The sequence below is a fragment of the Eubalaena glacialis genome, chromosome 7 (assembly GCF_028564815.1).
Source record: "Eubalaena glacialis isolate mEubGla1 chromosome 7, mEubGla1.1.hap2.+ XY, whole genome shotgun sequence".
In the NCBI taxonomy this organism is placed as follows: Eukaryota; Metazoa; Chordata; class Mammalia; order Artiodactyla; family Balaenidae; genus Eubalaena; species Eubalaena glacialis.
Window position 1 is genome coordinate 65,357,071 of NC_083722.1, and position 106,575 is coordinate 65,463,645.

The following is a 106,575-nucleotide window of genomic DNA, read 5'->3' on the forward strand; positions in this document are numbered from 1 at the left end:
CCCTTCCGCACCCCAGCTTTGCCCCTTACCCTCCTGGTGGCCTTGGGAAAGAAAACCTAACCTCTCAGCCTGTTTTTTCATCTGAAAAATGCAGAGCACAGCGTGCACCTGACAGGGCTGTGAGAGCTGAAAGGGGTAACATAAGGACACTACACAGCAAAAGACCTGACATATCCTGAGCATGCAGTCAGATATTATTATACTGTATGTGACGCCCAGGGCATTTTCACCCAATGTGAGTCTTAATGAAATAAGCAACAGGTATCTCTGTCTTACTAAAGAAGAAATGAGCCCAGAGATTGTGATATTTTGGCCAGCAGGTGTGGTTAATCTTTCCTAAAACAGAACAAGCACTCTGGTGTCCAAGGAGAGGCCCCCTAGAGAGGGCCAAGGAGCTGATAAAAAGTGGGAAGTTATGGGGACAACATAATCTAGATGCAATTGTCTAGTCTAATATCTGGGAGGCAGGTGTAACCCAGGTGGACTTCACCTGGAAGAATGGTTTGCATACAGAAGCATGTGAACAGGTCCCTGCTGCTAACATGATTGAGGAGGCTCTGAAGGCACAACCTCCAAAAATGAATTATGTATGGGGCTAACAAAAAGCCTCTGCAACTTGAGGCAGTAAAAGGACATATGAAAAAAATATATTCAAGAAAAACTTGAGTCCCAAAGAGAAACAAAGGGCAAAGGATAATATCAGCCACATTTCCAATGGAGTTAACTATGTATCTTATGCATCGGGTTGGCCAAAAGTTTCGCTTGGGTTTTTCCGTAACATCTTACGGAAAAACCCTGATGAACTTTTTGGCCAACCCAATATCTTGTTGTAGCCCAGCAAGTAGTTCCTTTACAGGGTCTGAAGTAACAGTAACCTGTGCTGTCCAGGCCATCAGCAATATCCCAAGGGTGTTCTGGGTCTACGTCTGGACCTGACATGTGTCCATCACATCTCTGCATAAGCCAGGACAGAAACGAAGGCATAAGAAGACCTACTGCAGGGTTTTTACAGTCTTTAAAGAGGTCTCTTAGAGCAGTCTTTGCCCACTGAGCCTGATGAGTGGCCTTCTGATATCAAGGTCACCCTCTACATTTGGAAACCTCACAGGGAGGTCTTGGCTATCTGGTCCTAGCTTCTGCCTGACATTGCCACTGCGTGTGGCCCACTGGCCCATTAAGGCCTCAGCGACTCAGGGATATCGAGCAGGAAATCTCTTAAGGCCAGGCCAAATGCTGTCAGCTCTTTTTCAGGTTTCCCTGATGATGCGTTGTCCTGCAGTTCTGGCTGCCTGGTATGTAGGAGACTTAGGGATCTGGAAAACAAGATTAAGTTTTTTCATTCCTCAGAACTATTTCATGCCCAGGTGGTTGGCTTTCATTGTCTGTGAGAGCCAGCTTCATCTGGGAAGTGTGTCCAGACTTCATAGGTTCCTCTGTGGCCAGCACTGCGGGCCTAACCTACCATGACTGGATTGGGTTCCAGTGGAGGAGACATGCTCCATGATGCCCCTCATATAGCACCTTGGGAAACCTATATTTGGGCCAAAGACAGTCCCAGAATACCTGAGGGAACACCACCCCTGACCTCTCTGGGAAACTATCACATTAGCTTTGGTATGAGAGCTAATAGAACAAGTAACCCAGCTCTATGTGCTTGAAGCAGAACTCACCATCTACCCCCAACCCTGAAGCTCCACTCACATTCACATCACATCACTATAAAGGGCACTATCATTCATCCAAGATACCAAACTAGAACCCTGGATGTCATACCATGGGCTGGGTGACCATAGGAGAGCTACGTAGCCTCTCTGTGCTACAGCTTCCTCATCTGTAAAATAAGGAGAATAATAATAATGATACCTAAATCATAAAGTTGATATGAGGATTGGATGAGATTATATATATATATATATAAAGCACTTAGAATGTGCCTGGCACATTGTAGGTATTATAGGTGTTTTCTAGTATCATGTTTACTCACACTTCTTTATACCCTGTATCCAGATTATTGCTGAGTCTTTGCCCCATTTGTATGTAATAACAATAATAATGACAACAAAAAACAATAGAAAATACCTATATCACTTACTATGCTGCTCTGCATCATCGCCACTGTTCACTTCCCTGTGTTAAGTCCTGCCTGGTGTGAGGGCAGCTGTGAGAAGGATGTTCCTAGGGACCTTTGGGATTTAAGGAGACCACAAAGAGAGGAGCATGGTCAGGTCTGGAGATTCTTTGTCCCCAAACTGCTCATACCTTCTGACATCATCTGTGTGGACAGTCCCCTTTTCAACAGCCAGGACACTCTTACACACCCTGAAAATAAGATGGGGGTCCTAGAACTGCCCCCTGTGGGGGGATAGTTGTAATATGGGCAGGAGACCCCAGCTACTATGCTTGAATGGGAATGTATGAGGCCCAAGCTCTAGCCAAGAGAGCAAAGAGACTGTCCTATCACCTTGAAAACTTCTCCTTGTCCTTCAAGAATTAGCTGAGAAACTCCATTCTCCAGGAAGACGTCCTGGGACCCCATCTCCCCACCTGGATTAGGTGCCCCTTCCTTTGTGCTCCTGTGGTGGCCTGCCGTGTGCTTGTCACGGCCCTTATTTGTTGCACCAGGTTAACACTGTTTACTTGTCAAATTCCCCCGTGCACAGTAAGCCCTATGTGGATTGACACCATGTCTCTCTGGTTCACAGTTGGGTCCCGAGGCACAAACTCTAAGCCTGGCTGGTTTTAATATCTGTCTTGGCCGGAAGACAAGGTCAGTCCACCTTTATTTCCCTGGTGTCCAGTACAGAGCCTGGCCTAACCTCTAAGAAATGTGTCCTTGATCCAGGCTGTTGTGGAAGGCTTTTTAAGCAGGGAAGGAATCTGTTAAGTCTGGGCTTTGATTGCCAGCTATACTGAGGGGCTTGGAGGGAAAGAGATTGAGACATCCATTGTATTTGCTTATCTGCTTTGCCACCCCAGTGCCTCTGTAAGACAGAATCATTAGTTTACAGGCGAGGATTCTGAGTCTCGGCAAATGTCCTGCTTCCTGGGTAACATTTTACTGGCTGAAAAGGGCACGGAAGGCTTTGAATTCAGGTCTATAGACCACCCCCCTTCCTCCTCTTTTTTTTCTGTTTTAGGATCCTATCTCTAACCCTCATTCATTCCTCATTCTTTAATTACTCTCAGATTTCTTCCTGCTGGTGGTGTGTCAACGATGGTCACAGAACATGGCCTCGTGGTAGACTCGGGAAAGGCAAGGATTCTCTAGGTCTTCTGGCCTCAGGGATCCCGCGAGGAGCCAAACCCTGGCGCGGAGACCAACGAGATAAGAAGGCCTCCGAGCTTCCTAGATAGAACCGGAAGTGGCTCCAAGGGCCCGAAGATCGGAGAGGAATTCGCTTCCGGCGCATCTTTTTTTAAGGAATCGTTGGAAGATACTGCTGGTGGGGAGGGTAGCGGGCTAGTCGTGGAGTTTCCTCCGGTTGCCAGGAGTGGGAGCCACGGTCCCGGGCTGTTCCTGCCTGCTGTTGGCGCTGGTATTGACCCTCCCCCGTGACACACGTGATGAGACAGGCCCAGAGGGCAGCAGGAAACTTCCGGGGATACCAGCGCATCCCCGACGGGGTTTGGTGGGGACGCAGGACTGTCTCCCCGCCTAATACCGCTCGACTCTCCGTGCTTCCTTCCCGGGATTTATCCCAGAGGTCTTCGGAAAAGCGGGGCACTGTATTCCGTGATCTTTGTTCTAGCTTAATCCCCGTCCCGAAACCCCTCAACCCGACCCTCAGCTCAGCCTCTGGCCCACTGAACTGCGGATTTGCCAAGTGGAAGGAGCGTTTTCAGCCTATCCTACCCACAGCTCCCACAGACACCAGGGATGTTATTAGCAAGGACTCGTGGATTGCACAAAGGATTCTTAGAGCCACTGGTCCAGCCACCACCTTCCTACCTGTTATGGGTGGGGAAACAGGCCCATGGAGGGATTTGAACTTGAGACCTTCTGCCTCCCATTCCAGAGACCTTGTCTCTTTTTCTGAGCCAGTGTCTGTGACCTTGAGTCTCCTAAAGCACAGTTTTTGGTCTTGGAAATAATAAACTTGATACTATTGGCTGTAATCTTTCAGTCTCTGGGTATTGTTGGGCCTTAGATTTGAAATCCAAATTCTTCCAGAAGCATCTCAAACATAGATTGGAGTTTCTTTCCAGCCTGTGAGTATGGCAGACCTCAACTTTGCCACTTACAATCTGGGATTTGCAATTTTGGACAAGTTATATATCCACTGACTCTTAAGTTTCTTCATGTGTGAAATGGAAAAAACCAATCCATGCCTGCTTATTCCTCAGAGTTGGGAGGATTGAGTGAGGTAAGTTGTGAGTTTTGACATGTCCTGTTAAGCACTATTCAAAGATTAACAAAAACACCTACACAAGAAACTTTGGATTCAAGGAGGGAGACGGAAATGACTGGACGTTGGAAACATGAAGGGCAAGGGGCAGGCAGACACTGATGACTTACAAAAGGCAGTATCTGATAACAACGTAAGAGAAGTTCAGAGAGCCAAGGAAGGGATTGATCTTGAAAGGGATCAGAAGCAGCCTCAGAGGGAAGAGCATTGAGTTGAGCCTTGAAGCAGGATTTAGGGAGGTTTGGGAGGGAGAAGGAACAATATGATCAAATGTTGAGGGATATACATTTCTGGGGGGGTCGTTATTTCAGTCCAGTATTATAAGCTGTAGGGAATTTAAAAACGGTGATGAGATCTCTAGTTTAGATGTATAAAATCTATGTGCCCCCTAAGCCACCATAATGTCCCCTGATGATCCTGTTCTTCCACCACTTTAGAGGACAGGTGATATTGTACTTCCATTCCTTATTGCTAGTTGAAAAATCGGGAGAAAGCCAAGAAGAAGCTGAGCCCTGATACTCCAGGGAAATTGTAAATTCTCTTCCCATTTTAGGCCTCCAGGATGTCTCCATCTGCACTTGGAGGGCTTCCATGACTAAGCCTAATCTTTTCTAAGAGTTTCTAGCAGATTACCCTGTGCCCCAATAACACCAGTGTTCCATACACTCATGTTTCTATAGAGTAAGCATGCAGAACTTGCTAAGTGAGTGGATGTTTCCTACTTCCTCAGAGAAGGCGTTCCAGAGGGCCAGGTTGGTTCTCCCAGAAGGTGGACAAGAGTATTGTTCTCTCTTTCTCTCTTTCCTAGCAGTGTCTGGAACAAGGCTGTCTCCAAGGGTTGCTCACCTGAAATATGTTGAGCCTGTTGCCCTGTCATCCTACATCCCTGTCATTTCTGGTTTCCTTCCATTGCCCAGAAGCTGGTGGAGCCTGGGAAGAGGATAACAGTGAAGAAAAGTCTGATATCTAAGTACCAATTAGGGTAGAAAGGGCTTGTCATTGGCATCAAGTTTACTGATGAGGGATGCACAGTAAAGTTCGGAGAGTAAAGCTCTAGTGGAAACTTCTCAGTGTGAAAAGGTCAGTTGTGTACTGGAATTTAGCTTGTGTTTGCTCTTTGCTTCTTGGACTATGATAAGTGCTACAACTCTTCTCTGGAAGAAGCACTTCCCTCCCCAAAGTTTTAATGTATCTTTTCTTTTAGGACTTTTCTAGCCCTCTTGCCAGAATTTTGTTTCATTTCATTAATCCTAATCTCACACCTTTGTTCCAAACAGTTTCACTCTGTTGTGATGTCCTCCAATTTCAAAACTCATAGCAAATACTAACCATTAAAAATTCCTGGTAACACTGTCTGAAAAATGAACTTCTAGCTGGCTTCCGCATTTGTCTTTTTTTTTTTTTTGATATCTATTAAACTTTCTTTTTTATACAACTATATTTTATTCCAGTGATCTATGTGTCATAAAGTTTGTGTCTGATTTTCCCCTTTCTTTTTTTCTATTGAATAAAAGATTCTTTAAATTCTATAGTGCTTTACAGTTTTCAAAACTTTCACACATGTGATTTCATACAATACCATAATAACTCTTTTTTTAATCCCCTACCCCTATATTGCCCTCCCCACTTTCCTCTCCCCACTGGTACTAGTTTGTTCTCTGTATCTGTGAGTCTGCTTCTCTTTTGTTTTATTCACTAGTTTGTTGTATTTTTTAGATTCCACGTGTAAGTGATATCATACAGTATTTGTCTTTCTGTGACTTATTTCACTTAGCATAATGCCCTCCAAGTCCATCCATGTTGCTGCAAAAGGCAAAATTTTGAAAAAATTTTGTTGAAGTATAGTTTATTTACAATATTGTGTTTAATTTCTGCTTTACAGCAAGGTGATTCAGTTATACATATATATATATATTTTTTTCATATTCTTTTCCATTATGGTTTATCACAGGATATTGAATATAGTTCCTTGTGTTATACAGTAGGACCTTGTTGTTTTTCCATCCTATATATAATAGTTTGCATCTGCTAATCCCAAACTCCCTGTCCTTCCCTTCCCCACCCACCTCCCCCTTGGCAACAATATGTTTCCTATGTCTGTGAGTCTGTTTTTGTTTTGTAAGTATGTTCATTTGTGTCGTATTTTTATTTTATTATTTTTTAAATTAACTTATCTTTTTATTTTTGGCTGCGTTGGGTCTTCATTGCTGCACATGGGCTTTCTCTAGTTGCGGTGAGCAGGGGCTGGTGGCTTCTCGTTGCAGAGCACAGGCTCTGGGTGCGCGGGCTTCGTTAGTTGTGGCACGTGAGCTCAGTAGTGGTGGCTCGCGGGCTCTAGAGCGCAGGCTTAGTAGTTGTGGCTCACAGGCTTAGTTGCTCTGCAGCATGTGGGATCTTCCTGGACCAGGGATCGAATCCGTGTCCCCTGCATTGGCAGGTGGATTCTTAACCACTGCGCCACCAGGGAAGTCCCTGTGTTGTATTTTAGATTCCACATATAAGTGATATCATATGGTATTTGTCTTTCTCTTTCTGATTTACTTCACTTACTATGATAATCTCTAGGTCCATCCATGTTGTTGCAAATGGCATTACAGTATTTCATTCTTTATATTTATTTATTTGTTTGTTTGTTTACTGGCCACCCTGCACAGCGCGGCATGCAGGATCTTAGTTCCCCAACCAGGGATCCAACCCATGCCCCCTGCAGTGGGAGCCTGGAGTCTTAACCACTGGACCGCCAGGGAAGTCCCTATTTCATTCTTTTTAGTGGCTGAGTAGTATTCTAGTGTGTGTGTGTGTGTGTGTGTGTGTGTGTATATATATATATATATATATATACATACATACATACACCACATCTTCTTTATACATTCATTAGATTGTTTCCATGTCTTGGCTGTAAATAGTGCTGCTGTGAACATTGGGGTGCATGTATCTTCTCGAATTATAGTTTTGTCTGGGTATCTGCCAAGGAGTAGGATTGCTGGATCATATGACAACTCTATTTTTCATTTTTAGAGGAACCTCCATACTGTTTTCCACAGTGGCTACATCAACTTACACTCCCACCAACAGTGTAAGAGGGGGTTGGGACTTCCCTGGCAGCCCAGTGGTTAAGACTCCAGGCTTCCACTGCAGGGGGCATGGGTTCAATCCCTGGTTGGGGAACTAAGATCCTGCATGTTGCATGGCACAGCTAAAAAGAAAAACAGTGTAAGAGAGTTCCCTTTTCTCCACACCCTCTCCAGCATTTATTATTTGTAGACTTTTTAAAAAATAAATAAATTTATTTATTTATTTATGGCTGCATTGGGTCCTCGTTGCTGCACGCGGGCTTTCTTTTAGTTGCGGCGAGCGGGGGCTACTCTTCGTTGCGGTGCACGGGCTTCTCATTGCAGTGGCTTCTTTGTTGCGGAGCACGGGCTCTAGGCGCATGGGCTTCAGTAGTTGTGGCGCATGGGCTCAGTAGTTGTGGCTCACGGGCTCTAGAGCACAGGCTCAGTAGTTGTGGCGCACGGGCTTAGTTGCTCCGCGGCTTGTGGGATCTTCCCAGACCTGTGCTCGAACCCGTGTCCCCTGCATTGGCAGGCGGATTCTTAACCACTGCGCCACCAGGGAAGCCCTATTTGTAGACTTTTTAATGATGGCCATTCTGACTGGTGTGAGGTAGTACCTCATTGTAATTTTCATTTGCATTTCTCTAATTAGCGATGATGAGCAACTTTTCATGTTCCTATTGGCCATCCGTGTGTCTTCTTTGAAGAAATGTCTATTTAGGCCTTCTGGCAAGTGGCAAAATTTCATTCTTTTTTATCCACCTATGTCTTTTAATTCCTTTCTCCAGTCTACATTACTTCAAGCAGTTTCTGGAAAGTCAGCTTCATTTAGTTCAGACTGTCATTACATATACATATCTGTTACATCCCAACAGATTGAATTCAGAAGCAGATATGAGAATCCAGCCATCTTCTGTTAAAAATCTTTAGTCAACGAATCCATTTACCACTTCAGTCCACTCAGTGCCCTCTGATAAGTGCACCTAGAGCAGTAAATTCAGTCCAATCTAAAATTATGGTCTTCTCTCTCAAATCCCCCCATATCTATTACTATACGTATTCTTTGTATCTAATTTATGGGATTCTCACAAAACCCCAGGCAGATAATACCCTCTTAGGAAAGCTGTATTCTCTTCAATCTCTACTTTCATAATTCTCTTGTAGGCTCTGCTGAAAGCGGCAAGAAGTAAAGAGCACACACCAAAATTCTGAGACTTTCCTGCCATTTCCTCTAACATTACAGCTTTCGTGGGCATATGGTCTGCATTGCAATGGACAGCACGTAACTGAACCAGTGCTTTTCCACTGCATAACCAGGTCCATCAGCAGCATCCTACTACAACAGGGTTTCTCAGTCCCAACCGTTTTGAATCAGACAATTCTTTGTTGATGCATGTAGGATGTTTAGCAGCATCCCTGGCCTCTACCTATAAGATGCCAGTAGCACCCTACCTCCAGTTGTGACAGTCAAAAATGTCTACAGATGTACCTTGGGGAGCACTACATGTTCCAAATTCTGTATCAATGAATAATTCTTTGAACAGTAACAGAAATCAGAAAAACAGCAGCTTAAGCAAATAAGAAGTTTATTTTTCTCAGTACCATCAGGCATTGCATCTGTATTTTAAGCAGGACTGAGGAGGAAGGTGAAGACCTCTCACCAGAGGGCTTTAAAAAAATTATGTGGTAAGAGACACCCCCACCAAAGACTTTCTTTTATATGTTAGAACTGTGCATATGGCCCCCCTTAGTTCTAAGAGAACCTAGAAGACTGATTATTTGAGGTTTCTAGCCTCTATAGCAGCTCTGTCAAAAGGTTCTGTGATGATGGAAATGTTCCATATTTGCTCTAATAATATGATAGCCACAAACCACATGTGGTAAATGAACACTTGACATGTAGCTAGGATGACTGAAGAAATGAATTTCTAATTCAGTTTAATTTAATTTAAATAGCCATACGTGACTAGAGACTACCATATTGGCATATGGTAGTCTCAAATAAAGCTCTAAAATAAAGGAGAACAAGGAGAAAAGGGGTTGGAAAAGATGCTGTGTAAGCCAACCTAGAGTATCTGCCACAGGACTACTCTTACTTTCTTGAACTTCCCTTCTACCTTGACTTCAGGGAAACATACTCTCTCAGTTCTACTTCCTTGACACACCCTTTCTAGTGTAAAGCATCATGCAACTATGGGGCTCTCAATGTGGACCAAGCTCTTCCTCCATCCACCCCTTGAATGTCAGTGTTCCCCAAGGTTTTCCTGACCTTTTTATTTCACTTTTCACACTTTCCCTCTCTGGGTAAGTTCATCGACTGATTGTTTCACCCACCTCCCACAAGTTGATAACTTCCAAATCTAAATATCTGCTAGAGTGAACTCCAGCTTCATACATATGTCTCCTTACTTGTCTCTACCTAGATGTTTCGTGGGCACCTCAAAACTCAGTATGTCTCACATGGAATAGTTACTGATGGAACAAATATTTGTTTGGCACCAACTGAATGTCAGACAGTGGGTTAGATGTGAGGAATAAAGATACAAATAGGCTAGGTGTGGATCCTTTTGGTTCTTATAGTTTAGCAGATAGAGTAGATAGGTTCTCTGTACTCAACTGTCTTCATTTGGTTCCTCTTGTTCTCAACCAAGGGCAGGGGTTTTTTCCTTTCACAATGCCATCCTTCTAGATCAGCAGTTCTCAAACTCTTTAGTCTCAGGAAACTTTGAAACTCTTAAAAATTGTTCAGGACCCCAAAGAGATTTGTTTGTGTGGTTATATCCCTTGAGATTTAGTTATTAGAAAACTGAGATAAATATATGTATTAATTTATTTAGAAACAATAATAATAAACCCATTACATGTTAATATTTATGTCATTTAACAACATATTTTTATGAAAAATAACTATTTTTTTAAAAAAATTACAAGAATGTTTTATATTTTTGCAACTCTCTTTGAAGACTGGTTTAACAGAAGTTGGCTAGATTCTCATATCTGCTCCTGCATTCAGTCTGTTGCACTATGACAGATACGTAGCCTCTGTATACTCCACGGTACACTCATGACAGAATGAGAGTAAAAGGCAATGACATTCGATTATTATGAAAATAACTTGGACTTCATGGACCCCCTGAAGGTGTCCCAGGGATCCCAGGTGTCCCCAGGCCATACTTTGAGAACTGCTCTTGTTCTCTGGACCACCAGAGTAATTCTCTTGTTTTAGAAGGCTTACAAATGTCCCAGACTATTGAAAAGGTGGTTTGGGTGAGCTGTGTGTGCCTCAGGTCATGTGCCCCCTGCTGGTTGACCAAGGATAGTCTGCAGGCAGCTGCTGAAGAAAGACCCTGAATAGATGGCTCCTGGCACAGCAATGGGCACTTGAATTTCGTGGGGTGGTCTTGAGTCTCTGGCACAAGAACGTGGTCTGGTAATAATGACGCGGGCACAAGTGGAAGCTGGGCTCACTCCACATATGTGTTCGCCTCCTCTCCTCGTGATTTCCCCGGTTCCAGAAGGCCCCACCAAGCTCCTCCCTCTTCATGCTTCTTCATTTCTCTTGCGGCCCTAGGTTTTTCCCCTGTCCCAGCCCTAATATCCTCTTATGTTACCTTTTTTTCAGTCTATCATTTATGAAAAACCATTGTCCCTTGTTCCTTTGATTGGCTCTTATTAATCAACATCTTAGTTTTCAAAATTGTCTCTGATGGGCAGTTTCAGTCATCTGATTTGGATGTCAAAGCTAAATATTATTTCATTCTTTTTGCATTTCTGTTGCAACAACCCTAAATTCTCCCTGAACTGCCTCTGACTGACGAGGGGAGGGACACCTACATGGTAGAATGGGGGGAAAATCAAGTCAATCAACATTCCAAAAGATTACCCTGCCAAACAGGGAGTTGCCTACCTCAGCTCCCTGTCCCCATAAACCCGCTCCTCTTGGAGCAGCAGTAGAGTAGACGTGAGACAGTTACTGCCTGAACCGGGGTGGTGAGAAGCAAAGGGAGGATGTGAGAGACATTCTCAAGGAATAACCTAGGGGAGGGAGAGGGAGAACCACAGCTGTGGGAGGTAGCCGTGAGGATGCTGACATCTGAACTGCGGCTTGTGGAAAGAGAGTTGGTTTTATAGGAAGAGATGAATTTTAGACATGGAATTTACAGTGCTGAGGAACGTCCAAGTGAAATGTACAGCGAGCAGGAGAAAGCGTGGGGGAGGCTTTGGGAGAGAGTCTGGGCTCCCGTTTTTTCAGAGGCCCACGGTAGTCTATGTAGAAAGACAATGTCTCACTTTACCACGTGCCAAGTCCACCAAAAATGAAATCAGCCAGCAAAAATATTTTTACCTAGGCAGGTTAAATATCAAAAATATGCCAAACATTATATTACAAGAGATGCAAGAGCAGCTGAAGCCCTGTACCTGGTAAGAACAGAAGAACATGTGATGAATTGCCATTGCTTTATTCACAGGATGGGCCAGGGGCCCGTCCTTGCTATGAATTTGCCATTTTTGCCATTCTTGTCATTTTGCAAACATTTTGAGAGAGGGTGTCTCTTTTTCTCTGACCATTTATAGTGGGCATGTGAATCAAATGCTTTTAGAATAGAACTGAAATGTTTAAAGAACTCTTTTCAGTTCATTTTTCACCCACGATGATCCCAATCCTTGGTTCTCTGTTTTCATCAAATCTCAACATTTCATCGACTAATCTTAATAGTCCAGAACCTTCAGCAGTTGATTTATAAAGTTAACACATAAGTTGGAAGACAAATACAGTAATTCTTATCCTCCTGTATCAACAGTGTACCATTAAAACCTTTTTATTTTGAAATAATTTAAGACTCACAGGAAGTTATAGGGACTTCCCTGGTGGCACAGTTAAGACTCCTCGCTCACAATTTAGCGGGCCCAGTTCGATCCCTGGAGCCCACATGTGTGCCACAAGTAAGAACCCACCTGTCACAACTAAGACCCAACACAACCAAATAAATAAATTAATTAATTAATTTTTTAAAGTTATAAAAATAGTACAGAGAGATTTTATAACCCTTCAGCCAGCTTCCCCTAATGATAACCACTTCTATAACTAGAGTATACTGTCAAAACCAGAAGTTGACATTGGTACACTACTATTAACTAAATCACAGACCTTATTTGGATTTCGCCAGTTTTTACATGCAATCTTTTCATGGTGGCAGTGGGGGGAGGTGTAAGCTGAATAATGGCTCCCCTAAAGATATCCACCTCCTGATCCCTGGGACCTATATTATCTTATATGGCAAAAAAAAAAAAAGGATTTTGCATATGTGATTAAATTAAGGATATTGTGATGGAGAGATTATCCTGGATCATTCAGGTGGATCCTACGTACAATCACATGTATCCTTGTAAGTGAAAGACACAGAGACGAGGAGAAGGCAGTGTAACCACAGAGGCAGAGATTGGAGTGGTGCAGCCACAAACAAAGGATAATGGCAGCCGCCAGAAGCTGGAAGAGGCAAGAAACAGATTCTCCCCTAGAGTCTCTGGAGACAGTGTGGCCCTGCTGACACCTTGATTTTGGTCCAATGAAACTGATTTTGGACTTCTGGCCTGCAGAAGTGTGAAAAGATAAATTTCTGTTGTTTTAAGGCACTAAATTTATAGTAATTTGTTACAGCAGCCATAGGAAATGAATAGAAGGCGTATAGTATTATGAAATGTTATCACATGTATAGATTCATGTAACCACCACCACAATCAGGATATAAAACTGTTTCATCACTACAAAGAAACTTTCTCATGCTACCCCTTTATACTCACACCCACTGTCCCCTCAGCCCTAACCTCTGGCAACCACTGATCTGTTCTCCATATCTGTAAACTTGTTACTTCAAGAGTTCCACGGGTGCCTTTACAATTACTTGTCAACAACCACAAAAAAGCAGAGACCATACAAAACATAACAAAAGCAACCCAGCATTCATCAGAAAGTTGCACCTAAACTGAGTGTCCATAAACAGGTATCTCCAACAGAGCCTAAACCCGAGATACTCGCCCAATTCTGAGGGAAACCCCCTAAGGGTATCGTCCCAGGGGGGCTGGCCTCAATTTCTTTCCCAGGAACTGGGCTCCTGGTGCCCCCTGAGTTTTTCCTTTCCCTGTTTCCCTGCCTCACACTCATTCCCTGCAACTGTCAGGGACATGTAACCAGCATGCCGCCACCCATCCCAGCACAGCTAACTCTTCCAACTCTCAAGTTTCCCAGGAAAGCCAGGATATGTTATCTCAGGATTTGGTGGCTTTTGAAGACATGGCGTCCTTCTTCACTCAGAAGGAATGAGCCGGACTGGCCCCTGCTCAGAGGATCCTACCTGTACAGGGATGTGGTGCTGGAGGATTATGGGGACGTGTCCTCCCTGTGGTAGGCCCTAGGTGGTCCTGGGAATGAGATTCTGCCCTTTAGGTCTCCCTGACTTTTCTCTAGAGGCCCTAGAATCTCAGATGATTCTAGCATAGAAATAATCACCCTCTGCCCTGCCCCCTCAGGTTGCTTGTCACCCAGCTTTCTGTTTGGGGCTGCCTTGGGACCTGATGCAGCTGAATTGGCTATGGTGAAAAGGAAAGCGAGCTGACCCTTCTTTGACCCGAGGACTGGCCCTTCTGGGATCAGGATTCAGAGCTCGTTTCTTGACCTCCCTGAACCTTCCTCACTCTCCCTCCTGGGCGTTTCATTTTTTTGTTGTTCCACCAACCCCCACATGAATGAACCTGGAAAGGGATCTGGGAGTAGCTCTCTGACACCTCACTCATCTTTTTTTGTCTCATTTCATTTCTTTGAGTAGCATTTCCATTCCTAAACCCTGTTCGTTTATCCAAACTGGAAGAAGAAATGAACCATGGAGTCCTGATCCTTAGAAAGATCTGGGTGGAGAAGATTCTCGCAACCTGAGGAGAGGCAAGTGATGGAGAATGTTCTTTTTGTTGCTGTTGTTCTTTTTTCTTTCTTTTTTGGCTGTGCCAGGTGGCTTGCAGGATCTTAGTTCCCTGACCAGAGATTGAACCCATACCCTTGGCAGTGAAAGTGTGGAGTCTTAGCCACTGGACCGCCAGGGAATTCCCTGGAGAATATTCTATTCTTTCCTTATGACAGTTTCTTTTCCAGTCTCCTTACATATTTAGGGCTTCTCTGTGGTGTTGATTTCCTGATGCCTCAGAAGATATGAGCAATGGCCAAAGGCTAAGGCCATGAGGTATCAGCAGACACCAGAATTGCTCTGCTGCCCAGAATTAGTCTAGGAGGGCCTGACTAATATCTGGCTGGAAATGCCTTCTTGAAAAAGACATGCCAAAACCATGCTTTGGGGGTTTTCCTTTTTTTTTTTTTTTTTTTTTTTGCCAAAAGGGGATGTGGTCTCTTCACTATAAAAACTGGTGGTTATGTTGGCTGAAGGAAAGAATTTTGATCACATAAAGAGCATATAGCTCTTTCTCCATTTTCCAGCAATTGCTTAAATGCTAGTAATGAAAAGGCTTTGCGATTTGGGGCTGCTATAACAAAAATACCATAGACTTGGTAGCTTATAAACAACAGAAATTTGTTTTTCATTGTTCTGGAGGCTGGGAAGTCCAAAATCAAGTCACCAGCAGATTCAGTATCTGGTGAGAGCCTCTTCCTAGACAGCAGTCTTTTCACTGTGTGCTCACATGGTAGAAGGGTAGGGGGTCTCGATGGGGTCTCTTTTATGGGCACTAATCCCATTCATGAAGGCTCCACCTTCATGATCTAATCACCCCCCAAAGGCCCCACCTCCTAATACCATTACCATGGCAGTTAGGATTTCAGCAAGTGAATTTTGGTTGGAAACATATATTCAGACCATAGCAGGACCCAAATACAGCATGCAGCTCAAAGCTGACCATGGATATACTATTTAAAAAAAAAAAAAGCTTGCCCACTCCAAGCTCTAAGCTCACTCATGATTTTCTGTCGCAAACAGGAAAGTTCAGAACCCTCAGACATGACACCAAAGCCCTCCTCCACTCAGGTTCATGCCTTACTTTCTAGCTTTATATATCCCTCCTTCTCCCCCATCATCCTCAGAGCAACCCCCCCCCCCATGCAGAGTGGCATCCTGCCAGGAGGCTCCTGATCTAATCACTAATCATGTGTCCCTCACCCCTGTGCAACCAAGGTCTCACTTAGGGGAAAGCAGCAATCACTTTTTCTCTACCTTGGGCTTCCTTTATAGGGCCCGGTTCTTATATATTCTCTGGTTCCTAACAATCCTTAATGTTGACAAGGAAAGAAGTGTTGAAATAAATTGACTGCCAGATATTTCTCCAGCAAAGATGGGTGTACTCAGGATCAGCAAAGAATTGCAATTCAAGGTCTGCAATCGTGGCAAGCCACATGCAGTTTCCTCGTATGGCAAGGGAAGGGGAACACTTTTATAGAGAGGAAAAGGAAAATGGGATGGCTGTAGTAAACAAAGAATCCATGGCTTTTCATTGGTTGGGTCCTTGCCAGGACAGGAGTCCTTCTTCTTTCTGTTGGGCCCTGCTATCAGCACATATGGTGAGAACTCCCCCTTCTAGTCTCCAAGCTCTATTTAACTGAGGTTTCTGTTTATTAATTTTTTACATTTCTCTCTTTTGATCAATATCTTTCTCTGAAAGCATCACTGATTGAGTCTGTTTTTCTAGTTTCAGTGGCTTTTTATCCCTCAGTATCAAGAAGGATTTTTTCTGGGGGTAGTGTCTCATGTCAGAGAGAAAGTACACAGATTGGAAACCTATTCAAGTAACAAGGAGGGGTAAGAGGGAGAACTCTCAGGTGCTCTTTTTCTAAAGTTCATATGTTATCAAGATCATAGAAAAATTTTTTTTGAGATCTGAAGCATTATATCATCAAAGGTTTGACAACAAACTTCCAACAGGCCTGGTCATCTTGGGAAAGCTATCTCATCAGAGGTCATCTGCCTCAATTTGGGGAAATCTTTACTTTCAGGTCACCAGATGATGTGCAGGTCCAGTCAGGATCCAGTGCTTTCTTTAGATGTGTATGTGAATTCAAGAATTCCTTGGGGTTTGGTGGCACAAGGGTTTGGTTAGCAGTACTTGATAGGGGCCTTTCCAGTGATGCTGTAGAGAGTTCTCCTGAAAGTGTCTTTTCCAGTAGACAAAAATCTCTAGTTTGCAAGGTGTGATGCTTAAGGTCTTTATCTCCTGAGGGTGCACTATGAAAAGATTGCCCTATTAAAGCATGGTTATTTTTAATAGAAGCAATTAGGCCTTTATCGTATTGAAGTATCTCTGTTTTTATCAGCTTTGGATCAAAAGAAGTAGGAGCCAAGTGCATCTGGCGTCCTATGACTATCTCAAAGAATGAGAGTTTGAGTTCCAAAAGGGGTGGATCTGAGATTTAGAAGGACCAGTGGCAATGCTTTTGGCCAAGGTATTTGGAGGGCCTCTACAAATTTTGCCAACTGAGTCTTAATAATATTGTTAGTGTATTGACTAGACTAAAGGATTGAGGATGGTAAGTACAGTGAAAGTGTTGTAAAACTAGCTGAACAGCACAGACTTCTTGAAGCACCTGGCCTGTGAAATGGGTTACTTGATTACTATGAAGTTTGAGAGGAGTTCCCCAGGTAGGGATAATCTTTTCCAAAAGGACTTTAGTCACATAAGAGGCGTAGGCTGTCTGCAAGGGAAGCCTTCAGTCCAGTGTGAAAAAGTACAGACCGTGACTAAAACATATTTATATCCAAGAGACAAAGGAAGTTGTATGAATTCCATTTGGCAGACCTTGAATGGTCCATTTGGCAGTTTAAAATGTCCAGGAGCAGTATGAACAGGCTTCCCTGGGTTGTATTTTGACAAGTGGGACAAGTGAGGTAAGCACTTTTTGCAAATTTGTTAATGTTTCCCCAGCAATATTGATTCATGAAAGCTATCATTTTGTCAGTAGATCAATGGTTTAATGCATGTACAGTGGTGAGGAGTGGGAATTTTAGAGTCTCCAGTAGGACTGGATTGTTATTTGGTACAAACCAGAGCTTTCTCTTTTGATCAAACCAACAGTTGTTGAATTTCCAATCTTGTTTTTCCTTTTTTTAAGGCCAAATGTTGGGCTTTTACAGCCAGTTTTTCTAAATTATCCTTTGGTGAACTAATCTCTTTGGACGATGACAGAGGTTTGGCTGCTGTTGGTCCCTTTAAGGGCAGCATTCCTTGCAGAAATATCAGAGGTGATTTCCCTTAGCTTCCAGAGAGTCAGGTTTAGAATGCCCCAGAATCTTAATAATAGCTAAAGCAGCAGGTAAAGTGTTACATTCAGTAATTCCCGAACATAGGACCATTTAAAATTTTATTTCTGCTGGAAGTAAGGAAGCCGCATTGCTTCCACAATATTCCAAAGTCATGAGCTACTCTGAAAGCATATCTAGTATCAGTATAAATATTGGCAGTTTTGTCCTTGGCTAAAGCACAAGCCTGTGTAAGAGTGTATAATTCAGTATGTTGGGCTAAAGTAGCCATAGTTAAAGATGCTACCTCAACAACATCAAAAGGAGTTGCAATAGCATACCCAGCACAATATTTGCCATTGTCACCTTTTTTTTTTTTTGTTTGTTTGGCTGCACTGCACAGCATGTGGGATCTTACTTCCCTGACCAGGGATCAAACCCATGCCCCCTGCAGTGGAAGTGCGGAGTCCTAAACACTGGACCATCAGGGAATTCCCCATTGTCACCTTTCAAATAAGAACCATCAGTGAACCATGAGAAGTCAATGTTACCCAGTGGAATTTCCTGTAGATCATTACAGGAGGTGGTTCATCAGTGTTATGCACTTGTGAGGTACTTGATTAGCGACAAGAGGAGAAGAGTAGCCGGGTTAAGGTTAACACCAGGTAAAAGAGTTATGTGAGGAGCAGTTAACAAAAGGACTTCGTAGGAGGTGAGGTGGCTGACAGAAATGTTGAGTATGATGAGAATTCTCCTTTAAGGCCTTGAAGGCTATGTTGTCCAATTCTTCCCATTAAGTTGGGTTGGATTGTTACTGTTAAGTAAAACATACAGAGAGTTGGCCATAAGAGAGAAATTTGGAATCCAATTTCATCAATAACCAACTAGCCCAAGCAAACCTCACAGTTAGCATTTGGTTTTGGTTTGGGGAAACTTACAACATCATGAAGTCTATTTGGTTCTAGGTATAGCTCTTGTTCTGATATCAGATGCCCTAAATATTTTTTAATTAATTAATTAATTAATTTTTATCTGTGTTGGGTCTTCGTTGCTGCGTGTGGGCTTTCTCTAGTTGCAGCGAGTGGAGGCTACTCTTCGTTGTGGTGCGTAGGCTTCTCATTGCAGTGGCTTCTCTTGTTGCAAAGCACGGGCTCTAGGTGCGTGGGCTTCAGTAGTTGTGGCTTGCGGGCTGTAGAGCGCAGGCTCAGTAGTTGTGGTGCATGGGCTCCACGGCATGTGGGATCTTCCTGGACCAGGGCTTGAACCCGTGTCCCCTGCACTGGCAGGCGGATTCTTAACCACTGCGCCACCAGGGAAGTCCAAGATGCCCTAAATATTGAACCTGGGTTTCAGCAAACTGAAAATTTTCTTTGGGGACCTTATGTACTTTTAAAAAAAGCTTTAGTAAGTGTATGCTGTCTTCCTGTGAGGAGGCTCCGGAAGGAAAGCAAAGAAGCAGATCATCCACATATTGCAACAAAGTAGAACCTCTAGGGAGCTTTATGTCATCTAGGTCAGCCTTCAGGATTTGTGAGAAATAAGGACTCTCAATATAAAACTGAGACATTATTGTTCAGGTGAATTGTTTTTCTTTCCAAGTGAAGGCAAAAGGTATTGGCTAGCTTCATCAACTAGAATACTAAATAATGCATTAATCAGTTACAGTAAACAATTTACTTCCAGTGGGAATGGATGTTAATAACTTATGAGAGTTAGGAACAACAGTGTGTTGAGGGATAACAATGTTGTTTATTTGCTCTGAGGTCGGAGACAAACCCCCATCCTTGGCCCTTAGGTCTTCTCACTGATAAAATGGGAGTATTACAGGTGCTAGTACAAGGGATAATGAGGTCTAACCCTTGTAATCTATTATGGGCTTTATGCCTGGAAGGGCTTTTTTATTTATAGGGTATTGATTAATTCTGGGAAGAAGTTTTGAGGGGGCTATTTGAATCTTGATGGAAGGTGTGCTGTGAATTTTGCCAACATCAATTGGAGATTTTGCCCAAAAGGAAGGTGGTAGCTGATTCAGTAGGAACTAATGATCAGCGTTTCCAGAATCAGCTTTAGTACAGTCAGAGACAGAAAAAAAAAAAATGTCAAAGAGTTATTCAATTCATGTGTTGGTTACTTTAATGGCTACTGTCAATTTCTAGAATTATTTCAATTTTGGGGGAGAAATTCCATCATAATACTTCTCTAATAATAAATAAATGGATGGGCTGGAGGAACTAAGGAGAAAAGGGTGTATATCTCTCAAAGAGCCTAATGAAAAGGGCATACGTTCAGAGAAAGGAACCTCTTAGAGATCCCTACTATTTGAACTGTTTTAGTACTCCAAGCCGGGGGCTGTTCCATAGTGGTGGGGTTGAGCATCAAGTGTGGGGCTCTGGTGTCAATTAGGACTGGAAGAGATTCATCTCCAATCTGGAGAAATGTTTTTCCAACCAATTAAGAGGGAGGATTAGAAAGAGCCCCCCTGTAGCTCCTCGGAGCCCCATCTTTGAAAATAGGGAAGATGTTGGAAAGGCTGGTTGGAGGGCTGAAGGTGCCTAAAGTGCTTAAATTTGTAACAATCTCTTTTCCAATGTCCTGGCTATTTGCAATAATAGCAGAAACTAGGAGGGTTTTGGTTTCATTTCTGAGCCTTCATTTGTTGAAGATTAAGAATTTTGGCAGTCTTCCTTGGAGGTGACTCATCTAGAGTACGAGAGAGCTGGCTTGCCACATTAACTAAATCTGGAGTGGACATAATTTCCCATTCCATCCTGGTCCTTTTTACTAGAAGGGAACGGTCTCAGTTCAGCCCATTAATAGACACAGTTAAAAGCTACTTGGATGGAATCAATATCTGAAGGAAGACCAGAATTTCCTTTAAAAACAGTCTGAAGTTGATTGTAGTAATCATGAACAGGTTTCTCAGATTTGTGTGTAAGCCTGAATTTTATTCCAATCAACAGGCCTTGGAAAGGCTCCAGGAATTGCTTGATGAAGTTGCCTAGCGATTGCCCGAGCCTGATCATGTAAGTTAGGTGGCTGGTCTACCAGTTGTAATTCTAGAGACCTTTCAGGACTTTCCTAATTGGTGGTTTTCATCCAAAGCTGGGTCTGGCCTTCACCAACAAGCATATGAACTAGATGATATAAGTCAGAGAATCCAGGCTGACAAGTTAGAATGGCTATATTAAATTCCCCATCAAATCTGTGAGGAACTTTAATTACTTTGGGAAAATCTTTGACTATGGCTCGCAGTTCATCTTTAGTCCAGAGATTATAAGAAAGTAAGGGTTTAGCTTCTGGAACCTTAGAAGGCTTAATTTTAAAGGGACAGCTTCTGACAAGTTCAGAGGAAAAGGGAGCCGGGAGAGTTTCAGAGAAAAGGGGAAGTATGGTGGGAGAATTACTAAGGGGGAACTGAGGGTATAGAGGAGGCGTAGGCAGCATAGATTGCAGAGAGACAAGATGGTGCCTAAGGGAGAGCCTGAGACAAAGAGGCCAAGGGAGAAGAGCCTGAGGCTTTGGGAACTATTTCATCTTTCTTTAATCGTTTGTTTGCCTCAGTTGATCTCAGAATCTTACTTTGCAGAGAGGCAATTTAGACTCTTGATAATGTTGGAAAGCCTTAAAATATCAATTGAAATAAGCATTCCACTCAGTTCTGGAAATTTTTGAGCTCTTGTAGTCTATTTCAGTTTTAAGGAAATTAAGTTTGGGGATTTCAAAAGTTCCCCATAATGGCCATTGATATTACAAGTTGCCTTTAGTCAGGTCAGTCCATTTAGTTAAAAATGCACATGAGGGGACTTCCCTGGTGGCGCAGTATTTAAGAATCAGCCTGCCAATGCAGGGGACACGGGTTCGACCCCTGGTCCAGGAAGATCCCACATGCCGTGGAGCAACTAAGCCTGTGCCACACAACTACTGAGCCTGCGCTCTAGAGCCCGCGAGCCACAACTACTGAGCCCATGCGCCACAACTACTGAAGCCTGCGGGCCTAGACCCCGTGCCCCGCAACGAGAAGCCACTGCAATGAGAAGCTCGTGCACAACAGCGAAGAGTAGCCCCTGCTCTCCGCAACTAGAGAAAGCCCGCGCAGCAACAAAGACCCAACACAGCCAAAAGGTAAATAAATAATAAATTATTTTTTAAAAATCCCACAGCATTGTAAATCAACTATATTTAAAGAAAAATTATTTTTAAAAAATGCACATGAGGAAGCCATAATACATAAAAACATAAAATTGGCCCGAGTCCCTGTAGGCACCCTCAAAATATTTAGATAACTGGGATCCCATTTCTCAGAGGTTTTTCTCTAGAGTAAAGAACAATTTTCAAACAGCTCCAAGAGCTTACAGCACAAACAGCTCAATTTAAATAGCTTGCAAGCCTGAATACCAGCCAGTCCTAAGGAGATAGCTTGGTCTCGGAGAAGCCAGGAGGAAAGGCTTTTTCAGCCAGTTTCCAGAGAATGGCCCTTTCCAGAGGAATAGGCCAAAGACTGAAAAACCAGCACAGTTTCAGAGAAGCAGCCCCTGTTTCTGAAGGAATCAGCCAAAGGCCTTTTCAGCCAGCTTTGGTTGACAGTCTGACTTCAAAATCAGACCGAAGTGCCAAACACATACAAAACAAGGCTTCAACCAGAAAGATGAAACCTTTAAGTAGATCCCAAATAAACCCTGTGGAGCTTCAAATGCAAAGAGGGCATGAGCTCAGATCCAGGAGAAAGACGTGCCTTGAAACTCCAGGGTCAGCAAGAAAGCAATGAGCTAGAAAGCTCAGTAGGCTAAATTGTGGTTACCACACCTGTTTGCTCACCAGCGCGGAAGCCATGGGAGGATCTTCAATGGTCCCTGTGTGGGCTGCCAAAATTTTGACCTGAAACAAATAGACTGCCAGATATTTCTCCAGCAAAGGTGGGTTTATTCAGGATCAGCAGAGATTTTCAACTTGAGGTCTGTAACCATGGCAAACCACATGCAAGTTCCTGAACGACAAGGGAAGGAGAACCCTTTCATAAAGGTAAAGGAAGTAGGGCGGGTATAGTAAACAAAGAACGCATAGCTTTTCATTGGCTGAGTCCTTGCCAGGATATAAGAGGAGTATTTCTTCTTCCTATTCGGCTTTGCTATAGTCACAGGGCGTGAGAGCTCCCTCTTCTGGTCTCCCAACTCTATTTAACTGAGTTTTCTGTTTATTAATTTTTAAAAAGAGATTTGGCTTTTGCTCCTTTAAGTGTGGCCCTCGGAATAGCAGCCCCCCCCCCATTATCTGGGAGCTTGTTAGAAATGCAGAATCTCAGGCCCCAGCCTAGTCCCATGGAATCAATCTTCTTTTTAGCGAGGTCCCAGGTGATTTGCATGTACCTTAAAGACTGAAAAGCGCTGGTCTGGGTGGAGCCTTCTGTTTACAATTCCTTCTTCATCTCTAGGAGCCCCAACAGTCCCAAGGAGGAGAGGTTGGGAAGCAAAGGGTACATATGAGGTTAAGGTCTTCTAATCAATGGCACCTGTGGACTCTAAAACCTAGGGACAGAGGGCAGGAGGCTGAAACCATTGGCAACCCTTGGGTCAAACACAACTTAGGTGGAGCAGATTTTTATACAGCCCCACCCTCCAATTAGACAAACAGAGGAGGTTCCTATCACTTTTTCTTAAGAAATCCATGTGGAACTTTTCCCCAGGAAGCAAAACAAATTTAGGGCAGTGCTTCTCAACTCTAATGCACAGAAGGACCTTTTTAGAGCTTTGTAGAAATCCAATGCCTGGGCCCTGCCCATGGGATTCTGGTTGAATTGGTTTGAGGTGGGGTGGAGGGCTGAATTAAAAAAAAATTCTCCTGGGGCTTCCCTGGTGGCGCAGTGGTTGAGAATCCGCCTGCCAATGCAGGGGACACGGGTTCGAGCCCTGGTCTGGGAAGATCCCACATGCCGCGGAGCAACGAGGCCCGTGAGCCACAACTACTGAGCCTGCGCGTCTGGAGCCCCTGCTCCACAATGAGAGGCCGCGATAGTGAGAGGCCCGCGCACCGCGATGAAGAGTGGCCCCCGCTTGCCGCAACTAGAGAAAGCCCTCGCACAGAAACGAAGACCCAACACAGCCAAAAATAAATAAATTAATTAATTAATTTTTTTAAAAAAAGACTTCTTTAAAAAAAAAAAATTCTCCTGATATTCTGATGTGCAACTAAAGTTGAACTGCCAACTTAGAGGGTTTCCATTAAGATAGTGGGTTTCCAAATGTGGTGCCCCAAACCGTTGCATGAACATCACCCAGGAACTTGCTACAAAGGCAAATTCTCAGGTCCCACTCTAGACCTACTCAATCATAAACACTGGAGTAGGGCCCAGCAAACAGGGCCTCCAGGTGAGGCTGATATGTTTCAGAACCACATCATAAAGGCAAAAGAAACAGCACGGGATGCAAGCTGAAAGTCCCTTTTGTGGATCTTTCTAGTAAACTACAAGTTCCAAAAAGAACTTAAAGGGCTTAATCCATATTCCTATTTATTTAATGTCATGGCCAGCAAGCTTCATAGGGGATTGAGTCTGACTTGGAAAGCTGTCATAGTGCCTGTTCTTGAAGGGGTTCTGAACAAGTCCCCCAAAAGATGCCACTTTGGCATGAGGATTATTTTGCTTAGAGGTCAGTCAAGACCCAGCAGACTCAGGAAAAGCTCTTTACCTCCCCCTTAACTGCCTAAAAGAAGCAATCATTTCTTCCATTTGTGGGGATGTTACCGAGCAAAGGGCTTGCTTTCTAATGTGCTTGGAAGCCAGTACTATAGCACCAGCTTTTAGGCTCTCAATCTGTCTCCCCCATCCAGTGCTTGGGGTGCAATTTAAGAGGTAGGGGAATTTCAAACTTGGGAGCTGGTTGGCTAGTCCTGAATTAGTCCAGATAAGCTACTTGTGCTGCTGGAAGCCAGATTTTTTTTTTATTAAAGGACTTCTCGCTTCCTAAAGGGCTTCAGTGGCAAGACTGAAGATTCTTGGTTCCAGGGTCATCGTGGAGGCCTGGGTCCCTGCCTTACACACGTGTGGTGCTGTCTCTGTAAAATAACTCAAGGTTTGATTAATCAACCACCTATTTAAAGAGGCAAAACCAGTTTAAGCTGGTGCTGTTTCACTTTGATTACAGGATTAAGAAAGGAATGTTATCTCCTAAATTGTTATCTTGCTGGCATCAGGAGAAAACTGCTCTTTTCGGTCAAGCAGTCATCCCTGAGTCTTCTAAGGAGGTCTGGTTAATGTATAATGTAGATGCACAATGCACACTTAAAGGAGTTTTCCAGAAAGCAGACAAAGAAAACCAGCACTGAGTTAAGCAGTGACTGATAAAGTATAATTTTAAAGTAAAAGATAAATTTGCACAGCAACGAAGACCCAATGCTGCCAAAAATAAAAAAAATTTTTTTAATTAAAATAAAGAAATTAAAATAAATAAAATAAAGCATAAGAACTATCTAAAAGAAAAAAGATAAATTTGTATTAGTCTAATCTTGCCCTAAACATATCTTTAATATGAAAAAGGTAGCTTTTGGTACGAAAATTTAAGGCATTTTTATGACTAAATCAAGCTTTTCTAACTTCTCTGCTCTTATGCCCAAGAAAGATCCTCTGTAAAGCTCCTGGACTTGGATTAGCCTCAGAGAAGCCGTGATTGATTTCAGTTCGGGCAATGTGGAATTTTGCCTGAGCCCTGTGATCCTGGTAAACAGTGAAGGTTAAGAAATCCCCTCACACTTTTGTGTTCCAGAAAACAGCTTACTGCACAGAACCACCCTCCCATATATGACTCAGTTAAGACTCACAGACACCCTCCTTGGTACTTAAGACAAAGCCAGATACAGACTGGCCAAATTCCCATTCTTTGTCTCATTAGCTGAGCTGCTTGTCCCCACTGATCAATCAGAACAAAATGCTTGCTAGCCAGACTTCAGTCAGGCTTCTCTTTCCTCCAGGCCCCTGACCTCTGCTGTCCCCCAAGGCTGAGCAAGCACAGAAAAGTGGAACATGCCCCCTTATCAGCTTCTCCCGGGAATCGGGAGTAGGACCCCAGGGAGATACTTTTCTGTCAGACCCCACTGGTCATTTCGCCTTGCTCGTCCAGCTTTCCCCCCAAAGATTCTGCTTATCTTTGCTTCCTCTTTACCCTATAAAAGAAAAACCATCTTCTGTTTGATTGGAGACACTTGCAGACCCCAGGGTCACGATCTCCGTCTTACAATAGTCCCACTTTCCCTCTTGCATTAATTCTTTTGAATACAAGTCTCTATTTACTAAGTCTGGATTGGTTTTTCTCTGGCAGTTTCCTACCATGCCAGCCATCTTTCAGTTTGTAAACACACCAAGCTCGTGACTACCTTGGGGCCTTTGCATGCTGCTTTCTCATCTGGTACATCCCTTCCCACCTTCTCTGACTGGCTTTACAGCCCTCCTGCCTGTCCTGACCCTGGCCCTGCTCACTGTATACCAGAGCCTAGCGTCATAGCCCTATTCTGCACATTTGATATAAGTGGAATCATATAATATGTGGTCTTTTGTGACTGGCTTCTCTCACTTAGTATATATTTTCAAGGTTCGTCCATGTTGGAGCATCTATCAGTACTTCATTTTATTGCCAAATAATGTTGCATTGTATGGATATACCACATTTTGTTTAATCATTCCCAGTTGATTCCCAATTTGGGTTGTTTCCACTTTGGGGCTATCACATGAATGCTGCCACAAATATCCATGTACAATTTCTGTGTGGACATATGTTTCCATTTTTCATCGGTATTCTATTAGGAAAACCACCAGTTTTCTCCTCCTGAGTAGGGAAAACCCCATTTCTTCCCTAATGTGTCTTTCTTTCCTGTGTCTTCTTTACTACTCACACAAAACACTTAACTTCTGATACTTTTGGTCACCAAATGCGTGAGGTTTCTCCCCACACCAAGCAATTCTCTGAGACACCAGCTGGGTGTCCTACAACTTAATTCTGACACTGTGTACCCAGAGATAGTGTCAGATCCCACAGATTAAGGGCTCAGTCCCACAAGACTGCCCCACCCCACTTCAGATGCCGATCACAAGTAGTAGGTCCCCAGGTTACCCACAACTTCTGTCTGCGTTGTCTACAAATCAGAGGTTCCCATGACCCCCTCCTTGGGTTGGATTAATTTGCTAGAGCCACTCACAGAACTCAGAAAACACTTACTTATATTTACCAGTTTATTAAAGGATATGCTAAAGGATACAGATGAATAGTCAGATGAAGAGATAACATAGGGTGAGGCCTGGGAGGGTCCAGAGGGCAGGAGCTTCTGTTCCTGTGGATTTGGGCTGCATCACCCTCCCAGTATGTGGATGTATTCACCAACTTGGAAACTCTCTGAACTCCATACTATTGGGATTTTATAGAGGATTCCTCACGTAGGTATGATCAATTATTAACTCCATTTCCAGCCCCTCTCCCCTCTCTGGAGGATGGGGGCGCAGGGCTGAAAATTCTAAGCTGCTTATCATGGCTTTTACTTTCCAGTGACCAGCCCTCCTCCAGGAGCCCATTCGGAGTCACCTCATTGAAACTGAAGATGCTCCTAGTGACCTTCTTATTCCTTAGGAAATTACAAGGGTTTTAGGAACCCTGTGTCAGGGATCAGGGACAGAGAACAATATATATGTTTTCATATAGTAACACTATGTTTAACATTTTAAGGAATTGCCAAACTGTTTTCTGAAGTGGCTGCACATTTTACATTCCTACCAGCAATGTATGAGGGTTCCAATATCTCCACATTTTTGACAACATTTGTTATTATCTAACAGTCATCCTAGTGGGCATGAAGTGGTATCTAATTATGGTTTTCATTTGCATTTCCCTAATGATTAATGGTAATGAGCATCCTTTTTATGTGCTTATTGGCCATTTGTATATATATATCTTCTTTGGAGCAATGTCTATTCAGATCCTTTGCCCATTTTTTCAACTGGATTATTTGCCTTTTTATTGTTGAGTTGTAAGAGTTCTACGTATATTCTGGATATAAATCCTTTATTAGAAATACATTTTGCAAATATTTTCTTGGGATTTTCCCTCATTCTTGAATGATAGCTTAGCTGGGTATTGAATTATAGGTTGTAGCCCTCTTCCAACGCAGGAATCAGAAAACTTTCTCTGTAAAGGGCCAGATAGTAAATATTTTCAGCTTTGAGGGTCATATAGTCTCAGTCATAACCACTCAACTCTGCCACTGTAGCAGGAACACAGCCACAAATAATACATAAATCAATGGGCATGACTGTATTTCAATAAAACTTTACTTATAAAAACAGGTAACAGGCTTGATTTGGCCCATGGGCTGTCGTGCAGCCACTCTGCCAAATTTGGCATGTATGTTGAGATTAGTGATACCACACATTCATCAAAGGTTTACTACTCACATAATGAGGAATTCTGGGAGAGTAGGGTGACTCCCATGCAGATCCAAAATGGCTTGAGGGACTTCCCTGGTGGAGCAGTGGTTAAGAATCCACCTGCCAACGCAGGGGACATGGGTTTAGTCCCTGGTCCAGGAAGATCCCACATGCCACGGAGCAACTAAGCCCATGAGCCACAACTACTGATCCTGCGCTCTAGAGTTGGCGTACTGCACCTACTGAGCCTGCATGCCACAACTACTGAAGCCCACGCACCTAGAGCCCATGCTCTGCAACAAGAGAAGCCACTGCAATGAGAAGCCCGTGCACGGCAACGAAGAGTAGCCCCCACTCGCTGCAAAAGCCTGCAAGCAGCAACAAAGACCCAACACAGCCAAACAAACAAAAAGGCTTGAGAGAGCAGGGAAAGGAAATTGGTCTGAGGTTTTTATGGTGGTTCAGGATTGGAGCCAAGGTAGGGTTCTCACAGATGGGCAGAACTTGAATGGTTTGAATTTCCTACTGGCGTCAATGGAGGAAATACCTGGGATTTCTCACCAGCTTGCTCAGATGTAGGAGAGAAGTGGAAGAGGAGAGTTAGGCTTAAAAGATGTCAGTTGTCAAACATAAAAAAAGATGAAGCAGACTTTATTACAGGCTGTAGTTGGCTGACCCCATGTTCAAGGTTTTTGAAGATACCACATTATCTTCTGGCTTCTATTGTCTTGTTGAGAAATCTGTTGTCAGTTTAATTGTAGTTTCTTTGTAGGAAGTCCTTTTATCTTTGGTTGATTATAGGATCTCTTTATAGCCTTTGATGCCCTGCAATTTCATTACAATGTGTGTAGGTGTAGATTTGTATTTATTCATCCCGTTTGGGATATGTTAAGTCTAGGGATTTCTGAATCTAAAGATTCAGTCCTTTAAACAATTTTGGAAAATTATCGGCTATTCTATCATTGAACATACCCAGATATTTTTTATTCTTTTCTGAATTCCTAATTGATGTAGATGAGACCTAATTCCTTCCCCTAAGTCTCTTAGTATCTCTTTCACATTTTCAATCTCTTTCATATTTTCAATCTCTACATCTCTGTGCAGGAGGGCTTGTTTTCAGGTTATCTAATATGCAAAATTACTTGAAACAGAAATCCTGTCCCACCATTGTTGACTGATTGATCTCGGAATGAACATGCAGCCTCAACCTGGATGTTCCTGAGTTTTTTCTTTCTAAGATTTATTTTTTATTTATTTTATTTATTTTTCACTGCATCGGGTCTTAGTTGCGGCATGTGGGATCTTTCATTGCGGTTCACGGGCTTCTCTCTAGTTGTGGCATGCGGGTTTTCTCTCCTCTAGTTGAGGCACGAGAGCTCAGTAGTTGTGGCACGTGGGCTTAGTTGCCCCACAGCATGTGGGATCTTAGTTCCCTGACCAGAGATCAAACTCCCGTCCCCTGCATTGTAAGGTGGATTCTTTACCACTGGACCACCGGGGAAGTCCTCTGAGTTTTTAAATTGCAACTGAGAACAGAGCTATTTGGTATGTTCTGACAGACTTTCTGGTCTTTTTCCAGTGGCTGTCAAGACCCAGCTGCACCTCTATTGTTCAAGTGTTTATCTAAGTTCTTTTCAGTAATGTTCCCTTTTGCTCAAACTATTTTGATCTGTGTCTCTTATGTGTGATGAAGAAAGTCCTAACTAGTGCAGAGGACTATCTCAAAATTTCCAAGTACCATTTCAGAGAGGGAGTCAGGAACTGCAGACCAAGGACAATATGAGAAATTTGAGAGTTCTTAAAAACATTGTGTGTTCATTATCTATTGCTACATAACAAATTACCCCAAAATTTATTATTAAACAACAATTTTATTATCTCACAGTTTCTGCATTCAGGAGCAGCTTAGCTGGGTTGTTCTGGTTTAGGGTCTCTCCTGAGACTGAAGTCATGATATTGGTTAGGGTTGAAGTCACGGGCCTTCCATAATGCTGCTCAAATTTTCTCAAGTTATGGAAGCTAGCTTACCTCAATGTGAGTCATCTCAGAAAGACAGAGAGCAGAGAGGTAGCCTCAAGGCCTTTTTACGACCTAGTCTTAGAAGTGACACATCATCACTTCTGCCTTATTCTATTTGTTAGAAGCAAGTCACTAAATCCAGCCCACACTCAAGGGGAGGGGAATGATGCTCCATCTCTTGAAGGTAGGAGTAGCAAAAAATTGTGGACATATTTGAGAAACACTACACTTTGTCATTCCTCCATGGGCTATAAAGGTGACACTACCTCCACAGCTCCAACTAGACCATTATTCCATCTGAATTTACAGCCTCTCTTCTTTTGAAGTTCTTGGTGCCAGATTTAGCACCCACTACGCCTCATGTCAGGACTTAAAACCCATGTTTTGCCATTCATGAAACCTGCATCTTAGCCATGGCTAAGCCTGGGAGGCCCGAGGGAATGTAACAGTTATTCCAGACCCCCAAAACCCTCAGATGGGTTACCCCAGACCTCATCACTGCCCTACATTCCTCACAGGGTGGCAGTACTAGTACTGACACACTTCACACGAGTTCCCTGTCCACATTGGTCCTGGCCTACCTGTTCATCAAGGAGGTACCCTGCTCCTATGACTCCCTAACCACTTGATTTCTGAATACTGTCTCCAGTCTGTCTCCTGATTTTGGAAGGAACAGTTGAGGCATTCTGACTGTGTATTTACCCATTCCCTGCCCAGTTTCTACTGACTGAGGACCACACATGAAGTGTCAACTGTGTGCTCAAGATCATCTTCCTCATAACTCTCCTGGTTCTCTCATCTTGCCGCCTACAAGACGGCATCCAATTTGTACTCCATCATCCCCAACAGAACAATTATGGCCTCTACATCTCCCTGCTCTGTACACCCCTAACCCCACTGACACGCCGGCAGTCAGGTCACACAAGGGAATCTATAACTTCTGCTGGTCTGGAAAGTAAGGTAACCAGAGCCAGGCCATGTGGGAGGCCATGAGCATGGAACACATCCGTCTCTCCTTCTAACAGGCACTCCCACATCTTCCACCCATGCAGTGAATAATTATCCAGGCTTGTGGAGAATGGATGAGGTCCTTAACCCCATGGCCCTATGATACCAGCTCTCCCTACCTTCCTTTTCTTTTCTTTTTTTTTAATATTTATTTATTTGGCTGCACCGGGTCTTAGTTGTGGCATGCGAACTCTTTTAATTGTGGCATGTGGGATCTAGTTCCCTGACCAGGGATCGAACACGGGCCCCCTGCATTGGGAGCGCAGAGTCTTAAACACTGGACCACCAGGGAAGTCCTCTCTCCCAACGTTCTTAATCTACTCCATCTTTCATTGCTCTACAATCATGCTAACCCTGATCATCCATACAATCCAGCAACTAAGGAGTTAATTAGGAGATGCTCTTCTGTGAAAGGAAAATAAAAATGGAGTCTGTATTGCCAAGAGAGCTCTCTAACAAGCTATTGAGGAAGCGTGACTTATGCACGTCTTAGCCTGTGGAACCTGACCTTTTGACCTAACGAAGTCATCCAGAACATCTGCCAGAAACAACATATCTACTTATTGACACCCTAAAAAAACTTGTGATTCCTGAGGACAAATCTTTTCCGATCATGTCAGTGCCAACCACAATTCTTGCCAGGCAACTTTTAACAGCCTCATGCTTTTTTTTTTTTAATAATTAAAAAAAAAAACCACATTTATTTATTTATTTATTTATGGCTGCATTGGGTCTTCGTTGCTGCGTGCGGTCTTTCTCTAGTTGTGGCGAGCGGGGGCTACCCTTTCTTGAGGTGCACGGGCTTCTCATTATGGTGGCTTCTCTTGTTGCAGAGCTTGGGCTCTAGGCGCCTGGGCTTCAGTAGTTGTGGCACGCGGGCTCAGTAGTTGTGGCTCACAGGCTCTAGAGTGCAGGCTCAGTAGTTGTGGCGCACAGGCTTAGTTGCTCCATGGCATGTGGGATCTTCCTGGACCAGGGCTCGAACCCGTGTCCCCTGCACTGGCAGGCAGACTCAACCACTGTGCCACCAGGGAAGTCTCAGCCTCGTGGCTTTTTGTCTTTATAAGCCCCTGTTTCTCTTCCCCATCAGGGAATACTCTTTCGAGAGTTACCTGAATCTGTGTCTCCCAAATTACAGTTATTGCAATTGCAATAAGATCCCAAATAAACTTTTTTTTTTCATCCTCCTGCATTATTTTTTTGGTTGACACTTCCTACCTGGTCTCATTCTACCTGTGAGGAGGAGTTCCAGGTAGGGAGGGATATTAGGCCCCTTCAAAGACTCCAGTCCACAGACAGAACTGAAAGTGCTACTTAGGTCTCTTTCTCACTTAGGGGTAATATTTAAATTATTAACAATTTACTAGCCTAAATGGATCAAAGCAGGTCCTTGATGGGCTAGGCATTAACTCTTCAATTGTCGTATCACATGAGTGATCCGTGAGGGGTTGGTTGGCGGGGGAGTTCCTGTGGGGTTCAGCGTGTGTTTAAATAGTTCAGCCACTATTTACCAACTGGAACATGGGAACTTTCAAAAATGATAAGAAAAAAAATGGTTGGAACCAGAATAGCTATAACCATATGTACAAACTAAAATTTGTACTGCTTTGTACCTGCTTCTCCAGCTGATAATGCCACAAAGTCTCTTCCAGTTATAGCCTAGGAACCAGCCTGCTCTGACTTTCTGATGTGAGTTTTGACCTTCATCCTTGCCTGTTGTTCTTGATATACTCTTGGCCTCAATATTTTGAACCATCCTTGCTTCTCTGGGTGGTGCCCATTCTTGGACAGGGGCTTTTCATTGGAAACTTGTCCTTGAGCCTAACTAGCCCTCCTCACTACCCTACCCACAAACCCCTTTCCGTAGCTTCTGGGATCCCAGGTCAGAGCCATGCCATCCCCTGCTCTTCCTCTAGATGGAGATGGGACAGGATATGATGGAAAGCTGTAGTGAAAAGATGGAAGGATTCATCCTGGGTGGCTATTCCAGTTACCCTACTTCCTAGGGCAACCCAAACCAATCTATGGCAGGCAGTGTGCTAGGAGCTACAGGAATTGTGAGGTGATTAAGAAAATATACAGGCATGGTAATCAGTCACTCTCAAATAACCCTGTTACTTTATTTCTTTTTTTTGGCCACACTGCTCGGCTTGTGGTATCTTAGTTCCCCGAACAAGGATTGAACCCGCGCCCTCAGCAGTGAAATAGCGGAGCCCTAACCAGTGGACCAGCAGGGAATTCCCTACATTTTTTAACTTAGCATTTGTAAATATTTGATGTGAAGTTATTAGTGAAATGGCTTATCAATTTTCCACACTGGGCCACTGGCTCTTTTCATAGTAGGTACTTGAGTGCCTTATGTCTTCAAAGACAGGGCCCAGATTGAGTGGCTAAAAAAAGGGTGAAAATCCCAGCAGGACATTTTACTTTCTGTCACTTGGCCACAGCTGATTCTCAGGCTTACATTCTGATCTATTTTCTCTGGCCACAGTCCTGACCACATTCCCACTCCCCATACCCAAACTTCAAATAGGAGGGAAAAAATTAAGGGGGAGCTTTTCCCCTTCTTTTTAGAGGCAAAAAGCTGATGCATTTTAAATTTGAAAACACGCAAATGAACAAAGCTCTTCAGCCTGTGGTTTTTGCACGCTTCAGGGAATCAGGGTAAAAGGAAGGATCCTGCACTCCCAGGTTGTCAACTTTCCTACATGTTGGGATCACCTGGGGAGTTAAAGAAGTAGGAACATCTGGGCCCCACCCACAAAGCTTTGCGCTTAATTGATGTGCAATGTAAACGCTTTAAGAGCTCCCCAGGGGATTATACTGTGCAGAGCCCGTGATTTACATTCACAGTTCTTTGCTACTCAAAGCCTGGTACAGGAACACAACATGGGCACACCTGTGAGCTTGTCAGACATAGTCTTTGCCCCCTTGCACACCTCCCAAATTAGAATCTGCAGTTTAACCAGTTAAACCTGTTTAACCTCAAGTGATTTGCATTCCTATGCACATTAAAGTTGGAGAAGCTCTGCCCAGGGCTCCTGCCAAGCAAACTGGCCCAATGTGAAAGGAGGTAAAACACTCAGGAAACAGAGCTCCAAGAATAGGCCCCCAACCGGAGGACGGAAGAGACCTCCTTGCTACAGGCTCTGTGCTGTGGCTCTCAGAGAAATCAGGTAGTGGCCGAGGTGGGCTGAGCCTCAGGGAGCTGGGCAGGACTTCAAAACAGAGCTGCTCTCTGAGCAGAGCAAACAGAGCAAAGAGACTGCTTCTGCAGCGGTGCAAACGCTGGAGGGGCCGATCTGCTGGATCTGTTTGACCACACCAGTCTGGGTGCTGTCCATGTTAGCTGCTGTCCCGTTGCATAAGCACACCCCAAACACAGAACCTGCTCGAGCTCCTCTGTGATGGGAACACTGTGTTCTCAGACTGTAAAACAAAAGATGTTGCTCACCATCCAGTTCTACAAGGATTAAGTCATCTGCCACTGCAGCTGCTGACCGACAGTGCAGCCTAGGAAGAAAACCAGGATGAGGCGCTCTGTGCTTTGGAAAAACAGGCCCCTTAGACAGTTAGATGTATATCTCAGGAAGAATTTTAATGAGTCTGGATTCTTGCATTTTCCCAAACATAGAAAAAGCACTAAAATCATTAACTGAGATACCTGTTCCTTGTGACCTTTCACTGAGATGTATGCTTGACAGCACGTATTCCCTAGACACAATCATATGTGTACTGGCTTTTCCTCTATCTCTGCGGAGCAGCTCTCTCAGAGCTACTGAGAGGATGTCTTCTGGGCTATAGTCCTCAGTAAAACCCAATCTACCAGCTCTTATGTTGTGTGTTTTTCTTTCAGTTGACGAGACAAGACTCAAAACTCTTTCCTGTGTGTGGTGGCAGATGTCCAATCCTTTACCCATTCACCCACTCCTTGGAGACAAGTTGCTAAGAACATTATTTCAGAAGGAAAACTGTATAGACAAGCAGTTCCCACTTTCCTTTTTGGGTGTGTTGGATATTTTCCAGTTCTCCCCCATATTCACTCTCAATCCTTCTCAACGCTGTCCTGAGACCTGAGAAGCTGACCTTCTTCCGCCAGCTTCCAGTTGAGTCATGTTGACTCAAAGAAAAACACACAACATAAGAGTTGTGAGTTTACGTTTTGTTAAGGTCTTGCTGAGGACTAGAGACCAGGAGACAGCCTCTCAGTAGCTCTGAGGAACTTCTCTGAAGAGGTGGGGGGGGAACCAGTTCATATATGGTTTTTTCCTTTTCTTTTGGCTAGGAAATACATGTAGGCAAGCATACATCATGGTAAAAGACCTACTGCTAGTCACAAAGAACAGACACCTCAAGTTAATAATTTCATTGCTTTTCTGTGTAGGGGAAGATGCAAGAATCTGGGGTCATTGAAATTCTTCCTGAGATATACATTTAACTATCTAGGGGCCTGTTTATCCAAAGCACAGAGTATCTTATCCTTTTTTCATCCTGAATTCCTCTCGGGGTGCAGAGTGCAGTGGGTTGCAACTTAACCCTTATATAATTGGGTGATGAGAGATACTCTTTGTTCACAGTTGGGCCAGTGGCAGGCCCTGGCAGGAGATCAAAGGGAAAGTCAGGAAACTTATTACCCCAGCTCACTGTGTGTTGGACCATGGGGTTGGGCGTGTCCCTGAACTGAAGGCCACAGCTTGTCAGGTAGCCTGCTCCTAGGGGTGGTAATGGTTTCCAAATATCGCTAGCCCTGGGGTTTTACTTTTCTTACGCTCACCGGCGTCATCTAATTACCTGTAATGAATACGCTTTGTTTGCATAATTGGGAGAAGTGGTAAAACACAGAAACCAGTACTCCAAATTCGCGCCCCGGGCAGCGAAGCGCAGGCAGTTACGCCCTCACCGGGGCGGGTCAGGCTCCCAGGCCAGACCCCCGCCCGGGCGCAGCCTCCAGGCCAAGCCTCACCCTCCGCCCCCCGGGAACCCCATGTTGTGTTTTCTTAACAATTACACTTTTTTTGGGGGGGGGGAGCGCCACGAGGCATATGGGATCTTAGTTCCACGACCAGGGATCAAACCCGCGCCCCCTGCAGTGAAAGTGCGGAGCCTTAACCACTGGACCGCCAGGGAAGTCCCCAATTACACTTTTTATATGTTGCCGCTTGAACCCTCCTCATTTATGCTGTGCCGTTGGTTTGTGTCTCACCTCATCAATAGCTCTCTGGTGCCAGGATCCATTCTCTCTTTCCATCCTTGGCGGCTGGGGCATTGACAAAGAACCTGGGGTGGTTCAGACGGCTGGAACAGAGCCTCAGCGCACAGATGAGCATCCCTCCTACTGAAACATCAGTTGGCAACATGCTGAGGCCTGGCACTAGGATTCATATACCAGAGGGCAACCAGGACAGCTACCTGGCCCCTTGACATAGCAGCTTGCACGTGCCCTCCTATGGCAGCAGGTGGTCTTTACGGCATTGGCTCCACACCCTCCAGGTTCTCTGATGCTGTCGATAGAAGACATTTGCTCCTACAGGGACTGGGCAGTCTCCTGATGTGACTTCAGCCCTTCTTCAAGCAGCCTCTCTATCCCCAAACCTACTCCTCCAGGATTCCACATATTGGCAAATAGTACCATTGTTCACCCACTAGGTGAGCCTTGTTAGAAATCACCCATAAGATAAAAGAGCTGGAAGCTGTGGGAAGGTAGAGTTTTGTGTGCCTGTGGGCTGGGAATAAGCAAGTACCCCTGGTTGTGGGGGTGATGGGGGAAGAGACTGTCCTGGAGCAGAGCCTCCCTGAGGATCTGGTTCCCCTTGTTGAAAGGGGCCCCAGGGAGTAATGAGTGGTCCCCTTAACAGCTCCTTCTGGCCAGCCTGGTCGCTATCTTGACTCCTGGCTTTGTCACTGGAAAGAGACCCACACCTGTACAGAGGCTAACCTACTTTCTCTTCTTGTTCCCACGCCACAATCTGCTAATCTATGCCACAGCCATGCTTGCTTAATAGAAAGGAAGGCAGAAGGCCACATAAGCAAAACCGAAGAACCGGCCCAAGACAGAAAGGCCCAAGATGGCAAAAGTCAACTCTCCTGAACCGGTTCTAGCCTGACCACGAGGGCAACACCTGTGCAGATGAGATGGAAGTGTGTGAAAGTTGCCTTTGCTTCATTACCATGCTAGGATCTCTGCCCAAAGTGGAGACTCGCACTTTGCTAGGCACAACTAGTGCTGAGTGCAAGGGAGCCCAGAGGAATGCTCTTGCTCCTGCTGTTTCTGGAAATCTCCACCTCTTCCCCCAAATTCTGATGGCACACCCACCTCTTACCCCTTAAAAGTTGCAGGCTTCCCTCCCTCAACGGGAAGGGGGCTTCAGAACAGGAGCTCTCCCCTCCTCATTCCTTGATCAACAAATAAAGTTTCTGCTCTGCTGAACCTGGTCTCATTCTATTGAGCCAGTAGCACCTCGCAAGGAAAGACCCAGTTGGGGTCCACCCAAGCAGTTGGGGATAAGAAACAGCTTTGATGTCATTCTTCTCTGGGGGGAGGGAGCCCTGGAGGGAAGCCCTGCACACACATGGGGAGGGGTGTAGGAAAACAGGACAAGACTGATAGAGATCTGGGGCACGAACAGAAGGCAGGCGTCCAGTGGGTTAGGTTAGGTGGGGAGCGCCGGGGACAAGCCTATGGGCTGGGCTCAGAGGCCGCCCAGAAAGGCACTAGGGCCCAGGAGAAGCCGAGACGTTGGCCCTCCCTGCTTCCTAGAGGGGCCTAGAGGCCCGGAGCGGCGATGCGCGTGCGCGATACGGGCCAGCGGAGAGCCCGGAAAGGGGGCTGGCGCCGGGCTGGTCGTGCAGTCCGCGGACTGAGAGTCTCGCGACCGGGGGCGTCGGTGAGCGGGGCAACAGGGGGCGTCGGGGGCTGCCGTGCGGGCGCGGGGTTCCCGGGGGGCGGCGGGTGAGGCTTGGCCTGGAGGCTGCGCCCGGGCGGGGGTCTGACCTGGGAGCCCGACCCGCCCCGGTGAGGGCGTATCTGCCTGCGCTTCGCTGCTCGGGGCGCGAATTTGGCGTACTGGTTTCTGTGTTTTATCACTTCTCCCAATTATGCAAACAAAGCGTATTCATTACAAGTAATTAGATGACGCGGGTGAGCGTAAGAAAAGTAAAAGTAACTGCAGTCCGTTAATGTTTTTGTCTGGAGCCTTCCTGACCTTTTAAAATTTGTGCATGATTATTCAAACTCTTACACGTATAGGTAAAATTTTAACTACGAAACAGGATCCTACTATTGCTTAAAAATTTTTTAGTATTGTAATAATATATGCATAACATTTACCATATGATACATAAAAATTTACGATTTTAACCATTTAAAGGGTATAATTCAGTAGCATTAAGTACATTCATACTGTTGCTTCTTGAAAATTATATCTTCAGCTTCCGGAATGCATTTGTTCATATATTGGTTAAAATTGATGCCAGCATTATGACACCACTGAGCTATATATTTGCAAGTATAATTAAAATAAAACATTTTGTTTGCAGTTTATTTCGTATAATACACATTACATGAAGCTGTAAATGCCGAGCAAGTGACGTTTGTGCAGAAAAATAGCAAATTCTTTATCAGGGTGATTATTTCTGTTTTCAAAATAAAAGAGTAGTGTCTATAAAATGCAGTTTTTAAACACAAGTAACAGCACTAACCTAAAACTACTCTACTGTCGTCTGACATATAGGCTTAAGAAATAAGAAAATGTTCTCATTCCTAAGTTAAGAGTGGTGGCAAGGGGGCTTCCCTGGTGGCGCAGTGGTTAAGAATCTGCCTGCCAATGCAGGGGACACGGGTTCGAGCCCTGGTCTGGGAAGATCCCACATGCCGCGGAGCAGCTGGGCCCGTGAGCCACAATTACTGAGCCTGCGCGTCTGGAGCCTGTGCTCCGCAACAAGAGAGGCCGCGATAGTGAGAGGCCCGCGCACTGCGATGAAGAGTGGCCCCCACTTGCCACAACTAGAGAAAACCCTCGCACAGAAACGAAGACCCAACACAGCCATAAATAAATAAATAAATAAAATTAAAAAAAAAAAACTTCTTAAAAAAAAAAAAAAAAGAGTGGTGGCAAGGAAAAGAACACCATCCTCTTTCAAGCTGTTTGCGGTTCTGTTACCAACCAGGGTTCTTGGCCTCCTTAATCAATAGAAATTAAGAGGCCTGACAAGAAATTCAGGCAAGGCAGCAGGAGGGAGCGAAAACAAGTAACAGGTTCCCTTGCCTGCTCCCTGAAGGGGTGGTGGGGTTTCTTACTTGGGGTGAGGGTAGGGGTAGGTCTGGGGGTCCCAACTGAGGGGTGGCTTCGGTCATCTACCCACCCTTGGTGGTGCTGTGTGCAGGGTACATGGGCTATACTCTGCTTTTGCTCCCAGCTCCTCAGAAGTGGCAGTTAGGTTTTTGGTCTTTTTGTATCTTGTTGTTCATAATTTGCCCCAGCTGGGCCTGGAAGCAGTTATTTTTAGTCCCTTATAGTTTCTTTGTGTTTTGTTGGTGGGGGAGATGTTTGTCTAGGTGCAGGCACTGCAGCGAAGGGTCCCAGGTCCCAGCCTGTCTCACTTCCAAACTGAAAACTCCTTAATGTTAGGTCGCTTATTTTGCAAGGAAGTAATTTGCTTAGGGATTTCAGGGAATTTCCATTTGTTATACACATGTGTATATCTGTGCATTTTCAGCGACTGACAAATGAGGCTGCTCTTGCATGTTGTTCTCAATGCTGAAGAAAGGCAGACAAATTTTGGTTTAAAAAGTAAGCCAAAAAGATGGGATTGTTTTGAAGATAAACCTCTATATGTACTAATAAGGAAGGGAAACTGACAAAAACATGAAAAATAGTAACTATGCCAAGGTTAAGTTTTCTGTGGCTCTGGTATCCAGGAAGCATTAGTGCATGAGCATTCTATGCTGTCATTCTCCGGAGCAAAAATACAGAAAATGTAGTAAAATATAAGTCATTTTACTTTGCAATCTTCAGTATTTTTAATATCAGAAACTGTCTGGAAGAGGTCCCTCAGGTGAGTCATCGTGTGCTCTAGATTGAATTTTTGAGCTTATACTCTTTCTTCCCTGATTTTAGACCTCATCCTCCTTCCTTGTTTTATTATAGTACATAAGACCTGTCGCTGGCTTTATTTCATTGTCTGTCTTCTCATAAGCTACTCAAGGCAGTGCTTTTTGTCTGTTTTATTCACTGCAGAGACCTTAGTGCCTAGGACATAGTAGGTGCTCAGTAAATATTTGTTAAATTAATGAAAGAAAATACAAATTGGAGATGATAAGCATTGACAGTATTCCATGCCCTTATTGCCAAGTTAATCCATAATATCTAGACATTAATATTTCTAGATAGAAATAAACACAGTAACTCAGACTTCTTCAGTTTAAAAACCTTTTTATTTTGGGACTTCCCTGGTGGTCCAGTGATTAAGACTCAGTGCTCCCAATGCGGGGGCACGGGTTCAATCCCTGGACAGGGAACTAAGATCCCGCATGCTGCATGGTGCGGCCAAAAAAAAAAAAACCTTTTTATTTTGACTAATTGTAGACTCACAGAGGGTGTCTGAACTTTACAGAGTTCCCTGATATCTTTACCTGTTTTGCCTAAAGGTAGTATCTTGCATAGCCATAGTATAGTCATCAAACTTAAGAAATGTACAGGGGTCTAATACTGTTAATTAAACTGCTGATTTATTTAGGGTTCATCACTGTCTCACTAATGTTCTTTTTCTGTTCCAGGATCCAATCTAGAATCCCTCATTCCATTTAATTGTCATGTCTTCTTGTTCTCCTTCAGTCTGTGACATTTCCTCAGTTTTACTTGTTTTTCATGATCTTGACACTTTTGAAGTATTTTATATTTGTAATTTTAGAGTGACCCTCTCGATTTGGTTTTGTCAGATGTTCTCCTGCTTAGATTGAGGATGATGTCAATATGTCTTCTTACTAGTGATACTACTTTTGATCCAGTATTTCTGCCAAGTTTCATCACTGTAAAGTTGCTGTCTTTCCTTTGTAATTAGTCATTATTTTGAGGAAGACATTTTGAGACTTTGCATAGAAATATCCTTTCTCCTCAACTTTTAGCCACTAATTAGCATTTCTTGGTGGATCTTGTCTGTAGCAGTTATTATTGTGTTGTTCTTCTAGGTGCCTTTCATTTCTATTTTTTCTTCTACATTTGTTAACTGGAATTCTTTGTGAGGAAGAGTTGTGCCTTTTCTCCCTTTTGTTTATTTACTTAATTATATCAGTTACATCAGTGTGTGATGTTCAGTGTTTATTTTGGGGGTTTATTGCATGTATTGTTATTTATTTTGTGGCTTAAGTTATTCTGATTTTGGCTATTGGGAGCTCTTTCAAGTTGACTTCTGTTTCCCCTTACATGCTTCCATCCTGTTGTGTGTCTTTCTCTGATTTTCAGGCACCACAAGTTACTCATCTTGTGTTTTTACCTCCCCCAGCCCTGGAATCGGCCATTTCTGCAAGGATTCCTGGTTTCATTTATTGTAGAGTGGTACTTAGAAACCAAATTTTGGGCACTAGGTTGAGCTCATTTTTTAATTGGCAAATTGGTATAAATATTATTTTAACATTTTAAATGTGTACTAGAAGCAATCTTTCTTTTAAAAATATTTTTTTAATTGAAGTATAGTTGATTTACAATGTTGCACCAATCTCTGCTGTACAGCAGAGTGACTCAGTAAAACACACACAGACTTCTCTTTTAAAATATTCTTTTCCATTATGGTTCATCACAGGATATTGAATATATTTCCCTCTGCTATACAGTGGGACCTTGTTGTTTATCCATCCTATATATAATCGTTTACATCTGCTAATCCCAAACTCCCAGTCCTTCCCTCCCCCAACCCCCTCCCCCTTGGCAACCACAAGCCTGTTCTCTATGTCTGTGAGTCTGTTTCTGTTTTGTAGATAGGTTCATTTGTGCCAAATATTAGATTCCACATATAAGTGATACCATATGATATTCATTTCTCTTTCTGACTTACTTGACTTAGTATGATAATCTCTAGTTGCATCCATGTTGCTGCAAATGGCATTATTTCGTAGAAGCAATCTTTCTTTAGTGGCAATTGCCTTAGAAACTTATTTGCTTATTATCAGTGTATAAAGTAAACCTTATGTACCCTCTCATTGGGCAGGAAAAACATGAGAACAAGAGACTACTTAATGAGGATTTTAAAAGGAAATCAAAATTACATTGCATATAAGATGGTAAAGCAAAATGACAGAAACAAGAAAATGTCCCTGAAAAATGCCCACATGATTGCTTGGGATTTCCCCTGTTCTTCTGAAAGCCATTTTCATTTGGGAATGAAACTGGGTGGAGGGATGAAGCTCTGGGGGAGAAGAGGCCTGCTCCATCTCAGGTTGCCCCCCAGGCCTGGGGGCTCCCATTTGTGGTATAATCTTAACAAGTTGTTGAATGAAGCTTTTCTTCTGTCCTCAGAAGCTAGTTGGGACTTGGAAGGAACCCTGAGGCATTAGGATACCTGAATTTAATTGGGCAGTTTCAGCTCACTGGCCCCATCTCTTTACTATGCTGTGGGGCTTTCATTCAGACTTCGAAAGGCCCAGGAGGTCATTAACTTTTTTTTTCTTTTAAAGGAATGGTTTTCTTTCTTTTTTTTTTTTAATTTTTTTTGGCTGTGTCGGGTCTTAGTTGCAACATGTGGGATCTTTGTCGCAGCATGTGGGAGTTGTGGTGCGTGGGCTTCTCTCTAGTTGTGGCACTTGGGCTCCATGGCGCATGGGCTCTCTAGTTGTGGTGTATGTGGGATCTTAGTTCCTTGACCAGGGATTGAACCATCGTCCCGTGCATTGGAAGGCAGATTCTTTAACACTGGACCACCGGGGAAGTCCCAGGAAATCACTAAATTGTATCCATGTTCATGGTTGCAGAGGCTGGGCTCAGAGGGCTGGAATCTTTTGCCATATTCACAGGCAGTTGCCCTCATTTTTCTGTTGGTCCGTCTTCTCATCACCTCTTTACAAATACTTCACTGACCTCTTTGGACATTTCTGCAGCAGCTGCTTCAGAACAGGTCAGCTTGGAGGCTGTTTGGTGCTAATTTCCCTGTGGGTCTCAATTTCCTGAGATAGGTCAGTGCCATTTACATTTCCCGCTGGGTGTGTTTCTTCAAAATATTTCTCTCTGGTCTCCAGTTCATTCTGTTGCGTCTCACTCCTGGATTTCTCTGCACCTGAGTGTCTTTCTCTTCCCCAGTCTGTTCTGCAATAGTTTGGCTGGGAAAGTCTCTTGCCTCTTCCTGTGACTCTCAGCTTCCTCCTGAGCAGCTTCCGTCGGTGCTGCTGCGGCTCAGCAAGGCTGGAGCCTGCCCCTGCCGCTCCGGAGGCACCTTTCCTCTTCAGCCTCCTCTTGTTGTTGTGTCTTCAAGTCTCTTTTTACAGGCCTTCAGTTATGTACCTTATCACTTCTCAGTTTTCCTTTGCTTTTGTTTTCTCTGTGTACTTATTTTCCTTACCCCACCGCCTTCTTTCTCAGCAAAGCTTCATTTCTCTGCCAAAACTTCAGCAGCTTCCAAAGTAGTTCTTCAATTGATTCTCCATCCCCTTGTAGCAGCACTGCAGTTTCTTTTATCTGGGTGGTGACAGGCTTTCTGGTGTGAGCCTTCTTCCCATCTCAGTTTACGGTTGTATCTTTTTTGTCAGTCCCAGCAGTGCTCGCTGAGTCCAGGAGACATTGCCTAGGTATTGGTTTGTAGCAAATATAGGAGATGATGGCCTCTATTTTAATCGTGGATGAAGGTAGTGATTTTTAAAAAATTTGCTTAACCATCGTGGGAGACAGAGGGTTCCATGCTCTCAGGGAAAGCTAGCCATCATCTGTGATTTGGTACACAGAGCAGTGGGGCCAGTTTGCAACAGGTGCCAAGGCCTGCTGTCCATATAATTTTCATATATAGTCTGAGGTACGGGTCTAACTTCATTCTTTTGTATGAGTACATCCAGTTGTCCCAGCACCATTTGTTGAAAAGTCTCTTTCCCCTTTGAGTGGTCTTGGGACTTCCATCAAAAATAAGTTGACTGTAGATGTATGGGTTTATTTCTGGACTCTTAATCTATTTCACTGATATCTGTCTATCCTTATGCCAGTATCACACTGTCTTGATGAGTGTTGCTTTGTCAAATGTTTTGAAATTGTGAAGTGTGAATCCTTCAACTTTTTTTTTTTTTTTTTTTTTTGGCTGTGCCGTGTGGCTTGTGGGATCTTATTTCCCTGACCAGGGATTGAACCCAGGCCATGGCAGTGAAAGTGCCAAGTCCTAACCACTGGACAGCCAGGGAGTTCCCTCAGCTTATTTTTATTTTTCAAGTTTCTTTTGCCTTGTACTGGAACTCTTGAATTTCCAGTGAATTTTATTATCAGCTTGTCAATTTCTGCAAAGGAACCAGCTGGGTTTCTGAAAGGGGTTGTGTTGAATCTGAATATCAATTTGGGGAATATCTGTTAGATGTGGGTTTAAAGAAAAGAGAGCGTAAATTAAAGGTTTTGACTGATGTCTGGAATCATTAACAAAACGTGGGAAGATAGGAAATGAAGATAGTAAGAAGATGCGTTTTTGATACTGAGTTTATGCTACTATGGAACACCAGGTGAAATGTTCGGTAGGCAATTAGAGCTTGTGTTAGATGTGGAGGAGAGAACAAGGAACTGGCAGAGCAGCATTAGAGAATGAGATCTCTGAGAGAAGGAAAGGAGAAGCTCTGAGACCTGAACGCCTACAGTGTCTATGATGAGAGGGCAGGTGAGGGAAGAGAAGCCAGGGAATGAGGGGCAGAGAGGTGAGGGGGAGGCCAGGCAGGCTGCTGCTGGGGAAGCCATGGGAGAGAGAAGGTGGTCAGAAATGTAGTTTCCTTCTGAGAGTGGCAGAGAGAGGGCTGGAAGGAGCCGCCAGTTCGGTTTGAACAGGGACCTTCTGTGCCTCCAGGAAAAATTCACAGCTCACAAAGGATAACGCCTTTATGGAACAGGGATGAGGGTCCGTGTGTGTGGAGCCACCTGGGTTCTCTTGAATCCACTTGCTGGGATACAGACCTCATTGGAGCCAAGAGCAGGGCTGGCCCCACTCAGAGCTTTCTTTCCTCCCTCAGCTCAGCATGCTTCCCCAGTGCCTGCCCTTCCCCAAGTGGGGAACGTAGGAGACCAAGCAGCAGCAACTGTGCTCCGGATGGTCAGGCCCCAGGTGAGCTTCCTGAGTTCCAAGTCTGTGGCCCAGGAATAGCTAGAGCTCATCTCCGGGTCTCTGGCCCATTCTGAGTCTGCTGCTGTGGCTTCCCCGCCTAACTGCTTCCCTTGGAGCTGCTCCCGTCCACTGAGTTCATTGACTGTATCTTGCCCTGGACTTCTCCTTTTATTAATGTGTCCTTCCAGCTTCCCACCCTCCCCCCACCCCTTTTGCCACCAGGGCCCCGACCCTGTGCTCTCAGTGCCCCTAATGACTCTGCCCCTCAGACTGAGAATGTCCCTGAGCAGTAGAAACTTGTCATTCCAGGAGGCTGCAGTGTTCGAGTTCCTGTCTGTGGACTATACTCAGAAGAAGTGGAAAGGTCCGGCACTCAGCCAGAAAGCAGCCCTGTACCGGAACATCATGCTGGAAAATTGCCGCAGCCTGGCCTCACTGGGTAATGACTCTGTTCCCCGGTACTTAGAGTCTATCTTTTTTACACTTTCTTTGGTATATTCGTTTTCTTTTTTAACTTTTTATTATGAAAATATAAAAAGACAAAGGGAGAGAATAGTATAATGAACCCCTCTCCATCATCACCCACTTTAATAGTTATTAACATTCTCCTATTATTAATTGAGCTGGGCCAGTTTATTAGAGTTTGTAGTTGGAAGGAGTAGAGTGCCATTCAGTTAGTTATTGTAAGGGATGAGCTAAGTTACTTACAGTAAGACTAAAGGAATGGAAGCCCTGAACAGACTGACCAGCTAGACCAGACTTCGGGAAACGAAGCCTTGTGGGGACCTGGGAACCTGGGAACCTCAGCAGTGGAAGTGAAAGGATTTTTACACAGTGTCGTAAGACAGCTGTGCCCTGCGTATCCGTTTTCTCCTCCCACTGATACCCATTCTCTTTACTCTGAATCTTTTTTCCCCCTCCGAGCTCCTTCTTAATTAGACTTTGTGTTTCCTCCTATGTTCTGCTTGCTGTGGCTCCTGATGGTTGCCTTCTCTCCATGCATCATTTCAGCTTGAGCTCTTACTTGTAGTTTCCTTAGTTTTTCCTACCTTCCGTTCAGAATTTATGTAGAAAAGGACTCCAAGGGTGGTTCAGCCATTAAATATCATCTTTGTTTGAGCAGAACTTTGGCCCAGGCCACGCAGAGGCTGATGACTAAACTACAGATAAGCTACACTTGCGTCTGGTGCTTGGCCCTGTTCCAGTCACCTGTTGTCCATCATGGGATGAGCTGGGTTGCTTGGCACAAAGCATGGTTGCCTCAGCTTCCCCTTGAGAAAGACTGGGGCAGGGCTGCTTCCTGGAAGGGGCTGTTGTCAGGGCAGGTTCTGGGGTTGACCGTTCTAATACAGTAGCCTAGTCTGGAGAGGGTGAGCTTAGAGTCAAGGAACCAAATATCTTTAACTTTCTGTATGCTAAGGTGGTATGATGGCTTGCGGCCTTGGTTAAGATGTGATTGAAAGGAACCAATATTTTTGTGTTTAGCTATGACCATGATTGCTCTGCCTTCTCCCAACTTTTGTATTCAAAAATTCTAGAATTCAAAAGCAGATACTCAGCTGTTCAGTCTCATTATGATTCCAGATTATCAAGATACAAAACATGTATTTTGATTTACGTTTCAAATTATAAAAATTAATTTTTATAGGAGTGCCTACTGGCACCTACCAGTCCAGTGCTCCAGGGACTAGGGGGTGCCCAATTTTACAGCTTTGCTTTCCCCTTCAATACTTTTCCCCAGTATTTCTCTACCCATGGCTTCTCCAAATCTTGTCACTGTCCTGTTACACCAGAATCACTTCTTTATGTACACTTTTTCCTAATCACATCCTCATAATATAAATTTCCTTTCTACTCTCAGGTTTGCCCACATTGTTTCTCTTATTTGATTTGAGGTATTTGCCACCACTCTCTCTTCCCAACATCTTTGCTGAGAACTGTGGAACCATACAATGTCATGGTTGGAAAGGACCTTAGGGTTCCTCTATTTACTAAGGAGACGTCGCATCTAAGTGACTTCTGGAAGATCACACCATGCTTTACAGTCTGGTCTCTTGCCTTTCAACTGGCCTTTTCACCTGGCTGTGCTGGCTCAGCATCCCTCTGTCCTGAGGGCTGTTCTTCCACCCTCCTCCACTGACCAGCTTCCCTTCTTTGTTTTTCTGTCCATGAAGAAAAATTTGAGCCATTTCCCATTTTCTCTCCTGTTCTTAATGTGTCTCCTCATTCCTTACCTGTAATGTGAAGTTTTTTCAAGTACATAGACTCCTGATGATTCTCTTTCTTCAGTAGGACAAGAAATGAGTGAAAGTTGTTTTCTTCTTTCTTTTGGCAGCAGGTGAGAACAGGATGGAGAGTTCAGAGTTGCCTCCAAAGCAGGAAATTTCTAAAGTTTTGAAGTCATCTGATAGGACCTCAGTAGTACTCTGTGGAATGATTCCTGGAGGACCAGAAGCTGGAGATGCCTGTGAAGAGGCTTTAGAGAAGCTAGAAGTTCAACCCTCAGGTGAAGAAGGGACCAGACTGGAAAGCGATTTCTTGGAAATGACACAGGAAGATAAAAATAAATCCACAAAAGATGGGTGTGATGAATATAAGGAACTTGGGGGACATCCAGACCTGTCCTCCAGTCCTACAGAACATCCAGGAGTTCTGAAGGGACAGAAATTCTATCGATGTGATGAATGTGGCAAAGCTTTTAATTGGAGTTCTCACCTCATTGGGCATCAGAGAATCCACACTGGGGAGAAACCCTATGAGTGCAATGAGTGTGGCAAGACCTTCAGGCAGACCTCTCAGCTCATAGTCCATCTCAGAATCCACACAGGGGAAAAGCCCTATGAATGCAGTGACTGTGGAAAGACCTATCGCCACAGCTCCCATCTCATTCAACACCAGAGACTCCATACTGGGGAGAAACCGTATAAATGTATTGAATGTGGAAAAGCTTTCAATGAGAGTTCCAAACTCTTTGACCATCAGAGAACCCATACTGGGGAGAAACCATATGGATGCAATGAATGTGGAGCGGTCTTTAGTCGGAGTAAAAGCCTTGTCCGCCATCAGGTACTTCACACTGGTGAGAAACCTTACAAGTGCAATGAGTGTGGGAAAGCTTTCTGTTCTAACAGAAATCTTATTGACCATCAGAGAATCCACACTGGGGAGAAGCCTTATGAGTGTAATGAATGTGGCAAGGCCTTCAGTCGAAGTAAATGTCTTATTCGACATCAGAGCCTCCACACTGGGGAAAAACCATTCAAATGCAGTGAGTGTGGGAAAGCCTTCAATCAGATCTCTCAACTTGCTGACCATGAGCGTATTCATACTGGAGAAAAACCTTTTGAATGTAATGAATGTGGTAAGGCATTCAGTCTGAGTAAATGTCTCATTCGACATCAGAGACTTCACACGGGTGAAAAGCCTTATAAATGCAATGAGTGTGGAAAATCCTTCAATCAAAACTCATACCTCATTATTCATCAGAGAATTCACACTGGTGAGAAACCTTATGAATGTAATGAATGTGGGAAGGTCTTCAGTCATAATTCTAGCCTTATGGTACATCAGAGAACCCATACTGGGGAGAAACCATATAAATGCAAAGATTGTGAGAAAGCCTTTCGTGACAGCTCACAACTCACTGTGCACCAAAGAGTTCACACTGGAGAGAAACCCTATGAATGTATTGAGTGTGGGAAAGCCTTCAGTCAGCGTTCTACTTTCAATCACCACCAGCGAACTCACACTGGAGAAAAGCCCTCAGGTCTGGCTCGGTCTGTTTCTTAAGGCATGATTCTCTAAGACAGCAAGGAACTCTGAGTTAAGGTTTCTGTATAAGAAGTATGCTCACCCTGGTCTCCTCTTGGAACCACTATTCAAAGTGGATCATTCCCTAAATGCTCTCTGGTGGTCAGGAAGGTGGGAGAGTGGAAGTAACAGTACCATCCTTCCCCACTAAGGACTACACATTTCATGTGCTTGTAGGTTTCCTTTTTCTTTCACCTTTTTTTGTTTTTGGCCGTGCCATGTGGCTTGCAGGGGATCTTTCCCGACCAGGGATCAAACCCACGCCCTCAGCAGTGAAAGCAAGGAGTCCTAACCAGTGGACCACCAGGGAATCCCCTTCTTTCACTTTTTAAAAAATTAAAATCTATCTTGTTTCTTAATTATTTGTTCCATAATTATATTCTTAAGGAAAGAGGTATTTCCTTATTCTATTCCACCTCCTCCATTTTACCATTTATATCAAGTCATTCTCCAAGACTCTGAGTCATTCTTTCTACCTCTTGAATGTGGCCCATTTAAAACTACTTTAATCTAGACTCATCACTTGTGTTCTCTACCTAGAAAAGCTTTTCTTCCTGTTTGCCAATCTGTGTCCCTTGAACCTTTCAGATCTAGGTCATCTCTGAAGAACTGTCTTCTTCAAATGCTCCTTTTTTCCTCCTAACCTGTTGATTGACCTCAGTGTTTTGAATTAACCTGTGCTATAATTTGTAATTGTTAAATAATTGCCTTGTCAATTCTCAACCTAATGCCCCTTTGTGTCCTTTTATACTAACTTCATGTAGGCTTTGAGGTTGGGTATAGTATCTATTTCTTTTAGCATATAGATAATACTTTGCATATTTTAGTTGTTAAATAGCTTTTTAAAACTCACCTCTCCAACTGAACCATGCTTAAAGTGGGCATAAACTCCCCTTTCACCACCAGACCTAAAATTTCTAAAGATATCACATACAAAGGCCTCATTCATATCTTCTCCTTGTGTCCTTTAGAGTCTTACTACTGTTACCTCAGCCTCAGACAGTTAATGGATTTGTGTTTGAGTTTGTGCAGGTGTGTGTGTATGTATCTAGGTATTGGAGGCAGCTGTCATGTTCCAGTGATATGTACTGTGCCATGAACACGGACTCCAGTTCTGTACTAGCTTTCTCCACCCTGCTGTCTAAGTGAACAAGTTAAGAACAGCATCAAAGTTTACTGCAAAGAAGACTCAACTTCCATGGCAATTTCAGTTCCTAGCATTCTTGGATGATTGGAATGAACAGTAATGAAGTTTGTGACAAGATAATAGAGTCACACCATTCTGATTTTCTTACCAACTAGTTCTAGATGCCTGCAACTGTCATCTGATTTTTAGGTGAGAGGTGTACGCTTAATTATTGTGATTATCTTCTGGGCCAACTTTCATACCTCAAAGGCATAAGAAACAAAATCTTTTCAGGGAATTTCCTCTTCTACAGTCATGTATCAGACACAAGTTTTTCTTTCCATCCTTGTAGTAGGGCCTCAATGCTAGGGGATCTTTGCCCCTGGTAGCTACCCTCTTCCTCTTAGCAATATGACAGGATCAGCAGTGTGGCAGAGGAGGAGGAGGTTAGAGGGGCAACGTCAGGCACATAACCTAGAGGAGAGAGATTTTTGTGAGCTGTGATTTATGTCTCCGAGACAGTGGAGAAGAAGGGGAAGAGAGTTGGGGCTCAAGAAAATAAGAATTAGATATGATTCTGGGTGAGGCATCTCAGAAAAGGTTAGAGTGTTTATTAGGAGCCTAAAAAATTACTGAACCAAGGACAGAACTGGAAATTTGCCATTTGTGAATATTTTAAATTTCTGTTATAGCTATATTTTTGGTGTTTATTTTCATTTTTTTTAAACTGGTAGGACTTTCTTTTTTAAAGTGTTTTACTTTGGAAGCTCCCAGATTCCAGGGGAGAGCCTAACCCCATATGAACACACGGGTCCAGCCCTCTACTCTGATTTCAACATGACTGGTTATGTCTTTAGTAGAGAACCCTCTGTCGAGTATTGTAATTTTTTATCTTCTGGTTCTGCTCATACTGTACCACACTAAGTCTCTGGAGGGAGGGATCCAGCACTGTTCATAACCCTGTTAGCTGACCACCACCTGTCCGGGGTAGGTGCTAAGTAGCAGTGAATGTCCTCACTTGCTAGAAAAGCACTCAGGCTCTTGGTTGGAGGAAAAGGGGCTACGTTTGAAAGCCACACCTCAATTTCTACTGGTTATTGCTAGTATTTTAATAATTAGTGACTTTAAAAAAAATTTACTTGGATCCAGTTACCTTGCTAGATTAGTTCTGGTTTGAAGAGTTTTTCAGTTTCATTTCCTAGCTTTTCTAGGTATACAATAAATAACGATTAGTGTTCTCTTAATTCTAATCTGTATGCCACTTACGTCGTGCATGAGCACAAATATTTTAAAAATGTTGAATAGTGAATAACAGGCTTTCAGTGTCTTGTTCCTAACTTTCAGGAGAAAGGTTTTTTAGGATTTCACAGTTTTATATGGCGTTCACCCTCATTGTTTTTGATAAATACTCTACTCTGTTTGGGAAGCTTTCTTCTATTCCTATTTTTAGAAGAAGCAATATGTTATAGTGGTAAAGAGCACAGATTTTGTGCCTGGAAGCCTAGGTTCAAATCCTGCCTCCACCACTTTCTTTAGGTGTGTGATCCTGGGCAAGTTGCTTTGCTTCCTTTTGTCTTCCATGTGTAAAATGGAGCTACCTCATAGGGCCTTGAGGATAAAATCAGTTCGTAAGTGTAACGCACTTGAAACAATACTTGGCATGTAGTATACCCTATAGCAAATTATTATTGTACTTAAGTTTTTATTAGGAATGGATGCTAAGTTCTGTCAGACTTTTAAAAATCTGTTGGTGTAATGTTATGGTTTTATCATTCTTTTCAGAATCGATTTTGTTGGCAAGTTTCCAAATGAAATTTCCTTGTGTTCCTGGAATAAAATCCATTTTTTTGTGGTGATTTTATTTTATTTTTTAAGTACAGAACTAGATTCAACTTGCTTTGCAAAATGAATTTGGAAGTTTTGTTTTTTTCTCTTTTATTACCTGGAAGAGTTTGCATAATGAGGGGATTATTCTTTGAAGCATAAAAATAACTGGGCCTGATCCCTTTTTGGGAGGAAGGGGATTGGGAGGGACATATCTTTAGCAGCTGTCTTAGTTTGGGTTGCTATAACAAAATACCATAGACTGGGTGGCTTAAACAACAGACGTTTATTCCTTACAGTTCTGGAGGCTGGGAAGTCCAAGATCAAGTTGCCAACATGGTCAGGTTCTGGTAAGGATCCTTTGAGTCTTGGCTGCCGTCACCTTCTTGCTATAGCCTCACATTGTAAAGAAAGAGAGCAGCTCTCTGTCTCTTCCTCTTTTAATAAGGACATTACTTCCATCATGAATGCCCTACCCACGTAAACTAATCTAACCCCGGTTACTTCCCAAAGGCCCAACTCTACATACCATCACCCTGGGGATTAGGGCTTTAATATATGAATTTCAAGGAAACAAACATTTGGTCCATAAATTCTGAGTCTGGCTTCCCCAAATTCATGTCCTCATTTGCAAAATAAGTTAATTCCATCCCAACAGCCCCAAAGTCTTAATTCAGCATTAACTCTGAAGTCCACAAAGTCTCATCTAAATCAGATATGGGTGAGATTTGAGCTACAATTCATCCTGAGGCAGAGTTCCTCTCCAGCTGTGAACCTGTGAAACCAGACAGGTTATGTGCTTCCAAAATACAGTGCTGGGACAGTTATAGGATCAACATTGTATGTTGAAAAAACCTGCAGTTTTTCCCTCCTGTGTCACCTTCACTACTCAGAACGTTTCAGTTCTTACACTTGAGGTCACCAGATGTGTGTCTTCCCCCACACTAATTCTCTGCAACACCAGCTGGGTGTCCTACTATTTAACTCAATTCTGACTCTACGTGGAAATAGATCACACAGCTTAAGGGCTTAGTCTCATAAGACACACACACCTCATCCCCCCACCCCACCCCCACCAACTTTAGATACTAGTTCCAAGCCCAAGTTATCACCTGTGTTACTGACCAACCAGCTATAGATCAGAGGTTCCAACAACCCCCTCTTTGGGTTTAATTTGCTAGAGTGGCTCACAGAACTCAGGAAAACAGTTTACTTACATTTACCGGTTTATTATAAAGGGATATGATAAAGGATACATATGAATAGCCAGATGAGGACATACATAGGGTAAGGTCTGGGAAGGTCCTGAGCACAAGAGCTTCTGTCCCTGTGGAGTCAGGATGTGTCACCCACTGGGGAGCTCTCTGAACCTGGTTCTATTGGGATTCTTATGGAGGCTTCGTCGTGTAGGCATGGTCAATCATTAAGTCCATTCCCAGCCCTTCTCTCTTATCAGGAGAACGGGACTGGGGGAAGGGGGCTGAAAATTCCGAGCTCTGAATCATGGCGTGGTCTTTCTGGTGACCAGCTCTCATCCAGGAGCTCATGCAGAGTTGCTTTATTAGAATAAAAGATGCTCCTATCACTTAGGAAATTACAAATGTTTCAGGACCCCTGTGTCAAGAACCAGGGTCAAAGACCAAATATTAGAACAAAAGATGCTCCTAGAGCTCTTATGACTTAGAAAATTACAAGGGTTTCAGGGGCTCTGTGCCAGGAACTGGGGGCAGAGACCAATGTAATCTCACACGTTCCAATTCCAAAAAGGAGAAATCAGAAGGAAGAAAGTGTGCTAGGGCCTGAGCAAGTCCAAAACTTAGCAAAGCAAGTTACATGAGATCTTAAGGCTCAAGAATAACTTTTTGGTCGGTCCTCTGCCCTCCAGGACCACTGGGGTGATGGTCCCACCTTCTGGATGCTCTGGGGAGCATCCAGAGCTCAGACAGAGTCAGAGCTCCGGGGGAGTCTATCCCAAGGCTCTGGGTGGCTCTGCCCCCATGGCTTCTGTGGAAGCTGTCTGGTCTGTTTGAAACCGAGGTGGTAAACCCTGATCATCTCTGAATCACCTTTAGGGTTATTCTTCCTTTGTCTTGAAGAATAAGCACACTTTTGCAATCTGTCTTCACTTCTTGTTTTAGGACTTCAGACGCAGTCAAATTGGAGGTTAGGGCTTCAACATGTTAATTTAGGGGGGACACAATTTAGTCTATAGCAATACCTCAATTCCCCTGCAATACACCGCCAGTGGTAGGCCTAGATCTGCGCAAGCCCAGTTATCCCCAGAACTACTTTTCATCCACTGTGTTGACATCCTCATTGCTGGCCTGACCAAGAAACAAGTTGACCAGTCCCTACATAAGGTTGTAGATCTTATGACATGCAGGAAGGGCCCACAACACTGATGAGATGCAAGGACCTGCTCAAAAGTGCAGTTTCTGGGAGCCACCTGGGCCAGTAATCAGAGGAGTATTCCTGATAAAGTCAGCCGAAAACTGCTGTCCTTGGCAGCCCCTGCCAACAAGAAAGAGCCTCCATAACTGGTAGGCCTTCTTGGCTATCAGAGGCAACATGTATCAAATCTGGGTATTCTTTTGGTCCCTTATGTCACGGTTACCCACAAGACAGCCATCCTTGGATGGGATCCCCAACAGCAGCAGACTCTAGAGACTGTGCAAGATGCATTGGCATGGACCCCGTCATTGGGACCAATGGTGCTTGCCAGCCCTCTGGAGCTCCACATCTTGGCGATTTACTTGTGAGGATTGGAGCCTATGGCAACAAGAGACTGCTACTTGGGTACATAGGCCCCTTGGGTTTTGGACCAGTGAATACTAAAGATAGCTGCCAGATACACCCCCTTCAAATGGCAACTCCTAGCTGGCTTTTGGCCCTAATGGAAACAGAGCTCCTGACCACCAAAACCCTGTATGTGACCTTAAGACCTGAGCTGTCCATCCTCAAGTGAGTACTCACTTATCCTACTAATAAAATAGGACAGGCTCAGCAGAGTGCTATCATTAAATGGAAATATTACATCCAAGATCAAGCCTGAGTGGGATTCCAGGGGGTCAGCCAACTCCATGAAGTAGCTGCCTTTCCAGAAAAGGCTGAACAGGCTGTAGGCTCTCGCTACTCCCTTAGTGAAGTGCAGCCCACGGCTCAAAGATGTTCCAGCTGATGGTATCGTTTGTGTTTGCACTTTTTTTTAATGAGTTGGTCAGTCAGATGCAGCCAGAGGAGGAGACAGAGGAGAGGCACAGGAGAAAAAAAAGACCCAAACTTTATTATACTCACTCATCCTAGAGACAGGAGGCATGGCACTCCACGCCGGACCACATGGGTAAGCCACCAGGGTGGTGAAGAGTCAGGGGTCAGGAGTGAGGGGAAGGTTTAGGCCATGGTCTTTACAGGGATTTTCAAGGGAAAGGCAAGGCAGGATTTGATGGGTTTGGGGCTGAAGGGGTGGTTCCTAGTTGCCTAGCACCTGGCCCTGGGATGATAAAGGCAGAGGAATATTGTCTCCTGGGGTGTATGGGCCAGTAGAGGTGGTGAGGCTCTGGACTGGTTAGTTTGCATATCAAAGACATGCCTCTGGCTGGGCCATTTGCTATCTCTAAGAATTGGCTAGCCCTAGGAAGGGCAGTCTCCCCAGCTAGAATGGTTTTTTTGGGGGGATGTCAAACATCATAGCATACAGAAAATTTAAAAAAATATTTAAGTACAATCAGTCCTCTGAAGTTTTGGCATCATGTTAACGAAAGTTTGGGGTGATGATAATGGAGATGTTTAGAGAGTAGGGCAAAGTTGCCCGAAACAGCATAGAAAAGATTTTATTATGAGAGTAGAATAGAGGAACATTCTATTCTAGAATGTAGAATTATAAGGAATTATAATGTAGAATTATAAGGAATCTCTGCAGGCCAGCCCATAACTAAGTTTCCCATTTTTATGGCATTAGCCAAGAAAAATAGATTTGAAATTTGGGGAGTCTAAGAGCCTCAAGGTTAAGAAAAACAACGAATCACAAACAAGTCACTGGGTTTTCCCAAATAAATGCAACCAACTTCAGCTATAGCCAATCAAGCAATTTCCTTGCTTTTCTTCCTTGTCCTCTCTATAAAAACCTTGCATCTAGCTCCTGTTGGTGGAGTGCTCCTAACTACTTCCAGGTTGGTGCTGATTTGAACTGATGTTTGCTCAAATAAACTCTTAAAAATTTTAATGTCTCAATTTACCTTTTAACAGTACCAACTGTTGGTGATGTTAAAGGGACATAGAAATTGTCATGACTCCTAGTGGAAATAGGCTGAGTTTTTTTGTTTGTTTGTTCTGTTTTGTTTTTGTTTTCTGGCCGCACCTTGTGGCTTGTGGGATCTTAGTTCTCTGACCAGGGATTGAACCCGGGCCCTTGGCAGTGAAAGCGTGGAGTCCTAACCACTGGACCGCCAGGGAAGTCCCAAGGCTGAGTATTTTAGTGAGAAATCTTGTATTGCTTGGAGAACAGTGTGAACACTCAATTTGGACATGTAAAGATAAAACTCAGAATTGGTCCCTTCCATCCAGGAGCTCTCAAGCCAGCAAGGGGCATAAGATCTATAAAAACATAAATATGGCATAAGCTGAACGTAAGAAGTGTCACAAGAGAAAAGACCTGGCTTAGATTTAGAGAATGTTCATTTATTTATTCAACAAGTGTTTACTGAGCATCTGCTATGTACCAAGTGCTATTCTAAGTATTTGGTGTGTGGCTGAAGCACGGACTCTAGTTTGTCAGCTCCATTTTAGGCCTGCAATCCCCTTTCTGCATGACGGAGCTTTAGCCTACTCACAAGAAATGCGCCCAAGCCAGATATGTTCCCTATCAATTCTTTTTTCTTTTTTTTTTTAAATTTATTTGGTTGCACCGGTCTTAGTTGCAGCACGTGGGCCCCTTAGTTGTAGCAGGCGGGCTCCTCAGTTGCCGCTCGACAACTCCTTTTTTGCTGCACGCGGGCTCCTTAGTTGTGGCATGCATGTGGGATCTAGTTCCCTGACCAGGGATGGAACCCAGGCCCCCTGCATTGGGAGCATGGAGTTTTATCCACTGCGCCACCAGGGAAGTCCCTCCCTATTAATTCTTACCTTTGCCTTCCTCTGATCCTAGAACTGGAATAATGCCTTTTGCTGATACAGATGGTTAATGGTCCCTGAGGAATAATGGATCTGTGTCCCCCAGGGGGAGGAGAAACCTCCGGTTCCGGTTGATATGAACGTGCTTCTTCATTAGTGGTCAGATTCTATCTTTGGCTTTGGCTCAATGTTTTACCAAGGCTCTTGTCCCAGAATCATACTCCTGCCCCTTCCTTGAATAGAAACCAATTATCTCAGTTTCAGAAGGAAGCTGCAAAGAGAAAAAAAACACGGACTTCTTAGAACCACCTAGGCCCAAGATGGTGGAAGATATGACTTCCAGTAGATCTTGAGCCTCATTATACACTCATTGTAATACTTTAGGATGCTAAAAGACACACCCACCAGTACCGTGACAGTTGACAATTGCCATGACAACAACCGGAAAAACCCATTCAAGGACTGAAAAGGCGTGTTGCATCAGTTCTGCGTCCAAACCACACCCCTGTTCTTAGATAAGTCATAAATATTCCTCCCACTCTTTCCAATTCCCTACCTTTAACCTCGACCCTACTATATATTTGGCGTCTCTGCCCGAACTGGGTTGAGAAGTTGATTTGTGAACTAGGTTTCTGGTTCTCCATTCTTTGGCCATTGAATAAAGCTTGTGCTGTTCCAGTCTCAGCATCGGTTTAATAATTGGCTGCGTGAATCTAATCGGGAAAAGAACCTCCCTGGCTGAGACAAAAGGTCGCGGGTCCAGTCAACCAATTCGGTAATACTTTGAATCCCCCTGTACCTCTTTCAGCGGCGCCGAGTACAGCTGCTAATGCCTCTGGATGGTCATCTGCCTGATCCTTCCTGTATGCAAATTACCTACAACATACTTCATAATTGCACTTTATGGAGTTGCCTGCTTCATTTCTTTGGTCTCAAAGTTCCTTCTCAGTTCAGAGGTTATTGTGGAGCTTAACAATAGCTTGCCATCTTAGGCTGGGAAGGTCATTTCAAGATAAGACAATTGCACCCTCCCCCAGTGGAAAATTAGCAGCAGTCACAAGCAGTTGGCGGTCCTGGAAGATTGAGCAACGACACACCCAGCCCTAACCACCACATGGGTGGAACATTAATCCGAGGGTGACCAGAAGGGACCATAAAAGAAGTCCAGTTTCTCTCCCCCGGGGGCAGACCCCCTGTTGGTCTCACCCGCTGCTCCCTTGCAGTGTACTCAGTAAATCTCGCTTTCTACCCTAGCTTCTGACTCGGTAAATTCTTTTACAGCTCGAGTTGCTGGCCCCATCACTGCACCCTGCGGCAGTTATCATTACATACCCCTGCCATCCAACACTTGGAATACAGCAATAAACAAAAACAGATTCCATAGTCTTTCTTCCCCATGTCTATGGCCTGACACAAAGATAGACAGATCCCTTACCCATTACCAATAGAGTTTCAACTCCCCATGAGAGCCTTCCTGATCCTGCCTCTACCCCTGCATCCAGAGGCATACCGTAATCTTTTTGGAGGAAGATAGGGGAGGGCTTAGAGGGGTAAGGGGTGGGGGAAGGATGTGTGTGAATTCCTGGTAAGGGAAGGGGGGCTGAATTCCATTTTAAATCCTTTTTAGTATTACTTAAAGTATCAGTATTTCTTTGATATAAGTTAGAAAGTAGTTTAAAAATTCACGTACAAACATCACTTTGTAAAAGAGAACACATTTTTTGATTTCCTGTTTTTCCCCACAAAGAGGGGCTCAGGGTTTGTGACCAGAAGGAGTGAAAATCCCACCAGGACAATTTTCTTTCTGTCACTTGGCTACAGCTGATTCTCAGTTGTACATTCTGATCTTTCTTCGGCCACAGCCCAGACCCCCATCCTCACTCACCATACCCAAACTTACCTCTTCACATTTCAAAATAGGAGGTAAAGGAAATTCCCTGGCAGTCCAGTGGTTAGGACTCCAAGCTTCCACTGTTGCGAGCCTGGGTTCGATCCCTGGTCAGGGAATTAAGAACCCCACAAGTCACGTGGTGCAGCCAAAAATAAAAAAATAAACAAAATAGAAGGTAAAAATTAGGGGGGACCTTTCCCCCTTCTTTTTCAAAGTCAGAAAGCTGATACATTTTAAATTTGAAAACACGCAAATGAAAAAAACCCTTCGGCCTGTGGCTTTTGCACGCTGCAGGGAATCAGGGTAAAAGGAAGGATCCTGCACTCCCAGGTTGTCAACTTTGGCTACATGTTGGGATCACCTGGGGAGTTAAAGAAGTAGGAACACTTGGGCCCCACCCGCAAAGCTTTGCATTTAACTGATGTGCAATGTAAACGCTTTAAAAGCTCCCCAGGGGATTATACTGTGCAGCAGAATTAAGAGCTGGTGATTTACATTCACAGTTCCTTGCTACTCAAAGCCCGGTACAGGAACACAACATGGGCACACCTGTGAGTTTGTCAGACATAGTCTTTGCCCCCTCGCACACCTCCCAAATTAGAATCTGCAGTTTAACCAGTTAAACCTGTTTAACCTCAAGTGATTTGCATTCCTATGCACATTAAAGTTGGAGAAGCTCTGCCCAGGGCTCCTGCCAAGCAAACTGGCCCAATGCGAAAGGAGGTAAAACACTCAGGAAACAGAGCTCCAAGAATAGGCCCCCAACCGGAGGACGGAAGAGACCTCCTTGCTACAGGCTCTGTGCTGTGGCTCTCAGAGAAATCAGGTAGTGGCCGAGGTGGGCTGAGCCTCAGGGAGCTGGGCAGGACTTCAAAACAGAGCTGCTCTCTGAGCAGAGCAAACAGAGCAAAGAGACTGCTTCTGCAGCGGTGCAAACGCTGGAGGGGCCGATCTGCTGGATCTGTTTGACCACACCAGTCTGGGTGCTGTCCATGTTAGCTGCTGTCCCGTTGCATAAGCACACCCCAAACACAGAACCTGCTCGAGCTCCTCTGTGATGGGAACATTCTGTTCTCAAACAGACAAAACAAACAACTCTTTCCTTTGGGTGGTTATGAATGTTCATTTCCCATCCCCCCCACCCCCTTCAGCCCCACCCCTATGGAGACAAGTTATCAGGAACATTATTTGTTGAACAGTAATTAGTACCAAGGCTGCAAAGAACTGTTGACTTATAGAAAGACACAAAGTTAGTGTTGTGAGTTTGAGTTTTATCTGGGGTCTTGCTGAGGACTAAAGCCTAGGAGAGAGCCACTCAGCTCTGATGAACTGCTCTGAAGGGGTAGGGGAGAAGCCAGTTTAAATACGATTTTTGGCTAGGAAATAAGTGTAGTCAAGCATACATCTTGGTACAGAATTTCAAATGCGTGCATCAAAAGAAAAAGATACTGCAAATCATAAAGAACAGATGTCTCAAGTTAATAGTTTTAGTGCTTTTCTATGTATGGGAAGTTTCAGAAAGCCAGGGCCATTAAAATGTTTCCTGAGATATACATCTAACTATCTATGGGCCTGCCTGTTCATGTGTATCCAAAGCACAAGGTGCCTCATCCTGTTTTTTTCTTTAAATTCCTCTTGGAGTGCAACTGTCAGGTCAGCAACTGCAGTGGGTTATGACTTAACCCTTGCAGAATTGGGTGGTGAGCAACGCTCTTTGGCTTAGCGATCCTAATTTTTCTGTGTCCATAGAACAAAGAGCTTTATTTGGGGTCTTGGGAATCGCAAATTGGGAGACACAGATTTGGGTAAAACCGAAGGAGTGTTCTGAAGAAGAGAAAGAATCAGGGGCTTATAAAGGCAAAAGCCACAAGATTGTTAAAGTTGTCTTGCAAGAATTATGATTGGCTCTAATGCAAAAAAGAAATATTTGCCCTTAAGGGTTAGGCTGTCATGAGTTATTTAGGGTAAGGGTCTGATAAGTATCTTAAGTTTCTGGAACATGCGTAGATGTTCTGGATGCCTGCCTTTATAAGTCAATAAGTGGTCAAAAGTTCAGATTCCATCCTGGCTGAGATGTGTATAAGTCCCACTTCCTCAATTACCTCCTGGCTCCATTTGAGTGAGCTCTCTTAGCAATACTGACTCCATTTTTATTTTCCTTTCACATAGTTCAAAAGGAAATTCATGGACACATTAGGCATAGACGAGCAGTCCCCATTTTCCTTTCTGGGTACGTTGGATATTTTCCAGTTGCATCTCCCCCCCCCCGCCCCCCCGCTATTAACTCTTGGTTCTTCTCAACCCTGCCTTAAGACTTGGAAAGCTGACCTTCTTGGACTGCCCTCCAGCTTCCAGTTGGGTTGGACCAGTGGCAGGCCCTGGCAGAAGGTCAGAGAGAGAGTCAGGCTCAGGTACTTATTCCCCCAGCTCACTTTGTATTGGACCATGGGTTGAGTATGTCCCTAAACTGAAGGCCACAGCTTCTGTCAGGTAGCCTGCTCCTACAGGTGGTAATAGCTTCCTGTTAAAAAATGAAATTCAACTGAGCAAATTTTAAAGATCTTGTTGGCCTTATTCAGCAATTCATGAATCAGGCAGCATCCAACCTAGCAGATAGAAAGGAGCTCTGAGGAGCTTTGCAAAATGAAAGACTTTTATAGGCAGAAGGGAGCAGGAACAACGAAGTTATACAAGGCAAAAAAGCGGGTTGGTTATAAGGTTACTTTCCTTTACAAGGGAATGGCAGAGGTCTATTAGGCAGATTACCTAACTAGTGCTGATCAGGAAATTCCTGATGGACTGGGGCTGGTTTAAAATTCCACTTCTGGAGGAGCCAAAACTTTTTAAAATTTTTTATTTATTTATTTTGTCTGCAGCAGGTGTTAGTTGCGGTATGCGGGCTCTTCATTGCAGCATGTGGGCTCTTGGTTGTGGCATGCATGTGGGATCTAGTTTCCTGATCAGGGATCGAACCTGGGCCCCCTGCATTGGGAGCACGGAGTCTTACCCACTGGAGCACCAGGAAATTCCCCCAAAACTTTTAGTTAAGTTTTATTTTGGTGGCTTGGCCCTTAGCATGAGCTACTCCATTTGGGGCCTGTTGCTTTGTTTTTATCATTTCAAATATTGCTAGCCTTGGCGTTTTGTACCACCTCTTGGCCCGTTTCCTTAACAGTTACAGTTTTATATGTCACCCCTTGAACTCTCCTCAGTTATTCAGTTTTCATGTGCCATTGGTTTCTCTTCCATCTCATCAATAGCTCTCTGGTGCCAGGATCCATTCTCTCTTTCCATCCTTGGTGGCTGGGGCATTGACAAAGAACCTGGGGTGGTTCAGACGGCTGAAACAGAGCCTCAGCACACGGATGAGCATCCCTCCTACTGAAACATCAGTTGGCAACATGCTGAGGCCTGGCACTAGGATGCATGTACCAGAGGGCAACCAGGACAGCTACCTGGCCCCTTGACACAGCAGCTTGCACGTGTCCTCCAATGGCAGCAGGTCGTCTTTACGGCATTGGCTCCACACCCTCCAGGTTCTCTGATGCTGTCGATAGAAGACATTTGCTCCTACAGGGACTGGGCAGTCTCCTGATGTGACTTCAGCCCTTCCTCAAGCAGCCTCTCTACCCGCAAACTTACCCCTCCAGAATTCTACATACTGGCAGATAGCACCATTGTTCACCCACTAGGTGAGCCCTGTTAGAACTCACCTATAGGAGTTTTAAAGATGAGACAACAGGCCCAAAATGGAGTAGCTCATGCTAAGCCCCACGTGACCAAAATCAAACTTAATTTAAAGTTTTGGCTCTGCCAGAAATGGAATTTTAAACCAGTCCCAATCCCTCAGGAATTTCCTGATCATCACTAGATAGGTAATCTGCCTGATAGAGCCCTGCCATTCCCTTGTAAAGGAGAGTAACCTTGCAACGACCAATATCCTTTTTGTCTAGTATAACTTCCTTTTTCCTGCTCCCTTCTGCCTATGAAATCTCTTGCATTGCATAGCTCTTTGGAGCTCATGTCTATCTCCTAAACTGTGTGCTGTCTGATTCACGAGTTGCTGAATTAAGGCCAATAAGATCTTTATTTATTTTTCTAATTTTTAAAATATTTTTTTGGCTGTGTTGGGTCTTTGTTGCTGCGCTTGAGCTTTCTCTAGTTGCGGCGATTTGGGGCTACTCTTCGTTGTGGTGCACGGGCTTCTCATTGCGGTGGCTTCTCTTGTTGCAGAGCATGGGCTCTAGGTGCGCGGGATTTGGTAGTTGTGGTGCACAGGCTCAGTAGTTGTGGCTCGCAGGCTCTAGAGGGCAGGCTCAGTAGTTGTGGTGCACGGTCTCAGTTGCTCCACAGCACGTGGGATCTTCCCAGACCAGGGATCGAACCCGTGTCCTCTGCACTGGCAGGCAGATTCTTAACTACTGCGCCACCAGGGAAGTCCCAAGGCCAATAAAATTAATTTACTTCATTGAATTTTGTTCTTCAACAGTTTTGGTGATGACAGTGGGATCCAAGGGAGTCTACTAACATCCTCAAGGACAATGGGAAACACAGACATTGGCACCTGCTGAACCCTTTTGTTCTCTTTCTCACTGCTTCTGAAGGCCGTGGGTAAGTTTCTCTTGGATCTGAGCTCTGCTCCCTTTGCATCTGAGCTTGCTGCTCTCATTGGTTTTCCAGTCCGGGGTTAACAGGGCAGTCTGGACTGACAGGAGGCTCTAACAGAGCACCAGTTCCTAGCTCCTGGTCAGTCCACAATACCATTTCTTTGGTTACTGCTGACATCCACAGGTCTATTTCCTTCTCAGTTATTATTGGTTTCTGCTGATATACACATAAGGTAAAAGAATGATCGATCTATTGTTAATGGGAATCTTGGAAGGCAAAGTTGCAAAAGATGGGTTCAGGTTGAGCACCTAAAACCTGTTTGAGCTCACCATCTATCTAAGATCCCCATTCTAGGATAAATTGGTTAGGGAATGGGTTAGATCAGTACTAGGTCACCTGCCAACCTCAAGAAAATTTTTGTGCAATGAGATGCCCTGTAAAACATAAAACATCACAGACTCTCCAACCCAGTGGCACATTCCTGTTAGGGATGAATTTGATTCCAAGAGACCAAAGGCTTCACTGAAGAAATAGGGTCCTCAAGTTCCAAAGGACTGAGTGTTCTATCTTCTGGCGCACCTGCTTATTTTACATCTAAGAACTATGGTCCTGGAAGCTATAGATACATACAAAAATGTCAAAATCTTACTAAAGACAACCTAGATTTACAATGACCATTATGGGGAACATTCCAGTTAGACAAGGCCATTCATTCAAAAAGTACAATTGTAATCAAGTGTTCCCAAATCAAACCAACAGAATGGAATACCTATTATTTTAACTGACATGCAGAAGCCTCCAAAAGGCTTCAAGATTCCAAAAGAGCTTCATTGAAAGATTCATTGCAAAAGGCTAATGAAGGGACTTCCTTGGCGGTCCAGTGGTTAAGACTCTGAGCTGCCAGTGCAGAGGACATGGGTTCGATCCCTGGTCAGGGAACTAAGATCCCACATACCCCAGGGCCAAAAAAATTTTTTAATAAAAGCACTAATGAAAAGTTAAAGACACAAGAGTTACCCAAAACCAAAGGCTGTAAGACTGACGTGACTCCTACCACTCCCATCTATCTTCCTTTACCTGAGTACTCCCAGTCTACTAATCCTCTATCTGAATCGCCTTTCCACTCTGAAGAGACTATTAGTTACCTTTTATTTTATTTTTATTTTTTGTTTATAGTAAACTTTATTTTCATTGATTTCATTTAACATAATTTCAAAGTAGGTCTGTGCTCTAAGATAAGCAAAAGAACAGATATCCTAAATCTCATTAAGAGATCTTTTTCACACTGTTCCTCTGAGCAGGACACGGGGTTTCAGGGGCCCCAGTGGTGATACCTAACATTTTATCCCTGGAGATATTACCTGTAGATACAGAAAGAACAGATAACACCAACACACAAGAATCAAACTGTATGAGGGTACTACAGGAAGAAGCTCTTGTGTTATACTTTACCCACCTCTTTAGGGTTGTAATGATAATGACTGACTTTTTTCTCTGCAAAGTTCAGTGTTGTTTTTTGTTGTTGTTGTTTGTTTTTGTTCAGTGTTGTTTTAAATAAAATGTCAGAATATGTGAAAATGCTGTACTCATTTATCTTAATACACTAAAAATAGTGGAAGTTTAAAAATTCTTCATGAGTCCAATCTGGGCCATGACTACCACTGATGGGGTTTACCCAACACACTAATTCCAAGTTTGGCGACCATCAGCAAACGGGCACCCGCAATTAAGCCTGCAGGCATAAATTTTCCAGAGTGGTAGAATCTCATTCCCATAATGCCAGCCAAGGTTCCAGATGTAACGAAGAAAACCTAAATGTTCCTTGGATCCTGAGACCCCTGATAGGCACCCAGGCCCGCTAAACCACCGAAGAGGAGCCCGGCAGCCAGAGACGGGACACTGCCTGCTTTTGCATAGCCAGTGATGCCACTTATCCCACCCGAAGCAACCAGTGCTGCGTAGCCAAATCCAATACAATATAAAGGCACTAGTGGGCTGGAGTCCTTCTGCTTTGTTCTCTTTCACTCTGTCCAGACAGATTACACCAGGCCTGCACCTCCATCCCGAAGGTCTGCACTGGCCGACAAGGGCGCACATGGCTTGGGGTGGAGAGTCGCCAAAGTTAACTTTTAACTTTTTTTTTTTAAATTAATTAATTTATTTTTTGGCTGCGTTGGGTCTTCGTTGCTGCTCATGGGCTTCCTCTTGTTGCGCTGAGCGGGGGCTACTCTTCGTTGCGGTGCGCGGGCTTCTTGTTGCAGTGCCTTCTCTTGTCATGGAAGACAGGCTTTAGGGGCGTGGGCTTCAGTAGTTATGGCACTCAGGCTCAGTAGTTGTGGCTCTCGGGGGTCTAGAGCTCAGGCTCAGTAGTTATGGTGCATGGGCTTAGTTGCTCTGCGGCATGTGGGATCTTCCCGGACCAGGGCTCGAACCCGTGTCCCCTGCATTGGCAGGCGGATTCTTAACCCCTGCGCCACCAGGGAAGCCCTTAACTTTTAATGATCTCCTCTGGGTATCTTTCAGTCCTTTGTCACAGACTAAGGGCCACAGTTAAAGAATTTTTCCTAAACACAGGAAGCATCCCCAAAAGTATTTTGAAGAAGTTAGAGTCCTCATCTGGGCTGTCAGATCTTCACCAGCTTGTGCACATGTAGGAAAGCCCCAGAATGGATGCAGGAGGCAGAATGGTGTAACTCCGAGAATGATACTCAAGATCCTGGATCTCCAACATGGTCTCCTTATGGACCAGAAAAAGCTCACAAAATAGCAGTGGATCTTTTAAAAGCTCTTCTCAAGGTTTTCCCTGCCTGCAGTGGTTGCTCTATTATTCACACCTGCAAACAAAAGAAAGATGAATTTAGGGCAAACTTTAAAGCCCATCTGAAAGCTCTCTTCCTAAGGCATTCTGATTTCCATACAATAGATGATGCTGCCCAACCTGCTCTAACTGCCTTATTGGTAAATGTATTTTCTCCTGAGATAAGTAGATTGATTAAAAGGCAGAAAATAGAATGGGAAGTCACAGGTCTGACCAAATTTTGAGTTGTTTGTATATTTTGGAAATTAAGCCCTATTGGTCACATCATTTGCAAATACTTTCTCCCAGTCCATAGGTTGTCTTTTCCTTTTGCTTATGTTTTCCTTTTCTGTGCAAAAGCCTATAAGTTTAATTAGGTCCCATTTGTTAGCTGAGCACTTTGAAAGGATATCTCTTTTTTTTTTGGCCGCGCAGCTTGCGGGATCTTAGTTATCTAACCAGGGGTCGAACCCAGGCCCCCGGCAATGGAAACACGGAGTCCTAACCACTGGACCACCAGGGAATTCCCTGAAAGGATATCTTTTTAGGTGCCCTACAATCTGTCCTTGGTATAGAAGAGGAAGAATTCCAGCCAAAAATCCCTAATTTAATCAAGTTACCCTGATATCTGCGGGCTACCTCTAATACTGACATTGGGAGAATAAAAAGTGCAGAACCTATACATATTCAAATACACGTAACTAAACCTCTTCCCAAATTATCTCAATATCCATTAAAATCCGAGGCCACACAAGGCCTCACGTTAGACCAAATCACCCAGGGGCTAACTGTTCCCTGTACCAGACCCGGTGTGTGGCTGTTAGCATAACTGATGCCATCTTGGGCCCTTACAATTTCTACTGTTTTTCACTGACCCTACCCAGGACTGCACTGTGCAGTGAATCACTTCTGTACTGTACCGTGCAGTGAATCACTTCTCTGTCATCAAGGGCTTTTTAGTTAATAAATATCGTTTAATAATCATTAGGTCCAGGTAGCCTCTATGCCCTGTTAGTCCCCAAACAATGATGAAAACCTTCCCTGACGTATTCCCAGCACCCATGAGACTAGTTACCCGTTCATAAATCTTAACTTACGAATGCACCTACCCCCATATCCTAGGTTAACTATAAAAAATTGTCCCAATGGTCCTTCATTTTTATTCCCTTCTGCCTATAAAAGTTCTTGCTTTGTATACTCCTCAGAGCTCCTCTCTACCTGCTAAATTGGATGCAGTCTGATTCAGGAATGTCATGGTCTGAACGCGGGTTGGAAAAGAATTTCCAGATACAAGGCAGAATGTAAAGAAGATAGAATTTATTAAAGGGAAGGGTTGCTGCCAGAAGAGCAGGCCGGCTTCCTGATAATCAGGGAGAGCCGACCCGGAGCAAGGGTTACTGGTCTGTTTTTATATCCAGGGAACAAAGGAAGTTACGAGTCACCTGCTGATTGGGCAGGGTATGCATACTTCCAGTGTGCAGAGCAGGAGAAGAACGGGAGCAAATACCTTTCCTTATATGGGTTGGGAAAGGGACAGGGCATGCTACTTGGGAGAGATCAGGGATATTGTAATTGTTGCTACGTGACAGAGTGATCCGGTAACTCCCTGTCCCTCGATGTTGGCCCTTTGAGTTTATCTTGTCCCTTGTCCTTGGAGCACCACAATGAATTGCTAATTAAAGCCAAGAGAGCTTTAAAATTTACTCAGTTGAATTTTGTTAACGGGAGAAAACATTTGAAAGCTGTGGTCAGGAAAAATTTTGTGTGCCTGTGGACTGGGAATGAGCAAGTATCCCTGGTTGTGGTGGTGATGGGGGAAGGGACTGTCCTGAACGGAACCTTCCTTAGGATTTGGTTCCTCTCCTTGAACGGGGCCCCAGAGGGTAATGAGTGGCCCCCTTTACAGCTCCTACTGGCCAGCCTGGTCATCTAGATCTTGCTGGTCCCTTATTTGACCCCTGGCTTTGATCCCGTTCTTCCCTGGAGGGAGGGAGCCCTGGAGGGAGGGAGCCCTGGAGGGATGCCCTGAACACACATGGGGAGGGGTGTAGGAAAACAGGATAAGACGGATGGAGCTCTGGGGTACCAAGAGAAGGCAGGCGCCCAGTGGGTTAGGTGGGGGGTGTGGGGACCACCTCCTGGACTGGGCTCAGAAGTCGTCCAGCAGGGCACTTGGTCCCGGGAGAAGCCGAGACGTTGGCCCTCCCAGCTTCCTAGAGAGGCCGAGAGGCCCGGGGCGGTGACGCGCTTGCGCAATACGGGGTCAGCGGAGAGCTGGGTGTGGGCCTGCTGGCGTGGCCTGGGCCGTGTGGTCGGGGGACCTAGGGGCTCGCGGCCTTGGGAGTCGGTGAGCGGGGCGGCGGGGCGGCGTGGAGGGGAGCAGGGCGGCGGGGGTTGTCGTGGGGGCGCGGGGTTCCCGGCGGGCGGCGGGTGAGGCTCGGCCTGGAGGCTGCGCCCGGGCTGGGGTCTGGCCTGGCAGGCCAAGCCGCCGCGGTGAGGGCGTATCTGCCTGCGCTTCGCTGCCCGGGGCGCGAATTTGGAGTAATGGTTTCTGTGTTTTATCACTTCTCCCAATTATGCAAACAAAGCGTATTCATTACATGTAACTAGATGACGGGGGTGAGCGTTAGAAAAGTGAAAGTACCCGCAATCCGTTGTTTTCGTTCGGAGGCTTCCTGACCTTTTAAAATTTGTGCACGATTATGCAAACTCTTATACATGTACAAATATATTTTTTTAAGAAGTGGGATTATTTTACTCGTTTTTAAAGATATATAATCTATATATTTTATTTTTAATTAAAAAAATTGAGGTGTAATCCACATAGAACAACATATTGGTTTTAGGTGTACAACATAATGATTCCGTATTTGTATACTGTTGCTTTTAAAAAGCTTTTTTTAGTAGTATTGTGATAAAATGTACATAACATTTACCACACGATACATAAAAATTGATCATTTAAGCCATTTTAAAGTATAATTCAGTGGCATGTACATTCATATTATTGCTTTTTGAAAATTGTATCGTCTTCAACTTGTGGAATGCATTTGTTCATATATTGGTTAAAATTGGGGCCAGCAGTATGACACCACTGAGACATTTTTGCAAGTATAATTAAAAAAAAATTTTGTTTGCAGTTTATTTTCCATAGTACACATTACATGAAGCTGTAAATTCTTAACAAGTGATGTGTATTAGGTTGATTGTTTTCAGAATGAAAGAGTACTATATAAAATACAGTTTTTAAACACAAGGTAAAGCTGTAACCTAAAACCACTCTACTGTCTTCTCACTTACATTGGCCTAAGAAATCAGAGAATGTTCACCTTCTTTAGTTAAAAGTGTGGCCAGGAAACAACACCATTCTGTTTCAAACTGTTTGCATTTCAGAACTGAAAACTTATTAATATTAGGTGGGTTATTTTGCAAGGAAGTGTCAGAGAGCAGTTTTAGCTGTAATTTGATTTCAGGGAACTTTCCGTCTGTTATATGCATGTGTATTTTCAGGGGCTGAAAATGTGTGTGTTTTCAGGGGCTGATGAATGCGGCTGCTCTTACATGTTGCTCTTAATGTTGCGGAAAGGCCGACAATTTTTGGTCAAAAACCCCTATGTGTACTTATAAGGAAGGAAAACCGATAAAAGCATAAAAGATAGTAACTTTGCCACTGTTAAGTTTTCTGTGGCTCCTGGTATCCAGGAAGTATTAATGCATGAGCATTCTATGATGCCATGCTCAAGAGTAAAAATACAAAAAGTGTAGTAAAATATGACTCATATTACTTTGCAATCTTCAGTATTTTTAATATCAGAAACAGAGGTCCCTCAGGTGTCATCATGTGCTCCACAAGATTGAATTTTCGAGCTTATATTTTTCCTTCCCTTATCTTAGACCTCTTATCTTCCTTTCTTGCTTTATTTTACCACATAGCACCTGTCACTATCTCTGTCTCATTGCCTGTCTTCCCATAAGCTGTTCAAGGCAGTGCATTTTGTCTGCGTTATTCACTGCAGAGACCTTAGTGCCTAGAACATAATATAGATGCTTAGTAAATATTCGTTAAATTAATGGAAGAGTGAATTCAAATTGTAGATAACGATTGACAGTATTCAGTATCCTTGATTGCCAAGTTAATCCTTAATATCCAAGATAGAGAGAAATTAAGAAAAACAGTAAGAACTCAAACATCTTCAATTTAAAAACCTTTTTATTTTGAATAATTGCAGACACACAGAGGGTGTCAGAACTTTACAGAGTTCCCTTATATCTTTACCTGGTTTACCTAAAGGTAATATCTTGGATAACCACAGTACAGTCATCAAACTTGAGAAATTTGCAGGGGTCCAATACTATTAATTAAACTGCTGATTTATCCAGAGTTCATCACTGTCTCGCTAATGTTCTTTTTCTGTTCCAGGATCCAGTCTACAATCCCTCATTCCATTTAGTTGTCACGTCTTCTGGTTCTCCTTCAGTCTGTGACAGTTCCTCAGTTTTACTTGTTTTTCATGATTTTGACACTTTTGAAGTATTTTGTATTTGTAATTTTAGAGTGACCCTCTCGATTTGGTTTTGTCAGATGTTCTCCTGCTTAGATTGAGGATGATATCGATATGTCTTCTTACTGGTGATGCTACTCTTTTTTTTTTTTTTTTGGTTGTGTGGGGTCTTAGTTGCGGCTCGTGGGCTCCTTAGTTGTGGCATGTGAACTCTTAGTTGTGGCATGCATGTGGGATCTAGTTCCCTGACCAGGGATCGAACCCCGGCCCCCTGCATTGGGAGCGCGGAGTCTTATCCACTGCGCCACCAGGGCAGTCACTAAATTATTGTAACTTTGGCCATTGGGAACTCTTTCAGGTTGGCTCCTGTTTCCCCTTACATGCTCCCTTCCTTTTTTGTGTCTTTCTCTGATTTTCAGGCACCACAAGCTACTCATCTTGTATTTTCATTTCCCCCAGCCCTGGAATCAACCATTTCTGCAAGGATTCCTGGTTTCGTTTATTGTAGAATGGTATTGAGAAACCAAATTTTGGGCACTAGGTTGAGCTCATTTCTTAATTGGCAAATTTGTATAAATATTATTTTAACATTTTAAATGTGTACTAGAAGCAATCTTTCTTTAGTGGCAATTGTCTTAGAAACTTGTTTGTTTATTATTAGTGTATAAAATAAACCTTATGTACCCTCTCACTGGCAGGAAAAAGATGAGAACAAGAGATTACTTAATGGAGATTTTAAAAGGAAATCAAAATTACATTGCATATTGCTTTGCAATGTTGTGTTGCTTTCTGCTATGTAACAGGGTGAATCAGCTATATGTATACATGTGTCCCCATATCCCCTCCCTCTTGCATGAGCAAATATTTATTTATTTATTTATTTTTAAATTTATTTATTTTATTTTTGGCTGCATTGGGTCTTCATTGTTGCTTGCAGTCTTTCTCTAGTTCTGCCTGGGTTTTTTATTATCTTTTTAAAGAAATATTTATTTATTTATTTGGCTGCCTCAGGTCTTAGTTGCAGCACACAGGATCTTTGTTGCCTCACCTTTTTAGTTGTAGAATGCAGGATCTTTAGTTGCGGCATGCGGGATCTAGTTCCCTGACCAGGGATCGAACTTGGGCCCCTTGCATTGGGAGTGCAGAGTCTTAGCTACTGACCCGTCAGGGAAGTCCCAGTTTTTTATTATCTTAAAAAATGGGTGGAACTGCCAAGAGATCTGAGATCAAGATTAATTCAGGGACAAGGAATATCCCAGAAAGTCTGTTTGGTCATCAGTGGAGAAAAGTAAGTTATTTCCTTTTTGCATTCCCTTGAGACTATCACAATTAATAAATAATATATGGATATAGATAGATAAATATAGATATCTTGTATATATATATCATGTGTGTATCACTATTAAATATATAAAATGCAAAAAAAATTGCATATAAGATGATAGAGCAAAATGACAGAAAGAAGAAAATGTCCCTGAAAAATGCCCATCTGCTTGCTTGGGATTTCCCCTGTTCTTTTTTTTTTTTTTTTTTAATAAATTTATTTATTTATTTACTTTTGGCTGCGTTGAGTCTTCGTTGCTTCGCGCAGGCTTTCTCAAGTTGCGGTGAGTGGGGGATACTCTTCGTTGCGGTGCGCGGGCCTCTCATCTCGCTGGCTTCTCTTGTTGTGGAGCACGGGCTCTAGGCTCTAGGCACACAGGCTTCAGTAGTTGTGGCTTGCAGGCTCTAGAGCACAGGCTCAGTAGTTGTGGCGCACAGGCCTAGTTGCTCCGCGGCATGTGGGATCTTCCCGGACCAGGGCTCGAACCCGTGTCCCCTGCATTGGCAGGCGGATTCTTAACCACTGCACCACCAGGGAAGTCCTCCCCTCTTCTTTTGAAAGTCATTTTCATTTGGGAATGAAACTGGGTGGAGGGATGAAGCTCTGGGGGAGAAGAGGCCTGCTCCATCTCAGGTTGCTCCCCAGGCCTGGGGGCTCCCATTTGTGGTATAATCTTAACAAGTTGATGAATGAAGCTTTTCTTCTGTCCTCAGAAGCTAGTTGGGACCTGGAAGGAACCCTGAGGCATTAGGATACCTGAATTTAATTGGGCAGTTTCAGCTCACTGGCTCCATCTCTTTACTATGCTGTGGGGCTTTCATTCAGACTTCGAAAGGCCCAGGAGGTCATTAACTTTTTTTTTCTTTTAAAGGAATGGTTTTCTTTCTTTTTTTTTTTTAAATTTTTTTTGGCTGTGTCGGGTCTTAGTTGCAACATGTGGGATCTTTGTCGCAGCATGTGGGAGTTGTGGTGCGCGGGCTTCTCTCTAGTTGTGGCACTTGGGCTCCATGGCGCATGGGCTCTCTAGTTGTGGTGTATGTGGGATCTTAGTTCCTTGACCAGGGATTGAACCATCGTCCCGTGCATTGGAAGGCAGATTCTTTAACACTGGACCACCGGGGAAGTCCCAGGAAGTCACTAAATTTTATCCATGTTCATGGTTGCAGGGGCTGGGCTCAGAGGGCTGGAATCTTTTGCCATATTCACAGGCAGTTGCCCTCATTTTTCTGTTGGTCTGTCTTCTCATCACCTCTTTACAAATACTTCACTGACCTCTTTGGACATTTCTGCAGCAGCTGCTTCAGAACAGGTCAGCTTGGAGGCTTATGTTTGGTGCTAATTTCCCTGTGGGTCTCAATTTCCTGAGATAGGTCAGTGCCATTTACATTTCCCGCTGGGTGTGTTTCTTCAAAATATTTCTCTGTGGTCTCCAGTTCATTTTGTTGCGTCTCACTCCCGGATTTCTCTGCACCTGAGTGTCTTTCTCTTCCCCAGTCTGTTCTGCAATAGTTTGGCTGGGAAAGTCTCTTGCCTCTTCCTGTGACTCTCAGCTTCCTCCTGAGCAGCTTCCGTCGGTGCTGCTGCGGCTCAGCAAGGCTGGAGCCTGCCCCTGCCGCTCCGGAGGCACCTTTCCTCTTCAGCCTCCTCTTGTTGTTGTGTCTTCAAGTCTCTTTTTACAGGCCTTCAGTTATGTACCTTATCACTTCTCAGTTTTCCTTTGCTTTTGTTTTCTCTGTGTACTTATTTTCCTTACCCCACCGCCTTCTTTCTCAGCAAAGCTTCATTTCTCTGCCAAAACTTCAGCAGCTTCCAAAGTAGTTCTTCAGTTGATTCTCCATCCCCTTGTAGCAGCACTGCAGTTTCTTTTATCTGGATGATGGTGGGGATATTGAATAATAGCCTCCGAACTGAGAAGAAACTTTGAGACCAAAAAATGAAGCAGGAAACTCCATGAAGTGTAATTATGACGTTTATTGTGGGTACTTACATAGGGGCAGTATGGGCGGACAACCACAGAGGCATTTGCAGCTGAACTCTGCACTGCCAGAAGGGGCATGGGGGAATTTATTTATTTATTTTATTTATTTATTTTTTAAAAAATGTTTTCTTATTTATTTATTTAATTTATTTATTTTTGGCTGCACTGGGTCTTTGTTGCTGTGCGCAGGCTTTCTCTAGTTGCGGAGAGCCAGGGCTACTCTTCGTTGTGGTGCGCAGGCTTCTCATTGTGGTGGCCTCTCTTGTTGCAGAGCACGGGCTTTAGGTGTGCAGGCTTCAGTAATTGTGGCACATGGGCTCAGCAGTTGTGGCTTGCAGGCTCTAGAGCACAGGCTCAGTAGTTGTGGCACATGGGCTTAGTTGCTCCGTGGCATGTGGGATCTTCCTGGCCCAGGGCTCGAACCCGTGTCCCCTGCACTGGCAGGCAGATTCTTAACCACTGCACCACCAGGGAAGCCCCGGCATGGGGGAATTTAAAGGGACCAAAGCTAAAGATAGAATCTGACTACTAAGCGAGAAGCACATTCGTGCCAGTGGGAACTGGGGGTGTCTCCTCCCTTCTGAGGTCTCATGAACTATTCCTCATGGACCATTAACCATCTGGACTAGCAAAATGCATTCTTCCAGTTTTCGTATCAGATGAAGGCAAGAGTAAGAGTTGATAGGGAACTTATCTGGCTTGGGTGCATTCCTCGTGAGTAGGCTAAAGCTCAGAAAGGGGACTGTGGGCCTAAGATGGAGCTGACAAAATGAAGTCAGTGTGGTCCAGCCACATAGATGGCATGCTTTCTTCATCCCATCTCAGTTTACAGTCATCTTTTTGGACAGTTCTAGCAGTACTTGCTGAGTTCAGGAGATGTTTGTAGGTGATGATGGCTTCTGGTTGAAGTAACGGTTTCTTTAAATTTTCTTAACAGTGGTGGGAGGTGGAAGGTTCCACACTTTCAGGGGAAGATGACCATCATCTGTGACTTGGTGCACTGAGTAATTGGGCCACTTTACAACAGGTGCCAAGGTCTGCAGTCTACCTCATACTTCAGTTGGAGGACGGAGGGAATGAAAAGTGCCCATTGAGCTGAGAAGATAGCTTAAGACTGAAAAAGAAGGCAGGCAGCTCCATATAATCAGTGGATCAGTTTATTATAGGGTAATTTACTCACATGGTGAGATCAGGTGGATGAACTAGAAGCATTTGCAGCTGTACTCCGCACCACTGAGGGGCCACTGGGACAGTTTTATAGTTAACCTAGGTATGGGGGTGTGTGCTTGGAGATAAGAAGTGCATTTCTTTTTTCTTTTCTTTTTTTTTTTCCAGGAAGTGCATTTCTAAGTCAAGTTTCATGAATGGGTAACTAGTCTGGTGGGCGATGGGAATGTGTCAGTGAAGGTCTTCATCATTGTTTGGAGACTGTTAGAGCATAGAGGCCACCTGGAACTAACGATCCTAAAACAATATCTATTAACTACAAAGCCCTTGATGACAGAAAAGTGATTTTACCTCATAGTACAGTCACAGGAAGGGTCCCTGGAGGGACAGGAGGAATTGAATGGGCCCATGATGGTGGCAGTTATGCTAACAGCCATACATACTTCTTTGTAGACTCTTTTGGTTTGGTTTTGTTTTAATATGCTCTTTCTTGCTTTTTTCTTTTGCATGTTGTGGTTTTGGGCAGCATTTTACTCTCTTTTGTTCTCTACCTCATTTGTCCATTTTTGTCTTACCTTGTTTTCAGTTCAACCAGCCTTCTTTGGTTTGGTTGTTGACTCGGTGGCTAAAACAGAACAAGGGCCAGCCGGGTTTCTTTTCCCTTTTGCAGTTACTTGAGCTGCAGCCACCATCTACATACAACTGCCCTTCAAGGACATGTAACCTATTCTGCTGAGTGCCCAGCTCTTCAGTCCTGGGAGCTGATACTCAGTACCTTTTTTTTTTTTTTTTTTTTTTTTTTTTAATTGGCTGCACCACGCGGCATGCGGGATCTTAGTTCCTTAGTTTCCTGACCAGGGATTGAACCTGGTCAGTGAAAGCATCGAGTCCTAACCACTGGACCTCCAGGGAATTCCAGTTGCTTTGTTTTTTAAGCAGAATTATTGATCACTTTGCTGATTATAAAAATAATGTACAATTCAGGGAACATAGAAAAACAGGAATGGAAAGCCCTCTAATCCCACTTGCCAGAGGAGATAAACTGCTGAAAACACTTTGGTGGTCAAGGCTTAGGAGCTTTTTTGTGCATATGCATACTGTGCTTTATTTTTATTTTGTTTAAGACATAAATAAGTGAGTTCATAACTAATTTCTAAAACTTGCCTCTTAGTTTACTTTTTTGGGGGGGAAATTGGGAAAAGACAAAAAATATAAAGAAGAAAATAACAGGCAGGCGTATTTCCAACACACAGGAGTAACCTCTTCTAACATTTTGGCATATTTGCAGTCATCATTGTACAATCTTAAAAAAAAAGAAAAGAGACCTTGTACATAAATGTTGTGTTAAAAAAAAATCAAATCACTACAAATAAACTAAAGTCTCCCTTTAACTGTTATTTCCAACCTCTCCACTCCCACAATCAGTACGAGTTTTTGTAAACCCTTTTAGGCCATTTAAAAACCTTTCGAGTGCTTTTATGTACATCACACCTAACAAATTTACACATAAACATGATTTTAGGTTTTTTCTCCAGTTATACCTAAGTTCTTTTTAACTTAGCATACGTTTTTGATACTGTTGGGAAAAGCAGTCAGGTGCAGCTGCTTCTCTCTAGCATAACTCTGCAAGAGTAGCCCTGGCTGAGGACATTTTCTTGCAGAGAAATCAAGAGCCCTCATAGCCTGTGCTGTGCTTACAGCCTTTTGAGGGACTATCTTTACCTGTTCAGTGCTTAATGTATACCCCTTTTTTCTTCTTCCTTTTTTTTTTCCTGGAGAATTATGTTTTTTAAAAAATTTTATTTATTTTATTTTATTTTTGGCTGTGTTGGGTCTTTGTTGCTGCACGCAGGCTTTTCTCTGGTTGCGGTGAGTGGGGGCTACTCTTCGTTGTGGTCCGCGGGCTTCTCATTGCGGTGGCTTCTCTTGTTGCTGAGCACGGGCCCTAGGCATGTGGGCTTCAGTAGTTGTGGCATGCGGGCCCAGTAGTTGTCGCTCGCAGGCTCTAGAGTGCAGGCTCACTAGTTGTGGCGCACGGGCTTAGTTGCTCCGCGGCATGTGGGATCTCCCCTACGGGCTCGAACCCGTGTCCCCTGCATTGGGAGGTGGATTGTTAACCACTGTGCCACCAGGGAAGCCCCCCTTTTTTCTTCTTAAGTGCATGTGTCAGTGGCCCCCAGGCCCTCCCTTGCTTTCTGTATTTCAGACCCCATGGGTAAGGGGCCAAGGTCCTTCTACTGTATCATGAAGGGTGGTGCTGGTATCTGTTCCACCTGCATGGCTTTGGCTGCGAAGTGGATCCGGTGGTCATGGGGGACCAATGGATTGCAGGGGGTTGAATCTTGTACACACTATTTTCTTCTCTTGCTCTAAGTGAACACTGTATCACTTGAGCCTAGTGTGTGTGTTGTCTGTTCTCAGGAACTTAGAATTGTGCTCTGGTCTCTTCTGTGGGTGGCACTTACCTGCTTTTTAACCTTGGCTGCATAGCTTGACCACCCAGTGAACAGTGAAACAATTGTATTGTTTCTTAAAGGTCTAGTACAGTCTTTTAAATTGTTGTATGGTATTTCATCCTATAAAGTGCTACACTTTTATTTAGTTGTATTGATGGGCAAGTAGGTCATTTCCAACATTGTGTTATTACAAAGAGTACTCTAGTGAACACCTGTGTAAATGCCTGAAAACCTGTGCAAGTGTTTTTCCAGGGAGCTTCCTAGAAGTGAAATTTCAGGGGCATAGGTAATGTGACTTTAGCTTAACTGCAGACTTTCAAACTACCTTTCCTAGTGGCTGTACACATTTACGCGTCTGCCCAGTGGTTTGTGCTTTTGTTCTTTTTTTTTTTTTTGGACAAGAGGTATTAAAATACTGACATAGTCATATATCATCCTTTTTCCTTTTGTTTTCTTAAGAAATCCTTGCTTACCCCAGGGTTCTTACTCTTTTTTGTTTGTTTTAATATTTATTTATTTATTTATTTGGCTGCGTCAGGTCTTTGTTGCAGCACACAATATCTTTAGTTGCGACATGCGAGCTCTTAGTTGTGGCATGTGTGATCTAGTTTCCTGACCAGGGATTGAACCTGGGCCCCCTGCATTGGGAGCATGGAGTTTTAGCCACTGGACTGCCAGGGAAGTCCCTCTTTGTTTTTGAAGTTAAGTCTTTAGCTAGAACTCCTTTTTTGTGTGATCCCCTGCGGGTACTGAAGGATGGCTGTATCCATCTATCTAGGAATGGAGTTGCAAGTAGTAACTGTATGTTTAACTTAATGGTGCCTGACTGTTTTCCAGTGTGGCTGCACAATTTACATTTCCACCAGCAGTGTATGAGTGTTCCAGTATCTATCTCTACATCCTTACCAACATGTTATTTTCTAACTGTTTGATTCTAGCCATCCTAGTGGATGTGAAGTGGTATCTTATTGTGGTGTTGATCTGCTTTTCCCTGATGACTAATGTTGTTGAGTATCCTGTGTGTTTTTCAGCCATCTTTATATTTTCTTTGGAGAAATGTCTGTTAAGATGCTTTGTCTAATTTTAATTGTGTTGTCTTTTTATTATTGAATTGTAAGTTATTTATATTTTCTAGTGACAAGTCCCTTATAAGATACGTGATTTGTAAATTTTTTTTTCCCACCCTGTGGGTTGTCTTTTCACTTTCTTCATGTGACCTTTGAAGCACAAGAGTTTTAATTTAGTTGAAGTCCAATTTATCTATTTTTTCTTTTTTTTTGCATGTGGTATGCATTTGGTAGAATCCATTGACTAATCCATTGTCACAAAGTATTACACTTACATTTTATATAAGAATATTATAGTTTTAGCTTTTTACATTTGGGTCTTTGATCCATTTTGAGTTAATTTTTGTATATTGTATTATGTAGGGGTCCAACTTCATTCTTATTCATGTAGACATACAGTTGTCCAAGTACCACTTGTTGAAAAGGCTATTCTTCCTCCCTTTGAGTGGTCTTGGTACACTCGTTAAAAATAAATTGACCATAGACAGTTTCTGGACTCTTAATTCTGTTTCATTGATCTGTATGTCTGTCCTTATGCCAGCACCACACTGTCTTGATGACTGCTGCTTTTTTATAAAGTAAGTTATGAAATCTGTTCTCCCAACTTACTCTTTTTAGTTTTAGTGATTCAATTTTTTAATAGATTATACTCACTCAAAGTTATTATAAAATATTGCTATAGTCCCTGTGCTGGACAATATATGCTTGTAGCTTATTTATTTCATACATAGTAGTTTGTACCTCTTAATCCTCTACCTCTGTCGTGCCCCTCCTTCCTGCCCTCTCCCCATTGGTAACCACTAATTTTTTCTCTGTTTCTGTTTTGTTATATTCATTTGTTTCATTTTAAATTTTTATTTATTTATTTATGTGGCCACGCCACACGGCATGTGGGATCTTAGTTCCCTGACCAGGGATCGAACCCATGCCCCCTGCATTGGAAGCTCGGAGTCTTAACCACTGGACTGCCAGGGAAGTCCCTGTTTCATTTTTTAGATTGCATATTTAAGTGATAACATACAGTATTTGTCTTTCTTTTTCTGATTTATTTCACTAAGCATAATACCCTCCAGGTCCAACCATGTTGCAAATGGCAAAATTTCATTCTTATTTATGGCTGAGCAATATTCCACATCTTCTTTATCCATTCATTTGTTGATGGACACTTAGGTTGCTTCCATGTCTTGGCTATTGTACATAATGCTGTTATGAGCACTGGGGTGCATGTATCTTTTCAAATTAGTGTTTTTGTTTTCTTTGGGTATATACCCAGGAGTGGAATTGCTGGATTATATGATGGTTCTATTTTTAGTTTTTTTTTAATTAATTAATTAATTTATTTATTTTTATTTTTGGCTGTGTTGGGTCTTCGTTTCCGTGCGAGGGCTTTCTCTAGTTGCGGCAAGTGGGGGCCACTCTTCATCACGGTGCGCGGGCCTCTTACTATCGCGGCCTCTCTTGTTGCGGAGCACAGGCTCCAGACGCGCGGGCTCAGTAGTTGTGGCTCACGGGCCCAGCTGCTCCGCGGCATGTGGGATCTTCCCAGACCAGGGCTCGAACCCATGTCCCCTGCATTAGCAGGCAGACTCTCAACCACTGTGCCACCAGGGAAGCCCTATTTTTAGTTTTTTGAGGAACCTCCATACTGTTTTCCATGGTGGCTGCACGAATTTACATTCCCACTAACAGTGTACTAGGGTTCCACATCCTCACCAACATTTGTTATTTGTGATCTTTTTGATGATAACCATTCTGACGGATGTGAGGTGATATTGTGGCTTTGATTTGCATTTCTCTGATGATTAGCAGTGTTGAGTATCTTTTCATGTGCCTGTTGGTTGTCTATATGTCTTCTTTGGAAAAATGCCTATTCAGGGTTTCTGCCCATTTTTTAGTTTGGTTGTTTGTTTTTTTGACATTGAGTTATGTGAGCTATTTATATATTTTGGCTATTAACCCTTTATCGGTAATATCGTTGCAAATATTTTCTTCCATTCAGTAGATTCTCTTTTCATTTTGTCGGTGGTTTCCTTTGCTGTGCAAAAGCTTCTGTGTTTAATTAGGTACCATTTGTTTATTTTTGCTTTTGTTTCCTTTGCCTTAGGAGACAGATCCAAAAAAATATTGCTATGATTTATGTCAAAGAGTGTTCTTCCTGTGTTTTCTTCTTGGAGTTTTATGGTTTCTGGTCTAGCATTTAGGTCTTTAATCCATTTTGAGTTTAATCGTTACTTCATTTTGAGTTTATTATTGTGTATGGTGTGAGAAAATGTTCTAATTTTCATTCTTTTACATGTAGCTGTCCAGTTTTCCCAGCACCACTTATTGAAGAGACTGTCCTTTTTTACATTGTATATTCTTGCCTCCTTTGCCATAGATTATTTGATCATAAATGTGTGGGTTTATTTCTGGACTCTATTCTGTTCCACTGATTTATGTGTCTTGTGTGTGTGTGTGTGTGTGTGTGTGTGCACACGTGTGCAGCGCCATACTGTTTTGATTATTGTAGCTTTGTAGTATAGTCTTAAGTCAAGGAGCATATCTCCAGCTTTGTTCTTTTTTCTCAAGATCACCTTAGCTATTTGGGGTCTTCTGTGGTTTCATATAAATTTTAGGAGTATTTGTTTTAGTTCTCTGAAAAATGCTGTGGGTTTTTTGATAGGGATTGCATTAAATCTGTAGCTTGCTTTAGGTAGTATGGACATTTTAACAATATTAATTCTTCCAATCCATAACCAGAAGATTTCTTTCCATTTCTTTGTTTCATCTTCAGTTTTCTTCAATAATGTTTTTTTTTAATTAATTAATTTACTGGCTGTGTTGGGTCTTTGTTGCTGTGTGCAGGCTTTCTCTAGTTGTGGCGAGTGGGGGCTACTCTTTGTTGCGGTGCGCGGACTTCTCATTGCAGCGGCTTCTCTTGTTGTGGAGCCTGGGCTCTAGGCGCGCAGGGCTTCAGTAGTTGTGGCACGCGGGCTCTAGAGCGCAGGCTCCGTAATTGTGGAGCACGGGCTTAGTTGCTCCGCGGCATGTGGGATCTTCCCGGACCAGGGCTTGAACCCGTGTCACCTGCGTTGGCAGGCAGATTCTTAATCACTGCACCACCAGGGAAGTCCCTCAATAATGTTTTATAGTTTTCAGAGTATATAGATCTTTCACCTCCTTGGATAAGTTTATTCCTAGGTATTTTATTCCTTTTGATGCAATTTTAAATAAGGTTGTTTTCTTGCATTCTCTTTCTGATTCTTCATTACAAGTATATAGAAAAGCAGTAGATTTGTGTATATTAATCTTGCATCCTGCAACTTTACTGAATTCATTTAGTCTAACAGTGTTTTGGTGGAAGCTTTGGAGACTTTAGGGTTTTCTATATATAGTATTATGTCATATGCAAATAGGGACATTTTTACTTCTTCCCTTCCAGTTTGGTTGCCTTTTATTTCTTGTCTGATTGCTGGGGCTAGGATTTCCAATACTGTGTTAAGTAAAAGTGGCGAGAATGGGCATCCTTGTCTTGTTCCTGATTTTCGAGAGAAAAGTTTCAGCTTTTCATCGTATGGTGTTAGCTGTGGGTATGTCATAAGTGGCCTTTGTTATGTTGAGATATTTCCCTCTAAGCCAACTTTGAAGAGAATTTTTATCATGAATGGATTTAAATTTTGTCAGATGCTGTTTCTGCATCTATTGAGATGATCATGTGGTTTTTATTCTTCATTTTGTTAATGTGGTGTATTGCATTGATTGATTTACGGATGTTGAGCCATCCTTGCATCCCTGGAATAAATCCCATTTGATCATGGTGTGAGATCCTTTTTATATATTGTTGAATTTGGTTTGCTAATATTTTGTTGAGGATTGTTGTGTCTAGGTTCATCAGAGATACTGGCCTGTAATTTTCCATTTTTGGTAGTGTCTTTGTCTGGTTTTGGTATCAGGGTAATGTTGGCATTGTACAATGAATTTGGGAGTGTTCCCTCCTCTTCAAAAGTTTGAGAAGAATAGGTATTAGCTCTTCTTTATATGTTTGATAGAATTTGCCTGTGAAGCCATCCAGTCCCAAGATTTTGTTTGCTGGGAGTTTTTTGATTTCTAATTTAATTTCACTATTAGCGATTGGTTTGTTCAGATTGTCTGTTTATGATTCAGCCTTGGAAGAGTGTAGGTTTCTAGAAATTTATCCATTTCTTCTAGGTTGTCCAGTTTGTTGGCATGTAACTTTTTGTAGTATTCTCTTACGATTTTTTTGCATCTCTGTGGTATTGGTTGTAATTTCTCCTCTTTCATTTATTATTTTGTTTTTTGGGGTCTTTTCCCTTTTTTTGTTAAAGAGCCTGGCTAAAGGCTTATCAGTTTTGTTTATCTTTTCAAAAAAAAAAAACAAAACCAGACAGTTCTTAGTTTTATTGATTTTTTCTATTTTTTTAAATCTCAATTTTATTTATTTTCTCTCTCATCTTTATTATTATTATTTCTTCTGCTGACTTTGGGCTTCATTTATTCTTCTTTTTCTAATTCCTTTAGATGGTAAGTTTGGTTGTTTATTTGAGATTTTTCTTGTTTCTTGAGATAGGCCTGTATTGCTATAAACAACTGCTTTATCTGTGTCTCATAGATTTCGGAAAGTTGTGTTTTTATTTTATTTGTCTCAAGGTATTTTCAGATGTCCTCTTTGATTTCTTCTTTGACCCATTGGTTTTTTTTTGTTTTTTGTTTTTAATTAATTAATTGATTTATTTATTTATGGCTGTGTTGGGTCTTCGCTTCTGTGTGAGGGCTTTCTCTAGTTGCGGCAAGTGGGGGCCACTCTTCATCGCGGTGCACGGGCCTCTCACTATCGCGGCCTCTCTTGTTGCAGAGCACAGGCTCCAGACGCGCAGGCTCCGTAATTGTGGCTCACGGGCCTAGTTGCTCCACGGCATGTGGGATCTTCCCAGGCCAGGGCTCGAACCCATGTCCCCTGCATTGGCAGGCAGATTCTCAACCACTGTGCCACCAGGGAAGCCCAGCCCATTGGTTTTTTAGTAGCATGTTTAGTCTCCACATGTTTGTATTTTTCCCATTTTTCTTCTTGTAATTGATTTCCAGTTTCATATCATTGTGATTGGAAAAAATGCCTGATATATTTTCTGTCCTCTTAAATTTGTTAAGATTTGTTAAGAGTGTTTTGTGGCTTAGCATGTGATCTATCCTGGAGAATGTTCCATGTGCACTTGCAAAGAATGTGTATTGTGTTGGTTTTGATGGAATGTACTATAGATCTCTGTTAAGTCCAGTTGGTCTAATGTGTCATTTAATACCACTCTTTGTTGATTTTATGTCTAGATGATCTGCCCATTGATGTAAGTGAGGTGTTAAAGTCCCCTACTGTTATTGTATTACTGTCAATTTCTCCCTTTATGTCTGTTAATATTTGCTTTTTGCATTTAGGTGCTGATATATTGGGTACATATATGTTAACGAATGTTATATCCTCTTTTTTTTTTTTTTTTTTTTTTTTTGGCTGCACTGTGTGGCTTGTGTGATCTTAGTTCCCTGACCAGGGATTGAACCCATGCCCTCGGCAGTGAAAGTCCTAACCACTGGACTGCCAGGGAATTCCCGTATATCTTCTTCTTGTATTGATTCCTTTATTACTGTGTAATGTCCTTCTTTGTCTTTTGTTATAGACATTGTTTTAAAGTCTACTTTGTCTGATATGAGTATAGCTACCTCAGCTTTCTTGTCGTCTCCACTTGCTTGAAATATCTTTTTCCATCCCCTAATTTTCAGTCTGTGTGTGTCTTTAGCTCTGAAGTGAGTCTCTTATAGGCAGCATATAGATGGATCTTGTTTTTATATTCAGTTAGCCACCTTTTGTCTTTCGATTGGAGCATTTAGTCCATTGACATTTAAAGTGATTATTGATAAGTATGTACTTTTTGCCATTTTGTTACTTGTTTTCTTGTTTTTTGTAGTTCTTCTTTGTTCTCTTTTTCTGTTCATTTCTTTCCTTGTGGTTTGATGATTTTCTTTAGTAGTATTCTTGTGTTCCTTTCTCTCTAGTTTTTGTATATCTATTATAGGTTATTGATTTGTGGTTATCATGGGGTTCATATATGTTGACCTGTAACTATATCTACTTGTTTTAAACTGATAATCATTTAAGTTCAAAATACATTCTAAACGATTTATATTTTTCATTCCCCCCCCACATTTTGTTTTTGATTTCATATTTTACATCTTCATGTTTCTCCCTTAACTGTTTACTGTAGTTACAGTTGATTTTACAATTTTTGTCTTTTAATCTTTATGCTAGCTTATTTAAGTGGTTGATCCTCAGCCTTTACTATATATTTGCCTTTACTAGTGGGGTTTTTCCTTTCCTATAGATAGTTTTAAAAATTTATTTACTTAATTTATTTATTTTTGGCTACATTGGGTCTTCGTTGCTGTGTGCAGGCTTTCTCTAGTTGTGGCGAGTGGGGGCTACTCTTTGTTGTGGTGCTCGGGCTTCTCATTGCTGTAACTTCCCTTGTTGTGGAGCACGGGCTCTAGGTGTGTGGGTTTCAGTAGTTGTAGCACGTGGGCTCAGTAGTTGTGGTTTGTGGGCTCTAGAGCGCAGGCTCAGTAATTGTGGTGCACGGGCTTAGTTGCTCCACGGCATGTGGGATCTTCCCGGACCAGGGCTCGAACCCGTGTCCCCTGCATTGGCAGGTGGATTCTTAACCACTGCACCACCAGGGAAGTCCCCTTTCCTATAAATTTTTACTTTTTATTGTAGCCTATTCTTTTCCACTTAGAGAAGGCTCTTTAACATTTCTTTTAGGGCCTGTTTAGTATTGATGAACTCTTAGTTTTTGCTTGTCTGAGAAGTTCTTTATCTTTCCATCAATTCTGAATGATAACCTTGTTGGTTAAAGTGTACTAGGTTGTAGGTTTTTCCCCTTGAACACTGTAAATAGATCATGCCACTCCCTTCTGGCATGCAAAGTTTCTGCAGAAAAATCTGCTGATAGCCTTGTAGGGGTTCCTATATATATATATATGACTCTTTGTTTTTCTCTTGTTGCCGTTAGAATTCTCTCTTTATCCTTCATTTTTGCCATTTTAATTATAACATTTCTTGGTGTGGGTCTCTTTGGGTTCATCTTGTTTGGGACTCTCTGAACTTCCTATACCTGGATATCTGCTTCGTTCTTCAGGTTCGGGAAGTTTTCAGCCATAATTTCATCAGATACCTTTTCAATCCTTTTCTCTGTCTCTTCTCCTGGAACCCCTATAATGTGAATGTTGATATGCTTGATATTGTTTCAGAAGTCTCTAAAACTGTTCTCATTTTTTAAAAAAATCTGTTTCTCTTTGCTGTTCTGACTGGGTGATTTCTATTATTCTACCTTCCAGATCACTTCTTTTTTTTTTTTTTTTTTTTTAAACATCTTTATTGAAGTATAATTGCTTTACAGATCACTTCTTTTCTATCAGCTAGTCTGCTGTTAATTCCTTCTAGTGTGTTTTTCATTTCAGTTATTGTATTTTTCAGTTCTGACTGGTTCTTTTGTACATTTTCTAGTTCCTTTTTAAAATTCTCACTGTGCTTATCTATTCTTTTTCCTAATTTAGTTAACATTCTTATTACTGATGCTTAGAACTCTCTATCTGGCAAATTACTTATTTCTCTTTCATTAGTTTTTTTTTTTCAGGGGGTATCTCTGGTTCTTTCATGTGAGACAGACTCTTCTGTCTTCTCATTTTACTTAACTTTCTGTGTTTCTGTGAAATTAGGTGAAACAAGTTACCTGTCCCAATCTTGAAGGGGTGTCCTTGCGTGAGAGCATTCCTATACAATCTATGTGTGCACAGTGGCTTTGGTGCGAGAGCTGGATCTGATGTGAGCATGAGTCACACCTTCCCCCAGGGTGTGCCCACAGCTCTCACCTTAGTGGGAGGTGGGGCTGGAGATGGAGGGGTTAGAGCTAGAGCCAGGTGTGAGCCAGAGCTTCTCCTATGCTCAATAGCCAACACCACCCTATTGGGAGCAGGGGTGTGTCTCAAGTTGCTGGAGCAAAAGCCCTGAGGGTCGGGTCCAAGCCAGTTCTGTTTCTTCTAAGTGTGTGCTCTCCTCCCTCCCAGGACTGGCACCCTTGCCACAGAGGGGAGCAGTGCTGGAGCAAGAGGGGCCAGAGTGGGCACTTGACATGGGTTGCGGGGCAGTGCGGCACTGGTCAGAGTTCCATAGTGCTCCCAGTCTGCTGCCTCTGCATCTCCAGCAATAGCCACCCTCAGATGCAGTGTTAGGTCTGTTGCCCAAGTGTGTACTCTCCTTAGCAATGGCAGCCTTCACCCTAGTGGGGAGCTGCACCAGAGTTAGAGGGACTGGAGTGGGTGCTAGCTGTGGGCCAAGTCGCATGCTGGGGCGGTCGCAGGAAACCAGCCAGTGCCCCGGGTGGTTTCAGTCTGCTTCCTTTACTTTGTTTCCAGGAGTAAACAAGTTTGTGCATGCTGTTCACGAGTGGAGCCCTCCTGTAAGTCCCACTGGTTTTCAAAGCAGCCAAGGGGACTCGTCTTCCTGGTGTCAGACTCCAGACCTGGGGTGCCCAATATGTGGTTTGAACCCCTCATTCCCCAGGGAGGATCTGTGAGCCCATGATTATCCCCCTCTTCTGTGTCCCCTCCTATCGGCTTAGGTCCCAACATAATTTCTTCTCCTCGCTTCCTGCCCTACTCCTTGTGGATCTTTCTTTATAGCCTTGGTTGTAGAAGAGTTTTCCTGCCTGTCTCCAGCTTGTTTTTAGTGAGAATTGCTTCACATGTAGATGTATTTTTTTTAAAATATTTATTTATTTATTTGGCTGCACCAGGTCTTAATTGCCTCGTGTGGGATCTTCGGTTGTGGCATGTGGGATCTTTTAGTTGCAGCATGCGAACTCTTAGTTGCAGCAAGTGGGATCTAGTTCCCTAACCAGGGATTGAACCTGGGCCCCCTGCATTGGGAGCGCAGAGTCTTAGCCACTGGACCACCAGGGAAGTCCCATAGATGTATTTTTGATGTGTTCGTGGGGATGTGAGCTCATTGTCCTCCTACTCTGCCATCTTGATCTCTTCCAACTTATTCTTTTTCAAGATTGTGTTGTGTATTATGTGGGTCTCTTGAGTTTCCATATGTTAGGATCAGTTTTTCAATTTCTACAAAGAAGCCAGCTGGGATTCTGATAGGGATTTTTTTGAATCTATGGATAAATTTGGACAGTATTGTCATCTTAACAGTGTTTTGTCTTCTGATCCGTGAACAGCGAATGTCTTTCCATTTATTTAAACTTTTAATTTCTTCTAACAATGTTTTGTAGTTTTCATAGTATAAGTTTTGTTCTTACTTTGTTAAATTCATTCCTAAGTATTTTATTTTTTTTCATGTGATTGTAGATGGAATTGTTTTCTTAATTTTATTTTTGGTTTGTTCATTTTTACTATGTAGAAATACCACTGATTTTTTTTTAAAGTAAAAAAAAATTTTCTTCTAGTTTTTTTGAGATATAATTGGTATATAGCACTGTATAGGTTTAAGGTGGACAGCAGAATGATTTGACTTACATACATCATGAAATGATCATCACAATAAGTTTAGTGAGTATCCATCATCTCATTTAGATACAAAATTAAAGAAATAGAAAAAAATTTTTCTGTGATGAAAATTCTTAGGATTTTCATTTTTCTTAACAGTTTTTATATATAATGTACAACAGTGTTAATTGTATTTATCAAGTTGTACATTACATTTCTGGTACTTATTTATCTTATAACTGGAAGTTTGTACCTTTGACTGCCTTCATCCAGTACCCCCCACCCTTGCCTCTGGTAACCACAAATATGATCCCTTTTCCGGGTCTGCTTGATCCTGACAGGCTCCACTGTGCAAATGTTCATGAGTCCTTTTCTCAGATATCCAAAGATGATCCTAACTAACAACATCTACTTGCACCATCTTTCTCAAATCCCTCCTGAACAGTAACGTTGGTTATTTCAGTCTCTTGCCAGTGACTTCTGATGTCCCAGCAAATGGCATTGTCCCCAGCAGTGCTGAAAAGATACTCCCGAAGGCCCAGCAGTGATATATACAACTAACGCAGACTTGCTTGCACTCTGCTGGGTAGACCTTGAACAGGAGTGATGCCTCCAGGCAGGTGGTATGCTGTCCATCCAGCTCAGGCCAAGGCTTCAAGGGAGCGAGGACGCCTTCACATGGTGAAGAAGGAAGAAGAGGATGAAAGCTACACTTCAGTGCCAGCTGCCAGACCACAGACACTCAATCGTCCTGGCCAGGAGCTGTTCCGCCAGCTCTTCAGACAGCTTCGCTACCATGAGTCTTCTGGGCCTCTAGAGACTCTGAGCCGGCTCCGGGAGCTCTGCCGCTGGTGGCTGAGGCCAGATGTTCTTTCAAAGGCCCAGATTCTGGAGCTGCTGGTCCTGGAGCAGTTCCTGAGCATCCTGCCAGGGGAGCTTCGGACCTGGGTGCAGCTGCATCACCCTGAGAGTGGTGGGGACGTTGTGGCCTTGCTGGAAGAGCTACAGAGGGACTTCAATGGGACACCGTGGAGGGTGAGTGTGAGCAAGCGTGCGGTGCCCAGTGAACTCTGCCTGCTCGTGAGCCTGCTTGTGGGTGGGGGGGTGGGCCTCTGAACCTTCAACATGGAGGAATTCAGGGGAAGTCTTCCCTTCTCATTCCCATGGCACCTGAGCAGCTAAGAACTCGACCCTAAGCTAAGGACCATTTAGCAGGCAGCCCTTCCCTCCTTCCCAGAGGAATATAAGCTCCAGGAAGAAGAGGGTCTGCAAGTATCTGTAAACAGTAATGAGGTTTTGGGCACAATGACTTACAGTGCATAAAGTACATCTCCACATACCTAAGTTGACTTGTACTGACCTGTAAAGTGGGGGCGGTATCTCTTGCTCGTACATGGGGGAATTAGTGTCAGGATCCTTGGCTTCTAAGTACATCTTGAGACCTAGAAGAGCAGTCTACACAAACCATGTTACTTCTTTCTCACAGTAAACTTTTGAGGATTTGTTCTGTGTGGGGGAGATGGGGAAGAAGAGTGGTGAGGGGCAGCCCAGGGCTAGGAAATTGGAAGACCACAATTTTAGACTGCATTCCACAGCCTCGGTGTTCTTGCCAACATTGTGGTACCTTCAGAGCCTCAGTTTATTGAAAACAAAATGGAAAACTGATCTAACAATGAGAATTTGTTTGTTACACATTTGAGTGCCTACCTTGCGCCCAGCCCTGGGCTTGGTGCTGGGAAACAGAGCTGACAGTCCCAGTGCAGGCAGTAGAGCAGTGGGCCAGTTAAAGTGCGCTCTGCCTGCCCGTCTGCCCCACTCAAGCCAGCCTCTCAGTACTTCTCCGTACCTTTGAGGGGTTTTTTTTTAAAGAGGATTTATCATTTTTGTAGGCTTTTAAAAAATTTTATAAAGTATGTGTAATTCTACATGTATGATTTATGCATAAATGAAAGTTACTTTTAAGATTTCTGAAACATGTTTGACATACTTCTCCCCTAAATTTAATATAAAAATTAGATCAATCAGTTAAAACATCTGAACATTGTCTACCAGCAATAAATGGTAACAAATATTAAACAAGAAAACCTTTTGCCCAACATTGGGTACTATTTCTTAAAATCTAAAAGGACATTTATAATTTTTACCAAAACCATGAGTTGTTCAAAATGACCTAAAGATAACTTTTAAAGCAAATAAGGTACACAGTAGGTACAAAATTGTGGCTTGGGTATATTCAAGTCAGTCAAGAGCTAGGTGTGTGGTTTAAAAATCCATGAAAACATTGCCAAACAAGCGGAAAGGGCCTACCTGGTTGAAAGCTAGTTAGAAATTAGAAAACAAAAAACAGAGCCTGGAAAAAAGCCTACCAGATTCTAAAAAATGAACAGAAATGCTCAAGATGCATATAAATTATAGTTTATCAAAATTACCAAAATGTGAGAAACAGGGGCCTGAGAAAGTTTGTCCTTAAACTCATTTGTCTATGCTTCCATATTGTTATTGTTTCTTTATTCTCCCTTTGGTAGGATTTGGGAGGAACAGGAGATAAATTGCTGTGATGACTTTATCATCTTCAGTCTATAGCTTGGTATTAAGTACTTAATGGCCTCGGGCTAAGATTCGTCCATATCAGTGTAGAGAATGTCTTGGCCACAGGACCAGAAAAACCTGAAGTTCACTGGCTGTAGCTTCCTATGCTCACTTTTGCATCAGGGATAGCCTTGCCTCCAGAGACCAGGACTGTTTGAAGTCTCAGGACAGAGACCGCCTTTCTCCAGGTCTCTGCTTGGATGGGCACCTCCCTGTTTTTGCACCTGAGACTTTTTCTTCTGTGATTCTGTAGCTGACACAGTTAGCATTGTCTCTCTAGTGGTGTTGCTATTTTAGTCAGGTTTATAGTCTGGGAGCCTTCCTGCCTCTTTGAGGTCACTTTGCGTATCATTACCTAGAGCATTGCCTGATACTTGATAGATGTTATCTGACTGCATCTCTGCTGTGAACCATTATCAGTTTAACTCTCAGGGATAAATTTCTTTTCTCATTTCTAAGTTCCTGGCCGGGGGGTGGGGGCTGAGGGCTAGTGGGGAGGTATCCTGCAGCACCCGAGGCCTGACAGCAGTGCTGTCACTGACTTGCCAGTTGCTTTCCTATGTCAGGCAGGAATCTGGCTCCACCTGTCTCCCCATGGCCCGCATTAGAGCCCAGGGAGGTGGAGGGGTGAGGGGATCCTCCCTGGGCTTTCTATTCCTCCTTTTCCCTCTGCCTGTAGGTAATAAAGGGCCCAGCTCACCATTCCCTGGACCTCTACCTTTTAGAGATTGGCCATGTGGCCTGTTCTGTGAGTTTGCTTTCTGATTCCCACGAGGATCCTCTCACAACATTTTCTTCTTGCCAGGACCCAGCCCCTGCCCAGAGCCCAGATGTGCATTGGATGGGCACAGGAGCCCTGCGAGCCGCACAGATATGGCCCCCTGCTTCACCTCTCAGGAGCGGCTCGGCTCTGGGGGACCACCTGCAGCCTCCCTATGAAATAGGAGTGCGTGACTTCCTGGCTGGGCAACCTGGTACTTGCCGCCTGGCTCTAAGACCCCAGCCTATGCCACACTTTCCGAATTTCCTATAATGTTGTCTTTTCACCCTCTGTCCTCTCATGAGAATCCCTTCTGTCCTGGCCTTGAGCTCTGTGTCCCTTCTATCCTGTGACCCATGTCTACCTAGCTTCTCCTCCTATTGTACCCCCCATTTCCTGACCCCAGCAGACACCGGGGAAATGTGAAATGGGTGTTTAAAACAGTCCATACCTGCCTGTGGGCCCAGGAGTCCTCCATGTGGGGGGAAGAGTGGGCTTCTCAGTGGGATACCAGAGCTGGGCTGCCCTCTCTCATGGCTCTTTCTTCTTCAGATCCTCCTGCTGCACAGGTTCCTGCCCTTTCCCAGAGAGAGGGATGCTCAGGAGACCTGGTGACAGTCCAGCCTCAGGTGAGCCACAGGACCTTCGGTCCTTCCTGATGTCCCACCATTGCTGCCTAATGGGGTAGCTGTAGCTCCCCCCTGTCCTGTGTCTTTCTGTCCAGTGACCTCACATCCCGAGACGCATGCCCCAGAGACCAGATTATCCCCCAGGAGCCCAGAGCTCTTCTGCTGGGTGATGATCTTCTCTTTCCCCTTTATCAGATCCATCCTGTACTCACTCAGAGCCAGCCTCATTCCCCTGCCCCCTCCTAAAAGCTGGGAGTTGTGGACTGGCTCTAAGGCATAGGACCATGTTTTTTCAGGAGGCTGTGACTTTCAAGGATGTGGAGGTGACCTTTGCCCAGGATGAGTGGGGATGGCTGGACGCTTCTCAGAGGAACCTGTACAGGGATGTGATGCTAGAGAATTATGGGAACGTGGCTTCTTTGGGTAAGGCATTGATACCCCCATGCTTCTACCTACCTCTACTTATGCCTTCTTAGTTTTCATTATGGTGCATAGAAAGGGGCCTGACCTGGGTTTAGGTCCTGTCTCTCTACTAACCAAATCACTTAATCTTAATGCCTGTCATGCTGAGTTATTATAAAGATTAAAAGTCATATGTGTCAAGTTCCTAGTCCATTTAGGCATCCAAAAAAAGTTGGCTGATTTAACCAGTTGACTTGTCACGTGATTCTGGAGAATGCTAGCGATCCTTTTGTCTGTGGCTTCTCGCAGCCTCTCTTGTCTCTGCTTAGAGCTGTCAGAAATTCCTGTCTAGGCCTCCTGTCCTAACTTCCTCCACCTGCCTCCCTGGCTTTCCCTCCTCCCTACCAGGAGCTCAGGCCTGAGAGGGTCCTGGAGAGTAGTTCTGTATGATTCATCTACCTTCCATTCACATCCCATTTTCTTCTCTTCTGCAGTGGGGCCATTCACCAAACCTGCTCTGATCTCCTGGTTGGAGGTAAGGGAGCCGTGGGGCTTGAATGTCCAGGGAGCTCATCCTAAGGGGAGTCCAAGTGCTGCCCCTGCAGGTGAGTTCCAGAGAACTGACCAGGTCTTGCTCCTCCCGCATCTACTCTCCTCTTTCTTAAGGTCTTTTATACTAAGTAAATCATGGGGAACTTACTCCATTGTTTGCTGGAAGGAAGATCCTTAACAGTGTTGCTAAGAAGTACTGGGTGCCTGGGCTTCTCCCCTCCAGACCGGCCTATTAGACATTGGTTTTTGGTCCTGCCCCTTCCCCAGCAGCCCTCTCAGTAACAGCTCTTGCCCACTGGAGGGCTTCACTGTCCTTGTCAATTCACTGATGCTCCTCCTCAGCCCTGTGCTGCTCTCCCCTTCCCGCTCCTAGGAACCCTCGTCCCACTCCTGCTGCTCCTCTTTGCTTGGTCCTTCCCCTGTGGTAGGCTTGGTCTCTAGCCCTTGCAGCCAGTCCTCCTAGGAGCCCCACCTCTCAGCTCTTGGAGACCTTCCTATCATGCTCTGTGTTGTGATTCCTCTCCCCTCTCTTGCTGTTTAACACCCCCTTCTCAACCCTTCTTGTTTTTCATCTGGATGTGTACAGCTAGCTGCTGTACCTGTCTTGCTTCTCCTCTCCCTTTTCTGTCGTCTGGAATACTCTTCCATGTTTTGCCTTATCCCTGACTATTTTGTAAAGGTATTGGCAGTCAGGCAAAAGCCTCACCACCTAAGTTCATGACATTTTTTGGTCCCTTGGTGCTTTCTGCAGTTGCGAGTATGGGAAAAGAGAACATTCTCTTTCCCTTTTTCTTTTTTGGCCACACCTAGTGGCTTGTGGGATCTCAGTTCCCCGACCAGGGATTGAACCCAGGCCACGGCTGTGAAAGCCCGGAATCCTAACCACTAGGCCACCAGGGAACTCCCAAGAGTACATTCTTTTATGTTTTATTTGTGTCAGGAGATGAGCTCCATGTGAAAACAGACAAGTTCATCTTAAAACGTGAACCTTTGGAAGAAGCTATGCCATCAGGATGTCATGGTGCAGCAAATGTTTCTCAGGGAACAGGGCTCAGAGAATCTTTTGCACAGAAGAGCAGGTTAAAGGAGCAATGTGGAAACCCCATACAAGTGAGAGTTAAGAAAGAAGAGACCAATTCCAGCCACAGGACAGGAAAAGACTGTGAAGAATCGGGAAGAAGTAATAGTCTTCATCTAAAACATATTACATGTTTGAGAGGACCCAGAAGAAAGCAGTCCCTTAAACATGGCTATGGCAAACACTTCAGAGGGAGTTCATACCACTGTGATTACAAGGAATATGGGAAAGGGCTCAGACGCGTGATTGGCGGGTTTAGCCTACATCAGAGAGTTCATGCTGGACTGAAAGGGAAGGCAAAGGATGCGCACGGGAAGGACTTCAGCCTTAGTTCTCATCACCAGCACGGACAGAATCTTCACGTGGTGGGGACATTGTATAAGTGCAGTGACTGTGGGAGGACCTTCAGTCATAGCTCCCATCTTGCCTGTCATCAGCGACTTCACACTCAAGAGAAGCCGTTTAAATGTAGGGCCTGTGGGAAAGCCTTCAGGTGGAGCTCAAACCGTGTGCGACATGAGAAGATTCACACTGGTTTGAAACCTTATAAATGCAGTTTATGTGACAAAGCTTTCCGACGCATGTCTGCCTACCGCCTGCACCAGGAAACTCATGCTAAGCAGAAATTTCTTGAATCTAATCAGGATGAAGAAGCTCTCACTTGTGGCTCAGGGTTTGATCATCATTTGAGAGACCAAAGCGGGGAGAAACTCTTTGATTGCAGCCAGTGTAGGAAATCCTTCCACTGTAAGTCATATGTTCTTGAACATCAAAGGATTCACACCCAGGAGAAACCCTATAAATGTACCAAATGTAGGAAAACATTTAGGTGGAGGTCAAACTTCACTCGTCACATGAGACTGCACCAGGAAGAGAAGTTCTGTGATCCAGACAAATGTAGAGAAGACTTTAGGCAGACCTCCAACTACAGTCAGTCCCAGAGTGCCCCCACTGTGGAGAAAGCTCTTTTGTGTCAGCAGTGTGGGAAAACCTTTACTCGAAAGAAAGCTCTCATTGATCATCAGAGAATTCACACAGGTGAGAAACCATACCGATGCAGCGAATGTGCAGAAGAGTTTCCTCATAGGTCGGCCTTTATCGTTCATAAGAGGCAGCATGCCGTCGAAAGAAAGCCTGAGGACGTGCCATCGTTTAGTCAGGACAGAGCATTCCAAGTTCCTCAGAGCAGTCACACCACAGAGGAACCCTACAAATGCAGCCAGTGTGGCAAAGCCTTCCGTAATCACTCATTCCTCCTTATCCATCAGAGAGTTCATACCAGAGAGAAGCCTTATAAGTGCAGGGAGTGCGGGAAGTCTTTCAGATGGAGTTCTAACCTCTCCCGACATCAGAGGATTCACTCTTTGGGAAAACCATATGAGTACCACGAAAGTGAAGATGCTCCAAATCTGCAGTCACAAATCCTCACTGGTGCAAAACCTTTTTGGTGCCAAGAATGTGGGAAAAGCTTTACGCGTAAAAGAAGTCTTTTAGATCATAAGGGAATACACAGTGGAGAGAAGCGCTATAAATGTAATCTGTGTGGGAAATCTTATGACAGAAATTATCGCCTTGTTAATCATCAGAGAATCCACACAAAAGAGAGACCATTTAAATGTCAGTGGTGTGGGAAAGATTTCATTGGAAGACATACTCTCTGTATTCATCAGAGAAAACACACCAGAGTGGCCCAGTCCGAATGCAGTGTGGCTGGGTTGTCTTCTCGCCAGGATACAGGGGTGAGTTTACAGGAATTAAAACCAAGTGAGGAGAAGCCTTTTGAAGATTGTGAGAAAACTTGTGATCAGAACTCCGGACTCACTGGGCTCCAGGACATACCCACTGGGGGAAAGCGCCACAAATGTACCACGTGTGGGAAAACTTTTAGCAAGGGCTCACAACTCATTAGCCACAAGAGATTTCATACTCGAGAGAGGCCCTTCAAATGCAGAGAGTGTGGGAAGACCTTCAGGTGGTCTTCAAATTTGGCTCGGCATATGAAAAACCATACTAGAGATTAGCTTGGGGTCTGACAGTGTGGGGAGGGGGTCCTGGCTACCCTGCTAGAGAACCCCTGATTGTAGGCAGTGTGGGGCAGACCTTCACAGAGGGCCCAGCCCTTTCTATTTTGGAAGCTAGTGGCAGAGAATCCTGAGGATTCAAAAATGCAGGGCAGGCACCCCCATCCTACTGCTGGAAAATGAGATGCTGGGGAAGAACAGCAACGTGTTCCAGAAGGAGGCTTGGGCGCCTAGGAGTGGTCTTTGCACAATGGCCTGGAGCTTCCCCAGCCAGATCTCCTTCTATAACTCTAAAGGGAGAGACCATTGCCCTTCTTGGTTCAACAAAATGTCCGTGGCATGGTGGGCTGTGGCTGCTGGGAAGGGGCCAGTTGGATCCTAAGTTTCCCTTTGAGTTTGGCTTGTGATGGTGCCTAGTCTGTTTGACCTTAAAAGCACCAGCAGCAGCAAGAACTAGTCTCTCCTGATGCCTCCAGGGGAGTTCTGGCTGCGGCTTCAGTCTTCACAGCTGACTGGATATTTGCCATGGGCATAGAGTTGACTCCGCTGCGAGTGGAGAACAGGGTACTGGGCTTGATCACCTGGAGAATGAAGCTCGACCAGTGCCCCATCGCCATCTCCATCCCACAGGCCTGTATGGGCAGCAGCGGTTCATCTGCTAAACAGAAATGTGCTGAGCATCTCTCATATGCCAGGCACTGTCGTGTGTGCCAGAGACCCAGCAGTGAGTGGAACAAAAAAGTCTGCCATCTTGGATCTTTACAGACAATAAACAAATGAGATGTATATAGTATTTTGGATGATGATATGTGTTGTGGACAAAATGAATCAGAGTAGAGTGAGAGGGAATGCTGGATTGGGAGGTAGGTTGAGATTTTAAATGGGCTGGTCAGAGAGGGCCTCAACTGAGAAGGTGAGATTTGAATAAAGACCCAAAGGAGATCTTGGAGGAAGCCCTGTAGGTCCCTAGATGCTACATAGGACCCTTCACAGGAGGTAGGGTCTTGTCTGGTCTCCTAGGGAATTTCATAGGAGGTAGGGTCTTGTCTGGTCTCCTAGGGAATGGCAAGTAGGCCCCTGAGCCAGAGTGGAGTGAGCCAGCTGGAAGTGAGGAGCCCAGAAAGGTGGAGGGCCAAGGCGCATGAGCATCGTGGGTACTCACTGGGGCTTGGCTACCTCAAAGGGAGGTAGGGGGCTTTTGGACAGTTTTGAGTTGAGGATTATTGTGGTCTGAATCTGGACCCTTATAGAATGTAATTCAGATTCAGAGTCCCATGTGTTGAGGGCCCAGGGTCATGGCAAGGGCCTTGGAGTCGTCAGATCTGCATTCCAGGTTTGGTGTGTCTTTTCTTGGCAGGATGATCTTGAGTGAGTCACTGAACATCAGCATCTATTTCCTTGTGTGTGAAATTAGAGTAGCTGGCTATGCTACCTGGCTGTTGGGATTGGTGAAAAGAAGGCTTGGTTTACTAAGATTCTGGGTTAGGGGTCTGATCTCTAGACCAGAGCCTTCACAGAGCTGCAGCTCCCATGTCAGTTGATGCTACAAGCACAGAAATACCCCTTTACTGTCTATATTTTTCATCCTCCCACTCCTTGTGTGCCACCTGGTACCTCATAGAGTTCCTGCCCCAATAGGGGTGTTTCTACTGCCATTTTTATAAAATGATACATATTTATTTTTAAACATTCAAGTCAAATTTTAAAAAATGTAAATGGAGTAAAAATCAACAGAAATCCCTCTATACTGAGGTAAGCCTTGAATATTTGGGGATAGTGCTGATGCAGTCTGTTCAGTAACCTGAGTTTTAAAATAATTTTAATTATATAAGTAGTATGTGATTATTATAGAAATATTAGTAAATGCAGATCAGCTAAAAGGAAAAGTCTGACTACTTGGAGCTAACTACTAAACATTTTGGTGTAATCAGTGTTGGGTTTAACTTCATTGCCCTTGCCTGAATGCCCCTGGGCGGACCTGCCTTGTGCTGTCTCCTTTCACCTTCACGCAGAGTGCCACGCTGCTGTCCAGGCTGGCCCAGGTCCTCACTCTTTTAAGTCCCAGCCTTCCCTGACCTTTGTCCCTCTAAGCCCTCTCCCCAGGTCCCACCTCTCCTAATGCCTGTATGTTGCTCTGTTGGGTGTTGTCTGGGTTTCCAAAAGTTATTCCCACTACTGCAGCCAGACTAAGTACTTTGGAAGCCAGGTTTGGGTCCTTATTTATCCTTTTGCTGGGCAGAGTAGATTTTGCACAAAGTTGCCTCTTTTAAGGAATGTAGAACTGGATTTATTATTTCAGCTAAGTCAGGATTGGAAGTTTTTGAAGGGGTCTGTGAGTGAAATGTTGACTAGAGACTGCCCACAAGCGCGCCTGCTGCTTGGGAGCCCAGCCATGGATGGTTCCGAGCCATAGGGCGCTCAGACAGTTTCTGACTGCCCCAGCTATCAGTGCTCACCTCACACCCCATCCTGGCCTGGAGAACATACCCCTTATTCCAACCCTGCCCTGCCTTCTCTCCTCTTCCTAGGAAGAACTGAAGTTAGGGCTGGCGGGAGCGAGATGGGCTGGGACTCCATGGAGAGGAGTGGGTATCAGGAGGTCTTTCAGGCAGGTGTTCAGTGTGGTCGGTCTCACCCTTGCTGACAGACACTGTCAGCCCAGACAGAGGCAAGTGCAGAGAAAAAAGCACAGGAAATGTAAATTGATATGGACCATCTTACACTCATATAAAGTTGGCAAATTTTTAAAAGCCATTGTGTGGTTAAGTGTATGGCACATGGGAACTCACTGCCATGGGAGTGGAAATTGTGACAACTACCGTGCCAAGCAATTTGCAACATCTTGTAAAATTGTGTGTACTCTACCACTTAGAATTCTACTCTTGGATAAACCCTAGAATAACTCCATGTGAAGAAGGAAATGTGTACATGACTGTTCATTGCAGCACTGTGTAGATAGTAAGACTGGGAGAAGCCTAAATTTCCATCAACAGAAGAACGGGTAAATAAATGGGTTGTTTGGTACTTTGGGAAGTGAACATGAAAGAGCTAGAGTTACATCTGTCAACACAGATGAATCAAAAATGATGCTGAGAAAGTTGTGGAAGCTACGAATACCATTTATGTAAAGTTAAACATACTGTGTATCTGTGGGCACATTATTTAAACTTACTTGTGTTTCACTTTTTCTGTAAAATGAGATAGTAGTGCCAACCTCACAGGGTGATGGGGGGAGGGGGACAGTTAATGAGTTAATGCATGTAAAGTGCTTAGAATAGTGGCTGGCATGTAAGCCTTGTTGGCATATAGTAAACAGTGTTACTGTTTTATACAATAATATATTTCTTGTGGATTCAAATTATATGAAGAGTGTAAAATCATGTGTTAGAATGAGGTGTGAAAGCCATGCTCTGCCTTCCCAGAGCAGGAGTTGCTGATGGAATCACGGAGGGTACATGGAGGCTTCAGTTGTGTTTTATTTCTTTTAAGAAGTTGATGTAGATGGGTCAGCATGTTGATTTAATGGGATAAGTGGTGGGTTCTTTTTAAACTGTTTGTTTAAAATATCTCAAAATAAAAATATTTTTGAGCATGGGCTCTGCCATTTTATGATTTTATAGAAATCCTGGCTCTGCCATTTATGTGATGTTTCTTAGAGCGAGCCACTCCATCTCTCAAGGCTTCAGGTTCCTCACCTGCAAAAATCAGGAGCAACACAGATGGCTCTTGGTAAAGGAGTGGTTAAACAGGTCTGATACATCTATGATAGAGAACTGGGCAGCAGTTAAAAAGAATGAGAATGTCCTCCATGTATTGACACATGATCTCCAAGGCCTGCAGTTTATAGGAAATTATAAACTCCATTTCCTTTCATTCCTCCTTGCCTAAAAATAACAAGTGATGCCAGAAGCTGTAGCCTTATAAGTTTAATGAAGAAGTGGGAGCCTGTGAATGGAAGATGCCTAGTCATCCATTCCACTTTTTCAGGTTGGTGAGTAAATAGGTTTACATACCAACTACCCCACCTTTTAAGTTAATGCTAGCCCAGCTAAGAAGAGCAAAGATGTGTTGTGTCAGCAGGTTCTAGTCAGGAGCCAGAAACCATATTAGTTAATTTAACAAAAAACTTGTAAAGAATTGTTCACTAGATCTGTCTAAGTAACTATAAAGGCAAAAAGAGAAGGCTAAGGTATCGTGGAGGTAGTAACTGTGAGAAGGAGCTACCACCCAGGACTGGAGGAGCAGTGATAGAATCTGGCCTCATTTTGGATGTTTGACCACTGACAGCTTTCAAGCCCTGTCCCCATTTTGCCTCACATCTGAGCAAGCTGATGAGAAATCCCAAGCACACCCTCTCAGCTCTGAAGGGGAAATTTATGCAAATCCTGGCCTTTTTTTGTTGCACTGGAATCCTCACCCCTAACCACAATAAAAACCAGAGCCACTCACCCCTCCTTTATCAAGGCAAACCAGCTGGCTTTGGTACCTGTCCTGCTCTCACCACAGAGCCTCATTATATGAATAATAAACTTTTTCATAACCTCTTGATGTGTGTGTTGTCATTATAGTTTCAACATCTGAACCAGTTTGGGGTGGTACATTGATCCCGCCTCCACAGGGCAAGATACAAAGCAGAAACAAGGAGAAACAGTTAGAATCGTTAAAAGGTTAGACATTGGAAGAGAGCCCCTGTGGAACTGAGCTCAGACCTATGAGGAGGAGAGCACTGCTGGGCTGGTGCTAGTGTCTGAACTCGGGGGGAAGGGCCCCATGTAGGCAAAACTGCAAGCTGGACTCTGCTGCTACCAGAAGGAATTGCCACTGCTGGGGTGAAGAAGCATTGGGAAAAGGAAGCAATGCCCACAAAAAACAGGAAGGAACAAGCCCCCTCGCCCTCCTTGTATTAGGATTCTCCAGAGAATCAATCAATAGAAAAAATATATATGAAGAGAGAAAGAGAGAACAAGGAATTGGCTCATATGATTATAGAGGCTGGCAGGTCCAAAATCTGCGGAGTGGGCCAGCAGGTTGGAGACCGAGGAGAGCCCACGTTCCAGTTCCACCCAGAGGCTGTTTGCCGTAGAACCTGGAAGAGCTGATGTTGCAGGTGAAGTCCGAAGGCAGTCTGCTGGAGAATTCTTTCTTGCCTGGGTTGGCCAGTCTTTCTGTTCTGTTCTGGCTGATTAGAAGAGGCCTGCCCTCATTATGGAGAGTAATCTATTTCACTCACCGTCCACTAGTTTAAATGTCAATCTCATCCAAAAAACACCCTCACAGAAATACCCAGAATAACATCTGACCAAATGTCAGTGGCTCAGACAAGTTGACACACAAAATTAATCATTACACTCCTCCAACATTGCAGCTTTCCTCTTGCGTTCCTTGATTGCAGAACCTAATGGAACCAGCGGGCAAAGCAGAGATGTGGATTGCAGAATTCAACCCCGTCATCACAAAACATCTATAGGAGGGCAGGTTTGAAGCAGAGAGACAATAAGCTAAATAAATGGTACAGCTTTCCTGAATTATTTTATTTTTAAAATTCCTAGGATATTTGACTTAAAATTTTGAGACCAATAATATTTGTTGAGAAAATCATGTGGTGACTGGTGACTTAAAGGTATAAATTTTGTCATAAGCAGTTGATTTTACCCACTGACCTTGTAATAACTAGCTGTTCACTGTGACCTTACTCGTCTTGCTGTAATGAACTCAATAAAAGCCGCAAGAAGAGTCTCTCAAAATTAAGAACACAGTTAAAGGTATTCCACTTTATAAACATTATTTTACAACAAGTTTCAATAAATTAATAAAGTAAATTTGTGACTTTAACAAAACATAGCAGTATCCCAATTTGCCTCAATTGGAGCAGTGACTTGGATAAACCCCCAACAGAGCACAGGGGAAACCAGACAGCGAAGTCCTATAGCCCTGAATTTGAAAAGAATCTTCCAATTAAAAAGACAAGGATGCCTCCATTTAAATCCATGGTTGAGCTGCCTTTGTTGCCCAAATGACCTGGGAGCACATCAGTTCGTGCCTTTCACATTATATAAGTTAGGTAAGGCAAGGAGAATGTCTGCATCTAGGTCTACTGGTTAAGATTCATAGGCTATTAATGTGGTTTCAACAGATGGGTTACTATTTGTGTGAATCAAAGAATCTGATAAATATACTGGGTAGAGGTAGAAAAAATTTGTCTAAGTATGGATGTTTTTCCCTCTGCAACTTTAGGTTTGAATGAGAGCAGAAAACAGACTGCCCTCAGATGCATCATTTTGGTTTATTTAAAATGGCTGTGGAAGATTCTCCCTTGGTGAGAGAGAGTCCAAGGAGTCGTCATGTACATAAACCAATACTAAATATTGAAGTCAGCAACCCAAGAGAAGTATACTTTTAGATTAGTGCAAACATTTCCACATACTAGTTGTACACATGAATCTTATTCATATAGAAATATAAAGTTGTTGGGAAGATCCACAAGTTTTCCTTCTTTTTGGTCCATTTACAATTAAAATAATTATATACATTTAAGGTTCTATCATCAGATCCACAGCTGAGAAGCTCATTCTACCAAGGTGCAGTCTAATGTGAACATAAGCAGAACTTTTATATGTTAAAAAAGAGAAACAAATAGCAGTTATACATAAGAAGAAAGTCTGGTTGGAGTCCTAAGAGCAAGCATGGTGGCTACAACGTCATCAGAAGGAGCTATGTTAGGTAAGTAGAAAGTCTTACTACTATGATTTTAATTGTATGAGGTGGATTGAAGAAGAATGTTCCAATTGGTAAGCCTTGGTCACTAGTACTAGAGTAATCCAATGTCCAATAACAGGTGGTGTTTTCCTGTCCTCAAATGTGTCATTCACACGCTATGAAGCTTCAACCCTAGGATGACTTTTAACTTATCATTGGTCACATTAGTTGGAGCTGGCAATCATTCATTCATGGGAATCTTTTTTTTTTTTTTTGGCCGCATGTGGCTTGTGGGATCTTAGTTCCCTGACCAGGGATCGAACCTGGGCCCTCGGCAATGAACGTGCAGAGTCCTAACCACTGGACCATCAGGGAATTCCTGGGAATCTTTTTTTTTTTAATTGAGGCAACATTGGTTTATAACATTATATAAGGTTCATGTGTACAACACTATAATTCTGTATATACTACATTGTGCTCACCACCAAAAGTCTAGTTTCTATCCATCACCATGCAGTTGACCCCCTTTACCCTTTTTGCCCTTCCCCCCAGCCCCCTTACCCTCTGATAACCTCCAACCTGTTCTTTGTGTCTATGTGTTTATTTTTGTTTGGTTTTATTTTTGTTTTTTTATATTCCACATATGAGTGAAATCGTACAGTAGTTTATTTTTCTCCATCTGACTTATTTCCCTTGGTATAATACCCTTAAGATCAATTCATGGTGTTGCAAATGGCAAGATTTCATCTTTTTATGGCTGAGTAGTATTCCATTGTATATATATACGTCTTCTTTATTCTTCTGTTGATGGGCACTTAGGTTGTTTTCATATCGTAAGTACTGCTGCAATGAACATAGGGTGCATATATCTTTTCAAATTCATGTTTTCGTATTCTTTGGATAAATACTCAGAATAGCTGGATCATATGGTAGTTCTATTAATGTACGGAGGAATCTCCATATTGTTTTCCATAGTAGCTGCACCAACTTAACTTTCCCACCAACAGTGTATGAGGGTTCCTTCTCCACATTCTCTCCAACACTTGTTATTTCTTTTCTTTTTTATAATAGCCATTCTAATGGGCATGAGGTGATAGCTCATTGTGTTTGATTTGCATTTCCCTGATAGTGATATTGAACATCTTTTCATGTGCCTGTTGGCCATCTGTATGTCTTCTTTGGAAAAATGTCTGTTCAGATCCTCTGCCCATTTTTCTTTTTTCTGTTTTCTTTTTTTCTTTTGGCTACCCTGTGCAGCTTACGGGATCTCAGTTCCCTGACCAGGGATGAACCCGGGCCATGGCAGTGAAAGCGCCGAATCCTAACTACTAGACCACCAGGGAATTCCCCTGCCCATTTTTCAATAGGGTTTTTTTTTTTTTGGTTATTGTTGAGTTGTATGATTTCCTTACATATTGATATTTTGGATATTAACCCCTTACTGGGTATATGATTTGCACATATCTTCTCCCATTTGGTAGGTTGTCTTTTTGTTTCCTTTACTGTGCAGAAGCTTTTTAGTTTGATGTAGTCCCATTTGTTTATTTTTGCTTTTGTTTTCCCTTGCCTGAGAAGACATATCCAAAAAGATACTAAGGCCAGTGTCAAAGAGCATACTGCCTATGGTTTTGTGATTTCAGGTCTTACATTCAAATATGTAATCCTTTTTGAGTTAATTTTTGTGTATAGTGTAAGATAGTAGTCTGGTCTCATTATTTTGCATGTGGCTGTCCAGTTTTCCCAATACCATTTATTGAAAAGACTTTCCCTTTTCCATTATATGTTCTTGGCTCCTTTGTCATAAATTGGTTGTCCATATATGTGTGGGTTTATTTCTGGGCTCTCAATTCTGTTCCATTGATCTGTGTGTCTGTTTTTCTCCCAATACCATGCTGTTTTGACTACTGGCTTTGTAGTATAATTTGACATCAGGGAGTGTGATACCTCCATCTTTGTTCTTTTGGCTCAGGATTGCTTTGGCTATCTAGGATATTTTGTGGTTTCATACAAATTTTAGGATTTTTTATTCTATTTCTGTGAAAAACATCATTGGGATTTTGATAGGGATTGAGTTGAATCTGTAGACTGCTTTAGGTAATATGAACATTTTAACAATGTTAATTCTTCCAATCCATGAGCATGGAATATCTTTCCATTTCTTTGTGTCTTCTTCAATTTCTTTCAACAGTATCTTATAGTTTTCAGTGTATAGGTCTTTTTACTCCTTGGTTAAATTATTCCTAGGTATTTTATTCTTTTTGTCATGATTGTAAATGGGGTTGTTTTCTTAATGTCTCTTTCTGCTAGTTCATTGTTAGTGTATAGAAATGCAACAGATTTTTGTATGTTGATTTTGTACCCTGCAACTTTACTATATTTATTTATTATTTTTAATAGTTTTTTTTGTGTGGAGTCTTTAGGATTTTCTATATATAAAATCATGTTAGGCTTCCCTGGTGGTGCAGTGGTTAAGAATCCGCCTGCCAATGCAGGGGATACAGGTTTGAGCCCTGGTCCGGGAAGATCCCACATGCTGCGGAGCAACTAAGCCCGTGCGCCACAACTACTGAGGCTGTGCTCTAGAGCCTGTGAGCCACAACTACTGAAGCCCGTGCACCTAGAGCCTGTGCTCTGCAACAAGAGAAGCCACTGCAATGAGAAACCCGTGCACCACAACGAAGAGTAGCCCCTGCTCACTGCAACTAGAGAAAGCCCGCGCCCAGCAACAAAGACCCAACTCAGCCAAAAATAAATAAATAAATAAATAAATAAATAAATAAAATTTAAAAATCATGTCATCCGCAAATAGTAAAAGTTTATTTCTTTTTTTCGCCACACTGCATGGCTTGTGGGATCTTAGTTCCCTGACTAGGGATTGAACCCGGGGCCATGGCAGTGAAAGCGCCGAGTCCTAACCACTGGACTGCCAGGGAACTCCCAAAAGTTTACTTCTTCCTTTCCAATTTGGGTGCCTTTTATTTCTTTTTCTTGCCTAATTGCTCTGGCTAGGACTTACAATGCCATGTTGAATAAGAGTGGTGAGAGTGGGCCCTTGTCTTGTTCCTGATCTTAGAGGGATAACTTACAGTTTTTCACCATTCAGTATGATGTTAGCTGTGGGTTCATCATATATGGCCTTTATTATGTTGAGGTATTTTCCTTATGTACACATTTTATTGAGAATTTTTTATCATAAATGGATGTTGAATCTTGTTAAATGCTTTTTCTGTGTCTATTGAGATGATCATATGATTTTTATCCTTCATT

The 106,575-nt window shown here is 43.5% G+C and overlaps 2 protein-coding genes and 1 non-coding gene across 5 annotated transcripts; 2 read left to right on the forward strand and 1 right to left on the reverse strand.

Moving 5' to 3' along the window:
* Positions 1–37,961: 37,961 nt before the first annotated feature.
* On the forward strand, positions 37,962–49,636 carry LOC133094622 (zinc finger protein with KRAB and SCAN domains 7-like). Its single transcript, XM_061195258.1, has 4 exons — positions 37,962–38,004; positions 45,297–45,388; positions 45,698–45,827; positions 47,724–49,636. The coding sequence occupies exons 2-4, from the start codon at positions 45,374–45,376 to the stop codon at positions 49,175–49,177; spliced, it is 1,599 nt and encodes a 532-aa protein (XP_061051241.1). The 5' UTR covers positions 37,962–38,004; positions 45,297–45,373; the 3' UTR covers positions 49,178–49,636.
* A 19,190-nt stretch (positions 49,637–68,826) lies between these two features.
* ZNF445 (zinc finger protein 445) lies at positions 68,827–101,977 on the forward strand. 3 transcript variants are annotated; one of them, XM_061196534.1, is made up of 8 exons: positions 68,882–68,900; positions 87,502–87,545; positions 89,045–89,616; positions 91,976–92,144; positions 92,483–92,559; positions 92,856–92,982; positions 93,456–93,566; positions 94,454–101,977. In XM_061196534.1, exons 3-8 carry the CDS (start codon positions 89,188–89,190, stop codon positions 96,610–96,612), a joined length of 3,072 nt encoding a protein of 1,023 aa, XP_061052517.1. In that variant the 5' UTR covers positions 68,882–68,900; positions 87,502–87,545; positions 89,045–89,187; the 3' UTR covers positions 96,613–101,977. The 3 variants fall into 3 exon arrangements, with proteins under 3 accessions (XP_061052516.1, XP_061052518.1, XP_061052517.1); XM_061196533.1 differs by lacking the exon at positions 87,502–87,545 and having other exon boundaries at positions 68,827–68,900; XM_061196535.1 differs by lacking the exon at positions 87,502–87,545 and having other exon boundaries at positions 68,869–68,900; positions 89,056–89,616.
* A 1,633-nt stretch (positions 101,978–103,610) lies between these two features.
* On the reverse strand, positions 103,611–103,683 carry TRNAE-UUC (transfer RNA glutamic acid (anticodon UUC)). The gene has a single exon. It is a non-coding gene; the product is annotated as a tRNA-Glu (tRNA).
* Between the last annotated feature and the right edge of the window lie 2,892 nt (positions 103,684–106,575).

What these genes read in the sequence shown, in the direction of transcription:
- LOC133094622 (XM_061195258.1), top strand. An exon ending in CCGCAGCCTGGCCTCACTGG is followed by an intron (nt 45,828 to 47,723) that starts GTAATGACTCTG and finishes TTCTTTTGGCAG; the next exon opens with CAGGTGAGAACAGGATGGAG.
- ZNF445 (XM_061196533.1), top strand. Translation starts at nt 89,188, where the DNA reads ATGCCTCCAGGCAGGTGGTATGCTGTCCATCCAGCTCAGGCCAAGGCT. An exon ending in TCAATGGGACACCGTGGAGG is followed by an intron (nt 89,617 to 91,975) that starts GTGAGTGTGAGC and finishes TCTTCTTGCCAG; the next exon opens with GACCCAGCCCCTGCCCAGAG. An exon ending in TCCAAGTGCTGCCCCTGCAG is followed by an intron (nt 93,567 to 94,453) that starts GTGAGTTCCAGA and finishes TATTTGTGTCAG; the next exon opens with GAGATGAGCTCCATGTGAAA.